Source organism: Podarcis liolepis (assembly GCF_965112155.1).
Source record: "Podarcis liolepis genome assembly, chromosome: 2".
Lineage (NCBI taxonomy): Eukaryota > Metazoa > Chordata > Lepidosauria > Squamata > Lacertidae > Podarcis > Podarcis liolepis.
This window is the reverse complement of record NC_139555.1, coordinates 8,302,100-8,424,946: the sequence shown is the minus strand read 5'-3', so window position 1 is coordinate 8,424,946 and position 122,847 is coordinate 8,302,100. Positions and strand designations below refer to the sequence as shown.

General features: G+C 46.8%; 3 protein-coding genes across 5 annotated transcripts in view; 1 reads left to right on the top strand and 2 right to left on the bottom strand.

The window, feature by feature from the left end:
- AGAP2 (ArfGAP with GTPase domain, ankyrin repeat and PH domain 2) overlaps positions 1–10,382 on the bottom strand; it is a 117,239-nt gene extending 106,857 nt beyond the window's left edge. The window contains exon 1 of one of the 2 annotated variants that reach the window (XM_083484363.1): positions 9,775–10,382. In XM_083484363.1, the coding sequence (XP_083340489.1) occupies positions 9,775–9,934 (160 nt within the window). In that variant the 5' untranslated portion in view covers positions 9,935–10,382. The remainder of the gene's footprint in view (positions 1–9,774) is intronic. The other variant, XM_083484364.1, reaches the window with a different exon arrangement.
- A 25,288-nt stretch (positions 10,383–35,670) lies between these two features.
- On the top strand, positions 35,671–60,577 carry TSPAN31 (tetraspanin 31). 2 transcript variants are annotated; one of them, XR_014521523.1, is made up of 7 exons: positions 35,671–35,965; positions 45,054–45,221; positions 52,167–52,247; positions 53,842–53,982; positions 55,906–56,019; positions 57,285–59,338; positions 59,402–60,577. XR_014521523.1 is itself a non-coding variant. In XM_083485521.1 (6 exons), exons 1-6 carry the CDS (start codon positions 35,903–35,905, stop codon positions 57,357–57,359), a joined length of 642 nt encoding a protein of 213 aa, XP_083341647.1. In that variant the 5' UTR covers positions 35,688–35,902; the 3' UTR covers positions 57,360–60,577. The 2 variants fall into 2 exon arrangements, 1 of the variants encoding a protein (XP_083341647.1); XM_083485521.1 differs by having other exon boundaries at positions 35,688–35,965; positions 57,285–60,577.
- Positions 60,578–64,059: 3,482 nt separating this feature from the next.
- CDK4 (cyclin dependent kinase 4) lies at positions 64,060–85,627 on the bottom strand. Its single transcript, XM_083485194.1, has 8 exons — positions 85,472–85,627; positions 81,427–81,675; positions 78,533–78,668; positions 77,506–77,673; positions 76,072–76,181; positions 70,263–70,313; positions 67,389–67,524; positions 64,060–64,996 (listed from the first exon to the last, which is right to left on the bottom strand). The coding sequence occupies exons 1-8, from the start codon at positions 85,618–85,620 to the stop codon at positions 64,904–64,906; spliced, it is 1,092 nt and encodes a 363-aa protein (XP_083341320.1). The 5' UTR covers positions 85,621–85,627; the 3' UTR covers positions 64,060–64,903.
- Positions 85,628–122,847: the final 37,220 nt, after the last annotated feature.

The window sequence follows — 122,847 nt, the reverse complement described above, 5'->3', positions numbered from 1 at the left end:
GGAGCCCAGGGTGCCAGAAACAATATACTGTGAAGGTGTCTGCCTCATATCAATAAGCAGGGAGTTCCAGGGTGTCGCCACACTGAAAAATCGGTTCCGTACAAGTGCAGAACAGACCTTGTGTAGCACTTGCAAAAGCACCAGTTCTGCAGATCTAAGGTGGTCTTCCCATCTATGGATTTACGTTGCCACGTGTCTCTGGGTATATTAGCATCCATCTGCTGGGAGAAACTATTCTTCTGCCTGTGGCACTTGCCTGGGGAGAACACAGAAGAGTGCCTTGCTGCTGCCAACAGCAGGAGGGAGCTCTCTGTTGTCAGGGTTGTTCATCCCCATTGTGAAGCTAACCCCAATGGACTGGATATCAAGGCAAAGGGGTTCCCCCCGCTGCTCCCTTTAGGAAGGGGCGTTCCTTTTAGGCAGCCAGCTGCCTGCTGCTACTGCTCAATAGATCCATTTCAAGCTGCTGAGGATCAGCCGATGTCTCCGAGTCCCCACCAAGATGGGAAGTGACAAGAGAGGCAAGCGCTTTTCACTTGCTGTTTCAGGCTCTAGTGCGCACAAACATTGCAAGGGATGGGCACGCACACTAGGGTATCCTGCTATTGCCTCCCCCGTTCCGTTCTGAGGACCCCCTACTGAAACCAAGTGGATGGTATGATTTCTTCATCTCAAGTAATGTCAAAGAGAGCAGATGGGGCTCGTCATCCTGGGAAGGGAGTCCATCTAGGGGAAATTAGAGCTGATCTTAAACGCCCACTGCCTTGCGGCCATACTCACTCTTGAGAAAAACTTTGGGAGAAAACCCCAGGGAACAATCCATACCTGTTGCCTTGAAGGACATATTTGGGAAAAGAAAAGGCTAAGGAGTAAACCCTACAGAAATGTGGAGTCTCTAAGACGGTTGGGTGGTGCCTTATACAGTGGTGCCCCGCAAGACGAATGCCTCGCAAGACGGAAAACTCGCTAGACGAAAGAGTTTTCCGTTTTGGAGGTGCTTCGCAAAACGAATCTCCTATGGGCTTGCTTCGCAAGACGAAAATGTCTTGCGAGTTCCTGCGGGTTTTTTTCCCTTCCCTCCCTTTTTCTAAGCCGCTAAGCCGCTTATCAGCTGATCCGATAAGCCGCTAAAAGCCGCTAAAAGCCGCTAAAAGCCACTAAAAGCCACTAATAGCGCTAATCCGTCAATGGGCTTGCTTCGCAAGACGAAAAAACCGCTAGACGAAGAGAATCACAGAACGGATTCTTTTCGTCTTGCGAGGCACCACTGTATTTGGGAAAAGAAAAGGCTAAGGAGTAAACCCTACAGAAATGTGTAGTCTCTAAGACGGTTGGGTGGTGCCTTATAGAATCATAGAACTTTAGAGTTGGAAGGGACCCTGAGGGTCATCCATTCCAACCCCTTGCAATGCAGGAATCTTTTGCCCAAAGTGAGGCTCGAACTCACAACCCTGAGATTAAGAGTCTCCTGCTGTACCAACTGAGCTATCCCAGAAGTTTCATACCAGGGCTGGGGAGCCTGCGCTGTTGTAGCATCTGCCGGGTGCATTTCTCAACTTGCACATGATGTTGGCAGCAACATCAGAAAGTGTGTGTGAGTCCGGAGGCCGTTGAAAAGTCTAGCCTTTGCTTTCCAAGGCCTGTCTGCATGGAAGCAGTCCCCACCAACAGTTTCCCAAGGCTGTGCACACATTACAGTTTGCTCTGGCTCCCGTGCTGTCTTACCACTGGTGTTTGAAGCTGTGCACACTGGTGCGAGCCATCATCCCTATCAATCCTGCAACTTCTTGAGAAATGCTGCTGCTTGATGCATTACCCCTCAAACCAGCTTCCACTCGATTTGAAAACGTGCAATTCACATTCCCTTTGCTGTTTAAGCTGAGGTGTGTATGTTTGAGACAGCCACTGTGCATGCTCAGACAACAGCTTTGCGAAAAGGAGTTATGGGGTGTTGCAGATGTGGGGAATGGGGGGGGGGGAACCAACAGGAAATGGGCATTAGGTGAAGACATCCCTGCCCCCTTTCTGGTGTGTATGCAAATATGACTTGAAACACACGGGTGCAGGGGGAATGGCCTTGCTGAGTTTCAAACTGCTAATGTGTGCATTAAACACCTTTTAATTCTCCCTTGTGCTTTTAGGCAACGGCTGCTGTGCAATAAGTCTTCTTAGGCCTTGGCTGATTCATGCCTTCCTTGTTCCCTCACAGCCTAGTGCTGCCCTCATGAGGCAAGTCACACGCAGGCCTTGCGATCGGGAGGAAAATACAAGGCTGAATTATCATGGGTTTGCTTATCATGGGTTTGAAATCATCCACCTTCTCCTATCTCTATCTACCGTATTTTTCGTTCTATAGGACGCACATTTCCCCCTCCAAAAATTAAGGGGAAATGTGTGTGCGTCCTATAGAGTGAATGCAGGCTGCGCCGCTAAGCCCAAAGCCAGAACAGGAAGACGGAGCACTGCGGAACGCTCCGTCTCGCTGCTCTAGCTTGGGGACGGTGCCTTCACCCCGCTGTCCTGCAGAAGCTAGCAAGGCTGTTCCCAAGCCAGAACAGCGAGACGGAGGGCTCCATCTCGCTGCTCTAGCTTGGGGACGGCTGCGCGCAAACCTCTGTAGGGCAGCGGGGCGCTGCGCTCCAAAGGCTTCAGGGATCTTTGAGGCTGGCGGTGGCCTGGTTATTACACAAGGCCTAAGCTGCACAAGGCCTCACCACCACGAGGCCGAGAGCGGCCCTGGTACGAATGGTGCACAAACAATAAAAAAATAAAACCCAGGGCATTTTGCAACATTTTAAAAATCCACCCTGAACAGTGATTTTAGCTTTGAAAAAGAGGGCATGCATAGCTGTCAACGTTTCCCGTTTTTTTAAAGGGAAATTCCCTTATTCCGAATAGGATTCCTCGCAATAAAAGGGAAAAGTTGACAGCTGTGAGGGTATGTCTGGGAAAATCCGGATGTATGGCCACCCTATGCTGTGCTCTTCAGACCAGACCTTCCAAAACAAAACACAAGTCAACACACTGGGGCTGCCACCCAGCCCAGCCAGGCTGATTACTGAGGCAGCTGCATTTTACTGCTGATCTGCAGGGGCTGTTTGGTTTATTTATTACATTAAGGTGGCCATCCTAAACCCACTTGCCTAGGGGTAAGCCCCACTGAATTCCATAGGGCTTATTTATTCTGAGTCCATTTCTCCTCCCTCTCTGGCTTCATGGCTGAGAGAGCATGTGAAACCAAGTCTCCTCCGTCCTTGTCCAACACCCTTAAAGACACCCTGTGGTTGGAATCTAACCACGACACCATCCTGGCTCGCAAGGTTACCCATTCACATAAATGGTGCTTGCACGTGAACAGGCCCAGAAGACCCAGCAGAGACTTTCCCTGCTTCTGAGATACCCACATGGTGACCTTCCCTTGTGTGAGTCAGCCCAATTTACTTGGAACGTCACTTTTAGGAACTGCTGATAAGCCGGTATTTCCACGTGTGTATATTAAAGGAGCACAGACTTGTCTATGGATGCTCCATAATTCACATGAGACACCCTGGGGAATCAGAAACAACTTTTACACTTTGGAGAGGGATTTTATATAGTACAGGGCCTCCTTTACAGTGGCACCAGAGATTTGGAGCTCCCCCCGCAATGTTGGGGTGGGGTAAGTACATTCTTTCCCCTCAATGCTAGTCTTCCAACAGCAAGAAAATACTGTTTTCATTCAGAAGGCATTGGGGGCATCAATATTCCACACACACACACACACACACACACACAATTGCAGACCTGTGTTTCGTTATTTTTACAGCTTCTTGTCTATTACAGCTGTTTATTAATTTTGTTGTAATGTGCTTCAGTACAAGTTGGTGCCCTGGATTTTTAAAAAATTAATAAGCAAAATAATATATCTTTATCACATTCCAGATTCTTAAACACAAATATTGATGCACCAGAGCAGAATAGAGCCTGTTTGGGAGCATTTATGTATATGGCCAGTTCACCGCTGCTACACAAAGTGACTATTATTGTAACCACGATAAAGGACTGTGTTCCAAGTGCAGATGCCAAAGCCACCACCATCCCTTTGCTTCAAAAATAGGGGACAATTGTTGAACCTGGGTATTACTATGAGGGACTAAAGAAAGACAAGGCACAACAAAAGCTCTTCAGATACAGTGCTTTGTTAGAAGTTTAATTTCTGCATGTAGCATAAAGCCAACCTTGCTAAGAATCTTGCTCCCTCCTCCCATCTGAATCTGGCATGCTTTATTGCCGAAACCCTATAAATACCAAGTGCAGAAATACAATGGCCGTTTGGAATTACAATTGCCGTTCTGGCTACTGTTACATCTTGTGGGATAAACTACCTAGCATCACTTCCATCTTGGAATTTCACCACCTATCCCCTTCCATTTCCCTTCATGAGCTATCACACATGCGCCTCCCTCCCTCCATTCATTCCTTCTCCCTAAACAATGTTCTCAGCTCATCAAAGAAGCTAAATAAGCTTGGCAAGAGCTGAGCTGCTAGACCAAAGTAGAGTTTCTTGCAGGACCTCAGTTCATGAAGTTCATAAGAACCTAAGAGCCTACTGGATCAGGCCATGGTCCATTCAGTCCAGCATCCTATTCTCACAGTGGTAACAGTGCTGGTAACAGCGGCAACTACAGTGGTGCCCCGCAAGAAGAATGCCTCGCAAGACGGAAAACTCGCTAGACGAAAGAGTTTTCCGTTTTGGAGGTGCTTCGCTAGACGAATTTCCTATGGGCTTATGTCTTGCGAGTTCCTGCTGGGTTTTTTCCCCTCCCCCCTTTTTCTAAGCCGCATACGCCGCTTATCAGCTGATCCGATCAGCAGATAAGCCGCTAAAAGCCGCTAATAGCGCTAATCCGCTAATCCGTCAATGGGCTTGCTTCGCAAGACGAAAAAACCGCTAGACGAAGAGAATCACAGAACGGATTCTTTTCGTCTTGCGAGGCACCACTGTACCTGCTTCATGTGCAAGGCACTAAACCTCTCATCAAAATATCGCTTCAGCAAATTTGATTACTGCTGTTCGTGCACATCCCCTGTGTCTCTTTCTCTCCCTCCCAACCACAGTCCCTAGAACAGAGATGGGTAACCTGATTCCCCCAGATGCTTTTGTGCTCCATCAGCCCCAGTCAGCATGGCAAATGGTCAAGAGACAACTTCCCCCATAAATTGTCAGTCCCTTGCCTGAAACTACATGGTTCACATGGGTGTAAAGACAGGATATCCGTAAATGGGAGGAGTCTAAAAAAAATCTTCATTGCATTCTCCTACCCAGCCTTCTGAATGTGACTCTGTGTGTTTCTGCTTTGAATTTCTGCAGTCAGGACAAAATGTGCAGGAAATTGCAAAACCTACATGCATAACCACATACCTCCTTGCATGAGCTCTACTATCCAGAAAGCTTAGACTGCATGAAGCAGTTTCTTCCAATACATGTAGCTGAGATACATGTTGTCAGCACTGGGGGAAACGGTCTCTTCGTACAACCTTGCCTTTCCAGTACGGAATATTGCCTGCCTATTGTCATGTGTGTGAGAATCTTACCTGCCTCTAAGTTGCTGCAAATACATGCCTGGGAATCGGATGTTTGTGTGGGAAGCTACATATGGAAGTTGTGGAATTTTCTGTAGAACTTTTGCAATGCTGTTGAAGGGGTTGAGCAGAAGGTAGCTTGGAGTCTGACTGGCAGAATCCGAGACCTGGGAGAAGAGATAGTGGAAGAGGACTGGAAGAAATTTAACGACTATTTGCAAAAGTATTGTAAATTGTATGAATGTTAGAATGATGCAGGATATAAAGATAATATGGCATTAGTGACATAGCTGAAAGGAGTATGAAAACAAATGATTCATAAGAACAAAGGTGAAATTTGAATAATATTATGTTAAGCTTAAATATTTGACAACAAAGGGAAAAATTGGAGACATAATAGCTGAAACTTACAATCTAAAATAAGTTGAGGTATTGCTGAATAGGATTTTGTAAATGGGAACACAGAAAAGGGAGATGTGAGGGAGTCAGGAAAGAGGGTTATGGAAACTTTATTCATGAAACTGAATCATTTTTTATGTCTTTTTTATGATTTTTTGTCCTTTGTCTTTTTTGTGTATGCCTTTTTTTGTTTTGTTTTTTACTGATCGTGAGGGTGTTTTTTCTGTTTTGGGTTGGGTATGTGAACTGTGTTTTATTGTTTAAAAATTCTTAATAAATATTTTATTTTAAAAAAAGAAGGTAGCTTGGAGTCTACTGGTAGATTTCTGCATGGTTTGCAGTAGATCGACAAGCAACAAATCAGGCTACCGAGTTAAAGAAAGCTGGCCAGGTGGGAACTTGCACGGTTGCTGATGTAGCTCGGGGCAGCTTCACTTCTTGAGAAAAGATGGCGAGCTCTGTTCAGCTGTGGCACTGAAAATACATTTCCAGGCTCAGAATGTGCTCCGAGGCACCCTGTTCTTTTCGTTATAACATCAAGCACGGGCTTGCTGAGGCTGCTGGGAGATGTAGCTCAGCAAGGGAGGGCCAAAGTCTGCCCACACCTGCTCTTCGTCTTTTGCACCTGCCTCTCTTGAGTTCATCTTGGAATTCTAATTTTTAAAAAGTAGGTCTTGCAAGCCCAACATCTGCCCGCCCCTGCAGTACACACTACGACTGTGTTGCCTCCTTTCCTCCATTCCATTAAAAGCCAAGAAGGTGCTTTGATATAGACATGCTGGAAAAGCAAAACACTGCCTTACAATCTTATTTCTAAGGTTTATTATCAGCAGTTCACTTGTATTGTAAAGGGAAGAGCCACAGCAGAAAGTCCCAGATTCATTCGCTAGCATCTCCGAGCACAGCTGGGAAAGTCCCTTGCCTGAAAATCCTGGAGAGCTGCTGCCAGTCAGGGCAAACAATGCCAGGTTAGATAGACCTATAGGCTGATTCAGCATAAGGCAGTTTCCTATGTTCCTAATGCATTTTAATATATTAAGTTAGACATTTTTAAAAGTTATTATATACCTCGCAAGACCTGATGTGAAAGGCACTATAAAAACATTTTAATAAATAAAATAATATTGTCATATCAACCATGCAGACAACACCTCAGCGCAAAATGCCAAATGCCAGTGTTTGCAACGGAGTGTTACACATTCATGTGTGTGTGCATTGACACACACATGCGCTAGAGACAGAACACATCCATTTCCAGGGCTGTCTTAAGCATATGCGGCGCCAGGGTGCAAAGATCCGCCCGGTGCCCCCCCAGCGCCCAGGAGAGCGGAGCCAGCTGGCCGCTTCAGCGTCTCACTGGCTCGGTTGCCCCCGAACTCGCGGCAGCAGAAGAGCCCGCTGCGCCACTCCAACCAACAGACGGGCTCTTCCCCAGACTCAACTCTAGGGTCCTGGACTCTTGGCCTGGTGCCCCTGAGAGCCTGGCGCCCGGGTAAGTCGGCCCTGTCCATTCCTTACTCAGATCTCTTAGCTTCTAAATATCCTTCAGTCGAATGCTGAAGACTGACAGCTATAGCAAGCCACACTGATGAAACAACAGGAACCATAAAGAAGACTGACCCTACTAAATTAAATTCGGAAACGACAAAAAGAAAAAATGGGAACCATTCTCAAAAGATGCTGAAGGGAGTGAGGCTTTTTATTAATGCCCAGTGCATTTTGGCCCAAAAAGGACTTCCTCTGGACAAGAGTTAATAAACTATGCTTAAAACACACTTCTTTAAAAAATAATGTTTTTATATATTTTAAGCATGGTTTATTCATTGTTCAGTTGTCTTGTTTTATTTTAGTAGAAAAGCCCCCCAATGGAAGCACTTTGGAGCCGTAGCCATAGCAAACCAAGTCATTTGTGAGCATAAAATCCTAATAGCCGATGGAGGCCCCTGACTGCAGGTGGCCATTGTTTCCTCATTACGTATATAATTTCTGCTCCAGTCTTATCCTAAACATTTGTCAGGCTGCTGCTGTGCAAATGTAGCATCACAGCAGCACTGGTGTAACAAAGCTGGAAAAGTGACCAGCACAAGGCCGTCAAAAATTTAAATACGAGCAGACTAATTTCCTTTAAATTGACGCTTTCGAATGCATTAACAAATTAAACACCTGTGCTTAACAGTTAGCCCAGTGCTGTGGCACTCATTGGCAGGTTGCTGATCCATTGAGTAGATGTACTTGTTACTCATCAATTAGGTACAATACTGCCTGCATGCTTTTCATACGGGTGCAGATTTGCAGCATGATCCTGATGACGTTTCGCATGCTTGAGCCCTATTGATTTCAGTGAGGTTTAATAGTGCACATGCTTACCGTATTTTTCGCCCCATAGGGCACACCTAGTTTTTTTTGGGGGGGGGGGATAAAGAAAAAAAATTATCCCCCCCCAGGCGCGGGGCTGGGGCAGGGGAAGCCCCCAGAACAGGCAGCTCTCCGCAAGCCGTGGGAGCCCACTCTCCGCAACCCTTGGGAGACCGGTGCGCCGGACTCCCGAGGGTTGCGAAGAGCTGCCCGAAGCCTGGGGAGCGCTGAACAGCGCGCCCCAGGCTTCGGGATGCAGGCTGCTGTCCGCAAGCCTTGGGAGCCCGGCGGGAACTCCCGCGGGCTCCCAAGGCTTGTGGATAGCTTCCTGAAGCTTGGAGTGCGCACCGACCCCTCTCGCTCTCCAGGCTTCAGCGAAAGCCTGCATTCGCCCCATAGGACGCACACACATTTCCACTTCATTTTTGGAGGGGGGAAAGTGCGTCCTATAGGACGAAAAATACGGTAGCTTTTGGATATATTGTACCTCTCATGTGCCCCCTCCCCAGTTTTTTGTGATGGAAGCCACTGTGAAAAAGAAGATGCAGACATTCTAGGAAGAGGCCTTATATGTATTAAATTCACCCGTATGATTAGTCAACTGAAGTGGGGTTAGGGAATTTCCAGTCTGTGGTCTGAAAGTGGCCTTCCAAGCCTTGCTGTACAGCCTTTGACAATCTCCAAAGGCAACCCCCCACCCCTATAACTGCAGGCCACCCCCTTCACCAGCCCATCTCTGTGCCTTGCCAGATTGTCTTCTTGAGCTGTGAGGGTGCTTCTTGAATAGATGTGTCTATGGGCATAGAAACGTCCGGCTCTAGTGCAGCTGGAATTCCCCCAGAAGATGGCCCACGAGGGAAGGTAATTCTCAGGCTGAAAATGATCCCACGATCCTGAACTAAAAGTTCAGTCTGATTAGAAGCTTGCCCCCCTAACCCAGACTAGTTTGTGATGATGGTAAGGTACACCTGGCAAGGTAACCAGGCTGCCAGTGGGAACAACCTGGCCAGCTCTTGTGCCTTAGCATCAGCTAGGTGAAGCTTTGTGTCATGGATAGATAAGCACTGTCACCTGATGATGTTGGTCATGTATGCTGCTGTTAAAGGCAGAGGAGCAGGAGGCAGTAAACAACACCACTTGGCAACTTTACCTACAATACATTTCTATCTGGATGTTAGAGCCCTTTCATTCCAAGAGTCAATTTGACTCTTTTGGGTTACCACTCCCTTCCTTCAAGACTTTCAGAGACTTTGAGGCTTTGTGGTATATGCAAATTGAGAGAGTTAAAGCAATTTAAAAGATTGACCCATTAACGGGCCCCAGGAGAAGTGCGGAGGGAGGGGGAGAAGAGTTCGCTCCAACAGAAAGTGTTTTTAAATGAGGGGTCCGAGAGAAAAATGCTTCTAGCCTGCCCAGACAGTCCCTCCATCGCTCCCTTTGAAAGGCCCAGCCCCGTACCTCGCACGATGCTCAGGGAAGTCTTGATGCTGCTCTTCAGATGTGGGTCCCCGACCAGCTCCACCAGCCGGAAAAGTTTGTTGAGCTGCACTTTAACGCCCTCATATCTCTGTGCCTCCGTCCGGATGGCTGCAGATGTCAACTGCCTTTGCACATTCATGATGGACGTAAAAAAACACACACAAAACCTCTTGACAGGGCGGGCAGAGGATCTCAGCCCATGGTACAGCTCCCAGCTCAGTGTCTTCTCTTGCCAGAAAACTTACGCCTGCCTCATGCGCAGATAAAGCACCGACCTCTCTCAGACGTTGGCCTGTTTCTCTCTCTCTCTCTCTCTCTCTCTCTCTCTCTTTCTGTGTCAGTTGAACTTCCTGAGCAGAGCGTCACATTTCAGAGCCACCTCTTTCGGTCCCCCCATCTCTATCTGATTCTGACACCAGGCAAGGGCGTAGCACAACCAAAATACAGCGCAGCTACTTCTCAGCCCCGGCTGTGTGAAACATCCTCCAAGGATCTCAGGCAGAACTGGATGCACCCAAAGCAGGCGGGACAGGATTGGCAGGTGTTTAGAGCTCTGGCTTTCCAAAAGGTGTAATTATGGCAATGCTTTTTTGTTTTGTTTTTTCTTTCTGGCAGCTGCACCTAGATAAACAAAGGGCCATGTGAAGGCATTCGAGAGGCCAACAGGCATGCAGTTTGTCATCGCCGTCCATGCCTGCAGACACACCCATCCAACATTGACGCATCATTTTTCATAAGCGTATGTTATCATCCTAGCAAGGAGAAACCAGCACCAGGAGATGAAAGGCAGACTTGGGTCTTTAACGGGTGACCTCGCGAACGTAAGGCCATGAAAAGAGCCTTGCCAATGGCCACCTAGTCCAGCATCCTGCTCTCATACTGGCCAACCAACCACAAGAGCCCTCTCCCCTCCTGTGTTTTCTTGAAATTGGTAGTCAGTAACAAAAAAGGTGGCGCTGTGGGTTAAACCACAGAGCCTAGGACTTGCCGATCAGAAGGTCGGCGGTTCAAATCCCCATGACGGGGTGAGCTCCCGTTGCTTGGTCCCTGCTCCTGCCAACCTAGCAGTTCGAAAGCATGTCAAAGGGCAAGTAGATAAATAGGTACCGCTCCAGCGGGAAGGTAAACGGCGTTTCTGTGCGCTGCTCTGGTTCGCCAGAAGCGGCTTAGTCATGCTGGCCACGTGACCTGGAAGCTGTACGCTGGCTCCCTCGGCCAATAAAGCGAGATGAGCGCTGCAACCCCAGAGTTGGCCACGACTGGACCTAATGGTCAGGGGTCCCTTCACCTTTAGCAGATGGCCTCTGGCTGTGGAGGCAGAGCACAGCCATCACAGCTAGTACTAACTGAGAGCCCTCTCTACCATGAATGCATCTAATCCTCTTTTAAAGCCATCCATGTTGGTTGGCATCAATGCCTCCTCTTGGCAACAAGTTTCTGACTCTTCCATGAGTTCTAATGTTATGAGAGAGAGAGAGAGAGAGAGAGAGAGAGAGAGAGAGAGAGAGAGAGAGAGAACTAATCTCTGTCCACTTTCTCTATGTCCTGCATAATTTTATAAACTTCTATCATGTCACCTCTTATTCACCCAACTCTACAGGAGCCTTTTTTGAGGTGGAGGGGGGTGACCAGCACTGTATTCCAAATGTGGTCGCACCATAGATTTGTATGAACCCCAGCAAAATTTCAAGAAGCCAATGAAATTAGGGTGTGCCTATTTTGACCAGGATTGTAATCATACTGGGGTGTTAGGGGAGTGTTTGGATTTGGATTTGATATCCCGCCTTTCACTCCCTTTAAGGAGTCTCAAAGCGGCTCACAATCTCCTTTCCCTTCCTCCCCCACAACAAACACTCTGTGAGGTGAGTGGGGCTGAGAGACTTCAGAGAAGTGTGACTGGCCCAAGGTCACCCAGCAGCTGCAGGTGGAGGAGCGGAGACGCGAACCCGGTTCCCCAGATTACGAGACTACCGCTCTTAACCACTACACCACACTACACTGGCTCTTAACCACTACACCACACTGGCTCACTGGCACACTGGCAGAGGGGTAGTACCTCTGGTGAGGGACACATTGTGTTCCTTCTGGGGTAGTTTGTCCACCTTTGGTCCCCACCCTGCACTCAACTCTCACCTGTGGCTCCTAGAAGCTGTCAGCATGAGACAGCAGCCACACCCGAGGAATGGCTTCAACTAGCCGGCTAAACCAGGCGAGTGTAAACAATTGGGTCTCAAACCCTTGGTAAGTTAGGGACTTCCCCTGCATGCGAAGACAAGCTCCGAATGAGCAGACAAGACCAACAGTGGGTCCTAGGGTCAAGAAGATTATTTCTGCACATGCCGTAGAAAGACGTCAGGGGCAGATGGGGCTCTTCAACCTAGGAAGGTAGCCCATCTAGAAGGACTACTCTGATCCTAAACCTCCACTGCTTTGCAGAATATCTTTGGGAGAAGAAAAGACTAAGGAGTAAACCCTACACAAATATGGAGTGGAGTCCCTTACACGCCTCCTTCCAGCAACTCCTGCAGTCCAGCCGGTGCTTAACATATTGCTCTGCTTTCCTTTGGGTCACATCAGTGAGGCCAAGAGGGAGGTCTTGCTGTCTGGGCAGCCATATAACACCGGTCCTGAAAGACCTACATTGGCTCCCAGTACGTTTCTGAGCACAATTCAAAGCATTGGTGCTGACCTTTAAGCCCCAAATGGCCTCGTCCCATTATACCTGAAGGAGCATCTCCGCCCCCATCGTTCAGACCAGACACTGAGGTCCAGCTCCAAAGGCCTTCCAGTGGTTCCCTCACTGTGAGAAGTGAGGTTACAAGAAACCAGGCAGAAGGTCTTCTCGGTGGTGGCACCTGCCCTGTGGAATGCCCTCCCACCAGATGTCAAGGAAATAAACAACTATCTGACTTTTAGAAGACATCTGAAGGCAGCCCTGTTTAGGGAAGCTTTTAATGTCTGGTGTTTTATTGTGTTTTTAATATTCTGTTGGGAGCCGCCCAGAGTGGCTGAGGAAACCCAGCCAGATGGGCAGGGTATAAATAATAAATTATTATTACTCCATATACACTGCCCAGGCTTGTACCAAAGGGAGGTCATTTCAGTGCTGCTAATACAGTGGTTTGACTTCACCCCCGAGGTGCACTCCATTGTCTCTCGAAACAGACAGAGGTCTGCAACAACAATCATACAGAAACAAGCCTTCTGATAGGGTCTGGGGGGCAAGAGGTGTCGGGAAAGGGCATAGCTCAGCAGAACAGCATCTGCTCTGCACACAGAAGGTTCCAGGTTCAATCCGCACCATGCAGAGCTGGGAAAGGCTGTCTGAAATTCGGAAAAGCCAAGCTGAGCTTGATGCACCAACAGCCTGGCTCAGCAGAAGGCAGCAACCGACATTCCAATAAAAATTATTAACTATTCTGCTGGAAGGGGATCGTAGTCTGTGGGCTCGTACCACACACCTGTTGCTGTACCAGGGCAGAGTCGCTGGATGAGGCATAAGACTTTGCAGAAGTAGGTCTCAGGGAGGGGTGCTTTTCTGCCTCCAACCTGTCTCCCTGTCATTAAGAAAAGAAATCAGGAGGGAATAGCTATCATTTTAAAGTTTTGCTTCAGGTGCGAAAGCATCTAGGCTCTCCTTAGCCTGAAGTCTGCTTTCAGTGCTAGGTTTCTGTAAGCAGTGCCCTCAGCTGGTACAGATGGAGGACTGCCCAGGATCCATGGGCAGCTGAAAGACTCACTTAGCTAGCTAAGTTTTGGAAGAGATGCCATAGTGATGTCAGTCTGAACTTACATTCCATTCTGCTGTTCCAGTGTTCCGGAGACCAGTGGTGAAGGCGGATTACAAGTTATGGAAACAAGCTACAAGTGCATTCAGGAGACAGCCCCAGGTCTTTTACACTGTGCCCCAGATCTTTCCACACATAACACTTAAAAACAAAACAAAAAGCACAGTGCCACTGAGAACCCAGCCACCTACCATCTTAGCTTCCCCAGAGATCCAAATTTGCATCTCTACATATAAATCAGCATATGCAAATTTTCTGCAAGTCTGTCATGGGCCTATGTACCGAGCCCTCTAAGTAGCAATGCCCCTGGGTGCATTCTTGGTGGGAAACCACCAAGGGGTGTGGGTGAACAGAGGAGCCACTGGAGCAGGTGTGGAGGACCTGTGGCCTCCCAGATATTGAAGGATTACAATTCCCATCATGCAGTTCTGATCATTGGCCATGCTGCCTGGGGGTGGTTGGAGTTATAGTTCAACAAATATCTGGAGGCCCATGGGTTCCAGTGTTTCTCCAACTTGGGTCTCCAGCTGATGTTGACTGCGACTGGCATCAGATCTAGCTAGCAGGACCAGTGGTCAGGGATGATGGGAGCTGTGGTCCTACAACAGCTGGGACCCAAGTTTGAGATACAATGGATTAGCCATTCCTGCACTGGAAGGATTTTGCCCAGAAACGTAGAACATTCCCCACCCAGAAGAATATTTTCTTGAACATGGCGCCAAGTGATTCTCTCACCACCGAGTAACCACAACTACGGTTGCCAGGCTGCAGCTCAGAGTTATGTGCTGTGCTTTTAAATTCACCATTGCAATGGGAGACAAGATAGCCACAGCTTCTCCTGCCCTGCACCTGCCCATTATTCCTCCCCTAGTCTTCTTGTGTGGCCTCTTGCCTAGCGGCATAACCAGAGTCCTGCTCGCTGTAGCGGGTGGGGAGCAATGGGAGGAAGAAGTCATGGGTGCTTGTCTCCAACCACACTGGGAAAGGTAGAGACGTACAACACAAATCTCCGAGTTACACCTTGGCAATCCTAAGCACATCCAGCCCCACACATACACACAAACAAACACACACCCAGAGTTAGAGACTGGAGGCTTCCTTGGCAGTTGGATTCACCTCTTAATTTAGAAATTCAGCCTTGCAAACCCACAGTCCCATGGAGAGGATGATTTGATGCTTGAGAGACTGGGGCAAGGCACCTGAGGGTCTCTTCCAGCCCTGCCACTGAACTTCAGGGCTCTTCAAGACAACCTGTTTATATGAAGCATTTGTCCTGATTTGTTTGCACAAAGCTTACATGGAGGCCAGACTACAACCTTTGGAAGACTGGGTCTGTTTCATTTGCAAGGCAGTTCTGTGGCAAAGAGCACTCATCCTGATTTGCTGTGGGACAGTGTGATATTTACAAGTCTTCCCACTTGTTTATATCACACTTTTATGTGCATTCCCCCATCACTTTCCTAACCTATAATGCAGCAGGAATGGGTAGGAACAAAAACGCAATGGAAGAACGGTGGGAAGTATTACATTTGATGTTAATTTGTTAAAAATTGGTGAAACTTAATAAAGAATTAATTGAACAGAGAGAGAGAGAGATGTTATGCTAGGGTGACAGAGCACTTTCACTGCACAAACTTAAATTTCCAGTATGTGCTTGAACAGAATACCGACAGTCCAGAGGCACTCTCAGAAACCGCTAGAAAAGTTATTTTCTTTGTGGCCAGTAGTGCAGTTAGGTAATTTTAGACTCTAGACCAGACTTACTTCAAAATGTGGTAAGCCAACTCTGTTGCATTTCGGGCCCAGGACTCTGCCCCAAAATCCTGTCCTGAAGGCACTATACCTCTTGGCCACCATTTGTTTCCTGTGAGGAAGAGATTATGCCTTCGCATGGCTGTGTGTAGTATTGTATCTTAATGGGGCCTCAAAGAAAAATCACCTCTACTTTTGGCAGCAAGGGTTTTTGAGTCAGACTTCCTAACAGATGGGAGTCAGCAACTGTATCCTATTGATAATTGCTATATTTTCCTCAATCTCTTAAATGCTAATGCAGTATGATCTTCTTTTGCAGCTGAGGGGAAGGCACACAGAAAAACAAAACTAACCCCCCCCCCTGCAGTTCTTCTTAAGAGTCTTGGATCACTCTCAAGAAGGCTTCCTCTCAGTCTGGGTACAGATTACCACTCACTCTGGCTACAGTGCTCACCCACCGCTAGTATGTGAAGCTGAGTACACATGACGCTAGCCACAATCCCTCTCTGTCCTGTGGTTTCTTGACAAATACTCTTGTTTGATACTTTCCCCCAGAAACCAGCGTCCATCTGATTTGAAAAACTAAGGTGAGGGGTGTACACACCATACATTAAAAACATGACCCTTTCCCTCAGAATCCTAGGAACTGTAGTTTAATAAACAACAACAATACAGTTGTACCTTGGGAGTCGAACAGCTTAGTTCTCAAACGTTTTGAACGCTTCAAACCCGGAAATGACTGCTTCGGTTTGTGAACTATTTTTGGAACCTGAACGTCCGACGAGGCTTCCTGCAGCTAATCAGAAGCTGCACTTTGGTTTTTGTGTGGGATGTGAAACACAAGAGCAGTCAAGTACAACATTCCTAGAGTGAACATGTTTACACATGGGGAGGGATGTTTGTCCAGCCAGCAGGTAAACTTCCTGTTTCCTTCTGGGCTGGGGCAGACTTCCTCTGCATGTGACTAGAGGTGGGTGTGGCCTCACCTGTGCAGGTACAGTGGTGCCCCGCAAGACGAATGCCTCGCAAGACGAAAAACTCGCTAGACGAAAGGGTTTTGCGGTTTTTGAGCTGCTTCACAAGACGAATTTCCCTATGGGCTTGCTTCGCAAGACAAAAACGTCTTGCAAGTTTGTTTCCTTTTTCTTAACACCGTTAATACAGTTGCGACCTGACTTCGAGGAGCAACTCATAGAATGCGGTGTGGTAGCCTTTTTTGAGTTTTTTGGTGATTTTTGAAGCTTTTCCAAAACTTTTCCGACACCGTGCTTCGCAAGACGAAAAATTCGCTAGGCGAAAAAACTCACAGAACGAATTAATGTCGTCTTGCGAGGCACCACTGTAATGACAAAAGCACAGGGCAGGGCAGCCATCTCTCTCTCTCTTTCACCACATGCATCGAAGACACAACATCTACTAAGCCAAAAATGCCCTCTTGGCTTCCAGCCAAGAGAGGACAAAGGGACTGTCTTCTTATAAGATAGATTCCAAGTGTATGTTACTTCATTAAGCTAAGTCTGCCTTCTGGGATGTGATTGTGAACAGAATGTGAGTAAACTCTTTTTATACTTTTGTAAAAGACTGTGTCATCTCTTATATTTTGTGAAGGAATAAGGGGAAATTACCAGAATAGTTATTATAGAGGCTTTAGTGAGCCTGAGCGAACGCAGCCGTTGCAAAATTTAAAATAAGGGGAATGTTACTCTGCTGAAATTGTGGAACTTGTTAACACAAGTTGGATAAGGATATAATCAGACAATATATCCTCTCCTGCATCCCAGAACATCCCCACCATCCTGGTGGGGGGGCGGTTTGACATCACGGCCGCCCCTGCCCCCACCCCCAGGACGTGCGCCGCTTGCTGCGCACCCTCCCAATGCACACCACACACCCCCACAGGCGGCGTGCCACACCCCCTGGGATGTGACCCACATCCCGGTGCTGGCGCAGGCAGCTCCGCTACTGGGCATGACTGTAATAATATGATGCCACCCATCTGTTTGGATTGTATACCCTCCAACATTTCTCCTATGAAAACAGGGGCCTCCTGGTCCGTAACAGGAATAAAACTTTCAGGAATCTCTGGCGGTGTGAAGAGAGATTCAGCAAGGCTTCATGATGGATGGCCAGCTGGGGACAAATCAAGTGTGCTCCTTTTACAGTAGTCCAGACATGAGGTCGTTGTTATCACAGGCCTGAGGGCCGAAGGATCAGAACCTCAATTCGGCACACAGCTTGATTTATTGTGGCAAAGGGAGGGATATATATGCCTTGCCTTGCCTGAGAAACTGATTGGATATGATGGGTTGATGTTCGTCTTTTCACTTAGAATCACTCGTTTTCTTGCCCCTTCCTGCCCCCTTGAGGCACGGAAGAGCCATAACATCGGTAAGCTAAGCTCAGAAAACCACAGCCACAGAGGTTCTAATTATACATTAAGGCATGTAATAAATTGATATGTACTAAAAAATATAGCCGTACACCTGCACAAGTAATTGTCATTATCTTCTGGGGGAGGGAGAGCTGTATTTTTAGTAAGTTCGCTGCTATTCAGTTCTTAAAGGCAGCGGGGCCTTGCAGGAAGAGGGGAGGCTGCCAATATTATTCCCCAAAAGTGTTCCAGTTACTCCAACCTGTGGCAGCAGAAGCCTCAGTCACTGGGGCAAAATCCCAACAGGTGGAAGCTCTGCACAGAATGAGTGACACCTTTATTTCTTTGCTGGTCTTTACCTCTGAGATTGGGTCTCACTCCAGATGCCATTTCCGTCCCTCGCTAGCACCTTTGTCGGCTGCCAGCTGCCTCCACTTCCTCTCACAGACCACCAAACCTCCCGGTGCTAACCTCAAAAATAAATTAAAAAAGGAAGGGAGTAGAGATGAATTCAATATGATTGCAGAGGCCCGTGCACAAAGGAGCAAAACAAAACTTGTGTTATCACAGATAACGCACTCTGATAACCACCGTTGGGAGTGCTCTGCGGGTTCAAAGTGCTTCCTACGTGACAAGCTACATCTGTTGAAATACCCTGCACTATTTAAAAGTGCAGGAGACTCTTTTGCATCTAGCCACCCTGTGCATCATATACATTATCTCACTAATCTTTCTTTTAAGCTTATAACACAGGTCATGAGAACATAAGAGAGCAGCCCTGCTGCTTCAGATAAGCGGTCCATCTGGTATAGTATCCTCCTTGAAAGAGCCCTCAAGCAGGGCTCGAGGGCAATTGTTGCCTGTTATTGCTCCAGCTCCTGCCTCCACCAGCTGCTGTTATTCCACAGCATCCGGCCTCTGAATTTGGAAGCTTACATGCAGCCATCATGTTTAGCACCCATTGCCCCAGGTTGGTAAGTTAAGTCTGGAGTTGTTGAATATAACACAAAGTATGGTCCCAGCTCCTGCCAACCTAGCAGTTCAAAAGCACATCAAAGTGCAAGTAGATAAATAGGTACCACTCCGGCGGGAAGGTAAACAGCGTTTCTGTGCACTGCTCTGGTTTCGCCAGAAGCAGCTTTGGCATGCTGGCCACATGACCCAGAAGAACAGTCTGCGGACAAACGCTGGCTCCCTTGGCCAGTAAAGCGAGATGAGCGCTGCAACCCCAGAGTCGTTCGAGACTGGACTTAACTGTCAGGGGTCCTTTACCTTTTTTTATGCCAACTTAGCATGTGCAAATTGTATAAAATGTGACAGGATATTAAATAGCCACTATGGCTAGTAGGCATTGATAGCCTGATACCCCCAGGAGTTTGTCTAATCTTTTAAAAAATCCACCCAAGTTGGCAGCCTTCAGTATTCTTATTATTATTTTATTACATTTACCAGTCATACAAAAGAAAACGTTTCAAAGCGACATGGCAGGACAGAACACAAGAAATAAAAGCATTTTTTAAAAATGAAAAAAGTAAAGCAATACAAAATACGTAAAATGCTCAGTAAAATATTAAGGAGTCCTACTCACCTCACTAAACGATGAGCGTCACCATAAGAGACAACTTAATGAAAAGGTCTTAGCCTGGCACCAAAGAACTGACAAGGTGGGTGCCAGGCCTGTATCCCTGAGGGCAAGCCCTCTGCAGATGCAGAGGTCACCACTGAAAAGGCTCTTTCTCACCACACTACATCTCTGCACTACATTTTGTGTACGTTATGGAATTTTGTGTGAGGAAATTCCATCATTTAACTGTACGCTGTTCAGGGTTGCCAGCTTTTCAATCGGCCTCTGTAGCTGCGCTTGCAAGGGCAGCGGGTCATATCTCCAAGCTGTGAAATGCTTCCTCTGCTAAATCCTACTGAACATGCCTCTTTTAAAGGTGCATCTACGAGCCTGGTTGGAAAGTTAATGGCCCTACTTTCAGTTTCTGTGCTTTCTGCTATACAGACCTGCCCTGCGGTTAAGATATGCTGTGGAGGTTCTGCTAGATCTGCCATCCTCAATGGAGACCTGCTATACAGCAATAATAGAATCACAGAATTGTATAGCTGGAAGGCACTCCAAAGGTCATCTAGTCCAACCCCCTGTCATGCAGGAATCTCAACTAGATCATACATGAGAGATGGCCATCGAGCCTCTAATTAAAAACCTCCAAGGAAGGAGAGTCCACCACCTCTTGTGGGATTCTGCTCCACTATTGAACAGCTCTTACTGTCAGAAAGTTCAGTGGTGGTTTCCCATCTCTGGAACTCCCTCCCCTCTGAGATATCGCTGCCACCCACTCATTAATCCTTTTGACACCAGCTGAAGACCATAGTATTCACCCAGGCTTTTGCTGGACTTTAGCACCAGCGTTGATGTTTATTTTAGTAGACTGGTAGCAATGACCTGCCTTGTTTACAGTACGTGTATCTGGGTCTGTTTGACTTTGTCACCAGCTTTGGAATTGCATTTGCAAGGAACAGCTAGTTAAAAGGTAAAGGGACCCCTGACCATTAGGTCCAGTCGTGGCCAACTCTGGGGTTGCAGCGCTCATCTCGTTTTATTGGCCGAGGGAGCCGGCGTACAGCTTCCGGGTCATGTGGCCAGCATGACTAAGCTGCTTCTGGCGAACCAGAGCAGCGCACGGAGATGCCGTTTACCTTCCCGCCAGAGTGGTACCTATTTATCTACTTGCACTTTGACGTGCTTTTGAACTGCTAGGTTGGAGGAGCAGGGACCGAGCAACGGGAGCTCAGCCCATCACGGGGATTCAAACCACCGACTGTCCTAGGCTCTGTGGTTTAACCCACAGCGCCACCCGCGTCCTTAACAGCTAGTTAGAGATGCTTTAATGAGTTAATGTGAATATCATCCTGATCTGAACTTCCCACTCCTTAAGGAGGGGAGGATGTGTGAAAATGCGCATACTTCAAGCACATGCCAAACTCAGCACAGATCCCATCTGCTCAACTCCCTTATTCAACACAGCAATTCAGTTGTGGGAATTGACCTTGACTCTTCGTCCTCCACAGTTTTGGGCCTGGTCTCCAACTCCCGACCGTCCCAGCCAGCATGGCCAATGGCCAGGGATGGCAACAGTTGTAGCCCAGTACATCTGGAGGGCACAAGGTTGGCTACCCTTGTTCTAAATGAAAGTGGCTTCCAGGAAGGATTACCGCCACCACACACCCCATATCTCTTCTTCAATAGACATTGCCCATATGTTTAATCAAAGTTTTGCTTGACAATGGAAACAAAGGAAGGAATCAATGTGCCAATACTACCAACTGTTTAAAGCGCAGCCAACACACGTTTAAATCACATTGTTGTTGTTGTTGTTTAGTCGTTTAGTCGTAACCGACTCTTCGTGACCCCATGGACCAGAACACGCCAGGCACTCCTGTCTTCCACTGCCTCCCACAGTTTGGTCAAACTCATGCTGGTAGCTTCGAGAACACTGTCCAAGCATCTCGGCCTCTGTCGTCCCCTTCTCCTTGTGCCCTCCATCTTTCCCAACATCAGGGTCTTTTCCAGGGAGTCTTCTCTTCTCATGAGGTGGCCAAAGTATTGGAGCCTCAGCTTCACAATCTGTCCTTCCAGTGAGCACTCAGGGCTGATTTCCTTCAGAATTGATCGGTTTGATCTTCTTGCAGTCCATGGGACTCTCAAGAGTCTCCTCCAGCACCATAATTCAAAAGCATCAATTCTTCGGCGATCAGCCTTCTTTATGGTCCAGCTCTCACTTCCATACGTCACTACTGGGAAAACCATAGTTTAACCATACGGACCTTTGTTGGCAAGGTGATGTCTCTGCTTTTTAAGATGCTTAAATCACATTTCTTCCCCCACAGAATCCTGGGAACAGTAGTTGGTGAAGAATGCTGGGAATTGTGGTTTTGGGAGGGGCAAAGCTACAGTTGGCAGGATTTAAATGCACAGTGTGGTCTCAAACGAACAACAGCTGGAAGTTTCTGATGCGATGTCAATTTAAAAACAGCAACAGCAACTCTGCACTCGGTACAGTGGTGCCTCGCAAGACGAAAATAATCCGTTCCGCGAGTCTCTTCGTCTAGCGGTTTTTTCGTCTTGCGAAGCAACCCTATTAGCGGCTTAGTGGATTAGTGCTATTAGCAGTTTAGCGGATTAGCGGCTATTAAAGGCTTAGCGGCTAAAAGGCTATTAGCGACTTAGCGGCTTAGAAAAAGGAGGGGAGCAAAAAAAAATCGGAACACTCGCAAGGCATTTTCGTCTTGCAAAGCAAGCCCATAGGGAAATTCGTCTTGCGAAGCAGCTCAAAAACGGAAAACCCTTTCGTCTAGCGGGTTTTCCGTCTTGCGAGGCATTCGTCTTGCGGGGCACCACTGTATTCTTTAGCCTTCGTAACAGACTATGCATTGGTAAAAATGCTGAGAAACAGATGTTCTTTGCACAGCCAAAGGATGCTGCTGAGATGGGTGGGGAGAATTCTGCAGACTGACAGCCAGGTGGCTGGATGTAAAGGAGCGCAGGGATCTTGCACCTTTAATCACAGTGCAGTAGAGGGAATTTCAGCAAGCTGCAGCTTTTCTGCACCTGCCCGAATCCCCTTCTGCTTAACTGTTTCTGCATACTGGCTTCTTGAGCCGCCTGACAACAGCTGAGCATTCCTGCAGTGGTGGCAGCAAAATGCACGGAAGAGCAGACCAAATACTCAAACTTTGGGCAAGCTGCCAGGATGGCACAGAGTTCAAGGTCAAGACATGGTCTTCTGCTCCATGTAGCATGTCAAGGGAAGACAGCAATCAGCTTCTTGCCACCTTGGGTGTTGATCTATATGAAACCACCCATCTTCTTCAAAGCTCTAGACAAAACAAGGCTACGTAGGTATGATGCAGGCAGTAGAGACTGGTCTAGCTGGGTTCATGGGGCACTGTGCCACCAAGCTCAGTCAGCCCCCCCCCCCAGCCTAACTCCTTATTCACAACCAGTTCAAGGAGTAGCACTGGCTGTCATCTTCCTTCATCCTCCTTAGTCTCAGAATTGCCCTTGTAGAACTCAGCAAGGAGGAGGCAAAACTAGAACCAGCTGTGGTGGACATGCCGCAAGGTAAAAGACTTCTGGGAAAGGATTTATAATGAATTGAAAAAAGTGTTGAAAAACACATTTCTTTAAAAAACAGAAGCCTTTTTACTTGGTATAGTGGGGGGGGGAGGTTGAAATCCCCCAAAAGGATGTTACTTTTTTTCTGTATGCCACAACAGTGGCGATAATATTGTTAGCGAAGAATTGGAAGAAACAAGATTTACCAACTGTCGAAGAATGGCAGATGAAGATGATGGACATTATGGAACTTGCCGAACTGACCGGGAGACTCTGAGACCAGAGAGAAGAGATGGTGGAAGGAGACTGGAAGAAGTTTAAGGAATTATTGAAAAAAATATGTTAATATTTAAATCTTAGAATAGCTTTGGAAGTGGATATAGGCTGTAGGGTTAGAAGATAGGGTATTTTAATATAGTATTATTTGTAAGTGATAAAATGTGAGGTTATTTTAAGTGTGATTAGGGGGGAAAAAGATGGTTACAAATTATGATATATGGAAACTGCTAAAAACGAAAATCAGATAGGTGAGACTTGGGGAAGCCCACTTAACAATGTTTAGAAAAGTAAGGATATGACAAGAATTTGTTTGTATTGTTTGTCTTTTCTGTTTGTGTTTTTTATTTGTGTTATAAAATGAATAAAAAAATTGGGGACGACGATGACTAGAACCAGCTGGCTCTGCCTTTCTTCGGCTCTCTGGCGCCACTTACTGTTGGCATCTCATCCTTTTGCCCCACCAGATCCAATGAGCACCAGCTGCCATTGGATGCCAGGGGTCCACAGTGGGATCTGCCAGGGCTTTCATTTGTAATTAACAGATGCCCAGCCAGGAAAAAGGCTTTGGGGGCGGAGAGCTGGGCAGAGGTAACTGGCAAACGTCTTAACACCCCATTTCCTGCTAACGTGGAAACTTGCCCCTTTCTTTCTATGTCTGAGGAAGCTCTGTGTTTAAGCTCAGAGCTGCTGCTGCTGTCATGTCTGGTTTGGCCCTGGCACTCGTCTGTCTGAATGGCAAACCAGGAAATGTCACAGGCTGCGCAGCAAAGAACATAATCCACAATCTTTTATTAATGAGGCCTAAACGGACAGCTTGGTGGAGAGCCGGTTCCTGTCTTTAGCTCTTACACCAGACATTCGTCTTTCAGAGCCGGAGCTGCAAGTATGACCTCAATTATTCATCGGCGACACGCACGGTGATCCCTTATGATGTGCTACCTATAAGTCTTCTTCTTCTTTGGCGATCACTCGTAGCCGAGTAAGATTGTCTTTCATAAACACGGTTTTAACAATGAGTCCGTAAGTGACTGTGGAGGCCAATTCTGGATCCACACGTCCTTCCATAGTGGGGACATTGGTTTCCAGGCGGGGGTTGATCACAGTGTGGATTTGCCAAGCGTGCCTTCCTCTTAGCATTTCTTCCTTGCGTCCTGAGTTCAAGTGTCTTCAAAGCCCATGACACCTTTGGTAATGGCTGTTCTCCAACTGGAGCGCTCGCAGGCCAGTGTTTCCCAGTTGTCAGTGTTTAGACTACATTTTTAAAGATTTGCCTTGTACCTATAAGTAATGGCACCAAGGATACAGGGCTGCACTTTGACACACTACCTTTCACATCAAACTTCCCAGGGCTCCTCGATGCAAATGGTTGAATGAGGCTCTGCCAAACCTGATGGCAGCAGCACAGCGTGTCAACGCAGGAAAGTCCTCCGTGACCGCTTTTGCATCTCTCTTGTAAAGCTCAAGTTCGAGAAATCAGCTGCAGAGTGAGATGCAAACGTTACAAGTGAAGAACAGGTTAAGCAAAGAGCAGCTGCCAGACTTCTGTGTTCAAAAAAGCCACAGCAACATTAAAAAGGCAAGTTAACAATGTGACAGTGTGACACTGTTGGGAAGACCCTGAAGATTTTTAACTAGCATTCATGGTTTTGGCTATTCTGTGATACTCTTCGAGGAGTAGCTTGAAAAGAAAAAAGCACCCACAATTTGAGAAACTTCACATTATCACCGTTGCTCCTTCAAATACTGAACTTGGGTGGGGTGTGCCGATGGCTTGGTAGCAAAAATGGCAGCACCCCAAAACAAGAGGGAGGTATCTGTGAAGTAGGGTGTTATGTACTGAGTATATTTCATAGGGTGAAGCCCAAGATTTGTAGAAATACAGCAATTAAATTCAGGACCCCCCCCCCAGCTATTATTATTTATTAAGCATTTGTAATTCTGCTGGTATATAAATAATAAACTAGGTTCCTGCCATAGCAGCTTACAGGCAGTTCCCAGGATACTTTAAATGTATGGTGTGTCACTGAACATAGTGGGGCTTGCTTCTGTGAAAATGTGTGCCGGATCAGGCCACATGAGCGGACAGTGAGACAGAAAGATCGAGGAAGGAAACGGAAAGCAAATATTGCATGATCTCTAAACAGGATCAATTGGCACAATCTTCTCCTCTTGCTGATAATGACTGGAGGTTAGCGGAGGACACAGTTAGGCACGCATGTTCCCTACTGAGAGCTGGAAGGCATAAGGCATGGCATAAGGCAAGGACTTTGGGTACAATATACAGTTAAAAGATTGGGGAAAACTGTGGAAGGAAGAATTAAAATTTACAGCATGCAATGCTTTGAAAGAAAAAGTGATGAAAATGATGTATAGATGGTATATTACACCAGTGAAATTAGCCAAAATGTATAAACTAAGTAATAAATGTTGAAAATGTAAAGAAAAAGAAGGATCTTTTTATCACATGTGGTGGGATTGTAAGAAAGTGAAAAGCTTCTGGGAAATGATATATAATGAGATGAAAAAGATGTTGAAATATACATTTATAAAAAAAAAACCAGAAGCATTTTTATTTGGCATTGTAGGAGAGGACATTAACAGACAAGATAGTCAATTGTTTTTATATGCAATAATGGCCACAATAATATTATTGGCACAGAAATGGAAACAAGAAGAATTACCGACGAAAGAAGAATGGCAGACGAAATTAATGGACTATGTAGAATTAGATAAGATGACAGGAAGGATCTGAAACCTGCGGGACCAGAGATTCTCAGAGGACTGGAGTAAATATTTGAACTAACTGAAAAGCAGCTGTAACAAACAGATTGCGCTAGTAGGATTGCAAGAAGTTTCGTAAAGAGGATTATGCGAAATATTGCAGAGAAGATTATGAAGAGTTATTAGTTAAGGACAATTAAAAGTAATAGAGGAATTAAGAAATGTAGATTAAGTGATAGACTGAAAAATCTTCAGATGCGGTTGATGGAAGTCCAAAATATTGTATAAGAGAAGAAAGCATGTTATATGATTTTTGGAAATTATTTGTAAAAATCAATAAAAATATTTTCTTTTTTAAAAAAGGAAGGCATAAGGCATAGCTGCAGGTACGGGAAACCTGTGGCACTCACTCCCTGAACATTGGCCATGCAGGCTGGGGTTAAAGAGGGCTGGGAAAACTTCCAAGAGGCCATATGGAAATAGTGGGTGGGGTCAGAGGCAAAATTGGGCAGAGCAACAGATGCAAGTTTTGCCTTTGTACAAGTGGACGGTTTTAGGGTACCATGACCGGTGCGGTCGCACTGTGCATCGCACTGCAGGGAGTGCTGAAGCAATGCTGTAAAATGGAGCGCAAGAGGGGGGGGGGCACCAAATTTTAGCATCTCATGGGGCACTGCTGAAATTTGAGAGCCCCAAGGCTGCCGCTGCTAGCTTCCACACACCTCTTTTCTGCACCCAGGCAAGCAAGAGCCACGTCCTCAGAGTGCAAGGAAGAGACAGAGAGGGGCGTGGCCTGAGAAGAGAGGGCGTGACCTCAGCATTGGCCAGCACTCATCTCCCAGGTCTGCAATTTCCCACCACTCTGCTAGAGACAAGGTACACAATGGAGCTTTATATGTGAAGGTTGCTGCAACTGCAGCTGCTGCCAAGCTCTCCGGCTCTGCCATTAGGCAGAGTAAGGTGGTTGTTTCAGGCTGCTGATTTGGGGTGTCATGAAAAGACAGCAGTTTATTATTGTTGTGCCTTTACTATTGTAGCAGGAACCCCCCCACCCCAATCATTCTGTTTGTACAAACTTCACACACACTCACACACTACATATGCCACATTTCTGTTATAAATTCATAGAAGAATCAACCATACATCGGATTTGCACTGTTCCATTTTTATTTTGCTCCATATGACAAGGACTATCAGAGGGGGGTGGCTTGGTTCTGGTCAGCCATAATCCCTTCACCATCCCAGCACATCCACAGGAGCCCTGCCCAGTTGCTATGTCAACCCTGATGATCCCAGACAGAAGACAATCAGGATCACAAAGAACTTGCATATGGGAGTGGATTCAGCATGGACTGAAACAAAGGACAATGATCCGATCTTCCCTCTGGGGGCAGGAAACTGCAAACTCCCCTTTGTCTCCTGGAAGTGACTCATGGGCAGGGGGAAAGCCAGGTGACAGGACACTCAGGTTACCACCACAACTCTTCCCTCAACCCCTCCTTTCTGTAATGTATGCATGATGTCAACCCCTTCTGTAATGTATGCATGATGTTTCTGGGGGTGGGCTTGACCTAGAGGAGGGGAATTTCAAAAGTTTTTATAAGGTCTTGCACACCATCTTTCTGGGTCTTTCCTCTCTCCTGCGAGTGAGGGGAACACCCAGTTGCAACAGTTCATTAAAGGCCAAGCCTACAGGCTGCTGTTTTGCTCCAAGTTATCCTGGTTGGTGTCTTTGTTTTTGTCCAAGGGAGCCCTCGGATTTTTCCGTTAACACTATCAGGGATGTGGAGAGGTGCATGTGAGATTTTCTGCCTTGGGTACCAAAATAACTTGGCAGACCTTTCGCTGATATACATTTTGACCGGCGAGAGGAGCATCAAATGCGGCTTTCCACCTTAGGCAGCGAAATGTCTCGCGCTGGCCCTGAAGGGAGGGAGGGATGGGCAGGGAGCGTTGATGCCTTCCTCCAGGCTACTCCTCTAGAGTTCTAATAATCGTCCGCTAGATGTCAGGTTGATAGGAGGAGGAGAGAGGCACGCTGTCCGGCAACAGGAGGCAGGCAGCCAATCACTTTCCGTCCTGGAGAAGACTGCTTCCCTGCTGGTTCTGTGCAGCCATCAGGAACCGGCTGTCGTCAGGCAAACCACATCTGTGCAGCAAAAGGAATCAAACCTGTACTGCAGGGTAAGAAAGGGGGGGGGGAGAGAGATTAATGGCAGCATGTAGAACTGAATGCAGAAAGCTGCAAAATGCATCTCTTTTTTATGCACGACATCCAAACAATATCTAATGAGGGCAAAACAACAATTTTTTCGGGAGATGGGGCTGCTACCCTCGACACAGTTACCTGGGTGCTGAATTCAGTGGGATTTATTTCTGAGTAGACATAAAAAAGATTGCCGGAAAAGAACCCCTCAATACACACAAGACTATTTGTGGCACATGATAAATGTGTCTATAAGGAATAAGCTTCCCCTCTGTACAGAAAAACTGAAAATCCGAAGAACCTCCTTGTATGAAAGCGGTTGTGATTTCATTCTTTTCTATTCCCTCACCAACTAGTAAAGTGATCTAGTCTGGAATTTTGCATTAATGTGAATAAAGCCTACATTATCACTGTATGGCTGCAATCGCCTCTCCTCTTGCCTGCTAGGAAACCTCCAAGTGTCAGTTGGGGGGGGGGACTCATAGCTGTCAACTTTTCCCTTTTCTTGCAAGGAATCCTATTCGAAATAAAGGAACTTCCCTTAAAAAAGGGGAAAAGTTGACAGCTATGGGAGGACTTTGGGGTGGGTAACAGAAAATAATTCTTCACTTTGGAACTGGCATATTAACCCACAGCTGTGGCCTTAAAGCAGAGGCTTTCATCCTTTTTGGGTCCATGACTCTCTTGACCAACTCCATTTTTTCTGTGGCACCCCTGTGGGGCTCAGGAGCCCAGTTATGTCCCCCCTTGCCTGTAGAGCTGGCAGCCTCTCGCCCTTTTTCAAACACACTCCCTTGTGGAGTGTTCCCTCAGCCTCCTCTCCCCTCTCCTTGGGAGTCCTCTGGGCATCTATTGCTGCCTCTCCCTGGTCTCTGAGCTGCCCCCCGCCCTGTCCCAAAGAGAGGTGCCTCCTTACACTGCCCCACAGGGGCCTAGGAAGCAACCCCTGGCCAGCCCCAGAGGCACCATTCGCCTGGGGAGATTGTAGCCAGGGCTGCTGCAGCAAACAGCTGTGCAAGCCTTTGGGGGGCAGATACACAATAGGGCATCAGAAGAGGGAGGGAAGGGAAAAGGGACAGAGGCCAGGCCTCCCTGACCATCATTAAGGCACCCCAGGGTGCCACGGCACACTGGTTGAAAACCATTATGTTAAAGGGATGAACTGCAGTATAAAATATACAAGTGAGACCTGTGCTAAAATGTTGCAGTATATTTCTTGCTTGCTAGTGTTATAAGAAATTTAAGGTCATATATAAAAAAATTAAATGTTCATAACTGTATATATAAACCACATGTCTGAAACCCCACAGATTAGGTCCTGAACAAATTGACCTCAAATATTTCTCTGCAAGGTCAAAAGTGGGAAACCTCCCCATTATCTCTTTCCTCACAAATCCTGTCTTAAGGGCACATTCAAGATATGAACAGGGTGTGAGCCTGTGACCTAGATTCAGGAATTAAGTAGTTATAATAACAAAAGAGTGGCCAAAACCCAGATAATGCAATAAGGTAACTTGCCAGACAGGAGGCAAACAGCGCACTCAGATTTCTGTTGTAGACCACCTTTTCTGTGATGTAGGTATGATGTATCTGGGGGGTGGTCTTGGGCTACACCCCTTCTTTGATGTATGTATGATGTTTCTGGGGGTGGTCTTGGACTCCAGGGCGGGCAATTTAAAATGTCTACATAAGGGCGGGCACACCTTTGTTCTGGGTCCTCCTCCTCTCTCCTGCGTGTGGGGGAGCACCCTGCTGCAACAGTTAATAAAGATCAGGCTTACTAGCTGCTTTGCTTCTCAATATTCTCTGGTTGGTCTCTGTTGTTTTCTCCTACCGATAGAGAACCTACAAAAGGACTCTATATGGTCTCTTAGGTAAAGGTAAAGGGACCCCTGACCATTAGGTCCAGTCGTGACCGACTCTGGGGTTGTGGTGCTCATCTCGCTTTATTGGCCAAGGGAGCCAACGTACAGCTTCCGGGTCATGTGGCCAGCATGACTAAGCCGCTTCTGGTGAACCAGAGCAGCGCACGGAAATGCCGTTTACCTTTCCGCTGAAGCAGTACCTATTTATCTACATGCACTTTGAGGTGCTTTCGAACTGCTAGGTTGCCAGGAGCAGGGACCGAGCAATGGGAGCTCACCCCATCACAGGGATTCGAACCGCCAACCTTCTGATTGGCAAGTCCTAGGCTCTGTGGTTTAACCCACTGCGCCACCTGCGTCCCTATATGGGCTCTTGGGTACTCCATAAGGGAAAAGGAGCAGTTTTCCCCCCTAATATCACTAGCAAGAGTGCTCTGGTTGAAGGTGCAAGCCAACAACTAGCCAACCCCACCTTCCTCCACGATGCTATAAGCTGCTATGCAGCTGAAGAGGGACATTTCACTCTCTCCCCCTTTCCACTTTTTTTTCACAGATGACACACTCTAAATTCTGTGGCTAATGAACATGCTCATTTTTTTTTTTTTACTCAACTGGTGTTCTTGTTTCTTTCTCTTTCCCTCTCTGTTTTTGCCCTCTTAGAATTCATCAAATAAATATTTTGTACTTCTGCAATCGTTGCCGTTTCTGACCATATCAATCTACACCTCACCACCTGCAGATGGCAGCAGGGAGTGATCAGCTATGCTGCAGAGAGTGGTTGAGAGGACCACACATGGCCTGTGGATTGCCCATCTGGGCACCGTGGATATTTCCTAAGCTAGCAATTCATGCACACAGGTGAGATAGGAAGGAACATAAGAAGCTAGCTTATACCAAGTCAGACTATTGGTCCTGGTAGCTCAGTGCTGTCTACACAGACTGGGAGTGGCTCACCAGAGTTTCAAGCAGGACTCTCAGCCAGTTCTACCAGGTGTTGCCAAGCAATGATCGTGGGACCTTCTGCATACGAAACATGATGCTCTTCCACTGAACCACACCTTCCTCAACAATCTCAGGTGGTGCTTGTGAGCTAGCAGGGTGGGTAAATGGTAAATGGACCCCTGACCATTAGGTCCAGTAGTGGTCGACTCTGAGGTTGCGGCACTCATCTCGCTTTATTGGCCGAGGGAGCTGGCATACAGCTTCCGGGTCATGTGGCCAGCATGACTAAGCTGCTTCTGGTGAACCAGAGCAGTGCACGGAAACGCTGTTTACTTTCCCGGTGGAGCGGTACCTATTTATCTACTTGCACTTTGACGTGCTTTCGAACTGCTAGGTTGGCAGAAGCAGGGACCGAGCAACGGGAGCTCACTCCGTCACGGGGATTCAAACCGCTGATCTTCTGATCAGCAAGTCCTAGGCTCTGTGGTTTAACCCACAGCGCCACCCGTGTCCCTTAGCAGGGTGGGTGGTTCTCCCTAAAAAAGGGGGGGGGAGGAAAAAGGGTTTTTTAAGAAAATCCTTCCAAAACTTCACACCAGAGCAAAATAGTGACAACATGGGAACAATGATCTACCAAGGACAGGGCACAGAAAAACTGGGACAGACTTTTGTGAAAAGGAACAGCTGGAGCAGATGACAACTTTTGTCGACGGTTTTTTCTTTTTTCCATTCCTCGATAAACAAATTCTAATCTCTGAACTCCAAATTCCAACCAAGAGAAAAAGAGAGAGGGTTGACTAGTTTATGCCAAAGAACAGCTTCCCTGACAGAACGTGGGGAGAACTGATTTTCCAAAGCTTACAAGCTCACCATGAGCCCAGTTTTACTAGAACAGCAGAAGGAAAACGTGCAGTTCCTGGGAAAAACAAATTGCTGAAGTGGAAGGTGAGGTGAGCGCGGAGAGAGGAGGGTGAGGGGGGGATCAGTTCCTCTTGTTAGGACTTCTAAGGTCTTGTACATTTATAAACATTTACCTTATATATATAAGGCAAACACATACCTAAGTATATAAACCATGTGTCTGAAATAGTACAGAACAATCCTGAAGCCATTTTGATTCTCCCAAATTGACCTCAAATATTTCTCTTCAAAGAGGAAGGAAATGGGAAAAGCTTTCCAATTGTCTTTGGAATGTAGGGGCTTATACCTCCCTGTAAATACAGTCTGGCAAGTATCTGTTAAGCTGAGCACACTATCAATATGCATAAAAGATTCAGGAACTATTTACCATCTCAAAGGAATGGTCAGGTTACCCAGAAAAGGCAATCAAATAAGGCATTATCAGGTATCCTGGGAGACAGGAGAGAAGCAACACACTCAAATTTCTGCTGGGGACCACCTCTTTCTGTGATGTATGTATGATGTTTTGGGGGGTGGTCTTGATGCAGGTGGTGCTGCGGGTTAAACCACAGAGCCTAGGGCTTGCCGATCAGAAGGTCGGCGGTTTGGTCCCTGCTCCTGGCAACCTAGCAGTTGAAAAGCACATCGAAGTGCAAGTACATACAGTGGTGCCTCGCAAGACGAAATTAATTCGTTCTGCAAGCTTTTTCGTCTTGCGATTTTTTCGTCTTGCGAAGCACGGTTTTAACGGTATTAACGGTTTTAAGAAAAAGGAAACAAACTCGCAAGACGTTTTCGTCTTGCGAAGCAAGCCCATAGGGAAATTCGTCTTGCGAAGCAACTCAAAAAACGAAAAATTCTTTTGTCTTGCGAGTTTTTCATCTTGCGAGGTACCACTGTAAATAGGTACCGCTCCGGCGGGAAGATAAACGGCGTTTCCGTGTGCTGCTCTGGTTCACCAGAAGCGGCTCAGTCATGCTGGCCACATGACCCGGAAGCTGTACACTGGCTCCCTCGGCCAATAAAGTGAGATGAGCGCCACAACCCCAGTCATCCGCAACTGGACCTAATGGTCAAGGGTCCCTTTACCTTTACCTTGAGCTACAGGGTAGGCAATTTCAAAAGTCTATATAAGAGCTTGCACACCAGTGTTCTGGGTTCCTTGCCTCCCTTCTTGTGTGGGGGGGGGGAGTAGGGGACCCTGTTGAAACAGTTTAATAAAGACCATGCTTACTAGCTGCTTTGCTTCTCAATACTCTCTGGTTGGCCTCTGTTATTTTCTCCTACTAATAGAGAACCTACATAAGGACTCTATACGGGCTCTTGGATACCTCATAAGGGATAAAGGAGCCTTTTTTTATAACATTCTCTAAGGCAGTGTTTCCCAACCGGTGTTCCGCGGCACAGTAGTGTGCCGGGAGATGTTGCCTGGTGTGCCGCGGCGGCTACAGCGGCAACCTCGGGCGGCTCCTGAGGCGGCGAAGGCGGCCCAGCGGCCGGAGGCGAAGACGGTTGCGGCTGCTCCCGACGCTCACCAGCGGCCTCCTCTTCCTCGCCGCTGCTGCTTCGCGGCTTCTCCTCCGCCTCCTCCTTCTCCTCGCCACCGCCTTTTTCGGGCTCCGGCTCCTTCTTCCCCTCAGGCTCCTCCGCGGAAGGCCCGTCCGGCAGCTCGGCCTCCGAGTCGCCGCTGCTGCTGCCGCCGCCGCCTCTTTCTCCTCCGCTACCGCCGCCGGGCTCTCCTCCTCCTCCTCCTCCGGGCCCCTCGTCCTGGGTGGGCAGAGCGGCGGGGGTCTCGGCGGCCGCCGGGCTCTCCTGGGTCTCCTGCATGGGGGGCTACGCGGCCTTCCCGCTCGCCTCACACGCGCGGCGCACGAACAGGCAAGGCGGCGCGCTGGGCCGAAAAGGGGGAGGGAGGGGGTACAGAGCGCGCTGGCGCGCGCGCAGGCGCGCGCACAGGCAAGGCACCCTCTCGCCGGGCTATGTGCGCGAGAGCGGACCCGGCGGCGAGTCTCGCGAGAGGGGCAGGGACCAACTCGGCAGACGAGAGGGGGAAGGAACGGATTATATGTTAATTTCCTATGTTAATGGGCTAGGACAGGGTTTGCGATCGGTTAACGCCCAGTTATGCTTTCCCCCTAGGAATTAGGCGTTTCGGTCTTGAGGTACGCTCGCTTCACACCCCACTTGGAGGTTCCCCGGCAAGGGGGAGGGAAAAAAATTGAAAGTTACACCCTCCCGGCGTGACGCTGCGCGCTGACGTCATGGGGCGGGGCTTTAATGGTGGTGTGCCGTGAGATTTTTTTTCAGTAAACAGGTGTGCCGTTGCCCAAAAAAGTTTGGGAAACACTGCTCTAAGGAATACAGTGGTACCTCAGGTTACATACGCTTCAGGTTACATACGCTTCAGGTTACAGACTCCGCTAACTCAGAAATAATACCTTGGGTTAAGAACTTTGCTTCAGGATGAGAACAGAAATTGCGCGGTGGCGGTACAGCAGCAGCAGCAGGAGGCCCCATTAGCTAAAGTGGTGCTTCAGGTTAAGAACAGTTTCAGGTTAAGAACAGACCTCCGGAACGAATTAAGTACTTAACCCGAGGTACCACTGTATCTCTGTTGGAACAGTTGCTGGGCAGTGCAAGCAGTAGGGAGGACATTTTCAAGATGGCATAGGATGGGGTTAATAAATAACTAGCAAAATGCCTGTCGCTTTGCTGGAGGTGTGTGGGTGTTTGTGTGTAGGTGGGTGGGTAGAAAGAGAACTTGCCTCTATTGCAGCACCTGAATTTCTGTGGTACATGTATTTCCTTTCAACAAGGGAGGCCCAACAACCTCTGCCAGGGGCGGAGTGGAGGTTTTGCCTTCAACAGTGTCCCCAATACAGCGTTTTACTTGCATGGATGAAGACAAACCATTAACATAACTTATCATGGGCATATATTTTACTTCCATTGCCAGAGGCATCATACCAATTTTCTGGGAATCTCAAGTGGAGAGCAGCTTAGGGCTGCTATGGGCTTCCCAGTGGCATCTGCTTGGCCTACTGGGAGAATGGGATGTGGGATTAGATTAGTCTTTTGGCTTGATCCAGCAGGGATCATTTTATGTTCCTAATTTGGCAGTCAATTTAATGGAGTACTTATGGGCACCACTGAGCTAAACCCCAATCCTTGAATTGACATCAGATATATATAAAACAAACATTGCAGGAGAGAAAAAAATACATTCTACAGTACTCTATTAAAATAATTTTAAACAGCAAGGTTTTGATTTCCTATCTTCTCATTAGCAAGCAGGTTCTTCTGCAAAACTCGACTTGGGAGGGGGCAGGGGGGGTCGAGGTCACTGCTATTTCCAAGTATACTGTATTAATAATAATAATAATTTTTATTTATACCCGGCCTCCCCAGCCAAGGCCGGGCTCAGGGCAGCCAACAAGCAATATTATTATTGCATTAGAAATATTTTATTATTATTAGAATTATTAGTTATCAATTATTAATTATATTATTGATTATTTGTAATTAATTATAGTATTGATTATTTATAATTAATTATAGTATTGATTATTTATAATTAATTATAAAATATTAATTAATAATTAATAATAAAAATTATTGATACAATTATTAGAAATATTGTATTAGAAGTATTAGAAATATTTCCAAGTCCTGCATGTGTTGTCTCGTTTCGTTTTTTAAAACCCGTACGCGAATCCCTACGTACTTCCGCCACCTCCTTGACCCGCATTTGGCGGAGCCGAACCGGCACCGGAAGTGGCGGCTGCGTCAATTTCCCCTGCCCCGTATATTGACGCAGCTTCCTCCTTCTCCGCAGTGCCCGGATGGGATATGGAACGCAAAACCCCCAATGAGGGAAGCTCCGCCATGTGCGCGTGCGTAGCAGGGAGAGGGGGCGAAGTGGGCGGGGCAAGAGGAGGCGCGCTAAGAAAGGGAACGCGGCCCCGAGCCGGTCAGAAGCAGCAGCAGCGGCAGTAGTAGTAGCAGCTGCGCGCAGGCGCACTGGCGGCGGGCTGATATTTAAAGGGACCGCACCAGCAGCTGCTGCTGCCGCCGCCACCCCCGGACAGGGAAGGAGGCGCCGGTCTTTGTTTTTTCTCGGCGGGGTGGGGGCCAGAGGCTTCGCTTCTCCCGCTCGAGAAGATGGTGTGCGGGGGGTTCGCCTGCTCGCGCAACGCGCTGTGCGCCCTGAACGTTGTTTACGTGGTGAGTGTGACAGGCGGGCGGCCCCTCCCTTGTCTCAGCAAGATGGGGGGGCTGTTTTGGGGGGAGGGGGCCTGATAAAGTGGGGGGGGGAGGGGACTTGGCCATGAATGGGGCAGCTGTGGGCCCTTTCAGGATCACAGCAGGAAGTGTCTTCCTTCCTTTTTTTAAAAAAAAGGGGTGGGGGAGGGGTTGAGGGGGTGGGGTTTATGGGAGGAGGGGTTGAGGAGTGGGGGTGATTTGGGGGGGTCAGCTCCTCCCTCTCCCTGGGATAATAGGTGAGGGTGGAGCAAGGTGGCCTCCTCCTGCTTGGAGAAAGGATGCCAGGCCCTTTCCCTCCCTCCCTGGTGGGGTGGATGTGATGTGGGGAGGGTTGAGGTGGGAAAAGGAAAGAACTGGGTTTTTAGGACAAAGCCCACGAGACCCGGTGGGGCTGGAGAGGTGCGATGCCAGGCCAGTGCAGGAGAGGGGATTTGGCAATGGTACCCGCCTGGAGAAGACCGCAGAAGTTACAAAGTGCGGCTGCTGCTGTTTAGAAAAGATGCTGCGCCTCCTGTTGTGTCAGCTGCGTGTTCCTCGCCCCACCTAGTTCTAAGAGGCTGCGAGGTGTACAGTGGTATCTCGGGTTACAGACTCCGCTAACCCAGAAATAGTACCTCGGGTTAAGAACTTTGCTTCAGGATGAGAACAGAAATCGTGCTCCGGCGGCACGGCGGCAGCAGGAGGCCCCATTAGCTAAAGTGGTGCTTCAGGTTAAGAACAGTTTCAGGTTAAGAACGGACCTCCAGAACAAATTAAGTACTTAACCCAAGGTACCACTGTACTTGTGTGCATTTCACCACCTGTGTTTCTTTGCTAGAACAGGTCAGAGTTTTCCTTCTGCGCTTCTCCATTGCATATGTGGAACATTGCTTGGGGCTGCTCCTCTGATTACTTGGAAACTGAGATAAATGAGCAGGGAATGGCTATTACCTAGTTTCTTGCTTGTGGGTGTTGGCATTCCCCAGCATTGGCCTATAGGCCTCCTCACCAAAAAGTAATCTCTGCCATTTAACTAGGCCCCCAGTTAAACTGCAGCGAAGCTTTGATCATCTGAGGCTTTCATATTCGAGCAATAACTTGAGCAAATGTAAAAGGCTGCTTTAATAGCAGTGCAGTATTTCATGCGCAGGAAGTATTAGATAATGGTGTTATGAGCAATGGATGTCTCAACTACTTGGTGGATGGTTGTTCAGAACCTAATATACCCCTGTTCTGCTAAGATGTGCAAAAGATTTAGGGTGAATAAAGCATGTCTGGGTGAATATAAGGGTGTTTGTTGGGGTGTGTGCTGCTGTGATAATGCTGGAATATTAGGTGGAAAAAAGAACAGAACTTTAAAAGACTCCTGAGTCTGATTAATTTACTAAGTTACGCTGCAATTCTAAACCTGTTGGGCGTTAAGTTCCACCGGACACATTATCTGAGTAAATGTGCATAGGATTGCTCACTTAGGGAGGAAAGATCACTAAGAGTTAAGAGTAGGCCAGTCTGCACCAGGTAACCTGATTCCACATTTAACAGGCCAACCTGTAGGCACATGGAGTGTTCCTATGCAGATGTCCCTGAAAGTACAAGTAACTTTGAACTCATATTTTTAAGCAAAGTATGTTTTTATTTTTGCCTTGAACACTTAGACCAGTGGCTTTTAACCAGTGTGCCGTGGCACCCTGGGGTGCCTTGAATGATGGTCAGGGAGGCCGCAGGCTACACTGACCTCCGTCCCTTTCCCCTTCCCTCCCTTCTCTGATGCCCTCTTGTGTCTCTGCCTCCCAAAGGCTTTCACGGCTGTTTGTTGCAGCAGCCCTGGCTACAAGCTCCCCAGGTGAATGGTGCTTCTGGGGCTGGCCAGAGGGTGCTGGTTGCCAGGAGCTGAGGTGGCCCCGGGATAAGCAAGCAAGCGGGCGAGTGAGTCCAGCCAGCCGGTCCACCAGCTCTTGCTGTTGAGAATAGAGTGTAGACAGACAAGTCCCAGGTGCCTGTGGGGCAGTGTGAGGAGGCATCTCTCTTTAGGGCATGGGGGGGGCAGATCAGAGACCAGGGGTAGCATCAGCGGCTGCCCAGAGGACTCCCAAGGAGATGGGAAGGGAGGGGAGAAGGCTGAGGGAACACTCCACAAGGGAGGTTGTTCGAGAAAGGGCGAGAGGCTGCCAGCTCTGCAGGCAGGGGGTGACATAACTGGGTTCCTGAGCCCCACAGGGGTGCCCTAGAAAGAATGTAATCGGTCAAGGGAGCCATGGACCCAAAAAGGATTAAAACCTCTGTCTTAGGCAGTAGAAAATCTCAGCTCGAAGATTCAAGTGTGTGTTGAATGTCTTGCAACCATTCCTTCTTTTCCCTATAGTTTGTAGGATGGAATCTACCTGAAAGCAATCATCCCTCTCCTCATGTTCTTCAACATGTTCTGGGGGGAGGTGCAAATGCTTCTACCAAGCTGCTAGTAAAGACAAAAGGATGAAGAAATGTTTGCTGATAGGACAGTCTCTGGGAATTCCATGTTTTCTGGTCAGGTGAAACTGTAGCCCAGCCATGCTTGCATCTTTAGTGCAGGAATGCAGTTAAACAGTTTGTTCAATGGTGTGTCCTTGCCACAACAATTTCTTGGCCCAAACCAAGAATGTTTGTTGTTGTTTAGTCGTTTAGTCATGTCCGACTCTTCGTGACCCCATGGACCAGAGCACGCCAGGCACCCCTGTCTTCCACTGCCTCCCGCAGCTTGGTCAGACTCATGTTTGTAGCTTCGAGAACACTGTCCAACCATCTTGTCCTCTGTCGTCCCCTTCTCCTTGTGCCCTCCATCTTTCCCAACATCAGGGTCTTTTCCAGGGAGTCTTCTCTTCTCATGAGGTGGCCAAAGTATTGGAGCCTCAGCTTCACGATCTGTCCTTCCAGTGAGCACTCAGGGCTGATTTCCTTCAGAATGGATAGGTTTGATCTTCTTGCAGTCCATGGGACTCTCAAGAGTCTCCTCCAGCACCATAATTCAAAAGCATCAATTCTTCGGCGATCAGCCTTCTTTATGGTCCAGCTCTCACTTCCATACATCACTACTGGGAAAACCATGGCTTTAACTATACCAAGAATGTTTAACGTGCATGAGATATCCAGATATGTTGATATCCAGGGCTGAGCATATTCAGTAGATCTGCAGTTCCGCAGAAAATGTCCAGCTTTTACAATAAGCAAGTATTTGCCCCTTAATGGTTGCAGGGGCAAAATGTTTTTTTGCCTCCCCTCACCAGTCATTTCTCACACAAATCAAGAGAGGATTATGTGGGCTGTATGTTGCACACTCCCTTCTCTCTTCTGTGTAACCCCTGCTCCCTGCTAAAAATGAATTGTCCTGATCTTGCTGGACGTTTTGAAGTCTTCTAAAAACTTGGAGTTAGGCCAAGCTATGCAAAATAAGCAGATAGCTGTAACATCATCTGATTTTCTATAATTTATCCAAGTCACAGAACATGAATTCTTCTATGGTGCAGAGGATATATAGTCTTACAATTGCTTTTACTTTACCAACACTATTCCTGCCATTATGATGGACATCCTTTACAGTCTCCTGTAAATGTGATTGTTCCCTTTGAATCCAAGGTAATGGGGCTGTTCTCATGGACATAGTTACTGGTGGGGGCAAAGCATTCTTTTTGCTAGGCTGGGCAGATTTTGGCTTCCACCTCAACACCCTTTTCTTGATTAGGAGAATCGTAGAGTTGGAGGAGGACTTGAGGTCTTTAGTCTTTCTGCCCTCTGCTTTGTGGAGGAAATTGAGCTAGAGCCTCCCTGACAGATTATGGTCCAGCCTCTGCTTGAAAACACCCCACAACCACAACGAGAGCCCACCACTCCTCTTGGTAACTGGTTCCCTTGTGTAACTCCTCTTTACCATCGTTGTTTTTCCTAAGGCTCTGCTGAAATTTAACCTATAACGTCAGCCACCCGGAAAATTAGAAAACAGGTCTTTGCTCACGTAGAACTGAAAGAGGACAATCTTTAAGTACCCATAGAGCTCTGTCATGTCCTCAACTTCCCCATCTTTGGTTTTTCCACCTCTAAATTATTCAGTTACTTAAATCTTTCTTCATTTATTTTCTGCAACCATCTTCATTGCCCCCCTCTGCGTCTGTTCCAGTTTGTCTATATCCTTAAAGTGTGGCATCCAGAACGTGACACACTGCTCAAGATGAGTGTGAGGGCTGCAAGGAAGCCAACAAAAGTCACTCACTCTTACAAATAAAGATGACCAGAGCTGGCAGCTGAGGAGCACGGCAGCCTCTTAGTGGCTTGATTCTCGGTGAAGAGTGAGGATCTGATTTAGCCCTTTAACTCAGTGATGTCCTTGAGTGAACCAAGTAGAGAAAGCCATGCAACCAAAGATTCACTATAAAAATACCAGAACAAAAATACAAACGCCATTTCAAATAATATTTACATTTTATTGCATGTATATAAAGCTCTGGTAGGTCACCAGTTTACTGGAACGATTTATGAGGAGGAGTGGAGCAGCTGAACTGGAGAGTCATCAGCAGATGTTGCAAGTGATATTAAGTGCAGAAGTGGGATGTTCTTCATTGTCTCTGTATGAGGGCAAGCACCTAGCTTTACACGACTTGCTAGAGCATGTCTGCCCATGCTTAATTCTGTGTCGGTAGGCTTGGGGGCAGCTTTGAACCATTTAAATCCAGTTAACATAATTAAAAGTTAACATCCTGGATGGGTCCAGGGCCAGCAAGAAAATATTTAAGAGTGCTTTAGGTAAAATTGTTATTGCCTTAGTCACTGTGTTGTAGTGTGATCTATTCTTCCACCTACTTTTATCTAGGTGTTTAATGTATTCTGTGTTATCTGTAGAATATGGCAATAGCAGGGAAGGAGAGCATGGGTAGGGTTTGGGGTCAGGGCTTTGGTGGAAAGGCTCCTGGAACTTCTTCCCTGATCTCTTAGTAGATGCAGAACCAGTCTTGTAAGTCACATATTTCGGTTTCATCATCTGTTTCCTGCTGCAAGGATTAAGGAAGAAGGTTGAACCTGCAGAGCAATGTGGGGCAATGGGTGTGCAAGGATACAGGAGCAGTGACATCATGGGATTCCACCAGCTGATCAGGGGTTCCCAAAGTCTGGTCCGCAGACCATTACTTCATTCAGTTGGTCTGCCGCACATCTGTGGATTTGTGGCTGAAGACGGGAGACGGCAATCCATCGCACCAAATATTCATACTGATTTTTAATTGTGTTTCACTTTCCGCTTTTAGTTCTTACATTGTATTTTATTGTACCACCGTTTGAATTCTGCGGAATACAACGCATAAGAAATGGCAGGGCCAACTAGTATAATTAAAATCACACAGCATCTAGTAGAGTGCATTACCATTGCTACAGCTGGCAAATAAATAAATAAGCAGTCCACCTTCAGCAGTTTTTGAGTTGTTCATGGTAGGTTGGGAACCACAATATGAAATGCCTTCTAGTTTTTAGGTAATAATAATAATTTATTATTTGTACCCTGCCCATCTGGCTGGGTTTCCCCAGCCACTCTGGGCGGCTTCCAACAAAGATTAAAAATACATTAAAATGTCACACATTAAAAACTTCCTTGAACAGGGCTGCCTTCAGATGTCTTCTAAATGTCAGGTAGTTGTTTATCTCTTTGACATCTGATGGGAGGGCGGGTGCCACTACTGAGAAGGCCCTCTGCCTGGTTCCCTGTAGCTTTACTTCTCGCAGTGAGGGAACCGCCAGGAGGCCCTCGGCACTGGACCCCAACATCCGGGCAGAACGATGGGGGTGGAGACACTCCTTCAGGTATACTAGGCCGAGGCCGTTTAGGGCTTTAATGGACATCATCAACACTTTGAATTGTGCTCGGAAACATACTGGGAGCCAATGTAGGTCTTTCAAGACCGGTGTTATGTGGTCTCGGCGGCCGCCCCCAGTCACCAGTCTAGCTGCCGCATTCTGGATTAGTTGTAGTTTCCGGGTCACCTTCAAAGGTAGCCCCACGTAGAGTGCATTGCAGTAGTCCAAGCGGGTGATACCTAGAGCATGCACCACTCTGGTGAGACAGTTTAGGGCAGAATGACATGTTTAATTGGCAAATGTGCTTCCGAGCTGGGGAATGGCAATTTAGTGACTGGGTATTTGATTGGGAAGGTGGGTGGTTTGATAGGCTGGGGTGTGCATGCGCACGCATGTGTGTTTGTGCTTGCACTCTTAACCATTTCCTGCCCACAAATGCTGTGTTTGAATTCCTACCCTTCAAGGGTGGAACAAGTGCCAGGATGGAGGTTGCAGGTCAAAAGTAGTAAGGGGAAGAAGAGTTACCATATTTTTTGCTCTATAAGACGCACCAGACCATAAGACATACCTAGTTTTTGGAGGAGGAAAACAAGAAAAAAAATATTCTGAATCCCAGAAGCCAGAACAGCAAGAGGGATCGCTGCGCAGTGAAGTGAAAGCAACAATCCCTCTTGCTGTTCTGGCTTCTGGGATAGCTGCACAGCCTGCATTCGCTCCATAAGACACACACACATTTCCCCTTACTTTTTAGGAGGGAAAAAGTGAGTCTTATAGAGCAAAAAATACGGCAAGTACATCCACCTGTGAGCTGATCCTCCCTTGCAAATGCTGCCAGGTCTTTTATTTGCATTTATACGGCAAACATGGTTTCGAGGTCCCTGCATGTGTTGTGTAAAATGTAATTCTGTGTTCTAGAAGCTGCTAATGGGTGTTGAAATTTCTCAAGGGCAACCGTGAGAGCTAGAAATATGTTTTAAAATAGAGCTAAATGCCTCTGATCAGGGTTCCATTATTAGCTCTCTAATCCCATATTCCATGCTATTACTGCTGTCGTTTCTTTTCATACGGGTTTTGAGATTTCCTCATGTAGTCATGACACGCAATATAGTCATTACACTTGCACAACCATAAAATAAAATAAAATAGCTTAAAACAGAACAATTGTGGAGCAGGGTGCATTACAGTTGACAACCATTTCATGCAGGAGTTCTGTTCCTGACCCCCACATGCATTGGAGGAGTGCGCATGAGCCTACATTACACTCTTCCCCCCCACTTTACTTTTATTTTATTTTATTTTTTCTCAGTTCCCCTTGTTTGCTTATTTATTTTTAAATAGTAAATTTTATTAGTACTTTCCACACAACAACAAAAAACAACAAAACACAAAAACAAGCATATGAAAAACAAATCCAAATCTTACAAATTAATAATATAAACACTGAAAAGGAAAACAAACATTGACTTCCACCAATCCCACAGCACCTCCTTTACCTCTCATTGTATCTTCCTCTTTTCCTTATCATCTCTATCCTAGCATCTACATATAAATCCCTCTTTCTTATCCTTTCACTTCACAAGGTTATTCCAGACTCAGCCAGATTTCTGTCCTCCAACCTTGGCTTTTAAGGTATTCGTTTAGGCACTCCCATTCCTTTTTCAATTCACTTTTTGGTTCCCCATTACACCCTTTTAGTTTCATGCTTTTTGGGGTCACTTCCAGGTCCCGCAGTGTGTGCACGCACGCAACTGCGTATCATTTAGATGCACATTAATCAGTCGTTGCCTGTACTACCATTGCAGGCTGATTGCACAGCACGGTGTAGTACAGGACTAAACTTATTTTGCCTTCATCACCTCAATAGGTTATTTCATGTGGGTATGCACAATACTGGTTTATGCTGCAGAAGTTCTCTAACATATCAAATTTGTAAGAAGGTACTGGCAGTTTCGAGATAAAGATAACTTCAGTTGGGAACAGGGGCTGTTGAACACTGATAGCCTTCCAGTCTTCTCAATTTATAGCATGCACTCAGTTAACATGTGCACTATAATTTATTTGTGGGCTTGTGTAAATTCTAAATACAGTGGTACCTTGGGTTACATACGCTTCAGGTTACAGACTCTGCTAACCCAGAAATAGTACCTCGGGTTAAGAACTTTGCTTCAGGATGAGAACAGAAATCGTGCTCCAGCGGCACAGCGGCAGTGGGAGGTCCCATTAGCTAAAGTGGTGCTTCAGGTTAAGAACAGTTTCAGGTTAAGAACGGGCCTCTGGAATGAATTAAGTACTTAACCCAAGGTACCACTGTATGAGCTTAGGTCTCAGAACAGAAATGAGAAATGTTAATGGCTCTATCATGAAGGAAAGTACCTGGGGACTAAACAAGAAGCGGCAAATATGACAGGTGCAACAGTCAAGCGTTCTGATCCTGCTAGTGAATGGATGATCCATTTTGCAAATAGCCCCAAACATGTAGAGAAGAGGTTAGACTTTTTGTTGCCGGTGAGGGGAGAAAAAGAAAAAGGAAGAAGAGGTTCTTATTTGCAGGAGAATCTTGCAGAGTCCACAAAACAGCTTACAAATTTAAGTGAGTCGAGTTGGCTTCCTTTTGTTGGAAATGCTTTAAAATGGCCATTAAAAGCAAACAAACATATGGTGTGAGCAGCGATTTTCATGTTGCTGCCCGATAAATTTCTTGCGTTTTTCAAGGAAAGCCTTAGATAAGCCAAAATGAAATCAAGTCACAGATGATGCGAAGCCTGATCCAGCAACCTGCCGATTTAGAGGACTATGATTTTAAACAAGAATTCGTGCCTGTTGACTTCTGTAGGATTAAACCTCTTTAAATCTGAAGCATGCATGTGGCTGATATGAAGAGGGCAACCAGAAAGAGTTGAAGATATGGTGGTACCTCTGGTTACGTACTTAATTCGTTCTGGAGGTCCGTTCTTAACCTGAAACTGTTCTTAACCTGAAGCACCACTTTAGCTAATGGGGCCTCCTCCTGCTGCTGTGCCACCACCGTGCAATTTCTGTTCTCATCCTGAAGCAAAGTTCTTAACCTGAGGTACTATTTCCGGGTCTGTAACCTGAAGCGTCTGTAACCTGAAGCGTATGTAACCCGAGGTACCACTGTAAATATGAATGAACTAAGCCTCAAAGGAAAGAAGTGCTAGCGCTGCCATTCCCACCTGCCTTTTGTTCTATGCTTCCAACTCCTCCATTCTGACTCCCCTGAATTCTTCTTGCTTTCCAGCTGGTCGGGCTGCTCCTGATTGGCGTGGCTGCCTGGGGCAAAGCCTACGGCATTGTTTACAGTCTCCACATCATCGGAGGGGTCATTGCTGTGGGTTTCTTCCTGCTCCTGATCGCCATCGTGGGGCTCATTGGTGCTATCAACCACCACCAAGTCATGCTGTTCTTTGTATCCTTCTGTGCTGTTGCCAAGCGGGGACCATCACGTCCGCCCTGCCTTCCAGAAACCGGTACTTTCTTTTCTTGCCCTGCAGACATGAAACTGGACATGCCCAGCTAAATTGCACCATTAGTAGAAGCAAAGAGCTCTGCCGGTCAAGAGAGGGTGAATGGTTTTATTCTGGTCTTCACTTGTGGGCTTTTATGGGGTGCGGGAGGGAAATGGAAGCACACATACTTCACCTAAGATGTTTATAGGTTTTTCCTCTTTTTCTTTAGTCTTTGGAATATTGGGATTGCCAGAAAGGACACACACCTTTTTTTTGCAGCTGGCATTTGAGTTCACACTGAGGATCTGTTCTGCAGATTCTTGTTCTGTCTGTGGTGTTGGGTGGAGAGCCTTGCAATGTAATTCATTGATAAAAGGAGAAAAGCAACTTAGTGGAGGATAGTAGTGGAGGATAGTAGAGAGCCAGTGTGGTGTAGTGGTTAAGAGCGATAGATTCGTAATCTGGGGAACTGGGTTCGCGTCTCCGCTCCTCCACATGCAGCTGCTGGGTGACCTTGGGCTAGTCACACTTCTCTGAAGTCTCTCAGCCCCACTCACCTCACAGAATGTTTTTGTGGGGGAGGAAGGGAAAGGAGAATGTTAGCCACTTTGAGACTCCTTCGGGCAGTGATAAAGTGGGATATCAAATCCAAACTCTTCTTCTTCTTCCTCTCTTAAGGCAAGTGGGCTGGAATTTGATTACCACCTAATCCATCCCTATGACTCAGTTAATTCTACCCCTGCATATTAAGACATATTCTGACATCAAGAATCACAAAACAGAGAAACCAGTAGGAGAACACTTCAATCTCCCAGGACATTCTATACAAGATCTCATAGTAGTTGTTTTACTACAAAGGAATTTCAGAAATAGACTGGAAAGAGAAGCTGCTGAATTGCAACTCATTACCAAACTCAAAACCATGGAGAGACCTGGTCTGAACAGAGACATTGGATTCTTATCTCATTATACATGACTAAGCCATTTTTCACCTTCTCACCCCTTGCCTTTTCCTGTAAGACCTATTGCTGTCGTTAAGAGTCGTCAACAGGCTCATCTCAGCTATCTGCCAACCACCCATTCCCACCACCCTTCTGAGTAATACCCTTCCCCACCTTCTCTCTATATAGAAGGATCTGGCAACTTCTGTTTCAGTGTATCTGAAGAAGTGTGCATGCACACGAAAGCTCATACCAAGAACTAACTTAGTTGGTCTTTAAGGTGCTACTGGAAGGAATTTTTTATTTTGACTATGGCAGACCAACACGGCTACCTATCTGTAACTGCATATTAAGTGTAAGTGTGCAAAGTATTGTGGCCTGAGTTGTGACAGACTCTTTCTTCTTAAATTTGCACCTTGCCCCTTCCTCCATTTTGCATCTCACAACAGCTATTCCAGGTAGCTGAAGTGGAGAGATGTGACCTTTCCAACCATCCCTGGGCCTTGTTCTCCTCTCTGAGTGAAACTGAAGCAGGATGTGATACCGTCATGCGGCAAGTTTCCTCACCCTAATCCATGTCATTGTATCCTATAGTTGAGTAAACTTGCAGCGCGATGACATCACAGGGGATGTGGAGAATTGCACGTATACACCGCACCCTGGGATCATGTAGCGCAGGGCAGGAAGTAAGTCCAAATAAATAAGGACTTTGGGCGAGGTGGGCAGCTTCATATCTGCCATATTACCTACCGTATTTTTCCGTGTATAAGACTGTTTCCCCCCCAAAGAAATAATGTCAAAAATCAGTGGGCGCCTTATACGTGGATAGTGCTGAAGGTGGGCTGGAGATTCGTTGTTGCCCAAAAATAGGGGGCGTCTTATACATGGGGGCATCTTATAGATGGAAAAATACGGTAATTCTGCCATAGCACCCTCATCTTCTTATTACTCCTGCTAATAAGTTCAAAGCATACAAAAAGGGAAGTGGGGGAAATAATGGCCTGAGGGCTGTTTTTTCCTAGGGCTGCCATACGTCCGGAATTTCCTGGAAAATGCCAGGATTGGGCTGCCGAAAGTCGCATCCAGGCGGAACTTTCGTCATCCGGTTTAAATGTCCAGGGAAACCCAGAAGTATGCCAGCCCATTGTGGAAATAGGTTTTTTGCCCAAGTTTCTCAAAAAAACTCAACAACTTGGGCAAAAAGAGAAAGGCCAGCAACTTTTGTGTCCGGATTTCCACCTCCTGAAATATGGCAACCCTACTGTTTTCCTGCAGTACAGTACAATGTCCCGAGTTGCAGGAATACAGGTATCTGCCACAGGAAGCTTCAGTCAGTCACTGTGTTCCTTGTAAAAAACCAACAATTACTTTATTACTTTACCATGTATGGCACCATAGCCATCAACTCTAAGGGACCCAGCTCTTTTGATTCCCCCTCCACCAATATTTTTTTCCCAAAAACTTACTCCAGCGTGTTTCAGATATGCAGAATGGCCCAGTGAACGACTCAGATTTATCAAGTGGATGTGTTTGCCAGCGATGTGTGTTTTTGAAGAGACAGCTTAGTATGAAATCCCACTCTTCCCTACAAGGGACAGTGAGATTGTCTGGGCATCGTTTGCCTCTGCTTTTCAGTGCCTGGCATGGAACGATACGAGGAAATGTCCCAAATATCCACTGGTTCCAGTGGCTTCTAGTAAAATTTGATTTGGCAGGGATGGTTTGTGAAAAATAGCCTTCTTTGAAGTGGTGATGGGTGCTTCGAATGTGGATGGGGAAAACCCTTTTAATTAATAGGATAGCACCTAAAAAGAGTTAAGCACTAAAATTACAAAATAATAAACTTTTAGGATGCTAAAAATAAAATAACAATGTATCTGTGGACAAAAGGCCTATGTAGTTCTTAAAGAAAAACAATAGCTTAAGGAAGATGTTCATTATTTTCATAGGGTGGCATTTTGCAGGGCTGCCTTTCTGTATTTGAAGTTGAGCTTCCTCTGCCCACTCTGATCCCAGTACTGGCCAAAACCATCCAAGGGTGTGTCAGAAATGATGCACACAATAGTTGGTGATGAATGGCATTCTGCCTTTTACATAACTCTGGAAGGAACATGGCTTTCTTTCATATCAGGTTTGGCAAACTTGTTGTCTTAACGTCTGCTGTACAAAAAAAATGGATACCATTTAGCTAGAGACACTTATACGTAATAAATCTTACTGCCACCTTCCCCCTGTTAATACCAGACAGCATGGTTTCATGTCAGTATCGCCTGTGTTCAGAGGGTTGCTGCACTCTTAGGTTGGTACTCGGCTAAGTTTTACTCAGTGTAAACCCGCTGAAATTAACAAACACGAATAAGTCCTGAGTAAAGCTTCGTTAAGGAGGATTTTTTGCATGCCATTGGATTGTTCTGGAGCTTGCTGGAATCCACTAAGACAGGGGTCAGCAAACTTTTTCAGCAGGGGGGCCGGTCCACTGTCCCTCAGACCTTGTGGTGGGCCAGACTATATTTTTTTTTGGGGGGTGAACAAATTCCTATGCCCCACAAATAACCCAGAGATGCATTTAAATAAAAGGACACATTCTACAGTGGTGCCTCGCAAGACGAAATTAATTCGTTCCGCAAGTTTTTTCTTCTTGCGAGTTTTTCATCTTGCGAAGCACGGTTTCCCATAGGAATGCATTGAAAATCAATTAATGCGTTCCTATGGAAACCGCTTGCCAGGCTGGCGGTGCGGAGAAAGGCTTTTCTCCCCACCGCAAGCCTTCAGGACAGGTACGGGAACAGAGGGGAAGGGGCGCAGCGCTTCTCCTCTGTTCCCGGAGCTTGCGGTGGGAGGAGGGTTTTTCCTCCCCACCGCCAACATTCAGAACAGCATTCTGAATGTTGGCGGTGGGAAGGAAAACCCTCCTCCCACCGCCAGCCTTCGGAGCAGCCTTCCGAAGGCTGGCGCGGGGAGAAGGTCTTTCCGCCCCACCGCCAGCCTTCGGAGCAGCCTTCCGAAGGCTGGCGCGGGGAGAAGGTCTTTCCGCCCCACCGCCAGCCTTCGGAGGAGGTCCGAGGACAGTGGGGAAGACGCGCTGCGCTTCCCCGCTGTCCCGGAGATTTCCTTATGGGCTTTCGTCTTGCGAAGGAAGCCCATAGGGAAATTCGTTTTGCGAAGCGCCTCCAAAACGGAAAACCCTTTCGTCTAGCGGGTTTTCCGTCTTGCGAGGCGTTTGTCTTGCGGGGCACCACTGTACTCATGTAAAAACATGCTGATTCCCGGACCGTCATTGATAACCCATAGTACATTGCTATGGTAACCCAGGTTTTGTGGGATTGTTACAACACACATGGCTGATGTATGGGTGATTAAATAAAAAAAATCTGGCATGTGGGGGGAAAGGAAAGAAAGAAATGTAGTTTGCTAAGTTGTACTGGAAAAGCCCTTTTTTTTCTGAAAAGAGCCGTAACGAAATGAAGACTAAGCTTCACCTAGTTTTCTGCTGACACAGTTAAATTTCCCAGAAATGAGCTTTGGGGTTTTTAGAGGGAGAGGGTGGTTGAGGGAAAAGGCAAATGACACTCAAAATGAAACCACAGAGCACCTCAAAGTTTCAGGTGCTGTTTGTCTTGAGGCTGCTGGCTGCTGTTTCAAGACCACAACATCTGAGAGAGGACTAAGAAGGGTGTGGCAAATCAGGGGTCTGGAGCGACACCATCCATTTACATTTATGGTAGTACTGTGGAATACATCTCTCCCCTCACCCAGCCTCCAAATTGAGGTCATTTCTGTTCTTGTGGATTTCTGAATGGAACGGCAGAGTTCATGAATGACAGGATGTATGCACAGGAGTGATCAGATCACCACTTTGTTTCCTCAGACGCCTGGGAAGTGCTGATGTAAGGTTTCCTAGTAATTACTGTTAGGGAAAGGGACGTGGTTGGTGCTGTGGTCTAAGCCACAGAGCCTAGGGCTTGCCGATCAGAAGGTCAGCAGTTTGAATCCCCGCGACGGGGTGAGCTCCCGTTGCTCGGTCCCTGCTCCTGCCAACCTAGCAGTTCGAAAGCATGTCAAAGTGCAAGTAGATAAATAGGTACCGCTCCTGCGGGAAGGTAAACGGCGTTTCCGTGTGCTGCTCTGGTTCGCCAGCAGTGGCTTAGTCATGCTGGCCACATGACCCGGAAGCTCCCTCGGCCAGTAAAGCGAGATGAGCGCCGCAACCCCAGAGTCGGCCACGACTGGACCTAATGGTCAGGGGTCCCTTTACCTTTAGTTTACTGTTAGGGAACGTCTGGTATAACGTCTCCTGGTAGTTTCTATTAAGCAGCAGGAGAGAACTTCAAAGGCTCCTTCTGTCTGTGTGTTCCTAGATTTCTGGAAGCATATCTCTTACAGACGTATAAAATATCCCATTCTTGCATGGAGTTCTCAGTGGTTTCCTATCGGGTTATTTATCAGGTCCACGCACTCTCCTAGCTTCTGCCACTTTGCAACGTCAAGCACTTCCATTCAGAGGACTCCTTCCGGCTAGTTTTTAGGAAGGGTGTGTGACCTCATTAGGGAAGGCTGTAAGAATAAACCCAGCCAGGAGCTTAACACCTGTGGTTCCCTAAAGCAGAGTTCTGCATCAAGGAGCATTCCAGAGAAAAACTTCTCCGCCTCGCCATGTGCTGAATGTGGAGGTGCCTCAGTCTGTACTAGTCCAGGCTTTGACATCCATGTTATTTGCTGAGATTCTACTCTGGCTAAAGGAAGTCCCACCACCTCTCTTCTAGCATTTTGTTTTTATTTAACCAATACTAGTTAAATATCTGACTGTCTGAGAACCTCTAAGCAGTTTAGCATGTAGTTAGAATAGGCGCCATAATATTGGCTGTAATAGATAAGTTGCCCAGATGTCAATGCACTTGCTTGCATCCTTTTACAAAGGGTGATCCTCTGTTTGTGTGAAGACAATGGGATTGCAGAATTCAGTGTTAAAGGTAAAAGTAAAGGGACCCCTGACCATTAGGTCTAGTCGTGGCCGACTCTGGGGTTGCGGCGCTCATCTCTCTCTATTTGCTGAGGGAGCCGGCATACAGCTTCCAGGTCATGTGGCCAGCATGACTAAGCCACTTCTGGCGAACCAGAGCAGCGCACAGAAACGCCGTTTACCTTCCCGCCAGAGTGGTACCTATTTATCTACTTGCACCGAACAACGGGAGTTCAATGTAAGACCCCTCTTAAAAACATCAAAAGTAGGGTGGCTTTCAGAAGCTGCTGCTGCTTCCTTCTGCACCAGAACTGTGTTGCCTCAAAATCTCCCTTTCTTGCAAATGTATGGCAGATATTCTGTGCCTTTTAATCTGATCTTCCAAGGGTGTCAGTGCTGGAGGTGGGGAGTATTAAGAGATCAAGGAGATTTGGGTATTGAAAGTCTTAGAAGTAAATTTGGTTTTGAAGTCGCTGAAAGAGAATGCAGAACACCCTTCACAAATAAAGGATGGTATCTTGGGAACCAGCAGTAAACTTTTAAACCTGGAGTTAAGTTTACAACTTAAAGAAAAAATAAGGCATTGTTATTTAATATACAATAATATATCAATAATAATAACCTTGAATAAAATGTTTTAATGTTATTTAATGTACAACAATATATCAGTAAATATAATGCACAATAAATTGATTTAATATATTTAATTATTAAACAAAAGTAATAGATGTGTTCTCATCAACAATTTCATTACCCAAATAATATTTTTTTAAGGCTTTAAGGAGTTTTTTCTCGAATGTTACCAAGGGCCGCCAAAAAAAAAAAGGCACCAGGGACTGCATGCTGGACCACCCTGGTCTAAAAAGACACATGACTGAATACATTTCAAATTGAAAACTGGAAGAAGTCAGAGGTGTTTTATCTGCAATTAACGCTGCATTGGTGTTTCCTTTTAGGATCTCTCAACTTTCTGAAGCGTTTCCTTAACGTCACTTTCTCATCAGTACATGATCATTTTAGGGCTGGTGTTTCTCTTCCAGTTTGGAGTCTCCTGTTCGTGTCTGGCACTCACAAGAAGTAAGCAGGTAAGGGCACCTTCCTGCCTTGAAGTTCATTCAGGTTTGGCGGGAACCCGTGGAGTGTGTTTTTTAACCTGCAGCTCAGGTTGGGAGAGAAATATTGCTTGGGAGAAAAACGAAACGTGTGTGTGTGACGCGGCAGCTAAAAAAGCCAATGCAATTCTGGGCTGCATCAATAGGAGTATAGCATCTAGATCAAGGGGAGTAATAGTGCCACTGTATTCTGCTCTGGTCAGACCTCACCTGGAGTACTGTGTCCAGTTCTGGGCACCACAGTTCAAGAAGGACACTGACAAACTGGAACGTGTCCAGAGGAGGGCAACCAAAATGGTCAAAGGCCTGGAAACGATGCCTTATGAGGAATGGTTAAGGGAGCTGGGCATGTTTAGCCTGGAGAAGAGGAGGTTAAGGGGTGATATGATAGCCATGTTCAAATATATAAAAGGATGTCACATAGAGGAGGGAGAAAGGTTGTTTTCTGCTGCTCCAGGGAAGCGGACACGGAGCAGTGGATCCAAACTACAAGAAGGAAGATTCCACCTAAACATTAGGAAGAACTTCCTGACAGTCAGAGCTGTTTGACAGTGGAATTTGCTGCCAAGGAGTGTGGTGGAGTCTCCTACTTTGGAGGTCTTTAAGCAGAGGCTTGACAACCATATGTCAGGAGTGCTCTGATGGTGTTTCCTGCTTGGCAGGGGGTTGGACTCGATGGCCCTTGTGGTCTCTTCCAACTCTAGGATTCTATGAAAAGGTAAATCTTCATTTGCACATCACTACTTCCAGCTCAATTGCACACCCTTCTCTCCAGCGCGTCCCATCCAGATCTTAAGCACATCAGTGTGTTTCTTTTATTAATTGGGGATGCAGGACAGACGAGTAGGCTCAATCTCCTCTCCCTATAGCACCTCTACGGTTCTGAGCACACAAAAGTTGCAGGCTAGTGACAATGTGGAGTAGCCTGCTAGAGACTGGTGGAAGAGGGACAGGTTGCTCCTGCCCTTTCCCAGCAGCCTGTTCCAATCCCTTCCTCTGTTCTTCCTCTGGCAGCCTACAGTCGTGGCTTGGAAGTCGAACGGAATCCGTTCTGCGAGTCCGTCCGACTGCTAAAACGTTGGAAAACCAAATTGCAGCTTCTGGTTGGCTGCAGGAAGCTCCTGCAGCCAATCGGAAGCTGCGGAAGCACCATTGGACGTTCAGGTTCCAAAAGAACATTCGCAAACTGGAACAATCACTTCCAGGTGTGCGGCATTCGGGAGCCTAAACATCTGAGTTCCAGGGCGTTTGGGATCCAAGATACAACTGTATTTGGTTTCTGTGCTGGGAAAGGGGATGGCCTCTTCCACAAGACTTCTCACTCACCCACACGCAATTCCTTCTTGGCCATGGATACCAGGCCACTACTTAAATAGCAAGGTTGCTTTAGTAATTGATTTTGGGGGTGCTTTTATTCTAATTTAACCATTTACCATTAATTAAACTTGCCACCACCGCTGCACAAAATCCCCTGTCCTCGTTCCTGCTATTCGTTATGAATTGAGAGGGGATTGTATTTCAAGTAACATGGAATGTCTTCCCTCGCTATTTTTTACTTTCCTCTCAGGAAAGTCTCCTGAACGGTGCCTGGGAGATGAGCAACAACACCAAGAAGTCACTGGAAAAGAACTTTAACTGCTGCGGGCTATTCAACAACTCTCTCGAAGCTAGCAAGAAATTCAAGGCTGATGTTGAAATGTGCAAAGCGGTAAGTTCACTTCACCTTGAACCCTTGGTGTCTCAGGTGACAGAGAAAGATCTCCATCCATCACTAAATTACCGGGGATAACGGAGCTCAAATTAAAAAGGCTTAGTCAAAGGTCTGCTGCTTGAAGGTGGCTGGGTGATTGTCACTATACACTGTGAAAAACAGGCTGTCAATGAATATACTTAAATAATGTATCTACTTGAATATATAATGTACCGTATTTTTCGCACCTAGTTTTTTTTTGGGGGGGGGGGAAATAAAGGGGGAAAAAATTTATTTCCCCCCCCAGGCGCGGGGCTGGGGCGGGGGAAGCCCGAGCTGCCCCTGACCCCAGAACAGGCTGCTATCCGCAAGCCTAGGGAGCCTGGTGGGAAGTCGCGCCGGTCTCCCCAGGCTTGCAGATATCTGCCCGAAGCCCGGGACTTTAGGATGCAGGCAGCTCTCCGCAAGCCTTGGGAGACCGACGGGAACTCCCGCGGGCTCCCAAGGCTTGCGGAGAGCTTCCTGAAGCCTGGAGAGCAAGAGGGGTCGGTGTGCACCGACCCCTCTCGCTCTCCAGGCTTCAGCAAAAGCCTGCATTCGCCCCATAGGACGCACACACATTTCCCCTTCATTTTTGGAGGGGAAAAAGTGCGTCCTATAGGGCGAAAAGTAAGGTATATACAATGAATATACTTAAATAGTGAAAACATATTGCTATGATTGTGGTTGTTTAATTAAAGTTGGAAGTCATGGGCAATGATACAACCAGATTTGTGACTTGACCTAGCAGACCAGACCATTGATTGGGTTCTAAAAAACCATTGAGGTTTGTATGCACTGATAGTTGGCAATACCTAATGCCTACGCTGATGGAGCAATCCGCGTAGTGCTGTGTAGGATTTCTCCCAATGTACGGAAGCAGTAGAGAACTGTGCTAAAACACAAGCCATTTTAAAATAAACGAAACAGCAGTATAAATCCCGACAGCTAAAAAAAATAAATTATACAGTACATCTCTTTTTACTGGAGTCTCATTTTTCCTCTTCTGCTGCTGTTGTCGTCAGAGGCCTACTTTCCCTTTAGAAACCTTTTCTGTTCTTTCTACCTTCTTCCGTTCAGGGCACTTAACCAATTCCTAAATTACCAGACCATCCGCAACTGTGTATTTCCTCCCATTGTCGTTTTGATCCGTATGGCTGGCCATTTAAGACTGAACAGTGATCAAATCCAGTTTTTTGCCTCTTCTTCCCCAAAGTGGCTTATTAGTCCTCTTTTTAACACTAGCCGTCTTTCTGTTCCTTTTGTCTAACATGCCTTGGGGTATTTGCCCTGCCCTGCCCCTTTCTCTTTTCTGTTATTTTCCAACTGCAGGGTTGTTTCTTTGCTTTTTCAAACTTATAAAATGGGCTTTGCCTAGGGATCCCCAGCTCTTTACAGAATATTTTTGCTAATAAACTTACTGTCTCATACAGGATGAGCCAGACTTCTTCTGTCTGGAAGAGCCAGTGTGGTGTAGTGGTTAAGAGCGGTAGATTTGTAATCTGGTGAACCGGGTTCACTTCCCCGCTCCTCCACATGCAGATGTTGGGTGATCTTGGGCTAGTCACGCTTCTCTGAAGTCTCTCAGCCCCACTCACCTCACAGAGTGTTTGTTGTGGGGGAGGAAGGGAAAAGGAGATTGTTAGCTGCTTTGAGACTCCTTCAGGTAGTGATAAAGCGGGATATCAAATCCAAACTCTTCTTCTTCTTCTGTTTCACAATTGCCTAGATAGAACATGACATTTCAGGAGAAGACTAGCAAGCTGTATTTTCAGAGATGTTTGTCCATCGTTACTGATCTTTCCCCCCTACATAGTGTAGAAATTGTGAGCGTTTCCCTGCAAGTGATAACCAGAGTCACAGTGCTTTTCTTTTTCTTTTTTTTACCCTCCCACCCTGCAGCCATGCACAAAACCAAAAACCGGGTGCATCAGTTGCGGTGAGGTGATGATGGAACATGCAGGCGAGGCCTTGAAAATCCTTGGTGGAGTTGGACTCTTCTTCAGTTTCACAGAGGTAACTCTGTCTATTAGGCTGAATGGGGGAGGGACAGGAGAATATTCTTTGTACATCATTGGTAGCTTTGCCACCCCCGCAAAGCTAAAGGGCTCTTCCTGTACAGCTGAGAAGCAGAATCTCAACAGCTGCAGACTGTGCTGGTATGAATGGTAATGCTGTAAAAAATCGTACCAGTTTGAATTTCTGCCTGATAATTCAGATATTTAATAAAGGAAACTAGCTGCAGTGGGGAAAGCGGGCAGCCATTAGGTTGGATGGTTTCTTCGGGACATGGGTGGTGCTGTGGGTTAAACCACAGAGCCTAGGACTTGCCGATCAGAAGGTCGGCGGTTCAAATCCTCGCGATGGGGTGAGCTCCCGTTGCTCGGTCCCTGCTCCTGCCAACCTAGCAGTTCGAAAGCACGTCAAAGTGCAAGTAGATAAATAGGTACCACTCCGGCGAGAAGGTAAACAGCGTTTCCATGTGCTGCTTTGGTTCGCCAGAAGCGGCTTAGTCATGCTGGCCACATGACCCGGAAGCTGTCTGTGGACAAACGCCAGCTCCCTCGGCCAATAAAGCGAGATGAGCGCTGCAACCCCAGAGTCGGCCACGACTGGACCTAATGGTCAGGGGACCCTTTACCTTTTAAACTTGTCAATAAGACCTCAGTAGGGAAAGGGCTGCAGCTCAGTGGTGGATGCAGGTGGTCATAGGTGCAATTCCAGGTATCTGGGCTGGGAGAACCTCTGTCTGAAACCTGGGAGAACTGCTGTCAGTCATTTTGGATGATACTGAGCTAGGTTTGCCTTGGTATAATGCCGCTATGATCCTGCCAACCAGCAGTTCGAAAGCACATCAAAGTGCAAGTAGATAAATAGGTACCACTCCGGCGGGAAGGTAAACGGCGTTTCCGTGCGCTGCTCTGGTTCACCAGAAGCAGCTTAGTCATGCTGGCCACATGACCCGGAAGCTGTACGCCGGCTCCCTTGGCCAATAAAGCGAGATGAGCGCCACAACCCCAGAGTTGGCCACGACTGGACCTAATGGTCAGGGGTCCCTTTACCTTTACCTTTTATGGTTGCTTCACCTTCTCTTGACATCCCATCAAGGTGATTCTGCATCTTCCCTATTTGGAGAATTCAGTTTGGATTGCATCTCTGATGTGACCTACATCATCACGATAGTTAATACTCCATAAGTAACATATTGAACAAGGTGATTTGGGGTGTGATTTTTCAAGTAAGTCCCATAACTAGATCCTTCCCCCCTTTTTCTCTTCCAGATCCTTGGAGTGTGGCTTGCCATGCGCTACAGAAACCAGAAAGACCCCAGAGCCAACCCCAGTGCCTTTTTATAGACCATCACATTCCCCCATCTTCTCTCCACCACCTTCCCCAACCAACCATGTGTTTTCCTTTTAATTAGTTGCACGTCCCTTATTCAAGAGATCCTTTTTCATCACGCAAGAAGAAAAGCAATCCTTGAAGCAGCTGTGAGGGAGCTGGGGTTTTTGCCATTCTGCCAAACTGCTGATTGGATGAAATAGCAGAGCAAAGGTCCCATCCTTGACATGAAGCCTTTGGCAGGTGGCAAAGACGACTCTGCCTTTTTGGAAGAAAAATATGGAGTCATCCCTTTGCAGAGTCACTTATCTAATTGCAGCTCATAGCTACAATCACTTCTGTGTTTTTAAAACTTGTACTTTGGGTCATTGTCTTTAGTGTGGGGGCTTTGTTTTTAAGGCACGGGTTGAGGGGAACCTGTGGCCCTCCCAGATGTTGCTGGACTCCATTTTCCATCACACTTGGTTTTGCTGTGGTCTCACTTGGGCTGAGGGCAGTAGACATGAGAGGCACATGCAGCGATTCGGTAAGGGAAGTTTTTAGATTTCAGCTGAACTACATGGGTGGGTCTTTTTTTTTAATTATTATTATTATTAAGAAGTCATGGGTTGTTTTTTTTAATCCATAATTTGAATTTTGCCTGACTTAATCATAAGTGCAGGTTCCCTCCTTCCGAAGGGAAAGCAGGGGCCTGTGTAAAGCTTTCAAAGAACTGGATCACCCATAATGTAACTGAAGTTTGCATCTAGCGTGCACATTTTTAAGCTGGCTTGAAAGTGGGGTTTTTTTGATGACTTGTTCTAAAGGAACAGAGGACCAGAATCTCATCAGTCTACTGAGTCTCAGATTCCTAGTCCCTTTGCAGTTCTCCTATCCCTTTCGTTCCTTGACTGGGGAAAATAGGCTTGAAGCTGCTCGCAGAATAGATAAGCTCTATTGCTCCTAGAATATTAAGCGCTGTTCAGGCTCTTCTCCCCTAAATCGATCCAGTAAGGATGTACAAGGGAATGCATAGCTAGCTCCAGGGGCATGTTTTGAACCCTAGCCCAGTTCATGTCCCTGCAGATACTTCCAGTCTTGGTCTACTGTCATTTAGTTATAGATGGGCAGCAAGGAGAAATGGAACCACAATTCCACTGGGCACCGAAATGCTGTAAATTTGTACTAAGCTCCTCCTGTGCTGGTGCTTTCAACTGGCAGCCTAAGGGGAAAAACTGCTAAGCTGTGGGTGCTTCTTCTATCAATTTCTCCCTGAAAACTCACCTTGGCTGTTTTAGAAGAGGTTACTTGGATTTCAGTAGGGTGTCACCAATTTCTTCTCCAAGAATAATGCATATTCATTATTGGAGCTCTTAGCTGCCTACAACGGACTCCTTTTGAAACCCAACATTGCACCTTCTTATCCCCTGTAACCTTGGAGAACACCCACATTGGACTCCTTCCAGAGTAGCGGTTGGGCGGCGGCGATGGCAGAACAAAGGATCCGGCAACAGGACCATTCAGCATCTCGACAGGCTCAACAAGGGTAGATGTGACCTACTGCCTTAAGGGGCTGGTGGGGGGGAGTTACAACGGTGGAGACAATGACACCCGGAGCGGGGCATGAGGGGGACATTACTGTTGCAGCAAGAATGTTTCCTTTCCCCACAAACCAAGCCTCTTAGGGCATCAAGGACTCTCCCATAAGGGGGAAGGTGGGTGTGCCTTCAGGTGAGAAGCAAAAGTCTGTTCCCTTAACCCTCAGCACAAATGGGCACACACCCGCTTTCCCTGGCACTTGGCAGAGTGGAGAAATGGAGACGTTGGAAAGCTAGGTTAAGAGGGAGGTGGGTTGTGCAGAAAAGCAGGCATGGATAGCATTAAGCATGGGCCAGCTCAGGTACCTGTGGCTCACCAACTGCTGTTGGACTCCATCTCCTCTCTGCCCCTGTCAACAGTGTCAGGGGTGATAGGAGATCTAGTTCAGCCTTTCTCAACCTGTGGGTCCTCAGATGTTGTCGATCTACAACTCCCATCACCCCTAGCTAGCAAGGCCAGAGCTCAGGGATGATGGGAGTTGTAGTCCAACAACATCTGGGGACCCACAGATGAAGAACCACTGATCTAGAGGGACAGACATTCCTCAGCCCTGGCTCAATGTGAATGAGCAAACAAGGAATTTCAGAGTGAAGACCCTGGCTGCAGCGTTCCTCCCTCCTGTGGTGCTAGCCAACGCTAAACTATGGTTTGACTGCCACCACCAAACCCATTCTCTCTGCCTCCCCCTCCCACAAACACACGTTAAACAAAACAAATCTTGGTTAAAAGCTTGTGGTTCACGTACAATGAATGCTGAGCCAAACCATGGCATAGCCCTGGAGAACATGGCAACTGCCATATTTTCTCCAGGACCCCACTCGTTCACACTAAGCCATGGTTAGACACACAAAAACCAGATTTTATACTACACCAGTGACTGCTCTAATAGGCACCATGCTATTTATTAATTTGGGGTAGGGGGAGAGACACCTTTTTGTAAACATGCACCAAAGTATGAGGCAGGTTGGATAAGGTGGCAGCTTCAGCAGAAACAGTTGAGCCAAGGTGTGTACTGATCAGGTGTAAAACTGCAGCAGGCAGTATGACCATGTACAACTAGTTATTGGCTTGAGCTTGGCCTAGCAAGGGCTAACCATATTTAAAAGATAGAGATGGTATTGCTCTGTACTACCCTAGAGTAAGCCAGAAAGAGGACTTAACTCTATTAAGCAAAGCTGTTGGCACCACTCTTTTGAGCTAAACTGCTGGGGTGGGAGACACAAGGCAAAGCTGAACAGCAGCAGCAGGGGCTGATCAGAACAAGCTAAAATGCACTTTATTTAGGGTATAGAGCACATAAACGTTGCTATGACTCCTAGCCAGGTTAGTATTGCGAGCAGGTCTGTCATCCTATTTACTTTAGAGGGAAGACTAAACAATATGCCTGCTCAACCACAGGGCAGGCAGCTTTGCCGGCTGCTTCCAGGGCCCTGGAAGACTTCATTCAGGGCTGCCTAGTTGCCCTGAACTTTTGGTAGTGGGAGGAAGAAGAGTGGCACAGGCTTAATGTGTAAGGGAAAAAAGACGCAATGCTCAGAAGTTCACATCACCAGATGGCTTTGTTAAAATCAATATACTTCTACCATCATGTACACTCTGACTGCTGCCGTTGTAGATTGGAGTTACTATTTGAATAAAGTACATTTCTCTCAAACCCAGGCCTTGTGAGTCTCGGGGAGGAGGGTTGTAGAGAGCACACTTTAAAAAATATGGTAAGGTAAAGGTAAAGGTACCCCTGCCCGTACGGGCCAGTCTTGCCAGACTCTAGGGTTGTGCGCTCATCTCACTCTAGAGGCCGGGAGCCAGCGCTGTCTGCAGACACTTCCAGGTCACGTGGCCAGGGTGACAGCACACGGAAACGCCGTTTACCTTCCCGCTAGTAAGCGATCCCTATTTATCTACTTGCACCCGAGGGTGCTTTCGAACTGCTAGGTTGGCAGGCGCTGGGACTGAGCAACGGGAGCACACCCCGCTGCGGGGATTCGAACTGCCGACCATACGATTGGCAAGTCCTAGGCGCTGAGGTTTTACCCACAGCGCCACCCGCGTCCCTAAAAAATATGGTACTCAAGTGCAAAATCCTACCAGCCATCTTGCTTTTCATGCCATTTTATGTTGTGACCACCCTGAGACGCAAATTTAATAACAATTTGCATGATTTATGTTTCCCAAAGAGAAATGATGCTCAAATCACACTTCCTTCATTCTCAAACTTTTAACAAGGACCCATCTTTACAGAGCAGGGATGGTGTTTCATCTACTAAAAAACTATGAAAAATGAAAATCTTCAAGCCATTCTCAAAATGTTTTTTGCATATCAGCATTCTTGCCAGCAGAGGGCAACATAATCCCCTCTGGATTTAAGCCAATTCAAGAGGCCTGTATCTTTTTTCCCCCCTTCAATTTTTTTAATTGATTTTCCAAATTTATAAACAAACAAACAAAAATCTTAACTGTAATTATTCCACTATTATTAACATTGTTAGGTGACTTCCTCAAATCCCCCTGGCTGAGTTTCAGTGTATATCATTGTAACAGTTTTCCAAAACTAATTTCTCATGAAATTTACTTAGTGAATTAACTTCTCAAGAGGCCTATATCAAAGGAATAGTGGTGGAAGACAGAGAGCTCTTGCCATCTTTTAAGTGAGCATTGTCCGCTACCTAGAATTGCTTTCCAAGATCAGATCAGGTCTCCCCACAGTCCAGCAAACCAGGCAGGCGAGAAGACAACAGGCCTTCCTTCGCAGTTTGTCCCTAGCATCTACTATACAGAGGTAATAAGCTTTCTTATTAAAAGTTCTTCCAGTAACTAAGCTGTCAAGTGAAGACTTGTATGTGTGACGGCTTGCTGCCTCTCCTCCAAGCAATGTGATTTAATGAAGGAAGTTGACTGATTTGCCTGCAAGGCAATTGCAGGCTGGAGAGGCTCTGTGAAGTTATCAAGAGGCGGCTGCTGCTTACCAGAAATGGAAACTGCTTCTGACAAGGTTTTCATTTGAGAGTAGTAGGCAGTTTATTTGAGATAAGATTGCCTCTTGCACCCAGGGCTGAAACATAAAGAAATACCCTCCAAATTTGGCAACAAGGAAGCCCAAGAGTAGATTTGCATCTACAATTCTCCAGTTATAAGTTCATAATTGAGATATTCCAAAGGGATTTGGGGGAGAGCTTTAAGATTTTCAATGGGCGAGCACTGGCTCGCTGGGCAGGGGAGTGAAGAAGGCGATTTCCCGGGAAGGCGTTCTGGCAATCCTCAAAGGGACGCCCACACATCCTGGCAGGAGTGGCCCGACTCAGACACTGGGCAAATTCTCACTCCTGTATTTGTTGTTGTTTCCCACTCTTCCTAACCCCATGGACCAGAGCACACCAGGCCCTCCTGTCTTCCCCTGCCTCCCAGTGTTTGGTCAAACTCATGCTGGTAGCTTTGAGAAAACTGTCCAACCAGCTCCTCCTCTGTCGTCCCCTTCTCCTTGTGCCCTCCATCTTTCCCAACATCAGGGTCTTTTCCAGGGAGTCTTCTCTTCTCATGAGGTGGCCAAAGTCTTGGAGCCTCAGCTTCAGGATCTGTCCTTCCAGTGAGCACTCAGGGCTGATTTCCTTCAGAATGGATAGGTTTGATCTTCTTGCAGTCCATGGGACTCTCAAGAGTCTCCTCCATCACCATAATTCAAAAGCATTAATTCTTTAGTGATCAGCCTTCTTTATGGTCCAGCTCTCAACTTCCATACATCACTACTGGGAAAACCATAGCTTTAACTACACGGACCTTTATCAGCAAGGTGATGTCAGTGCTTTTTAAGATGCTGTCTAGGTTTGTAATTGCTTTTCTCCCAAAAAGCAGGCATCTTTTGATTTTGTGACTGCTGTCACCACCTGCAGTGATAATGGAGCCCAAGAAAGCACTCCTGTATACCTACAAAGGCTTGCCAAATGTCATGTTACAGTATAAAATAGTTACCTGCACTGTTACTGTATGGGACGGAGCAGCTGCACTCACAAGTGCCAAAAATCAGAGTTATTTGATTTTTGGAAGCAATTTCCCCCCCTAAGAAGATGGCCATTCAAATCTGCTTCATACTGAATCATATAGCACTGAAACACTGAAGTATTGCTCTCCCAACCTCATTACCACATCTGCTACTGAAAACTCTTAAGATAGGAACTGAACCAGGCACTCTTCTGAATGCAAATTTTGGGCTCTTTCGCTGAGCCCAAAATACAACATTCTCTATTATGGACAGGGTTGTGTTTTTGTTTTTTTTAATAAAGGTTAAAGGGAACTGTAATGTGCTACTTAAAATCAAGTGAGAGATTTTACTTTCTTGGGCTCCATGATCACTGCAGATGGTGACAGCAGCCATGAAATTAAAAGACGCCTGCTTCTTGGGAGAAAAGCAATGACAAACCTAGACAGCATCTTAAAAAGCAGAGACATCACCTCGCCAACAAAGGTCCATATAGTAAAAGTTATGGTTTTCCCAGTAGTGATGTATGGAAGTTGAGAGCTGGACCATAAAGAAGGCTGATCGCCGAAGAATTGATGCTTTTGAATTATGGTGCTGGAGGAGACTCTTGAGAGTCCCATGGACTGCAAGAAGATCAAACCTATCCATTCTGAAGGAAATCAGCCCTGAGTGCTCACTGGAAGGACAGATCCTGAAGCTGAGGCTCCAAGACCTTGGCCACCTCATGAGAAGAGAAGACTCCCTGGAAAAGACCCTGATGTTGGGAAAGATGGAGGGCACAAGGAGAAGGGGACGACAGAGGAGGAGCTGGTTGGACAGTGTTCTCGAAGCTACAAAACATGAGCCTGACCAAACTGCAAGAGGCAGTGGAAGACAGAAGTGCCTGGCGTGCTCTGGTCCAGGGGGTCACGAAGATTCGGACACGACTAAACGACAACAACTTAAAATCAGATTCTTGAAACCAACGTTTAAGATTCCCATTTCAAAAAGCAAAGATTTTTCACCACCAGATTGAGCTGGTGGAAGATTTCCATTTCAGGACTTAGCAGAAATTGCCCCCACATATCAGTGGATCTGCACTCAAGCCATTCCCAGACACACACACACACACACACACACACACACACAGCTGTTCATTCATGATACTAATAAAAACACGATACATCTTCAAGTGACAGGAAAGGGGAAAGACCAAGCTATACTTGCCTGGCCCCCCACCCATCCATATTCTTTATTGAAATTTCGTTTTCGGAAGCTTTTTCTTATATTAAAAAGAAAAGAAAAATTTCACATCAATGACTGGAATCAGCTGATCTCTCCATCTGAGCAGTTCTCCCATGCCCAGATCCCCGATTACGTAGGTCTCTCCTGACCAGTGTCGTGTCAATTCAAAAAATTTTTTGAAAATGAATTGTGAATACTTTATACAAAAATATCCTTTGCTCACGCTTTCACGGCGCTCAGTGTAACAAGTTAAGGCAAGGCTTTAGTGTCAAACTGTTAGCCACAGGAATGTGATAAAAGGCAGGAACATTATTGTGTGTAAACTGTTATAAAAAATTTATTCATTTTAAAAAAAAGTTATTGGAGACGCCTTTGGCTATGAACTCGGATGGCAAGAGAGAGAAGCCTCAACGTGGGCTGTCTCAAACACAAACTGACCTTCAAGAACACTGCTGGGACTCAGCCCAGGAACACAGAAAGTGAGTGTGCGCGTACATCTGCGAGGGTGGTGTTGGCACAGAGATACCACAGGAATCCTAGTTATTTCCAGGGCAGGAAGGATTTCGGCGTTGCACTTCCTGCAACAGGCACCTTTTCGTTTTCGTTCTGCATGTTGGCAACGGCTCCGGCCCCCTCCCCGCCCCTCAAAGTCCCAGCACAGCCAGGGGGCTTGGGAGACGGTCTGACTGCGGCCTCCAGGGTGAGGGGCCAATTATCCTCATACACACGCAAAGTCTTTTTGTGTACAGTCTTTTCACCCCTTGCCAGGGACCTGCTGGGATGCGGCTAGCCTTCACCTGCAGTCTGGTCTCGAAAGTACTGGTGATGCAGTGCTTTGAAGGCAGAGATCCGTTTGTACGGGTTGAATGTCAGCATTTCCTAGAGGGACACAGAGTGGGAAACATTATGAATATCACATCATTAGGATATCACAACATATCCTAACTATAGAAATTCCACGTTTGTTAACACTGTTAGATGACTTCCTCGATTCCCCCTGGCTGAGTTTCCATATAAATCATTGTAGCAGTTTTCCAAAACTAATTTTACATAAAATTTACTTAGTCCAATTAACATCTTTCTTTCTTTTCATTTTAACTTTTACCCATAGTATTCTATAACATCACATATTTAAATCCTAGGCCAATTTGGTACTCGCAAGTAATTCTATTTAAGTTATCTTAGCATATTTAACTAAATAGTCTTTAAATTTCTTCCATTCCTCTGGATACTCCTCCTCCTTCTGGTCGCGGACTCTTCCGGTCAGGTCGGCTAGCTCCGAAAAGTCCATCATCTTTATCTGCCATTCCTCCACTTTTGGTACTTCTTGTGATTTCCAATTTTTGGTCAGCAAAATTCTAGCAGCAGTTGTGGCATACAAGAACAATCTAACATCTTTCTTGGGCAATTCCAAACCTATTATTCCAAGAAGAAAGGCCTCTGGTATCTTGATAAATGTATATTTCAACATTTTTTTCAATTCATTATAAATCTTTTCCCAGACGTCTTTCACCTTGGGACAAGTCCACCACATATGGTAAAAAGTACCTTCTTTTTCTTTACATTTCCAACATAGATTATCACTCTTATGATAAATCGTTGCTAGTTTTACAGGGGTTAAGTACCATCTATACATCATTTTCATAACATTTCCCTTTAACACCGTACATGCAGTGAACTTGACCCCTTTCCTCCACAACCTTTCCCAATCCTCAAACATGTTATGTCCAACATCTCTTGCCCAATCTATCATCACAGATTTAACTTGTTCATCCTTTGTGTGCCACTCCAACAGTAAATTATACAAAATGTAAAATGAATATCACATCATTTTTCATCGCAGGCAGAACAGAGTCCAGACCTCCTCTGCGCAAGATCTGCAGGAGGGTACCCTGAATGTGTGCAAACCCCAAATTGGGACACAGTGTGCCTTACTCCCATCTCCAATGATTCTTCTTGCTACACAGCTTACAGCTCTCAAACGTCTCTAGAATCCTATTTCGAAAACATTGCCCTGCATCATCCTATGACTAAGGGCGAGTTCACACGGCACATTATTCATACGGCGGTGATCGCCAACAGCTTGAACAGATGAAAAGCCAGCAGTCCCTCCCAGTTACCAAACACTTGAGTCACCGACATTTGTTGCCTATTTACTTCCACAGACAATTTCCCCCCAAAGGCAGGTCACTAAGAGCCAATGACTTGGCCATGTGGCAACTTCTTCAAATAGTTTGCTTAGCAGAAATGATAAAACCCTCCCCCAACCTCCAGATACTGTCAGATTTCCAAATGCCGTCAGCCCTAAGCAGCAAGGCCAATGACAGATAGGTAGCCGTGTTGGTCTGCCATAGTCAAAATAAAAAAATTCCTTCCAGTAGCACCTTAAAGACCAACTAAGTTAGTTCTTGGTATGAGCTTTTGTGTGCATGCACACTTCTTCAGATACACACCAGCAAGGCCAATGGTCAGGGAAGAGGACACGAGTTGGGAGTCCCAACAACATTCTGAGAGCTCAGCTAGTCTAGGCATATTTAGTTTTCTTGTGCACTTTGATAAATTGGGGAGAATTTAATAATGTCCCTCGCACTTTCCAGCCAAAGCAATCTACGATCAGGACGTTTTGCCACTGGAAAATACTGCTGCTTTAGATTGCTCTCCAGGGTGGATTTATAGGTTAATGATGGACGTGGATTAATAATAATAATAAAGGTAAAGGACCCCTGGACGGTTAAGTCCAGTCAAGGGCGACTATGGGGTTGTGGCACTCATCTTGCTTTCAGGCTGAAGGAGCCGGTGTTTTTCCACAGACAGCTTTCCGGGTCATGTGGCCAGCAGGACTAAACCGGTTCTGGCGCAATGGAACACCGTGATGGAAACCAGAGCGCACGGAAACGCTATTTATCTTACCGCCGCAGCAGTACCTAATTATCTACTTGCACTGGTGTGCTTTCGAACTGCTAGGTTGGCAGGAGCTGGGACAGAGCAACGGGAGCTCACCTCGTCGCGGGGATTCGAACCGCCAACCTTCTGATCGGCAAGCCCATGGCTCACCACCCACATCCCTTGGGCATGGATAGAAGGCATTCAGCATATGCACATCGCTCATGCAGTGCTGCCCAAACCACACTAAGATCTGCCCTCTCAGTGCACAAGCAAAGTGGATCCCAACTACTGGAGAAGAGTGCTGCATAAATATTAAGTGCATTTAAGTGCATAACCCGCTCCCCTGATCTATTCTCCCTGCCTCACACGGTGACCTGCAACGTACCAACAGCAGCTGAGCTCCCAGGGGTTCGATTTCTGGCACAAACTTCTCGACGGGCTGCGGGGAGCGGGCAGCAAAGGCGCAGCGTGGCAGAGACACGTCCAGGGGCCAGTCCTCTTCGGATGGGAGCCCGATCAGGCTGCAAGTCAAGGAGAGATCGTGAGCCAGAGTCGCCTGGTGGCTTCCCCGGAAGGCAGCCCTCTGCCAAGATGTGTGGGAGGTTACCAGGGTTCAAGACCATCACCCCAGCAGCATGTCAGTTCCTGAGCTACGCAAACTGATTTCCCCCAACTTTGCCACTGCTGTTCTATTTCAATGGCTCCACAGCCTTAACTGATGCTGAGCACAGCTCTGGCCCATAGACCGAATTATGCTCACCAGGCACCCCATTTGGCCCATGTGTCAAGGTCGGTCAGGCCATGTTCACCTGCCTTGTGCTGCGCTAAGTACCGCATTTTTCGCTCTATAAGATGCACCAGACCACAAGACGCACCTAGTTTTTGGAGGAGGAAAACAAGAAAAAAAAATATTCTGAATCTCAGAAGCCAGAGCAGCAAGAGGGATCACTGCGCAGTGAAAGCAGCAATCCCTCTTGCTGTTCTGGCTTCTGTGATAGCTGCGCAGCCTGCATTCGTTCCATAAGACGCACACACATTTCCCCTTACTTTTTAGGAGGGAAAAAGTGAGTCTTATAGAGCAAAAAATACGGTATATTAAGGCTGGGTGAAAAGCAAGGGTTCCGGAACCACCAATTAGCAGGTGCTATTAATAATTGATAATTAATAATAATTTTATTATTTATACCCCACCCAACTGGCTGGGTTTCCCTGGCCACACAATGCTCTGTTCACCTGGTTTCACGAGCCCTGGTGATGAGTTTATCACCAACACGGTGGGCTGTCTTTGCCCAAGCAGTTTAACTGCAAACTATGTGGGCAAGAATGGGTCAATTGCCCACGATTACAGATGTCCACTTATCAGACCTGGAGCATGGGAATGGGGTGGGGTAGAGATATAAGGATCTGGCCCACAAGGCAGATCCAGTTCCCCACCCCTGCCTTAAGATCTGTAATAAACTGGTTTTTAGTCATGTCACCTTAGACCTGAACCCGGGATGTCTGGTTCATGCCCATCACAACAGCGTTGGCCAACGTGACAGTGCTGTTGTGTTCAGCTCCTGTCTCTGGGGTTGGCCACGGTGAGCATAGAGTTCTGGACTAGATGGGTCTTTGGACTGAAGCTTCCCAATCCCCTTGCTTCACCTATTCCCATATCACACTGCTCTTGTGATTGTGCCAGAAGTAAAGGTAAAGGGACCCCTGACCATTAGGTCCAGTCGTGACCGACTCTGGGGTTGCGGCGCTCATCTCGCTTTATTGGCTGAGGGAGCCGGCGTACAGCTTCCGGGTCATGTGGCCAGCATGACTAAGCCACTTCTGGTGAACCAGAGCAGCACACGGAAACGCTGTTTACCTTCCCACTGGAGTGGTACCTATTTATCTATTTGCACTTTGATGTGCTTTCGAACTGCTAGGCTGGCAGGAGCTGGGACCGAGCAACGGGAACTCACCCCATCATGGGGATTCGAATCACTGAACTTCTGATCGGCAACTCCTAGGCTCTGTGGTTTAACCCACAGCGCCCCCCGCGCCCCTTGTGCCAGAAGTAGATCCCCTAAAATTATCCGCTTCAATTTTTGTTTTTAATCACCTCTTCCAACGTTTTACAGTTTAATTCACCCTGGAACCTTCGTAACTTTTCCGTTTCTTTAAATTTCAAATCCTTGTGCTTTTCAAGGAAACCTTTAGGAAACAATCCTTTTGATTTTTGGGAGGCTGAGCCCACTTACCCAGGAGTAAGCATCAGTGAACCCAATTAAGCTTACTTCTAAGTAGACGCATACAGGATTGTCTAAGTGGGGGACTTCATAGATCATTCTTGCCGCTCCTTTTTCCCTTCCTTTCTACTGTTCACCCCACTTCAAGAGTGAGACACGCACCTTGAACTACTTTAGCTTCTCACAATGTTGGAATGAGTTTAAGAGACCTGCCAGACTAAATACCGTATTTTTTGTACCATAACACTCACTTTTTTCCTCCTAGAAAGTAGGGGGAAATGTCTGTGCGTGTTATGGAGCGAACGTGGTTACAAAACATGGATCCACATGGATCCTCAGGATTTTTGCATTGGGCTACTCCAAACCCACTGTCAGATCACATGTCTGTGGCCACAGCATGAACCACAAAAATCATACATCCACTGTTTCGTTTAGAATATTTTTTTTCTTGTTTTCCTCCTCTAAAAACTACGTGCGTGTTATGGTCTGGTGCGTGTTACAGAGTGAAAAATACGGTAATCCAACATTTATTTGCATTCATTATGCAAGTAGCATATTTGGAAAACTTGGAAGTTTTCTGACTTGTGGACGCACAAATTTCATTGTGAATGATCCAGAGACCACCTAGTTCAACTCCTTGCTGCAAGTCAGGATCTTTTCCTGCTAACCAGCAATCATCAAACCCATAGCAACTTTCAATTAACTAGGGCTGTCAGAGCAGATAACTCCAGCCGACATCACCAGACAGGTCTGTGCTCTGCAGCGGAGAACACACACTCGTCACTAAGACGAGGCAATGTGAACTGGGTGGGGAGAAATCCCTCAGGACCCCAGGCCAGAATTTACTAAGTAATAATAATAATAAAAATAATGATGAACTTCTCTTACGCATACACATGCCTTGGCTTAGCACGCTCATAAAAACGAGCAGAGTCATGCACGACTATGCTGAGTAAGGCTGATCACCTAACGAAAGAGATCTCCCTTTCCCCCGGTGACTTTCACCAGCCCTTTGGAGCAAACAAAAAGGCGAGACTCACTCAAAGATCTTGCCTAGCTGGTCAGCTTCAGAGTTGCCACAGAAGAGGGGCCTGAAAAAGGAGACAAAGGGAATTGTGGTTACTTGTCATCGCGAGCCCTAAACATGAATTACCAGAAGCCTCTGTCACCAGTTTTTTTGAGTTCACGTGTAGGACATGTGATATATTGTGTCCCTGCAATACTGGGACTGTATTGCAGGCAGTCCGTCACAAGGCGGTTGCGACTTGAGCCACAGAACCAGGAAATGTAAAGTTCAAAATTGCACCGGGCAAAGACGGGGTTCCCTGGCCCAAGCCACGCCCCAGACAATGGTGGCTAGCAAACAATGAGAGACAGGGGTGAGGCGAAAAACAGATCTATTGATAAGGTTGTAGCACCTCAGGATAGTCCAGTTTACTCATACTACTGGTCAACTGGAAGGCTAGCCCTTCCCCAGTTGTCCATGTAATGCCACCAAGCATGACAGAGGATTTCATCATACACACAGCAACTTCATGAACCACTCTCTCTCTCACACAACCAAGGAAGTCTTCAAGGAGAGCACAACTTTCAAAATTAAGAACTTTTTATTTTAAAAGGTTTATAGAAACACCACCACTGCTACATTTCCGACCATCCCTTTCTCCCTCATTTGACCCTAGCCATCACCCTGCGAGGTAGGTCAGGCTGGAAGAAATACAGTCACCGGCTCATCAAAGTCTCAAAGTTTCACAGCTGGGCGGGGATTTGAACCCTGGTCTGCCAGGTCCGAGTTCAACCACCACACCGGCTCATGAACGGCTCTGCTTCGCCCCCATCTTTTGGTGGAACCAGGGATTTGCACAAGAAGATCCCTTCAACAGGACTTTGTGAAGCCAAGTCTACATGCCAAGTTTCTGCACTCCGATGTCAAGGTGGAGAGCCAGAAGCGCAGGAAGCACTCATGGGAAAATGCTCTGGAAGGAGGCAGCCATCTTTTTGGCGGCAACTTCCTGTTGCGCCGTGCCCCATTCTGCACCTGAACATCTGAACAGAAATATACACCTGGTGTGCCATGCCTCAAACAGAAGTGCTTTTAAACAGCAGTCTTCAGCCATTTCAAACCTGAAACCTACCTTAATCTAAATAACCATCTGGGGACCCACTTCTTAATAGATCAACATTCTTTATTTGTATGGTGGTATGGTTGCGAAAGGCTGGGCTGAATGAATCCCAAACTGGAATTAAGATTGCCGGAAGAAGTATCAACAACCTCAGATATGAAGAAGATACAACCTTGATGGCAGGTGAGGGTGAAAGAGGAGAGCGCAAAATACTGTCTGAAGCTCAACATAAAAAAAAATAAGATCATGGCCACTAGTCCCATCACCTCCTGGCAAATAGAAGGGTAAGAAATGGAGGCAGTGAGAGATTTTATTTTCTTGGGCTCCATGATCACTGAAGATGGTGACAGCAGTCATGAAATTAAAAGACACCTGCTTCTTGGGAGGAAAGCAATGACAAACCTAGACAGCATCTTAAAAAACAGAGACATCACCGTGTCAACAAAGGTCCGTATAGTTAAAGCTATGGTTTTCCCAGTAGTGATGTATGGAAGTGAGAGCTGGACCATAAAGAAGGCTGATCGCCGAAGAATCGATGCTTTTGAATTATGGTGCTGGAGGAGACTCTTGAGAGTCCCATGAACTGCAAGAAGATCAAACCTCTCCACTCTTAAGGAAATCAGCCCTGAGTGCTCACTGGAAGGACAGATCCTGAAGCTGAGGCTCCAAGACTTTGGCCACCTCATGAGAAGAGAAGACTCCCTGGAAAAGACCCTGATGTTGGGAAAGATGGAGGGCACAAGGAGAAGGGGACGACAGAGGACGAGATGGTTGGATAGTGTTCTTGAAGCTACCAGCATGAGTTTGACCAAACTGGGGGAGGCAGTGGAAGACAGGAGTGCCTGGCATGCTCTGGTCCATGGGGTCACGAAGAGTCACCTAAACGACTAAACAACAACAAATGGTTGCTGTTACCCATCTTACGCCAGGCAGCAGTGGCCTCCAACTCTCCAGCTGAAAAGCAGTGGATTGGACACAACACCAACTGACAAAAGTCTCTTTGAGCAGCTTTTTTTCTTAGGGGGGTGGAGGGGGTGGTCAAGAAGGCGTCTGACTGCTCTGACAGTGCATGACAAGGAGGGTTTGCAGAGAGATTGATGAGCATTCTCAAATGCCGAATAATACGCAGATTGAGTTGACAGACCAATCTAGCTGCCACCTCACCGCAGTGGCGTCTTGAACAAAGACAGTGATCTCAGAAACACACAAGGCGAATGAGCACACAGTTGCAAGCCAACGTTGAGCCAAATACTGAATCATATTAATTCACCAAGAAGCAGTGGGAGGAGAATGCTGCTCTATTTTGTTTTTATGATGTGAATGATTTTTTAAATCATTATATTATATTTTACTGTGTCTTGTACACTGTTTTGATTATTTTTCTAATATTAAGGCACCTAGAAATCTTACTGGCAATCCTAACATTATTAGCTGTGAGGATATGTGACCGTTTTAAAAATGTTTTTGGATGCTCTTAATTTTTTTAGAAGCTTTGTTTAATTTATTTTTAACTATTGTGTTTTTCTGTCTTGTTAGTTTGCCAGATCCTGAGTCCCTCCCATCAGATGTCAAGGAAATAAACAACTAACTGACTTTTAGGAGGCATCTGAAGGCTGCTCTTTATAGGGAAGTTTTCAATATTTGATGTTTTACTGTGTTTGATGTTTTAATTTATTGGAAGCCGCCCAGAGTGGCTGAGGCAACCCTGTCAGATGAGAGGCATATAAATGCCGTATTTTTCCTTCTATAAGAACTCAGATTTAAGAAAATGGAGGGAGATGTATCTGTGTATAAAATGGTAAAGGTACCCCTGCCCGTACAGGCCAGTCGTGTCCGACTCTAGGGTTGCGTGCTCATCTCGCTCTAGAGGCCGTGAGCCGGCGACGTCCGAAGACATTTCCGGGTCACGTGGCCAGCGTGACGAAGCTGCAGCTGGCGAGCCAGCACCAGCGCAGCACACGGAAACGCCATTTACCTTCCCGCTATAAAGTGGTACCTATTTATCTACTTGCACTTAGGGGTGCTTTCGAACTGCTAGGTGGGCAGGAGCTGGGACCGAATGACGGGAGCTCACCCTGCCGCGGGGATTCGAACCGCCGACCATGCGATCGGCAAGTCCTAGGCACTGAGGTTTTACCCACAGCGCCACCCGCGTCCCTGGTATCTGTGTATAAGACACCCCCTAATTTTTGACATTATTTTTAAGGGGAAAAACCTAGTCAAGGTTTTTCCCCTTAAAAGGAAAAATATGGTAATAATACAGTAATAAAATACGGTAATAAAAAATACAGTAATAAAAATACACCGAAAAAATACGGTAATAATATATTACTACTACAGTGGCTACAAATGCCTTCCCAAATCATCGTTTTCCCAAAAGCCTGAACAACATAGCAGAAGTGCCTGCGTGATTGTAGCAGGAAAAAAAGAAAAAGAAAGCCCCCCAAACCATTTGCAAGCTTCTGCCCCCAACGGCATCTGTTGCCACTCCATCTTCTGCAAAGCAGGTCACCAGCTCCTCCCTTCCTTGCAGTCCTCAGCCCAAAAGATAAGCAAGACAGGAGGTTTGGGCAGGCCCAGCCCTAATCTATTGTCTCCCAGCTGTGCTGATGGCTTGGGGATCTAACAAGTGGAACGTGCCCCAGAAATTCACAAGATCAGTCCCCCAACTGCAGTTTGCAAATCCTTGGCAGAGTTTATATTGTCAAAGCGCACGGAAAGCAAGGAGGGGCAGCATACAGGTCTTCAGAAGAGTGAGGAGACGTAACATATTCTTGGGACTCACATCTTTTAGAATCATAGAATCATAGAATCATAGAGTTGGAAGAGACCACAAGGGCCATCGAGTCCAACCCCCTGCCAAGCAGGAAACACCATAAGAGCACTCCTGACATATGGTTGTCAAGCCTCTGCTTAAAGACCTCCAAAGTGGGAGACTCCACCACACTCCTTGGCAGCAAATTCCACTGTCGAACAGCTCTTACTGTCAGGAAGTTCTTCCTACTGTTTAGGTGGAATCTTCTTTCTTGTAGTTTGGATCCATTGCTCCTTGTCCGCTTCTCTGGAGCAGCAGAAAACAACCTTTCTCCCTCCTCTATGTGACATCCTTTTTATATATTTGAACATGGCTATCATATCACCCCTTAACCTCCTCTTCTCCAGGCTAAACATGCCCAGCTCCCTTAGCCGTTCCTCATAAGGCATCGTTTCCAGGCCTTTGACCATTTTGGTTGCCCTCCTCTGGACACCTTCCAGTTTGTCAGTGTCCTTCTTGAACTGTGGTGCCCAGAACTGGACACAGTACTCCAGGTGAGGTCTGACCAGAGCAGAATACAGTGGCACTATTACTTCCCTTGATCTAGATGCTATACTCCTATTGATGAGGCCCAGAATTGCATTGGCTTTTTTAGCTGCCGCGTCACACTGTTGGCTCATGTCAAGTTTGTGGTCAACCAAGACTCCTAGATCCTTTTCACATGTACTGCTCTCAAGCCAGGTGTCACCCATCTTGTATTTGTGCCTCTCATTTTATTTCCCCAAGTGCAATACTTTACATTTCTCCCTGTTATCTTTTCCCTAACGCTACTTGTGTCTAAACCACCCCACCCCATTGCGCCTCCCTCGCTGCTCCCAATGAGTGGGGTACATTTGACATAACCCATGAAACTCGCTGCATGACTTGGGCCAGGCACTGTCCCTTAACCTCCGACACAGAGTTGTTGTGAGGATAAAATGAGGTAAGGGGGAACCATGTACTCCACCTTTGGCTACTTGGAGGAAGTGGAAAATAAATGTAATAATGAATATGATTTTTCAAAAAGGCCAACACACACACACATACACACACAGTGGTACCTTGGGTTACAGACGCTTCAGGTTACAGACTCCGCTAACCCAGAAATAGTACCTCAGGTTAAGAACTTTGCTTCAGGATGAGAACAGAAATCGTGCTCTGGTGGTGTGGCGGCAGCAGGAGGCCCCCTTAGCTAAAGTGGTGCTTCAAGTTAAGAACAGTTTCGGGTTAAGAACTGACCTCCGGAACGAATTAAGTACTTAACCTGAAGTACCACTGTACATGCAAACCTCCTTTTTCGCCCAGTCCTCCCTCACCTCTGCAAACAGCCAATCCATGCCAATTTGTGCAAAGCTTTTAACAAAATACAATGCACAAGACTACAAAAGTCTGCTCTGACTGGCAGGATTCAGGATTCAGACAGGGGTCTTTTCCCACCGTCAGGGATTGAACCTGGCACCTTCTCCAGGCAAAGCACTTGCTCTTTCTCAAAAGAGGGGTGTCCTTGCCACAGAATGTGCCCTGCTGTGCCAGTTTCTGAAGGCACATTGGCCCCATCCATACTACTCATTGAAAGGGGCACCGTACCACTTCTGAGTAATCAATAGCGTCCCCCAAAGCATTCTGGGAAGTGTGCTTGATTGTTAAGCCACTCCGAGAACTCTCCAAAACAGCTCTCAGCACACTCAACAAACTACAGTTCCCAGGATGCTTTGGGAGAAGCCAGAGCTGTTTGAAGTGGGATGCAGCTGTTTTGAACATACGGTGCAGATCGGGCCTTGGGCACACAGCACTAGAGCAGCAGCAAATCAACTTCACACCCTACAGCGGTGCCCCTGACAGCCAAAATACTACCCCATTCCCTGCGCTTGGTGAATGCGCCAACCCTGCCGCCACCGCCCCGCACGCGAATGATCTTCTCGCGCCACTCACTTCCTCCGAAACATTTCCGCAAAGATGCAGCCGACACTCCACAGGTCCACGGGGGTAGCGTAGGCCGACTGGAGCAGCACTTCTGGAGCCCGGTACCAGAGGGTGACGACCTGCGGCAGAGATTTAGCAAGTGTTCACAGGTGAAAGAGGCAGCTTGTTTATAAAGTGCCCCCACCCCCACCCCGCTTCCGCTCAATGCATCACCACAAAAATCCCTTGAGCAGCCCGTGCACTTTGGACCTAGTTCTCAAGAGACATGCTGGGCATGGGGCCAAGCGCCATTCCTTTCAGCTGCATGTGATGGCCTTTCTGGCTGCTACTTTGATTGGCAAGGGGATGATGCCAACTTTCAGATAATGGCGTTGCTCTGAGTAAGGTCCCACCTCCTCCGTCTCTCCTATTCTACACCATCCCTTTGCCGGCTGATCTGTGCTCTCTGCCTCTGAGCTTTCTGTTCTACTACTCTCAAAGCATGCCTGGTCCTGGGACAGGGGGGTCAGGAATGCTTTCTAGACACTGAGTCTGTCAACTGTCTCTCCCCTGGTGCTTCTTCCTGCTGCTCGCCCAACATTTCCCAGCTTCTCCCCTCTGCAGCCTCTGGACTATGACCTTCTGCAAACCACTGTTCTAAATCTATAATGTCCTCCTCTTCTTGGGAAGGTCCAGGAAGAGTGGGGGGGACGGGGCGATCCCCACCATTCCTCCTCAGTCCAGTCCCCGACACCCAGGCCCGAAAATGGTCTTCCATGTAAGGCCCCCAGCTGGCTCCAGCCGGGAGATCACCGGTCTCCCTTGGAACAGCATCAAACAGCGACACGAGCCTCAGATACGTTTAGAGACTCGTGCACGCTCTTATCAGCAGAGTGAATAAATCTTCTCACAATGGAAGAGGCGGACAGAGCCATGTGTAAGCATTATTTACAGCATTTTATTCAGCATAGCTCAGGAACAAAGGAAAACATGTCTGCTTCCCTTCGCCTCCAGCAAAACAGCATTGTACAAAAGCAATATAGAAACGGAAGTTCCCAGCAAGTGCTGGAAGTAAACAGGCATGTGACACACAACAGTCATGCCTGTTCCCTTTCAAGGTGGAACGGAACTATATCCAACAGTAACATGGGTGGAGAAGCTGGTACCCTCCTGATACTGTTGGAACTGCAACTCCCATCACCACCGCTTTCCACTGGCCATGCCGGCAGGAGTTGGAGTTCCCCAAAACACCTGGACGGCCCCATGGATGCTCTGGCGGTCTCCTTTTCGTATTGTGCTTAAATCAACAGAAGAAGAGAAGAACCAGACAGAGAGCCGCCCACCCCATATCGGCTGAAGAGATCCAAAGATCTGAGAATTCCCTAGTCAATGTGCCAAGCTGGTCATGCATGCCAGAGCAAAAGCCCTTGGGTCTTTCACGGGACCCAACCAAAGTAGACTCACCAGTGGCGTCAGAGCCATCTGGCAGCTGTAGATGCGAGCCAGGCCAAAATCAGCCAGCTTGACTTGACCAGAGCTGGTCACCAGGATATTCTCCGGCTTGAGGTCGCGATGGACAATGCAGTTTGAATGCAGGAATTCCAAGCCACTCAGAAACTGGTGCATCAAGTCCTGGGAGGGGGAGATGGGAAAGAAGAGCATGTTGCATCAACAGCCACACTTTAAATGCCTTAAAAGGGTAAAGGGGCCCCTGACCATTAGGTCCAGTCGTGGCCGACTCTGGGGTTGCGGCGCTCATCTCGCTTTATTGGTCGAGGGAGCTGGCGTACAGCTTCCGGGTCATGTGGCCAGCATGACTAAGCCGCTTCTGGCAAACCAGAGCAGCGCACGGAAATGCCGTTTACCTTCCCGCCGGAACGGTACCTATTTATCTACTTGCACTGGTGTGTTTTCGAACTGCTAGGTTGGCAGGAGCAGGGACTGAGCAACGGGAGCTCACCCCGTCATGGGAATTCAAACCGCCAACCTTCTGATTGGCAAGTCCTAGGCTCTGTGGTTTAGACCACAGCGCCGCCCGTGTCCCTTTAAATGCCTTAAAGTAAAGGGACCCCTAAACATTAGGTCCAGTCGTGGCCAACCCTGGGGTTGCGGCGCTCATCTCGCTTTATTGGCCAAGGGAGCCGGCATACACCTTCCGGGTCATGTGGCCAGCATGACTAAGCCGCTTCTGGCGAACCAGAGCAGTGCACAGAAACGCCATTTGCCTTCCCGCTGGAGCAGTACCTATTTCTCTACTTGCACTAGTGTGCTTTCGAACTGCTCGGTTAGCAGGAGCAGGGACCAAGCAATGGGAGCTCACCCCATCGGGGGGTTCCGAACCGCCGACCTTCTGATCGGCAAGTCCTAGGCTCTGTGGTTTAACCCACAGCATCACCCGTGTCCCTTTAAATGCCTTAGGGACCCCATATTCAGATGCCCCCTCCCAAGTACCATCCCAACATCAATTCAGGATGCTTATAGGGATGTTTACCTTTATTACCTCCACGGGTAAGCCGGGAGGTGGCGTTTTTTCCAAATACGCTTTCAGGTCCTGATCCACGTGCTCAAAGACCAGCGTCACTTTAGTCTCGCGCTCCGTCCGTGTTGTCGTGCAAACATCCATTAGCCTACAGGGTGAGGAAGATGCTTATAAAGTGCTCCAGAACTACGGGGGGGGGGGAGGGAAGGATGGAGCTTGTGACATTGGGAAGCTAATAATAAAAATAATAATAAGTCGGCTCCAAATAAGAGCCTCAAATAGGGCTGGTGCGATCCAGGCACTTCTCCAAATGCAGAATTCAGGAACCTTTCATAGCCCAAAGCTGACGGAAAATGTAGGAGGAGAAAGAAACATAAATCGGACCTTCGTAACTAAGCCAGAGGCACTCTCAGAGTCCGAAGGCACATTCCCTCCGGGACAAAACACTCTAGGAGGGTGAAAAGCAAGGGTCAGTGAGGGGTGTGTGGCCTGGGGGCCAGGTAGAGGCCAGGGGGGTGGAGATTCCCCACCCCTGTCTTGATGTAATGAATTATGTGGAATGCTCTCCCCAGGGAAGTCCGCCTGGCGCCTTCATTATACACCTTTAGGCGCCTGGCAAAAACATTCCTCTTTAACCAGGCCTTTGGTTGATCTGATTTACATCCTATACCCTTTTAAAATGGGGCTCTTTTCTGAGGGGTTTTTTATTGGGTTGTTGTTTTTATTCTGATTATATATGGTGTGATTTTTTTCTGTGAACTACCCTGAAACCCCCAGGTATAGGGCGGTAAAGGTAAAGGTACCCCTGCCCGTACGGGCCAGTCGTGTCCGACTCAAGGGTTGTGCGCCCATCTCACTTAAGAGGCCGGGGGCCAGCGCTGTCCGGAGACACTTCCAGGTCACGTGGCCAGTGTGACAAAGCTGCTCTGGCGAGCCGGCACCAGCGCAGCACACAGAAACGCCGTTTACCTTCCCGCTAGTAAGCGGTACCTATTTATCTACTTGCACTTTATGGGTGCTTTCGAACTGCTAGGTGGGCAGGAGCTGGGACCGAAAGACGGGAGCTCACCCCGCCGCAGGGATTCGAACCGCCGACCATGCAATCGGCAAGTCCTAGGCGCTGAGGTTTAACCCACAGCGCCACCCGCGTCCCTGTAATAGGGCGGTATATAAACTCAATGATTATTAATAATAATAAGGCTGGAAATGATGCAGACTGCCAACAGCCTATGGCCACAGCACTGAAACTGCGAGAACATCACTTGCTCTAACTTATGCCACCCCGCCCACTGTTAATTCTGGCCCAGATCATAACAAACTGCACCTTCCAGACCCATGTTGCTGTAGGCACAGGGTACCGTATTTTTCGCTCTATAAGACGCACCTAGTTTTTGGAGAAGGAAAACAAGAAGAAAAATATTCTGAGGGTGCCAGTTTTCAATCGCAAGACTCCGGGGACAGTAAAGGTGGTGCCCTACATAGGGAAACTGAATTCCATCTCCAGCTGGCATAGCCAGTCATGGAGAACATGTGGCCCTTCGGGTATTTGCTGGACTCCAATTCCCATCAGCCCCAGTCAGCATGGTTAATGGTAAGAGATGATGGGAATCGGAGTCCGCTGGCTACCTTGCTAAGTGAACTAAGTGAACAGGAGCTTGGTCTAAAGTTTGGATAACTTTGTGGGGAAAGGGTGCAGCAGACAGATTTGAACCAGGGGCAGGAACAGAGGCAGACATACGCACTGTGTGTGTCTGCAAGTAGCCCGCTTCCTTCTTAGTTCTTAAGAAATCCCAGCCTTAAGGGGAACCAGGCAAAATTCCAACTGCCCCAAGAACAAAGACAAGTCTGCTCCAGTCAAAGGAGAGCCATTCACTCTGAAATGGGCTCTCTCAGGAGGGTCTCCATGCCTCCTATAGGTCAGGTTATAAGCCAGCCATTTCAACAATCCAGGCCCAAACACTATAGGTCTCGTCCGTGAGTGTCCATCACCCTATCCCTAGCTCATGTTCATGCTAGTGCAATTCTCAAAGAGGGTTCTGGAACATTAAAAATGGTGGGACTTAGGCCAAGCAATAACTCAAGTTCCTCCTGGCTTACAGGAGTCAAGACCAAGGCCTTAATTTGAGCTGGGCCTCTGATCATAACCTCATATTCAATACAGTCCCATCAATTCTGGAACATCACACTGTGATAATATTATATCTGAGTATGTACAGAGCGCGTCTCCCTCCCATTCTAGCCTCAGCCTCCCCCTCTACCATGCTTGCAGCCCTTCAGATGTCCCTGACCACTAGTCTTGCTGACCCAAAGGGCCAGAGGATCAATACAGGAATGGACAAATACAATTTGGCACATTGCTCTACTAGAAAAACCGACATTACAAATAAAAGCAATGAGACATGATAGATTACTTTTCTGTTCAATGGTATAGATTTACTTGATGGACAAAAGATAGCCCTAATAAAATCCTGCCGCCGCCGCCCACTGAACTCTCTGGAGAGCCTTATTGGGATAAGGACAATGATTAAATGGTAAACTTGTTAAAATACTTGGAACGCAATAAAAAATAACATCATCATGGATATTCTACAGCTAATTTACTACAGAAGCAAAAACCATGCACATCACTGGTCTTCATAACTTCAGCTATGTTTCCTATGGATAAAAATTTAAATATGAATAGTGTGTTTAAAAATAAAAGATCTGAAGGGCCACAGGTTCTCCACCCCAACCTCTACCTTTGGAATTAATAGGTGTGTCTTAGCATTCAGAGGCCATTGTTTCAGGTAGCCTTGGAATGCCGGCCTCCTTCCTCTCTCGCCCCTGAAAGAAATCGATTGCAGCACATGCCACAACGCACACACTCCCAAGCCCCACCCTGGGAACCTTGCAGTCACGCCCCTCACCGAACAATGTTGGGATGGTCAAAGTGCTCCAGCCGCTTCAGCAAGGCCACCTCGCGGACGGTCGACAGCGGCAACCCGTTCTCGCTGTTTTGCACCCGCACGTTCTTGAGGGCCACAAACTTGCCACTCTGCAGGTCACGGGCCTTGAAGACGGTGCCGTAAGCCCCGATGCCAATCTCGGCCACGGGCTCGTATTGATCCCGCACTCCCATGGCCATCCTGGCAGTCTGTTCCAAGTGGCCGCAAAGGCTTCACGAGATCGAGGGGAAAGAAGGTGGTTAACAATGGTTAGACTTTCCCTTACAGTAGGACAGCAGGTTCCCTCCAGTGTCCCAACGCTCAGCTCCCTCTCCATTCTTCAGTGAAACGCCGGCCTGTTCCTCCCATGTAATATAATAATAATAACAATAATAATAATTTTTTATTTATACCCCACACATCTGGCCGAGTCTCCCCAGCCACTCTGGGCGGCTCCCAATCAAATGTTAAAAACAGTACAGCACTAAATATTAAAAACTTCCCTAAACAGGGCTGCCTTCAGATGTCTTTTAAAGATAGGATAGCTGCTTATTTCCTTCACATCTGAAGGGAGAGCGTTCCACTGGGCGGGCGCCACTACCGAGAAGGCCCTCTGTCTGGTTCCCTGCAACCTCACAATGAGGGAACCGCCAGAAGGCCCTCGGCGCTGGACCTCAGTGTCCGGGCTGAACGATGGGGGTGGAGACGCTCCTTCAGATATACTGGACCAAGGCCGTTTAGGGCTTTAAAGGACAGCACCAACACTTTGAATTGTGCTTGGAAACGTACTGGGAGCCAATACAGATCTCTCCCGGCGGCCACTCCCAGTCACCAGTCTAGCTGCGGCATTCTGGATTAATTGCAGTTTCCGGCTCACCTTCAAAGGTAGCCCCACGTAGAGTGCATTGCAGTAGTCCAAGCGGGAGATAACTACAGCATGCACCACTCTGGCAAGACAGACTGCGGGCAGGTAGGGTCTCAGCCTGCGTACCAGGTGATACACTCTTTTCTGGTGTCGCAACCGCGCCACAAGTTTAAAGCGCGTTTGTAGCATTTTAAGAGACACAGCTTACTTTGAAGAATTCTTGGAACTATGGTTTGCATCTCACGGAGCTGCAATTCCCAGCACCCTTCACAAAACTATAGTTCCCAAGATCCATGTATTTTAAATGTATGGTGTGGATGTGACCTCGGCCTATCTCTTTATTCCCTCCCTGCTCCAGATTCCAGGATTCCCCCTCCTCTCTAGTTATCCCTCTAACCTTTGCTTTCCCATCCCTGAGACAGGAGGAAACCATAGGGGAAAAGTTGGCTCCCTTGTTAGATGAGTTTGGAGCACCTTCTTTTAAGGTTGAAGAGACAGTCTGGCTTAACATTGGCCTTGGACCAGAGCTCCCCAAAGCCCAGTTTCCATTATCAAGAAATGTGTGAAGAGTGCTTCTGGGCATGTGCAGATTATAGTAACCAGATAAAAGGAGACAAGCAGGGAAGCTATGCTTTGAATACTTAAGCAGGAGAGGGAGTTTCAGCAGGGGCACAGCTAATTGCACCTTCCAATATCTCCTCCTTTGTACACCATTATTTACAGCGTTATGCGTGACAAAAAATTCCAGCCTTCAAAGGCTTTCAATCAAGCCTTTCTAAGTAGCAGCCCCGCCAACTGATCCCTCGACACATGCACACCCAGCCACTCCATTCTGGGAAAGCAGATACATTTGTTCCACTGAACACCCTTAGTTGCTAGCACCTTTCTCAGACAGTGCATGTGCAATTGCTCCATGTGCCTTGGGGGTGGAGGTGAGCAGGACTGCAACTGCAGAGACACTAAGCCAGGGGTAGGCAACCTAAGGCCCAGGGGCCGGATGTGGCCCAATCGCCTTCTCAATCAAGCCTGTGGACGGTCCAGGAATCAGTGTCTTTTTACATGAGTAGAATGTGTGCTTTTATTTAAAATGCATCTCTGGGTTATTTGTGGGGCATAGAAATTCGTTCATATATTTTTTTCAAAATATAGTCCGGCCCCCCCACATGGTTTGAGGGAATGGTGGACTGCCCCACGGCTGAAAAAGGTTGCTGGCCCCCTGCACATACTGTATAAACTTGGCCCCACATAAACACATCATCAGGGACCCTGCAAAAGCAGCCTCCCCGATCACGCACAAGTGAGTGGGTGTGTACTCAGCAGACAGTTTAGTGAACATGTGTAGGCCAAAGCCTGCTGCCATGTTCCCACTCTTGCCCCAACCTCACTCATGGAGTATACACACAAGCACACACACACACACACACACACACACGCACGTTGACTAAAAAGGACTCCTGTCTCATAATCGCAAACCAGGAAGAGTGGGCGTTTTCCCCACCATCTCAAGGCATGTGGGCGAAATGGGGATTTCAACTCACGTTAGTACAGAACCCAGGGTGATCATTTACACAGGGTACAAGTGTGTCATCCGATGTACTTACTGACTCATTTGCACCTTACTTCTCGTAATTCACCGTCAACTTAAACGGATTGTTTCTTGGCCTCTGCGAATGCACCAATGCCACTGCTACAGGGATGGCGGAACATGAGGCCCTGTAGATGTTAGGCTCCAGAACTCCCATCATCCACGGCCAACCGCTATGCTGGCTGGTTATTATGGAATTTGGGAGCCTAGCAACATGTGGAGGCCCTGTCCTGCTAGGCAATACTGTAGGGGCACCTTCCTCCTGGGTTAAACCACAGAGCCTAGGACTTGCCGATCAGAAGGTCGGCGGTTCGAATCCCCGCGATGGGGTGAGCTCCCGTTGCTCGGTCCCTGCTCCTGCCAACCTAGCAGTTCGAAAGCACGTCAAAGTGCAAGTAAATAAATAGGTACCGCTCCAGCGGGAAGGTAAACGGCGTTTCCGTGCGCTACTCTGGTTCGTCAGAAGTGGCTTAGTCATACTGGCCACATGACCCGGAAGCTGTACGCCGGCTCCCTCAGCCAGTAAAGCGAAATGAGCGCCACAACCCCAGAGTCGGTCACGACTGGACCTTATGGTCAGGGGTCCCTTTACCTTTACTTTCTCCCACCACAATAATTGCTCCACACATAATCCCGCCGGCATCTTCTTCAGGATCCAGTCGAGACACCAACTGGCCTAGAAGAACACACCCTAGCCCACAATGCAACAACACTTATGCGTCCCTGCTGCTCCCCACCACCTGGGACAGTTCAGTCAACAAAGCGTGAGGCTCTTCATCATGGGTTCGAGCCCCACGTTGGGCAAAAGATTCCTGCATTGCTGAATGACCCTCAGGGTCCTTTCCAACCTGGCGATGCCATGTTTTCAAGAGGGTTGGCCCCGCTGAGTTGGTGTCAGCAAAAGCGTGCATTTTGCAGGCATTGAAAGAGCAACCGAACAGGAGGGAAAGAAGTCCCCCGTTCCTCAGCTGCACGACGTTGTTCGCCTCGGGGCTTGCAATGCAAACTTCCTTTTTGAGCGCTGAAGATTTCAGCGGCAGGCCATTTTGCTGAGCAGAAGCCAGAGAGCCTCTGCCCATTGCGACTCATCGGTCGGCTTCCCGCGCACCCCCTCCGGCCCCGACCCCTAACCATGCGGGCCCCCGCCCCACTTCCCCGAACAAAGCCCCCATTGTGCGCTCCCAAGCTTGCAACTCCTCCCCGGGGATCGCCGCCACATGCTCCCTTCCTCGCCCAGATGGGCAGGGAAACAAAAGCCCCGCCACCCCGCGCTTCTTGCAGCCTCCGGCGAGAAACCCCAACTTGCAATAACTTGACAGCAAGTTTGCAAAAGGGGCGGCGAGGGGGGGGGAAATCCTCAGTCCAAAGCCTCTCCCCCAGATCACAACCCGGTGCAATACTCCCCCCCCGCATGCACCCACCCACCCCACCCCCATCCCATAATAATAAAGCCCCCCACCCCAACTTCCCTCTGCCCAGCACGGAGGGGCAGCAGGTGCCTTTGTCTCCAGAGGAGCGAGCACGTTGCTGCCCCCCCCCCGCCCCCGTTGCCAGCGATGATCCGGGCCCGGACTCACCCAGCTGCAAGCGGCGAAGGGGCTGCTCCGTCCCCGCCGCGGTGGAGCGCAGGGAAGCGGGAGGAGGGAGGGGGCGTGGCTGGAAGACCTGGCCCAGCCAGCGAGGCGGCGCGGCCAGAGCGGCCGCCGGAGCGGAAGTGGGTCGCCATAGTGACCGGCCTGAGGGTTGTGGGAGGGGCTTGCTCTTTGCTCAGCTCCCTCCCTCCCTGGTAAAGAGGCAGCCGCGCTCAGTGGTTAAAGCCAGGGCCGGATTTACGTATAAGCTCAACAAGCTAGAGCTTACGGCCCCACTGGCTTGGGGGACCCCCAAAAATTAAAGGAAAAAAAACTTGGATGTACATTTCCAAAATATAAGATAAAAAAACATATAAAATAAAACCTCCATACAGCAACAGTGTTTTGTCTTGTGTGTAATGTAAGTAATGGGCCCCGCCTGCTCCCTAAAATATCAATTGTATTTCAGTTCAACAATTACTTTGATAAAATACATATTTTGTTACGTGCAAATGGCTTTGGATACTTATTAAGTCCATAAATTACAGCACCGTATAGTATATATTCAACACAAAGAATAGCGACAATTTGTTGTTGACAAAGGATAGCTGGACATAAAGGGCCCCATTACCTTCAGGAGCTTAGGGCCACATCAAACCTACCGTAAATCTGGCCCTGGTTAAAGCAACACCCTCCTGTACAATTATTATTATTATCATTATTATTACTACTACAGTATTATTATTATCGTTGTACCCCCATCCATCTGGCTGGGTTCCCAAGCCACTCTGGGCGGCTTCCAACAAACACACAAATAATAATAAAACATCAAACATTAATAGTAACAATCAGATCCTATATTAAAAGTCACAATAACTTTAAAATAAACAACCTATACCAATTAAAGCAGTATGCAATAATGCATTAGAATCCAATAGTAAACACTAAAATTAAACACCAGCAAGTAATAATTCAAACAGTTTACAAGAGATCAACAGGTTAAATCTGTAAGGATACATTGGGCAAAAGATTCAGGACATAATATACAAAAGGCAGATTGGGAGAGGCTATGTAAAACAGAACTGAAATTCACAGCAAGTTGTTCACTGAAAGAAAATTATATGAAAATGATGTATCAGTGGTATTTGACACCTGTCAAGTTAGCAAAAATGTACAGAACAAGTTCAAATATCTGCTGGAAATGGGGGAAAAAAGAAGATACCTTTTATCATATGTGGTGGACATGTAAAGTAACTAAAAATTTATGGGAGGTGATATATAATGAAAGGAAAAAAAATGTTTAAAATAACTTTTGTTTAAAAAAAGCAGAAGCTTTCTTGCTAGGAATCATACGTACTGTGATAGGAATTTTATGGTTTTAGATATATGGCAACATTCATAACCACACGTACATAGATCAACACAGGAAGACCAATCTGGAACCATTTTGATTCCTAAACTGACCAAATCCTTTCTCTGCAAGGTTACCCCATTGTCTCTTTCCTCACAAATCCTGTCTCAAGGATATGTCTGTTTGAATAAGGTGTGAGCCTGTGACCTGGCCCAGGAAATAAGTATTTTACCACTACAAAAGAATGGCCAGGCTCCCCAGGCAATCCAATCAAGTAACTTGCCAGACAGGAGATAAACAAGGACAAGAGAAAAACAACATTTAAATTTCTGTGATGTAGGTGGGATGTATCTGAGGGGTGGTCTTAGGTTACACCCCTTCTGTGATGTATGCATAATGTTTCTGGGGGTGGTCCTGATCTAGAGAATGGGAATTTCAAAAGTCTTTATAAGGCCTTGCAGGCCATTGTTCTGGGTCCTCTTCCTCTCCTGCGTGTGAGGGGAGTACCCTGTTGCAACAGATCAATAAAGATCAAGCTTACTAGCTGCTTTGCTTCTCAATATTCTCTGGTTGGCCTCTGTTATTTTCTCCTACCAATAGGGAACCTATGTAAGGACTCTATATGGGCTCTTGGATACCCCATAAGGTAAAAGGGCATATTTTTATTTACAACAGTACCAAGATACCAAAAGACCGCTGCACAGATGCTACTAGCCCAGAGATAACCCAGACCAGAGAAGAATGGCAAACCAAGTTGATGGACTATGCTGAAATGGCAAAATTAACTGGGAAGCTCAGAAAGCAAGAATACAAGAACTTTAATGAGGAATGGGGAAAGTTTGTAATTTACTTATGAGACCACTGTAAGCAGTTTAAAACATTAGCAGGATTTTAACCACACTTGTAAAGTAATGGAATGTATGGATAATTTAGAAGGGTAAAAATTTGGATAAGTATTGATATGCAATTGTAAATAATATTATTAGGACCCATGGAAGTGATGGGGGGGAGTCAGGATATGTGCTGAGCCCCAGAATGTGTGTGTGTATAGAAGGGGAGAGAGCCTCTGAGCACGTGCAGATTGCAAAAAGCATGTTTCTCCTATTCATACAAGGGGAGCCGGTCTAGAGGAAGGACTTCGCTGAAGGCTCAGTTTCTGTTCACACAGGAAGATCTGGGGTTCAAGGGCCCTTTGCCTGCGGTCTGGGCTCATCAGGGTGCAAGTCAGCAGAGCCTATGTTACGGGCGTTTCAGACCTTGCTCAGTGTTTCCTGTTAAAAATGAGCAGCTGATGATGAATGTACAAGCAGCTGCTGTGGGTTTCCTCCTGTGCTCTCTCGCCTTGCACATCAATGCTCATAGGATGCTGTGGTTATGTTTCGGGGATGATAGCTAATGGTCTGCACTGGGAAGTGTGACCTATTCTTTGGTTTGTTTGCTAACATCAATATTGCTTTCCCATACCCTCCAACATTTCTCCGATTAAATTAGGGATGTCCTATTCAATTATTAAGGGACGTGAGTGGCGCTGTGGTCTAAACCACAGAGTCTAGGGCTTGCCGATCAGAAGGTTGGCGGTTCAAATCCCTGCAACGCGGGTGAGCTCCTGTTGCTCGGTCCCTGCTCCTTCCCACCTAGCAGTTCAAAAGCACATCAAAGAGCAAGTAGATAAATAGGTACCACTCCGGTGGGAAGGTAAACGGTGTTTCCATGCGCTGCTCTGACCCAGAAGCTGTCTGTGGACAAACACTGGCTCCCTCGGCTTATAGAGCGAGATGAGTGCACAAACCCAGAGTCGTCCGCAACTGGACCTAATGGTCAGGGGTACCTTTACCTTTATCTATTCAATTATTAATTATTATTATTATTAAGAAAATATTACTATTTATACCCAACCCATGGGTTGCCCAAGCCACTCTGTACAGCTTCCAACATATATAAAAACTTAATAAAACACTAACCATTTAAAAACTGTCAACATTCAACATTTATCTGGTGAAAATAGGGCTGTCCTAAGGAAAAGCGGGACATTCCGGAATCAAATCAGAAACCAGGACAGCTTCTATAAATCTGAGACAGTCCCTGTAAAATTTGGAGAGGCTGCTTTCCCCTTTCATTTGGAGATTCAAAGCTGCTAACAAAAAGTTGATATTTGAAAAGTTCAATTATTAGAAACATTAAAATATTTTGGTAATTTTAAAGTAAAAGTAATTTTTTTTTAAAAAAAACAAATAACATAAATTAAGGAAGCGAAATTTCCCTTCATTTCCATGTGAGTAGCTTTGCCTGCTAAATTTATGGCCGGATGGGGAGCCCACAACCCTCCAGGTGTTGAGCTCCAATTCCATTGGTCCTAGGATGGCCAGTGGTGAGGGGTCATGGAAGTTGGAGTCCAAAAACAATTAGAGATTGCTTTATGGAGATTAGGCGGCCGTTAAAGGCAGAGGTAGCAAAGATCCCCTGTGTTGCAAACAGAAAAATCTGGCAACCTGCCGTGTTGCTTTTAGGTTGCCAGTTAAAGGCAGAGGAGCAGGGCCAATCATAAAGGTTGGCACTGCTATAATTAAATTATACCTACTGTTACAACACCAATGAGGACACCATCAGACGAGATGGTTGGACAGTGTTCTCAAAGCCAGTGTTTCCCAACCGGTGTTCCGCGGCACACTACTGTGCCGTGAGACGTTGGCTGGTGTGCCGTGGGAGGGAGGCGGGCGAGTCGGGCGGTGAGAGGCGGCGGCGGCGAGGATCCGCGTCGAGCCGGGGGCGGCTCCGCGGTGGTGGTGCCGAGGTTTCTCTCTCCATTCTCCCCTCACACACACACACAGGAAATAACACAGGATCAGCTGACAGGACCCAGCCAATGGGGCGGCGGCGGGGCAGCGCGTGCAAAAGGGAGGAGCGCGAGACAGCGGACGAGGAGGAGGCCGGCATGTCCGGGCAGCAGCAGCAACAACAGCAGCAGCAACTCCCGGCGACGGCTCCTCAAGCCCCGGGCAACCCTACTCCCTCACCGGCCTCGGCCGCCCTCCTGCTCCACCCGCCGCCGCCTCCCCCGCCGCCGCCGGCCACCTCGGCCCCGCCGCCGCCCCCTCCTCCGCCCGCTATCGCCGCCACCACCACAACAGCCGCCGCCTCAGCTGCCACCGTCCCTCAGTCCCTCGCTTTGCTGCCTCCTCCCCCCCCCCACCCCCAAAGCTTGGAGGTTCCCCGGCAAGGGGGAGGGGAAAAATTGAAAACTTTCACTTTCGTGCGTCCCTCCCGGCGTGACGCTGCTCGCTGACGTCACGGGGCTGTAATGGTGGTGTGCCGCGAGATTTTTTTCATCAAACAAGTGTGCCTTTGCCCAAAAAAGGTTGGGAAACACTGCTCAAAGCTACCAGCATGAGTTTGACCAAACTGCGGGAGGCAGTGGAAGACAGGAGTGCCTGGCGTGCTCTGGTCCATGGGGTCACAAAGAGTCGGACACGACAAAACAACTAAACAACAACAACAAAAAGCAAAAACAATAAGAGAATCTTTGGGTACCTTATAGTCTGCCAAATATAGCCTATTGGGCATAAGCTTTCCTGGTCGAAAGCTCATTTTGTCAGAAGTGTAAAGTAAAATCCTGATAGACAGGTATATAAAGGAGAAAATTGTAAGCTGGGAGCTGAATGGCAATGAAATGCAAAAATCACAGTCAGTGGTGATTAGAACTTGATTCTATGTTAAACCTTTAACCTTTTGCAATGATCATTGTTGAGATGATTAAATTAACATCTGTGGTGGGGCGGGAATTTATATGCAAAAATAGTCATAGATAGCACAGATATCCTGGCATTGGTAAGTGGATTAATCTAAGTAGTGTGTTAACAAAATCCTTTGTCTCCACTGACCATGACTGATGGTATTGAACTTCTTGATTAACCATAATCCAGCTGTTTCACAGCTGTAGTTGTAGAAGATCCTATTCTGAGACCGTCTTCAATTTTACCTCCTGGCCAGATGATAAATGATTGCTGTCTGTTAAGAGTGGGGGGGGGGGGGACACACATAAACTGCTTCTCAAGCAAGTTAGCACCATCTCTGTTATTGCTTGTATATTTTAAATGTAGATGATGGTATACTTCAAATATTTTTAACATTTTAATTGAATTTTTTAATTTACAGTAGTTAATTCTTGTTTACAGGCTTTACTGCAATCAAGCAGCCTATACAATTTGTTAAATAAAGGAATACAATGAATTACCCCTGTGAATTGCTAGGGTTTTATTATTAATAGTAATTTGTATTTATAATTTAATAAATTAGTATACCACCCTTCATCCGAAGACCACAGGGCACTTCACAAGATAAGAATACAAAACGAAAACACCAAATACCTAATAAAACAAAAAGCAAAACAGACCAATAACCCGCCTCCCACAGACGCATCTAAAAGGCCATAGAACGTCAAACTGGCCAAACGCCTGAATTTCGTATCTTCAATTATTCCGTATAAAAGAAAGGATAACAATTATATTTCATTGAAATATAAATAACAAACACAAGAAGTAACTTTCAGATGGGAGCACAAGAGTCTTGTGGCACCCTGGAGACTGGCAGTGCAATGCTAGCATCTACTCAGAAGTAAGGCCTACTCAATAGTGGAAAGGGCTGCAGCTCAGTGGTGGATGCAGGTGGTCATAGGTGTAATTCCTGGTATCTGGGCTACGAGAACCTCTCTCTGAAACCTGGGAGAACTGCTGTAAGTCATTTTTGGATGATACTGAGCTAGATTTGCCTTGGTATAAGGCCGCTATGATCCTGCCAACCTAGCACATCAAAGTGCAAGTAGATCAATAGGTACCTCTCCGGCGGGAAGGTAAACGGCGTTTCCGTGCGCTGCTCTGGTTCGTCAGAAGCAGCTTAGTCATGCTGGCCACATGACCCGGAAGCTGTACCTCGGCCAATAAAGCGAGATGACCCCAGAGTTGGTCACGACTGGACCTAATGGTCAGGGGTCCCTTTACCTTTACGTTAAGGCCACTATGAACTCCATGGCGCTTAATCCCAGATAAATGGGGTTAGAGCTGCAGCCTAAAACATTTATTGCTAAGTTGTGGGTGAACATATCAGACGACACAGCGATTCTTCAAACAGCTTTTGTTTATTCACAGGCCAGAACAGAACTGAACTGAAGGGTTCAGTCAGCCTGCTTATATAGAACTCCCGTACAACGTAACTGTAACAATTTTCTAAAACTATCCAATCACTGAACGTCACTTTAGATCCTTCATTTGCATAACTATCTACAGTAACCCCCTGCTGGCCCAGGGTGAGAACTTCAGTACATAACAATTTTGGTAATAATTGTGTGTATATTAGTCGCCAACGTGTTGCATGTGTCATAATACTTCTATCAGCATCACAGGTTGCAGTTTTCTAACATTTGGAAGGGAAGCAATCCACATTGCCATCTAAAGACGAGGACCCCAGAAGATATTTACGCCCAAAGTCCAAACTGCACCTAAGTGCACCAGTGCTTCCATTCATTTTGTTAACCATGCCTCTCCCTCCCCCCCTTCTCACTGTTTCTGTTCTCTGCCCCTCCCTTCTCTTTGCTGACTCTTGAACTGTCAAATTTTAGAACTTACATTGTAAATTCGTTGGGGCAGGGATCTTCCTTTTTTCCCTTTCTTGCTATAAACATTGGCGAGTCGCTCTAAACAGTATTACTTTTCACAGGCAGTGTCTTCACCCGCCATCATTCTGCCCCGACACTGAGGTCCAGCTCCGAGGGCCTTCTGACGGTTACCTCACTGCAAGTGAGGTTACAGGGAACCAGGCAGAGGGAAGGAAATGTCAAGGAAATAAATTGATTTTTAGAAGACATCTGAAGGCAGCCCTGTTTAGGGAAGTTTTTAATGTTTGATGTTTCATTCTGTTTTTAATCTGCTGGGAGCTGCCCAGAGTGGCTGGGGAAACCCAGCCGGATGGGCAGGGTATAGTTATAATTATAATTAAAAATTTTATTATTATTATTACAGTGGTACCTCAGGTTAAGAACTTAATTCGTTCCGGAGGTCCATTCTTAACCTGAAACTGTTCTTAACCTGAAGCACCACTTTAGCTAATGGGGCCTCCTGCTGCCGCCGCGCCGCCGGAACATGATTTCTGTTCTCCTCCTGAAGCAAAGTTCTTAACCCAAGGTACTATTTCTGGGTTAGCAGAGTCTGTAACCTGAAGCGCATGTAACCCGAGGTACCACTGTATTACATTTCCAGTACCTGTGATTTCAATGCAAAAACTACCCAAAACAATTACCCTATTAGTGTCCCTATTTTCCAGGGACAGTCCTGGATTTACAGAAGCTGTCCCAGTTTCTGATTTGATCCCAGAATATCCTGCTTTCCCTATTTTCACTGGAGAAATTGCATACCCTATGCAATTAGAATTAAGGTTTAACAAGAGCCAGTGTGGTGTAGTGGTTAAGAGCAGTGGACTCGTAATCGGGTGAACCGAGTTCGCTTCCCCGCTCTTCCACATGCCGCTGCTGGGTGACCTTGGGCCAGTCACACTTCTCTGAAGTCTCTCAGCCCCACTCACCTCACAGAGTGTTTGTTGGGGGGGAGGAAGGGAAAGGAGAATGTTAGCCACTTTGAGACTCCTTAGGGTAGTGATAAAGCGGGATATCAAATCCAAACTCTTCCTTCTCCTCCTCTTCTTCTTTTGGTCCAGCAGTAACCTAGAGAGCCGGGCAGCTTCCAGGCAGAATGAAATTCCAGTTTCAAGAAATGCTTTTGGAATGTTGGGAAAACACCAAGTCAGACCAGAGATCCATCAAGCTGTCTGGCAGCAGGTACCTCTCTCAGGCTCCAGAGGGGAAGGATTTTTGTTCAGTCCTTACCTGGGTATGCCGGGGGACTGAACATGAGATCAAGGGAAGTAATAGTGCCACTGTATTCTGCTCTGGTCAGACCTCACCTGGAGTACTGTGTCCAGTTCTGGGCACCACAATTCAAGAAGGACACTGACAAACTGGAACGTGTCCAGAGGAGGGCAACCAAAATGGTCAAAGGCCTGGAAACGATGCCTTATGAGGAACGGCTAAGGGAGCTGGGCATGTTTAGCCTGGAGAAGAGGAGGTTAAGGGGTGATATGATAGCCATGTTCAAATATATAAAAGGATGTCACATAGAGGAGGGAGAAAGGTTGTTTTCTGCTGCTCCAGAGAAGCGGACACGGAGCAATGGATCCAAACTACAAGAAAGAAGATTCCACCTAAACATTAGGAGGAACGTCCTGACAGTAAGAGCTGTTCGACAGTGGAATTTGCTGCCAAGGAGTGTGGTGGAGTCTCCTACTTTGGAGGTCTTTAAGCAGAGGCTTGACAACCATATGTCAGGAGTGCTCTGATGGTGTTTCCTGCTTGGCAGGGGGTTGGACTCGATGGCCCTTGTGGTCTCTTCCAACTCTAGGATTCTATGAGGCCTCCTTTTTGCAAAGCGTGTGGTCTGCCACTCTCGGTGCTGCGCTCATGACACCCACTGCCCTTGCCTTCCCACCCCCAGGAACAGACACCAGCCTGTAGCACGATCAGTTCATTTCAGGTGCCTGGTCTCCATCCAAGATCCCAACCGATGCACCTGCTAACGGGGGTGGCTTAGGAGTTTGTGCATCTGCTTTGAGGTCCCCTCCAGTTCTTTCAACCAGAAGCTGAAACCCCAGCGGCCCTGACTCAGCAGTGCGTGTTTCTGTGGGAGATAATCTGAGCTCTGCCAGGCTTCTGGGAATAGGCGTCTGTCCCAGATAAGGCAGGAGGGAGGTTGTGGAAGGGAGAAGCCTGCGAGCCGAGATTTTACTTTCAAAACCATTTGGCGTCTGTTGCATTTTTCAACGTTTTCAGACACGGAGATCCGACGACATCCCCCCAACTTCCCCAAATATATTTCAGAGAGGTGTTTATTGGAGAGACGCCACTTGATTGATGATATGCAAGCAGCTAATTCTGCGTAGAATTTTTTCCATTTTTTTGCTTGCTGCAATGATGGCGACAGACTCGGGAAGGGGATCCCAAGGGTCATCCAGTCTAACCCCCTGCAACGCAAGAATCTTTTGCCCTATGTGGGTCTCGAACCCATGACCTTGAGATTAAGAGTCTCTGCTCTACTGACCAAGCTATCCCAGACAGCTGTCCAAAGCAATCAGTTTGCTTTCAGGTAAGAGGTTTGTGCACCTGTGGAACCACTGCTGTGCTGTATACAGCTGGCCATAGGCAAAAAGAACAGGTCAAAAGGTCTTCCTTCTCTTTGGGTCGGCTGGTCCTGGATATCACTGGCAACAGGTCACAAGTTGCTGTGGGTATGGATGGACGAGACGGATGCATAATGCCAGCAATGCCACATATTCCACTCTGTCTTCTTGTGATGCAGATGGGGCAGTATGGGATGCAGGTGGTGCTGTGGGTTAAACCACAGAGCCTAGGACTTGCCGATCAGAAGGTCGGCAGTTCGAATCCCCATGACGGGGTGAGCTCCCGTTGCTCAGTCCTTACTCCTGCCAACCTAGCAGTTTGAAAGCACGTCTATGTACGCAACAACAGCAGCAAGAATACTTATCGCAAAGTATTGGAAGACACAAGATCTACCCACCTTGGAAGAATGGCAGATGAAGGTGATAGACTACATGGGACTGGCAGAAATGACTGGCAGAATCCGAGACCAGGGAAGAGAGACGGCGGAAGAAGGTTGGAAGAAATTTAAGGACTTTCTTGGGAAATATTATAAAATTAGCAAATGTTAGAATGATGTTGGATAGAAGTTAAGTGGTTATCAGCTGTATTGATTAAGATAATTGGGGGGGGGGGAGAAAGAAAGGTGTAAAATTAAGTGAAAATTAAGGGTGAGGATTTGCTGAATGAATAATTTGAATTGGAATACAAAAAGGGGAGGTATGAGGAGGTCCGAGAAATAAGTTAAAAGACAATAAGTGAATGAAATTATATGTGTTTTTATTTTTGTATTTTTGTTTTTTGCATAACCTCTGAAAAGTTAATAAATATATTTTAAAAAAGAAAAGAAAAAGAAAGCACGTCAAAGTGCAAGTAGATAAATAGGTCCCGCGCCGGCGGGAAGGTAAACGGCGTTTCCTTGCGCGGCTCTGGTTCGCCAGAAGTGGCTTAGTCATGCTGGCCACATGACCCGGAAGCTGTACGCCGGCTCCCTCGGCCAATAAAGCGAGATGAGCGCCGCAACCCCAGAGTCGTCCGCGACTGTACCTAATGGTCAGGGGTCCCTTTACCTTTACCTGGTACCAAGGCCGTCCTTAGCAGATGCTGCACCAGGGTGCAAATATCTGCCCAGCACCCCCAAATTACTACAGCTCGGGGTGGCCGTAGCTGCGCACTGCCAGCCATGGGGGGGGGCGCAACTCCCCCTCCATGCCGCTGCGGGAGAGCGATCCTCACAGAGGCTTGGGAGGGAAGCTGCACGCCCGCCAGCCTTATGGTTGCTGGGGCGCAGCTGGCGGGCATGCAGGGAAAGGGGAGGCCGTGGCAAAGCTGTGCAGCTCCTCTGCTTGCTGGGGCGTCCCTGAGAGGCTGGCACCCTGGCGCAACGCACCACTAAGCCCTATGGGAAAGATGGCTCCGGATTATTAGCTACGCAGCCTTTAAAATCTTTCATCTCACCTGATGTGCCTGAGGTCAAACAGATATTTCACGGCTCAAGATGTCCCCCTAGTGCTCAGCTGAGCCACTGAACACAGAGCAGGCAACCAGAGCAAGGAGTGAACTTTTCATAGAATCATAGAGTTGGAAGAGACCACAAGGGCCATCGAGTCCAACCCCCTGCCAAGCAGGAAACACCATCAGAGCACTCCTGACATATGGTTGTCAAGCCTCTGCTTAAAGACCTCCAAAGCAGGAGACTCCACCACACTCCTTGGCAGCAAATTCCACTGTCGAACAGCTCTTACTGTCAGGAAGTTCTTCCTAATGTTTAGGTGGAATCTTCTTTCTTGTAGTTTGGATCCATTGCTCCGTGTCCGCTTCTCTGGAGCAGCAGAAAACAACCTTTCTCCCTCCTCTATGTGACATCCTTTTATATATTTGAACATGGCTATCATATCACCCCTTAACCTCCTCTTCTCCAGGCTAAACATGCCCAGCTCCCTTAGCCGTTCCTCATAAGGCATCGTTTCCAGGACTTGTGGAAGCTTGGGGTGGGGTGGGGAGCCTAAATTGTTATTGTTATATATATTATTAAAGATTTGTTTGTTTACAAAAATGTGTGCATTGCCTCTTTTTTCAAGTTGTGTTTTCTGCAGATCACTTTCATTTGTTGTGAGACATTAATGTTGCATGCAGTACAGTCATACCTCAGGTTACAAAAACCTCAGGTTACAGACTCCGCTAACCCCGAAGTAGTACCTCAGGTTAAGAACTTTACCTCAGGATGAGAACAGAAATCGTGCAGCGGTGGCACGGCGGCAGCGGGAGGCCCCATTAAGCTAAAGTGGTACCTCAGGTTAAGAACGGTTTCAGGTTAAGAACGGACCTCCGGAACGAATTAAGTTTGTAACCAGAGGTACCACTGTATTAGGTTGGGAAGAAAAGAGGGGGAAAGAGGGAGATGGGGAATGGTGAGTGGGGTGGGGTAGCAATGCTTCCCTTATTCTACTTAGTGTATATGTGGGGTTTGTGTCAGCATCACTTGTGGGGGTTCTCTTTCTGTTTGCTTGTTGCATTTCCTTGGTGGTGAGAGAGGTTGGGGGGTGGCCTAGGGCAGTGTTTCCCAACCTTTTTTGGGCAAAGGCACACTTGTTTGATGAAAAAAATCTCGAGGCACACCACCATTACAGCCCCGTGACGTCAGCGCGCAGCGTCACGCCGGGAGGGACGCACGAAAGTGTAAGTTTCAATTTTTTTTTCCTCCCCCTTGCCGGGGAACCTCCAAGCTTTGGGGGTGGGGGGGGGAGGAGGCAGCAAAGCGAGGCAGGAAGGAGAGCGCGGCTTGGCTGGGTGAGCTTTGGCAGGGGCAGGGAATGAGAGCCGTGAGGCGGGCGCTGCGGACGGAGGCGCTGCCCGCCGAGCTCGCAGGCAGCCAGGCAGGCAGACGGCGAGAGCCCCGCGCTGGGCGGCCTCTCCTCGCCGCCACCGCCCCGCCTCTCGCCGCCCGACTCGCCCGCCTCCCTCCAGGCAACATCTCGCGGCACACCAGGCAACATTTCGCGGCACACTAGTGTGCCGCGGAACAGTGGTTGGGAAACACTGGCCTAGGGGGCGGTTGGTTGTCTTTGGTTGGCTGTAGTGAGATTTGTTTCTGTGGGGAGTGGGTTTGGGGTCAGGTTAGCCATATTGATTTGTCTGCTGTTTGTCTTGTTGTTGTCTTGTTGGGCTATGTAAGTGATAAAGGGGAACCATACCGGGCTGAAGGCATCTTCTTCCATTTGTCCTCGTGTGTGTTTCTGTTTATTGGTTAGCTTTTCTAGTAAGGCTGTTTCCCATGCTATTTGATACCATTGGTCCATGTTTACTCCTGACAGGTCTATCCAGTGTCTGGCTATGATGCTTCTGGCTGCTGAGAGTAGGTGGGTTATGAGCTCTTTATAATGTGAGTGGGCATTATTATCTTGGAAGATGTTCAGTAGGGCCAGCTCTGGGGTCACTTCTAATACAGTGGTACCTCTAGATGCGAACGGGATCCGTTCCGGAGCCCCGTTCGCATCTAGAAGCAAACATAACCAGCGACAGCATGTCTGCGCACACACGTGTCGCTTTTCACCGCTTCTGCGCATGCGCGTGACGTCATTTTGAGCGTCTGCGCATGCGCGTGACGTCATTTTGAGCGTCCACGCATGCGCAAAAAGCAAAACCCGGAAGTAACACGCTCCGTTACTTCCAAGTTGTCGCGGAGCGCAACTCGAACGCGCTCATCCCAAACACATTCAACCCGAGGTATGACTGTAATTGCTTAGTTATTTTAGTTATTTTGCCTATTTCTTGTATGACAGATGTCCAGAAGAGTTGGATTTTAGGACATTCCCACCACATGTGGAGGTACGTGCCTGCAGAGGTACATCCTCTCCAGCATTTTGGTGAGGCTCCTGGGCATATCAAAACTAGTTTCTGTGGTGTTAGATATCACCTGCAGGTGAGTTTCAGAGTGAGTTCTTTTCTTTTAGATGAGATGGATTTAAAGGGAGGTTTAGACCACATTCAGGGATGTCCAATAGACTGCGATCTACTCACAGTATAAAAAAAACTGGCAGTTATCTACCCATTGTCGTAAAAAGATTGGCAGTGATCTACCCAAGGAGTCAAAGTTGTGGAGCTTGAGCTTTTTTTAGGAAGCCAAAGTTAGGTTTTTTTGGTTTCTTTGTAAGGAGATCGCTGAGGGGCCAGAAGTCAACCAGGATCTACCAGGAACACCCCACGATCTACCAGTAGATCACGATTACCTGTTGGACATTCCTGTATTGGGTGGGGTTAATTTCATAGCCTATGTTGTCCTCCCTTTGTTGTTTTTTATTATGTCGAGGGGGTTTGTGGGATTTTGGAGCACTATTTTGTATATTGTGGATACCATCCCCTTGCCGTGTCCCTTTGTTATTAGGAGGAGTTTTTCGAAGGTTGTTAGGGGCCTAGTTGCTGCTGATTTTACTACTGGATTGTTTAAGAAGGCGTGCAATTGGTGGTGTGTTAGCCACTGCAATTGGGTGTCTTCTAGTTCTTCTTGCATTTCTTGTGTCAATGTGGGTTAGTTATTTTTGTAGAAGTCTGCTAGGCGGTATTAGCCTTTGGCTTGCCAGGTTTTTATCTGGAGGTTTTGTGCTGCGTGGTGGAATAGTGGGTGGTGTGCCAGGGGGAGAGCCTAAATTTTGTAAGGCCAGAGCCTCCTGCCTTAGATTAACATAGATAAAGGCATCCCTGCACAATCTGAAGGTGTAAAATGCTTAACCAATGTGGGTTTAACTGGCCTTACTAGGGATGCGTCAGAGAGGTTAGCCCTTTGAATACACACACACACACACACACACACACCAGGAGCTGAGAGATTCAGGCTAGAGACAGAAAACTGCCTTCTGAGATTGTTGAAGGGGATGTGATACCATCACGGTTACCTGTGGCGTTCACATTCGTTATTTCTATACCCCTTGCATCTTTGGGCAAACACGTTTCAATTTTATTTTATTTTTTACATGAACCTGTGAAACCTCTTAGCTCCACGATGATAATTTGCCAGAAAGGCAGTGTGTGTCCAACGTAGGAGCGGATGGCTCCATCATACTGTATTCAACTGTCTTCAAAATCATTCATTGCCTGTCTCCAGGCACAGCTTATTTAATTAATGTTTGGCTACAAAAACGCCCAGAGCGGCTCAGTCCCTATCTGAGAACGTCGAGATTAGCCGTTTTAGGATTTTCACCAACTCTAGTCCTGTGCTTTAATAGCTGTGCAACAAGTTAAAAAAAACACAAAAACAAAGCCAGAAAGGTTTTATCACAGCTTTGCCACGAGAGGAAAAGCTTCACAGGTTGATTTCTGTCAGTTATGTAGATAATAAAGGCCAAGCTACACATGACTGGATCACACACATTTTCTTTTTTTAATGAAATTGAGCAGTTGGGGGAGCTGCAAGTTTGATTGGAGCAGAGAAGGAGGTAATTTTATTTCTCTTTGTTTTCCTTCATGCCTTTTTCCTGTTCAGAATTGATTCCCCAGCTGCTGTTTGTCTGTGTCCTGGGTGTTATGTACTGAAGTTCTCACCCTGAGCCAGCAGGGGGATACTGTAGATAGTTATGCAAATGAAGGCTCAAAAAGTGACGTTCAGTGATTGGATAGTTTTGTATGCAAATGAAGGATCGAAAAGTGACGTTCAGTGATTGGATAGTTTTAGAACGTTGCAACAGTTACAATTGTTCTGGAGCTCTATATAAGCAGGCTGACTGAGCCCCTCAGCTTACTTCTGTTCCAGCTTACAAAATAAAGAGCTGCTTTGGAGAAATCGCTGTGTCGTCTGCTATTTCAACCCACAACTTAACACTGGGGAAAGGGGATACTTCCCTTATGGGAAGAAGAGTAACCAGGGTGGGATTTTTATTTGAGAAATGACACGGGGGTGGAATGATGAAACACATCTTCTCTCTGACCCTGCTGCTGCTGCTCTGATCCATTTGGCACCCCCCAATGCAACAGAGCCACCCATGTCCCTTGCGTGGTATTTCTATTTAAACTATGGTCAGTATTTTTTAATTTGCTTCTGTTGATAAAAATGAGCATGTGAACCTTTTGCACAAATCCACTGCCACTTTTGTTATTTGGGGTGGGGAATGATTTGACAATGTGTAAGTGGTCTAATAGGGATGTGGGTGGCGCTGTGGGTTAAACCACAGAGCCTGGGGCTTGCCGATCAGAAGGACGGCGGTTCGAATCCCCGCAACGGGGTGAGCTCCCGTTGCTCAGTCCCTGCTCCTGCCAACCTAGCAGTTCGAAAGCACGTCAAAGTGCAAGTAGATAAATAGGTACCGCTCCGGTGGGAAGGTAAACGGCGTTTCCGTGCGCTGCTCTGGTTAGTCACGCTGGCCACATGACCCGGAAGCTGTACGCCGGCTCCCTCGGCCAATAAAGTGAGATGAGCGCCGCAACCCCAGAGTCTAGTAACCCCTGCGAGTACTCAGGTCTCTCCTTCTCTCAGACCTCAGTCTCTGCACTTCAGGAGATGTCGGTGGGTTACTAGACCCACAGGCCGCCTCAGCCTCTCCTGACCCAACTGGTAGTGGAGCAGCTGTAAGTGATTGCCCAGCTGGAGGCAACGAGGTCATCCCCGCATCTGGAGCCAGGGCAGGCTCAGGCCCCTGACTCGGCCCAGCTAGTGCTTGTTGCAGGGGAACCTGTGCAGACTGGGGCTCTTCAGAATCAGGCCCCAGACTCAGTTCAGATGCCGCCTGAGGCAGAGGATCCGGTGCTGAAATATACTCAGAGTTGAGAGTGGATTTCATGCTCTTTATTGTCGCAGGAACCCCCCCCCCAAAAAAAATCATTCAGTTTGTACAAACTTCACACACACTCTCACTCACACACTACATACGCTACGCTTCTGTTATAAATTCATAGAAAATCAACCATACATCGGATTTGCACTGTTCCACTTTTATTTTACTCCATGAAGGAAGGACTACAAAATGGGGAAGGTTTGATACAGGGCAGCCATAATCCCTTGAGCATACCAGCACATACACAGGAGCCCTGCCCAGTTGCTATGCCAACCCTGATGGTCCTAGACAGAAGACCATCAAGATCACAAAGAACTTGCATATAGGAGTGGATTCAGCATGACTGGAACAAAGGACAATGATCAGCTCTTCCCTCTGGGGGCAGGAAACTGCAAACTCCCCTCTGTCACCTGGAAAGTATTCATGGGGAGGGAGAAAGGAGGAACCAGCCAGGTGACAGGACACTCAGGTTACCACCACAACTCCTCCCTCAACCCCTGCTTTTTGTGATGTAGTTATGATGTAGTCTTAGGGGTGTAGTTTGGGGGATTAGTAACTAATTATAGTTTGGGGTCTTCTTTTGTTTGGGGCTTCCATTTTGCTTCATCTTGTTGCGGGTGGGAGTCCTGTCGCGACAATATTCAATAAAGGCCAAGCCTACTGGCTGCTGTTTTGCTCCAAGTTATCCTGGTTGGCGTCTTTGTTTTTGTCCAAGGGAGCCCTCGGATTTTTCCGTTAACATTATTCAGTTCATAGTGGTGAGGAGGAATGGAAGTTCCCCCAGAATGTCTGCTTTATATACATTATTTACACAATGGGCCCCACGTGATTGGCTAATTCCAGGATTCTCCCGTAGGCCAATCAGGTTGCGGATTCACTTCCACCTGCAGCTGGATTGGGTGGCTCCTGTGGACCAATCAGACTGCTGCATTCTGCATCCTATTGTTCTAGGGCCAATCAGACTGCTGCATTTTGGATCCTATTCAACTCAGTACATAACAGGTGCGGACTGAGACTCCTCCAGTTCCGAGCCTGTGTCCCAGGCCATCACACCACCCTCTGGAGCAGGAGAAAACAAGCTGGCTCCATATTCCGTGTGACAGCCCTTGAGATGTTTGAAGATGGCTGTCGGATCTCCTCTCACTTTCCTCTTTCCCAGGCGAAACATATCCAACTCCCTCAATCATTCCTCATGAGCACAAGCCAGGCACAATTGTTTTTGTAGTGTTTCCATACAGCTGTTAAGCAGCGACCGAGTTCCCTCCCAGAAATGGCTGCAACTCCTGTGTTGTATCCCTGCTGCTTGTCGTATTAGTAAACTGCCACAGATATTTAGGGGCCGTTTTGGGGCTTGTCAGTTGAAATGGAAGGATGCTGTCACCGTGTTTGTCCTAGGAAGGCACTATAGAAAAGCATGAATCCACCCACCTCGCCAAAGTATTCTGTCACCAGAAATGATGGACGTTGTGCTCCAGGAGAGCCAGAGGACTAGGGAATGTAATCATTGCCCTTGTACTATCGTAGCAAATTTAAAGTCTTTCTGACTTATTTTTGGCAGATGTTCAAATCACAGATGAATGGACGGGATTGAGAACCGAGCCCAGAACGCCACTGCTCTCCTTGATTCACACTCCAAGGGCAAGGAGAAGCTCAGCGCAACTTGAAAGGCCTCAGGCACGAAGGAAGGATACTTCTTCAGAGCGCCTAATTCGACAGTGAAACTTACCTCCAGAGGAAATGATCAAGGCCAAGGATCTTAACCTATTTCTGAGGAAAGCCAGTCACCCTTGGGGTGGCGGCGGCAGCAGTAGCAGCAGGGGGAATATAAGTAAACTGAATAAATTGAAATGATTTTAGGGTTTAAGCTTATTTTTTAAAGTGTCTTAATCACCTGCCATTTTACACTAAGAATCTCTCTCTCTCTCCAGTCATACCTTGGTTGTCAAACGGAATCCATTCCGGAAGTCCGTTCAACTTCCAAAAACATTTGACAACCAAGGCGCGGCTTCTGATTGGCTGCAGGAGCTTCCTGCACTCAATCGGAACCATGGAAGCAGTGTCAGGTGTTTCAAAGAACGTTTGCAAACCGGAACACTCACCTCTGGGTTTGCGGCGTTCGGGAGCCAAAACGTTCGAGTCGCAAGGCGTTCAGGATCCAAGGTACGACTGTATATTAAAAGCAAACTACCCTCTTTGCCACTTGGCAGGAGCACCAATTCCCCTGGCATACCCTCCAACATTTCTCCAATGAAATTAAAGGTAAAGGGACTCCGGACCATTAGGTCCAGTCGTGGCTGACTCTGGGGTTGCGGCACTCATCTCGCTTTATTGGCCGAGGGAGCCGGCGTACAGCTTCCGGGTCATGACTAAGCCACTTCTGGAGAACCAGAGCAGCGCACAGAAACGCCGTTTACCTTCCCGCCAGAGTGGTACCTATTTATCTACTTGCACTTTTGATGTGCTTTCGAACTGCTAGGTTGGCAGGAGCAGGGACCGAGCAACGGGAGCTCACCCTGTCGTGGGGATTCGAACCGCTGACCATCTGATCAGCAAGTCGGTTTAACCCACAGCGCCTAGTGACATCTTATTCAATCATCATCATTTAATTATTTATACCCCACCCATCTGACGGAGTTGCCCCAGCCACCCTATGTGGCTTCCAACATAAATAAAAATAATAATAAAACATTAAACACTAAAAGAACTTCCTTACACAGGGCTGCCTTCAGATGTACTTTAAAGGTTGTATAGTTATTTATCTCCTTGGTTCGGGGGTTGATAGAGTGGCTGGGGCAACCCAGAGAGATAGGTGGGGTATAGTTACTATTATTTTTATTATTGACTAGGACAGGGGTCTGCAACCTTTAAGACAAAAAGAGCCACTTGGACCCGTTTCCGAAGAAAAAACAACAACTGGGAGCCGCAAAACCATTGCGACATTTAAAACAAATATATCTCCGGAGCCATGATCTGACAGCGGGCAGGAAGGTGACGCACGCACCGCCCCCATGCGACGTCACAGCCAGTACAGCGCCCGCCACAGTGAGGAGTGTTGGGGCGCACAATGCGCCTCCTCCCCTCGCTAGTATCCGCCCCGGAGCCGCAGCAAAGATGTAAAAGAGCCGCATGCGGCTCCGGAGCCGCAGGTTGCAGACCCCTGGACTAGGACATCTCTATTTTCATCAGAGAAATGTTGGAGGGTATGAGGTTTTGCAGCTTTGACTTAATGAATTCTTCACCCTTAATTAAATACTCTGTTAACCTGAACTATTTCCTATTTATCAGTGGGTCTGTTGAGTTTTCTGCCACGAAGAGTAAAGGTTCAGTTTTGGGGTTCTTCATGGAAGCAGGGAGCCCTCAAGGGAAGAAGTCATGTCTGCAACTTGTCACTTAAAATGTGGGTGTGAGGGGGACACAGATTTTGAGGAGGATGTGAATCCCCACAGTCTGGAGAGGAAAAAAATGAATCATGAAGTGATGGGATCAAATCATAACAGATTTGCTGCTGAATTATTAGGTGTTCTTTTTTTAAAAAAGCAGATCAGAATTCAGGTCAGACATCACAGTTAAGTCACTTTTGAATCCTGGCATCCATTGCTCATAACTTGGTAGTTAAAACATTTGCTCTGCATGCAGAACACCTGAAGTTAAATCTCTGGGGTCGTAGCCAACATTACCCATGTTCACAGTAGATCCATGAAAATTAATGGACATTATAAATTTAGGTCTATTGATTGGGTCTACTCTGAGTAAAGCTTAGCTGGAAAGAACCCTTAGTGCCTCCAGTTAAAAATGCTATTATCTTTTGGGAGAACATACACCAGACTTCTTCTAATATTTGGAATTTTAAAAATGGAGGAAGTACATGAGAAAGTGGTCCTGTTAGCAGGGTTGCAAAGACCTCTCTCTGTCTGGGAATCTTGCCCAGAGAATCATTACAGGGCACAATAGACAGTATTGCTAGACAGACCAATACAAACATAAGACAACTTCATATGTTTGCATCCTGAAATTCGGCATATAGCTGAATCTGCTTAGGAATTGGTCAAGTAACAAGCGCTATATATTCTTATTAAAATGTGCATTCCCATAGTGCTTTATGTGCCAAATTGCTGTCTGCATTGAGAGAGTAAACACAAGGCTGGCTATCCTCTTGTCACCATCCAAGTTGGGCAGATTTTGCTAGGATTTTTATCTATCCAAGCTGCTCCAGTGAGTGGTACTATGGTACTATGATTGTATACATCATGTGAGTGTCTGAGAGAGCATGAGAAAGGAAGTCCGTATTATCTCTTCCTTCCTACTATTAGAAGTTAGTTTCACTTCTGTATGTGTCACAGGTTTTCTGTTCTGTTCTGTTCTGGTGTTCAGAGAGCACAGACATACTGATTGAGTCTCTGTATATAGACTGTAAATAAAGTAGTTTAGAACTACAATTGAATCTTTCTTCTGCTATGATATGCCAGAAGACTGGTGTGCTCTTTTCAGGAGAGGAGGGTCGCCTATTACCAGTCTCTCTGGACTGAGGGAGATTTATAGCCAAAGAGGACCACTGGAGAGACTCTCTGAAGACTTGGGAAGTTGGCAGCCATTCCTGGGCATTTTCCCAACAGATTTGCCAGCAGTGGCGCTGTGGGTTAAACCACAGAGCCTAGGACTTGCCGATCAGAAGGTCGGCGGTTTGAATCCCTGCAACGGGGTGAGCTCCCATTACTCGGTCCCTGCTCCTGCCAACCTAGCAGTTTGAAAGCACGTCAAAGCGCAAGTAGATAAATAGGTAGATAAATAGTAGATAAATACTTTCTGGCGGGAAGGTAAATGGTGTTTCCGTGCACTGCTCTGGTTTGCCAGAAGCAGTTTAGTCAAGTTGGCCGCATGAACTGGAAGCTGTACGCCGGCTCCCTCGGCCAATAAAGCGAGATGAGCACCACAACCCCAGAGTCGGTCACAACTGGACCTAATGGTCAGGGGTCCCCCCCTTTATCTTTAATGTCACTGCTTCCTTCTTCCCACGACACCCTTTGGCCACCTCATGTTGGTGTGCTGATGCCTGACACATGGTCACACCCCAAAGAAGGAGGTCCACTCCATGGTCAACTCTCCCAGATCTGAACCCAAGATTCCTGTTGCTATTCATAGCTCATATAACCTGTACACACACAACATGGCCCATTAACAGAAAGTGGGTAAAACACACATGTGTACGCACACCCCTTGCCATCAAAAACTTAACCGAAAACCTGAGATTTCTAGAGATAAATATTCAGAGTCCTTGAAGAGAAGATCAGTGATACAATGGGAGCGGGCACAAGACATAGGACATAATATGCAAATGGAAGACTGGGGTAAACTATGGAAAGTGAACTTAAAATTTACTGATCGTATATTGCTGAAAGAGAATTATATGAAAATGATGTATCAATGGTATATCACGCCTGTAAAAATGGCAAAAATGTACAGAACAGGCTCCAACAAATCTTGGAAGTGTAAAAAAAAGAAGGCACATTTTTTCATATGCAGTGGAATTGTAAAACAATTTTAAAAAGGGGAAATTATTTATAATGAAATGTAAAGAATGTTTAAGATAACCTTTGTTAAGAGACCAGAAGCCTTTTTGTTAGGCATTATAGGTCAAGACTTGCCAAAAGAACAGAAGAAATTATTTATGTATGCTACAACAGTGGCTAGGATATTAGTAGCCCAAAAATGGAATTTCAGCAGAATACCAACTAATGAAGAATGGGAATAGAAATTGATGGAGTATGCTGAAATGACAAAGCTAACTGGAAAACTTAGAGATAAAGACAATAGAGACTTTAAAAAAGATTGGGAACTATTCATGTTGTATCTACAGAAACATTGTAAAGAAGTGGACTCACTAGCAGGGTTTGAGTAAACACTTACAAGTAACAAAATAAAGAGGATAAGACATAATAATCGAAAAACAACAAAGTATAAGAGGCAATTTGAAAACAATTATGGTATAAAAATGATAAGAATACAAAAATATTTAATTTAAAGAACGTAATATTAAGGTAAAAGGTAAAGGGACCCCTGACAATTAGGTCCAGTCGTGGCCGACTCTGGGGTTGCGCCGCTCATCTCGCTTTATTGGCTGAGGGAGCCGGCGTACAGCTTCTGGGTCATGTGGCCAGCAGGACTAAGCCGCTTCTGGCGAACCAAAGCAGCGCACGGAAATGCCGTTTACCTTCCTGCCAGAGCGGTACCTATTTATCTACTTGCACTTTGACGTGCTTTCGAATTGCTAGGTTGGCAGGAGCAGGGACTGAGCAACGGGAGCTCACCCCGTCACGGGGATTCGAACCGCCGACCTTCTGATTGGCAAGTCCTAGGCTCTGTGGTTTAACCCACAGCGTTCTGTATACGGTAATAAAACAAACAGGAGAAGTTATTGAGTAAAGAACCAGAAGAGGTAATTGAGGGAAGACATGGGGGTGGGGTGGGGGATTGGGGAATTGTATTGTTTTTTCTTTCTGAGGGAATGTTATTGTGATGACACAAAAATGGTAAAACTCATTTTTATTTTTTATTTTATTAAAAAAGTAATGCAATGGGAGTCCTGAATATGTTCCAGGGCACGAACTCAGTTTGCACATGGTGATAATGAAGCAGAGAAAGAGAAAGAGAGAGATCTGGAGGACCACATTTGAGGTTCCTCACCTCTGTAGCCATGGATCTCACCTGACGTCCATATAGCCCAATACCTTTGATGATTTGAATCAAGAAAGCACCTTTCCTCCTTCAACGAGCGGCAAACATCTTTGGAAGGTAGACTGCAAATGGACACTTGGAAAGAGCACCCAACAGCAGGAGCCGAGGTGAGTCAGAAGGCCTGGCTTCACAAAACAAATCTGATATGGAAATATTGTCAGCTGCTGCTGCCATTTCCTGAAAGTCTGCATTTGACTGCCTTTCTCAGCGCCTCCAGACAGGCTTGAACTCTGGGTAGCAAGAATTGCCCTCTGCTTCTGAAGCTAGACACATCTCCAGGCCTGCAGAAGCGGCTTTCTAGCTGCAGGTGCCTCAAGCTCATGAAGATCTTTGCGAGCTTATCCACTAGACAAATCCAGGGCAAGGGAGGGCGGTTTTAAAACAGAAAGCTGCCTCTTCATCACTCCTTCACAGCCTTTGACCTTTGCACAGCAGCCGAAATCTCGGTTCCATAGCAAAGCTGGAGACGTGCTCCAATTCAGCAAAGCCATTCTGCACTCCAGTTTCCTTCCCCAATCTTTTCTGCCTGTCTGTTCCATCCCTCCATAAAGAAGGCTGATCACCGAAGGTCCGTATAGTTAAAGCTATGGTTTTCCCAGAAGTGATGTGTGGAAGTGAGAGCTGGACCATAAAGAAGGCTGATCGCCGAAGAATGGATGCTTTTGAATTCTGGTGCTGGAGGAGACTCTTGAGAGTCCCATGGACTGCAAGAAGATCAAACCTCTCCATTCTGAAGGAAATCAGCCCTGAGTGCTCACTGGAAGGACAGATCCTGAAGCTGAGACTCCAAGACTTTGGCCACCTCATGAGAAGAGAAGACTCCCTGGAAAAGACCCTGATGTTGGGAAAGATGGAGGGCACAAGGAGGACGACAGAGGATGAGATGGTTGGACAGTGTTCTCGAAGCTACCAGCATGAGTTTGACCAAACTGCGGGAGGCAGTGGAAGACAGGAGTGCCTGGTGTGCTCTGGTCCAGGGGGTCACGAAGAGTCGGACACGACTAAACGACTAAACAACAACAACACTACTGTGGTGGAGATATGACATAGACGGTCCTCTGTGTTAGTTTCCTGAGTTCTCGTGACCAAGGCACAGCCATTCTCGAAGTATTAGATGTGCTTGGAGGTTGCCGGGCCTCCTTATCTTATATTTTGTTTATACAGTTGTTGTGAATATATCCCACATCCATCCATTCATTCCCCTGTTTACATGTGCGGATGATTTCCTTCCTCGCCAAGGGGCTCTAGAATTGCTTTGGAGAAGGATGTTCCCTCTCCCTCCCAACTTCTCCAGTTCAGCGTGCTCCATCTGCAAATAGGCCATCTGATGAATCAAAACATGCCATTTCATTGAAGCCTCCTTTCTCAACCGCATGGCTTCCACATAGCATTGTACAGTGGATCTTCTTGCAGTCCATGGAACTCTCAAGAGTCTCCTCCAGCACCAGAATTCAAAAGCATCAATTCTTTGGCGATCAGCCTTCTTTATGGTCCAGCTTTCACTTCCATACATCACTACTGGGGAAACCCCACCGCAGTAGTACATGTAAGCAAACAAAAATGATTTCATTGTATTTAGTGCACAAGTCCCAGGTTAGCTCACCGATGTCCTGAGCGACCTGCAGCAAGCCACTTAGCATGGCACCTCAGTCCCCACCCTGTGCCATCAAGCTAAAATTAAATAGCGCTGTTCGATCTCCCCGTAGGCTCGGAGGCGATTAAGAGGAACATATTAAAAGGCTTCAAGGACTAGAGAGAATCCCAGATGGAACTAATTAAACGTTCTTTGGCGCAGAGACTTTCCCTGCCTCTTCTGGAAAGGGTTAAAGACTCAAGGATCTTCTTCCACCCCCGGGGAAATGACTTCGATTGCAGCTCTGACCACACAACTTCCTTGTCCATTACCTTGATTGTCTTCTGAATGTGCTAGATAGATATCAAGTACTACGAAGGCCTTGGCCAAAAAAGAAGAGAAAATCTAATCGGGGGCGCTCCTTGAAAGACAGGCAATAAGGCCCCAGCTGTCTCCTTCAAGATCTTCCCTTCAGCTGCATCTCTGGCTTTGCAGCATTAGTTAAAGCTCGCAGTTTTTCTAACCCAATGCTTTTTCTCTAGGCAACCATGTCAACGAGACATCTCTTGGATAGGACCGGACAGGCTACTTCAGGAAGGGTTGTCTGAAATATGTCTTGTGATGTCAGGGCAATTGATCTGGTCACCTAGAATGCACGAAGAGGAAAAGCATCCTTTTCCTCTGGACTGTATGCACTTGGGGGCAGGGGACCCACACTGGACTTTCTCAGCCTTTTGGTGCTCACATCCGAACTTAGGAACATAGGAAGCTGTCTGATAACGTGTCAGACCATACACTTGGAATCCCAAATCTTCCACCTGCCATCTTCCCAGACACCACCTCCCCATTTATCTCCCCATTATCACGAGATAATGGCAGCCGCTTTGGTTGCCATGATCTCGTGTGATTTCGCTCTGCGATCCCCCACAAAAGAGCATTTATTTATTTTTTGCATGATGCCCGAAATGTGCATTTTGGGGCATTGCACAAGATCACGGCCAGGGGATGTGAAATTCCGTGAGATCAGGACAACCAAAACAGCTGCCGTTCTCTTGTGATAAAAAAAGGGGATGTCCCATTTTTTCTGGGATACATGGCATCATTGCAACATCTTGCTCAGTGTTGTCTGGGTCAATATAAAATAGCTACATATGCTCCTAGCTGCTGGGACAGATGGGGCTACTTTTTATATTTTTAATAATAATTTTTATTTGATTTTAGAAAATATAAACTTATAACAAAATCAATTGAAAATTCAGAGATTGCTCCTGCTAATGTTTTCATCTGCTTACAATGGTCTCCTAAATAAATTATAATTTCCCTCCCATTCTTTTATAAAGATCTTGTCCTCTTGGTTCCTGAGCTTTCCAGTTAATATTGCCATTTCAGCAAGGTCCATCAACTTGGTTTGTCATTCTTCTCTGGTCAGGATTGTTTCTTCTTTTGAAAAATGGGGCTACTTTTTTGTTAAATGGTAGATAGAAATAAACCACAGAGCCTCTTGGGCTTGCCGATCAGAAGGTTGGCGGTTCGAATCCCCACGATGGGGTGAGCTCCCGTTGCTCAGTCCCTGCTCCTGCCAACCTAGCAGTTTGAAAGCACGTCAAAGTGCAAATAGATAAATAGGTACCACTCTGGCGGGAAGGTAAACGGCATTTCCGTGTGCTGCTCTGGTTCGCCAGAAGCGGCTTAGTCATGCTGGCTACATGATGCGGAAGCTGTACGCCAGCTCCCTCGGCCAGTAAAGGGAGATGAGTGCTGCAACCCCAGAGTCATCCGCAACTGGACCTAATGATCAGGGGTCCCTTTACCTTTACCTTTACCTAAAGAGAGCAGCAGCATGAACTAGCAAAACCCATACAATCAAAAATGAAGGCACCAGTTGATTCAAAACAACCAAGCAGACTTCGGCTCAGTTCACTCCCAGTGTCTCTCTGTAAAGTCAGACCTTGGTCTTAACTAGGTGTTCTATATCTGCTTAACTTGGAAATAAATGGGGCTTATGTCTAGGTGATAAATATAGGGTTGCTCTGTTAAAGTGTTGACTTTGGGGAGCAGGTAGGCCTGCCTAGGAAGGGTTTGATGCCACCCAGTTGATGACACAGAGCGAAAAGGCCCTGCTCTTTGGGATATATCATTTGTCTTTATCAGGCTGCCATCCACAGCTGGGTTGTGATCGAATGAATGACCTTATGAGGAATGGTTGAGGGAGTTGGGTATGTCTAGCCCAGGGGTCTGCAACCCGCGGCTCCGGAGCCGCATGTGGCTCTTTTACACCTTTGCTGCGGCTCCGGGGCGGATACTAGCGAGGGGAGGAGGCGCATTGTGCGCCCCGACACTCGCTGCTGTGGCGGACGCTGTACTGGCTGTGACATCGCATGGGGGCGGTGCGTGCGTTAGTCACGCACCGTCCCGACGTCACCTTCCCGCCCACTGTCAGATCGCGGCTCCGGAGATATATTTGTTTTAAATGTCGCAATGGTTTTGCGGCTCCCAGTTGTTGTTTTTTCCTTCAGAAACGGGTCCAAGTGGCTCTTTTTGTCTTAAAGGTTGCAGACCCCTGGTCTAGCCTGAAGAAACCAGAGAAATGATATGCCGGCCATCTGTCACATGGAAGATGGAACAAGCTTGTCTTCTGCTGCTCAAGGACAGATCCCAAACCGATGGATTCAAAGGACAAGAAAGAAGATGCTGATATTATGAATGCAGTTCTGAGGGCGAGAGCCATTTGATGGTGGAACGGTCTCCCTTAAAATGTGGTGGGCTCTCCTTTACTGGAGATTTCTAAACGGATGTTGGATGGCCAGTTGTCAAGGATTCTTTAGCTGTGATTGCAGCATTGCATAGGGTTAGACTATATGAGCATTGGGATCATAGAACTCCACAGTTCTATGATCTACAGTAGGTTGGATAGATAGTGCGACAGTCTCACTTTGTGGAAAGGAAAAAGGACACAGAAAACAAACAGAGACGAAAGCAAAAGGAAAGCAAGCAGATTACTGTTGGCCGCCTTAAGGTTTTCCGTTGAAAAAAAGGGGGGGGGAGACAGGATGTTAGATGCCATCAATAAACAATATAACTTGAGTCAGGGCTCAGTAGATCTCAGCATGTTTAAAGCCCTCATGGTCCAGGCATTCAGCTTTGTTGCCTTTTGCAAACAAAAAGCCATACATTGAATTTAGAAGACAGTTTTAAAACCTCACTGGAAATTTAATGGATAAAATAAAACTATTATGTCTAATTTTTTCTGAAGTGCCAAATATGGATTTTCCTTGTGCATAATTTAATTGGGTTTCTGGCCAATTTAGCATTATACATCCCTACAGCATGCCATTCAGGTTGAGAATTAAGCAAGTGTTCAGCTACAAGTCTTCTTATAACATACCATTCATCATTTAGCGGGTCTGATGCATAACATTATCCTCCAACTCTTCTCTTTGCCTATGTTCAGAAACTCCAGGGAATTTCAGATGAAGGTTACTTTGCTTATTTATTGAACTATGAACTCATCCCCTACTGTAATATACATTTTCAGGATAAGAGAGTGCTGGGTTGAGGGGTTGTTGATCTTGTATGATTCTGGATTTGATTTTTAAGCATTTTCATCTAACCTTTGATCTTGTAGATGTGATCTAAGTTCACCTTGTATGGTCTACCTTTTTTACACTATAATCTTCATTATCCACCAATATGTTTTAAATGTATGAAGCTCAAGTGTGTATTTAGGATCACTTATCAGCTAAAATTAAATTAACAATTTGTCTACCTTAAATGATTCTGAGTATGCACTTTTGCATACTCAGAACCTTGCAGGCTGGCTCAAATCCACTTAGTCCAGCTTGTCTTTGAGAAAATCTCAGGCAAGTGCTGAGTAGCCCACTAGAAATTAACCCAAAGGATCACTGGGAAGAAGAAGAAGAAGAGTTTGGATTTGATATCCCGCCTTATCACTACCCAAAGCGGCTAACAATCTCCTTTCCCTTCCTCCCCCACAACAAACACTCTGTGGGTTGAGTGGGGCTGAGAGACTTCAAGGAAGTGTGACTGGCCCAAGGTCACTCAGCAGCTGCATGTGGAGGAGCGGAGACGCGAACCCGGTTCCCCAGATTACGAGACTACCGCTCTTAACCACTACACCACACTGGTGTATGCCTTTTGTCTAGTCCTGCTATAAGATGATGGCATGAAATGACCTGAAACTAGCTTTCTGTGTTGGAACAGGTATGTAAATAGCCACTCAGAGTAAATGTCTACCAGAAGTACGCCTCACTGAGTTCACTGTCTCAGGTAAATATGGCAGGGATACAGTGGTACCTTGGTATGCAAATGCCTTAGTTCCCAAACATCAAAAACCCAGAAATGAGTGTTCTGGTTTTTGAAAGTATTTTGGAAGCTGAATGTCAGGCTATTGTTTCTGGGACACCTGCACTAATCAGAAGCTACGCCTTGGTTTTCAAACATTTAGGAAGTCAAACGGACTTCCGGAATGGATTGTTTGGTGCTTTTGGTTTTGCTATTTATTTTGCATTTTTGTTTTTGAGGTTTTTTTGGTTAATTTGTTTTTGTGACTGTGTGGAACCCAGTTCAGCTACTGATTGATTGATTGATTGATTGATTGATTGTGTTACTACAGAAATGGATGAAAGCCCCCCATCCAAACAGTGCAGGTAAGAAAAAAATTTAGTTATAATTTTTATCATCTACAATACTGTCTTATTTATTTTATAGTACAGTGCATTATTTCTTTCATTTTATGGATCAATGGTCTCATTAGATAGTAAAATTCATGTTAAATTGCTGATTTAGGGGTTGTTTTTAGAAGTCTGGAACTGATTAATCCATTTTGCATTACTTTCTATGGGAAAGCACGCCTTGGTTTTGCAACACTTTGGTTTTGGAACAGACTCACAGAATGGATTAAGTCTGAGAACCAAGGTACCACTGTACTCTGAAAAGGCAGTGATTTGGATGAAAGCACCATATTGACAACTGAGAGTTAATGGAGGTACAGGAAGCGATAGTAAGAAACGCATTAAACGAATGTATGGACGAGCCCTTACTTCACTGTAAGGAGCTGAGATGCATGATCATTAAAGGGGATTATGACAATCTCTCCTTTCAAACGCTCATTGAAAGAATGGAGAAAAACCCATCCATACAACATGCTTACAGGTGAAACTCAGAAAAATAGAATATAGTGGAAAAGTTCATAACATGGCTCCTACTTGGGGTCCTACTTGCAAGTAGGACAATCCTAACAAAGACACCCTTCTTGGCCTAGCTGACGTGGTCCAAAGGAAAGCAGAGCAATATGTTTGGCACCAGCTCGGTCGCACTACAACAAAAACTGACAGATTCAGCTGACAGATTACAGATCTGACGATTCCTCCTAAATGTCCCAAAAGAGCCAATGTGGTATACAGGTGAAACTCAGAAAATTAGAATATCGTGGAAAAGTTCATGACATGGCTCCCCAAATCAACACAGACTGTGGAAACTTCCCACTGGACTTCAAGCATCTGGCATTGTGTGCCTCCCCATTCTTCCTCCAGACTCTGGGACCTTGGTTTCCAAATGAGATGCAAAAACTGCTCTCATCAGAAAAGATTATTGGGGAGCCATGTCATCAGCTGGTGTTGGTCCACTGTGCTTCATTAAGTCCAGGGTCAACGCAGCCATCTACCAGGAGATTTTGGAGCACTTCATGCTTCCTTCCGCAGACGAGCTTTATGGGGATGCTGACTTCATTTTCCAGCAGGACTTTGGCACCTGCCCACACTGCCAAAAGTACCAAAAGAGCTGAAGGCTGCTATTGAAGCATTTAGGTCTTCCATAACGCATCATCAGTGCCACAGGCTGATAGCATCCATGCCACGCCGCATTGAGGCAGTAATTGATGCAAAAGGGGCCCAAACCAAGTACTGACTACATATGCATGCTTCTACTTCTCAGAGGTCCAATATTGCTCTATTTGCAATCCTTGTTTTGCTGATTTCATTTACTATTCTAATTTTCTGAGATTGTTAATTTGGGGTTTTCATCAGCTGTACGCCATAATCATCACAATTATAACAAATAAAGGCTTGACATATCTCGCTTTGCATGTCATGAGTCTATCTCATATATTAGTTTCACCTATTAAGTTGAATTACTGAAATAAATGAACTTTTCCACCATATTCTAATTTTCCGAGTTTCACCTGAAAATCAGCCTGGAGATGTTTAGGGGTGCAAAAGGAAGGCAGGAAAAATGAAAGACAGACAGACAGACAGACAGACAGACAGACAGAACAATTTGTTGCAATATATTTGTGTCATCGGTTGATGACATGGCTTTGTATTCATTTCTGTATTTTTGCTTTTGCTTTGTACAAAGCTGTGTGCCTCCCACTGACTTCGTGCCTTCGGTACAGCATTTCGGGGAATTGCCCTTGTGGCAAGATTTCAGCACCACGGACAGAGCTTTGCATTCTCTGGCCTTGCTCACTCTAGCAGAGAGCAATCGGCTTGACACTATGACATTTATAAGGAGAAATTGTTGCACTTACACACTAAGGCTTCTGGTTGTGTGTCGCCCCCCCCCCGCTCTCACCCCCACCCTTTCCTTATGTCTTCCCTCCAAATAAAATTTGTCTGGTGGCCACAGTTCCTTCCTCCAAGACACAGCAGGAGTTTTGCTTTACAGGATCTTAAAATATTTATTTCTGGTTTTTTGAATGCCAGGAACAGACTAGAGAATATGGGATAGTTGCCACCAAAGAACATACAGCCCAGTAAACAAAATTTCAAAGCACATGAGAAAGGGAACAAGCCCCAGGTAAACATCCACCCAACCACGATTTTGAAGCATATGGGCTCAGCTAGTAATTTATTCCATGTTTAATACATAAGTAGCAGAGACTTGGGGAATGATAACATTGCAAACTGGCCTCCTTGATTTTGTTTGTTTGTTTATTTATTCATGGTTTTGTGTTTTCTCCAAATGGACCAAAGATCTCAAAGTAATTCAGCTAGTGAGCCTTCAAACTGTGCAACCTCATTCATCAAAGGAAAAGCAAGCAGGTATATTGTCCTAGAGTCATCGAATTGCAGAGTTCAAAGGGACCCCAAGGGTCATCTAGTCCAACCCCCTGCAATGCAGAAATCTCAGCTGAAGTATCCATGACAGATGGAACACTTATCCTTTACAGAGGTTGACACTACTTCAGCTTCCTGTTATAAATGCAATGGAATAATGTGGGCCAGGTTTACAATGAAGTCATAACAGGTGACCTAGTGTGGATATTATCTTGCCATAATACCTAGCAAGTGTGGAATTAATGACCTGCAAATATAACAGTGTTTTAGCTGGACACTTTGGCCACAATCCAGCACATAGTTAGGCATGCTTCATAATCCCTCAGAGGATGTCAGTGCCCTGAAGGAGGCTAATGGTGTAGAACACACATCATCTCATATCTAATTATTTATGCCTGAAAATAAACATACATCTTTCCACTTGCTGGACATCCACCAGTGAATAATGAACATCACATTTAGGCAACTGTCAGCGCTCACCGGTGTATTTCTCGAGTTTTGGGCCATTTGCAAAAATTCATATTGAGCTGTCAACATTCTCGGACTGTCTTTATTTATCAAATTTTGAACCTTCACTGTAATGTCAGCTTTGCTGACAAAGACAAGCAAGACAAATCTGCACGTTATGGAATACCTCCAAGAAACCTATATGTATTCATGCCATACAAATCTGTTTTATTATCACAGTACACTATTCAAGCAGCACAGTGTGAAACCCAATGAAACGTATTCTGCACAACACAAAACTATCAGGGCGCTGTATCTTATGGTTCCATTCCACACACGTTTATTTGGACAGATGTCTCTGTATATTCAATAGTACTTGTTCCTGGAAAGGAATGCAAGGATATGAGCTGAAGGCACACAATGTGGAGCTAAGCAGGCCTGGGCTTGGTCAGTACATGGATGGGAAACTGCTTTGGAAGCCCGTGTATGTGCCATGAAGAAAAAAGGTCTCCACCCCCATCGTTCTGCCCGGACACAGAGGTCCAGCTCCGAGGGCCTTCTGGCGGTTCCCTCACTGCGAGAGGCCAAGTTACAGGGAACCAGGCAGAGGGCCTTCTCGGTAGTGGCGCCCGCCCTGTGGAACGCCCTTCCAGCAGATGTCAAAGCAATAAACAACTACCTGACATTCAGAAGACATCTGAAGGCAGCCCTGTTCAGGGAAGTTTTTAATATGTGACATTTTAGTGTGTTTTTCATCTTTGTTGGAAGCCGCCCAGAGTGGCTGGGGAAACCCAGCTAGATGGGCGGGGTACAAATAATAAATTATTATTATTATAAATTATTATAAAATAGGGGGGTGGGAACTTGTGGACTTTCAGATGTCATTGGACTACAACTCCCATAAACCCCTTTCAGCATAGCCAGGCATGATGTGAGTTGTAGGCCAGCAACACCTGACCACAGGCTCCCCACCCTGAAATAAATATGCACGGGATTGATATCATAATGTTGTAACATATCATTGCACGACAGTGTGTACCGAACTGCCTCACACAATGCGGTACAGATTGCACTTCCCTGCTCATGATCTCCACCAACAGCCTCTGATAGTTGCATATATAGCTATTGCGACAAGTAGCCAATGATGGCTTTTCTCCTCCAAAAATTAGCCTAATCCTCTTTGAAAGCTGGTCTGAGTTGGCAGCCATCACGGCCTCGTGCGCTAGCAAATTCCATAGTTTTATGTCCAATGTGTGAAAAAGTGCTTACTCTTCTCTACCCTGAATCTCCCAACCTTTAGCTTGGATGATCCCAAGTTCCAGAGAAGGAGAACAACTTCTGTGATGCCAGCAGTTGCATTTTCTAATTTGTTTCCCAATCCTCTCAAGAAGTGTACTTCTTTTGCTTCTTTTTCTGCATACTAGATTCATGTTTTTATTGAGCTATCGGTCAAGACTTCTGTGGCACAAGGGGTCAGTGCATCTGGCTGTAAATCAGAAGGCTGGTGGTTCCAGCCCACCCACAGATGGCTGTGGACAGGGGGTTGGACTAGAAGACCCTCGGGATCCCTTCTAACTCTGTTATTCTATAATTCTAAGTGCAAACGTTGACATGGGTCTCCTGAACTCTCTTTACAATTCCTTTTGTTTGTAGCCCATGTAAAAATTCCAGACACAGCCCCCCACGTCAAAGGAGCCAACGGTGTTTTCTCTGGCAAATTAGTCTATTGGATTTCCATGCAAATCGTGCCCTGCATGATCTTCCTGCTGTAGGACAGAATGTAAATTTCCAAACGCCTAGCAAGGAAGGCAAACAAAAGCCAACGCGCTTTCAACGTGGGACAAATGAGAATGTGCACGCTCCCAAGGTCTGTTGCATGTTGCATCGAAACACAACTTCCAAGGTGAACGGTCCTCGCACAACAACCGTAACGCGCGTGAGGCAGTGCAGCGCAGCGCAGCAACAATGCAGCGAACCACAGCATTACCGAATGCAAACAGAGCAGACACACACACGCATGCACAGGGCAACGGATAAGCCATCCAAGGGCCAGTTAACATGTGTATGTAAAGGAGCACAATCGTCAAGGATGTTCAATGTGGTGAAATCCCAGGGAAGCTGCAGAATTTATCGAGTGACTATAATGCAATGCAAGATGGCCCAACTCAGGGAAACTACAACACGTATCCCTTGGTTTGCTTTTTATTAAGAGAGAGATGAAGAAACTGTCAGGAGTGTGTGCAAGAGCCAGGCCCTGTGACCAGTAGGGCTTCACAGGACTGGGGCCTTCCTAAGTTTGTTCTGGAGAGGCAAGGCATGGCTGCACAGGTGAGGCCGCTTACCTGGTGGCAAGAGCTGGGAAGGGATATAAGGTCAGCATCTCGCTTCACCTCTTTGCCACAGCAACATGTTTCCTGCCTTGCTGCATTTGGCTTCTTGCTTCCTGATCCTCAGACCTCAGCTTCTTGACCCTTTGCTTCTTGACACTTGGACCCTTGACTTCGTGACTCCTTGCTTCTCAACCCTCGGACCCTTGACTTTGTGACTCCTTGCTTCTCGACCCTCGGACCCTTGACTTTGTGGCTCCCTGCTTCCCGACCCCTGGCTGCTGGACTCTCGTTCCTCCTCCCACCCCACCATCTTGCCCCCGGTCCCAACGTCCTCAGCCGGGATTTCAATTGCCCGTAGACCAGACCGTGACAGGAACTCTGTGAATGGATTGGCTGTAAACAGGTGCTGCACTGTTGTAGAGGCTGGGCCCAGGGAAGAGGAGCACCCCTGCCCCCAAAATAAGGATAGACAGACAGATAGATTTCAGACTGCTGGAACCATTAGGGGCAGGCTCTTTCACCTGCCTTGCGCCATCCTCTTGCCTGAGACCCTGAGATGGAGGAGCTTCTGCCTAGACTAGGGCCCTTCAGGATTTAACCTCCTTCTGTCCGGTCTGTAAGACAGAGCTATTCTACCTGGCCTTTAATTTGAATTCAGCCTGATCTTTTATTTCCCTCCCCCCCTCCCCTTTTATGAAGATCACCCGCTCAAGAGACCCCACAGCTAATTCTCCCCTGGCCTCCTGGCTGGCCCAAGTAGGACCAATTCAGCCAGCTAGTCCTGGGGACTATCCAGTGCTTATTTCCCCTAAATTGATTTTTTATTTTTATTGTTGTTCATGTTTTTATACTGTATTTTATGCTGCTTTTATAATTAAGTGTCTTAAATTTGTTGTTAGCCGCCCTGAGCCTGGTTTTTGAACTGGGAAGGGTGAGGATTAAATAAAACTATTATTATTATTATTAGTAGTAGTAGTAGTAGTAGTAGTAGTAGAGGAGGAGAAACTGTTGGAAGTCTCCACAGGAACCATATTTACTCTTGCTCTGAACATTTTATTTTATTTTTGCATGGGGAATGTCCTTTGCCTTTCCGGCACACAGAGGCATTTTGTCGTCCCCCCCCCCCCTTTAGGAAACATTCAGATCTTTTTTCATTTTCATTGGTTGGTATTGGCGTTTGCGTGTCATTTCTTTGCAAGCTGCCTTGCGGGGCATTTTTGGGCTGACATTTTTGGGCGGCATATAAATAGTAACGTCACTTTAAGATAACAGTTAAATCCAGATTCAAATAAGTAGCCGTGTTGGTCTGCTGTAGTCAAAATAAATTAAAACAAGTCTTTAAAAGGGTAGTTAAAAAGACTCTTCTTAAATCCAGTTAAAATCCACAGGGACACAGGAAGCCGTCAAGATTCCATCACACCCATGGGTCAGTCTAGTCGAATATTTTTTTACTCTGACTGGCAGCACCTGGAGACACGAGGGATTAAATCTCAGATTCTGCGTGGAGGGCAGACGCTCTGTCACTGAGCTATGGTCTTTCCGTAAAAGACTGAACGCCCAAAGATCTCCTAAATGGTTATAATGCAATAGTTCCTATTGTCCAAAGGACATAATTTTAACCACTGAACATGATTATGGAGCATCAGGTTTGAAGAGAATAAATTATCCTTTGGACACACTAATGTCAACCGGTAAGTTACCAGATTGTTGTAACCTATGCTGCCTATTTATGCTCTTTAGTTTCACCCTTAAGTCACCCAGAAGTGTCCTGCTTGTTGTTGTTGTTTAGTCGTTGAGTCGTGTCTGACTCTTCATGACCCCATGGACCAGAACACGCCAGGCACTTCTGTCTTCCCCTGCCTCCCGCAGTTTGGTCAAACTCCTGCTGGTAGCTTCGAGAACACTGTCCAACCATCTCGTCCTCTGTCGTCCCCTTCTCCTTGTGCCCTCCATCTTTCCCAACATCAGGGTCTTTTCCAGGGAGCCTTCTCTTCTCATGAGGTGGCCAAAGTATTGGAGCCTCAGCTTCAGGATCTGTCCTTCCAGTGAGCACTCAGGGCTGATTTCCTTCAGAATGGAGAGGTTTGATCTTCTTGCAGTCCATGGGACTCTCAAGAGTCTCCTCCAGCACCAGAATTCAAAAGCATCAATTATTCGGCAATCAGCCTTCTTTATGGTCCAGCTCTCACTTCCATACATCACTACTGGGAAAACCAGAGCTTTTACTATACGGACCTTTGTTGGCAAGGTGATGTCTCTGCTTTTGAAGATGCTGTCTAGGTTTGTCAGTGTCCTGCTTACTCTACCCTTTCTCCCACGCTGCCCCCCATGCTTGCAGCCCTTTCCCAGAACACCTGCATGGCTCCCCCTCTTCCGCTTCCTTCTAACCCCTCTGACAACCTGCCTTTAGCAGAGGCCTTTGCCTTAACCCCTTAACTGCCACCCCAGGCTCGAAGGAAGCCCGTGTGGGCTGTTGCATTTGTTCACATTCGGCTTTCCTTGTTCCCTTTCCCCCTCTTCCCTCTCTCCACTGCTGTCAACACTTTTGACTGTAAGATCCTTGGGGGAAGAGAACGGTCTTCTTCATAGCCTTCCTGGGAACATCTTGCTCCGTAAAGCAGGCACACTGAGAGCACTCTGGCAAGGAAGATGCTCACCGTAACGGCGATGATTCTCCTCCACACCCAACCCACCCTTGTCATGCGTGTCTGTATTTGTGGATCACTCCCTTCCTCACTCCATGGTGTTGCTGAACAGGTTCATCTGCCATCAACTGCCTCCTCCCACACCAACCTCTCTGCCTCCCTCCAGGCTGGTGATGATGCCTAGAAAAGCCGCCCCCTCTATATTTGCCACCTTCTGCTCCTCCTTCCAAGTCCCTCCCCAGACCTGCAGTTTTTCCTAGCCCACTTTAC

Coding starts and splice junctions, on each gene's coding strand:
- TSPAN31 (XM_083485521.1), top strand. CDS start 35,903: ATGGTGTGCGGGGGGTTCGCCTGCTCGCGCAACGCGCTGTGCGCCCTG. Junction 45,222..52,166: donor ACCAAGTCATGCTGTTCTTT/GTATCCTTCTGT, acceptor CTTTCTCATCAG/TACATGATCATTTTAGGGCT. Junction 52,248..53,841: donor CACTCACAAGAAGTAAGCAG/GTAAGGGCACCT, acceptor CTTTCCTCTCAG/GAAAGTCTCCTGAACGGTGC.
- CDK4 (XM_083485194.1), bottom strand. CDS start 85,620: ATGGCGACCCACTTCCGCTCCGGCGGCCGCTCTGGCCGCGCCGCCTCG. Junction 81,676..85,471: donor CCTTCGCCGCTTGCAGCTGG/GTGAGTCCGGGC, acceptor GATCTCGTGAAG/CCTTTGCGGCCACTTGGAAC. Junction 67,525..70,262: donor CAGCTAGGCAAGATCTTTGA/GTGAGTCTCGCC, acceptor CTTGACTTGCAG/CCTGATCGGGCTCCCATCCG.